Source organism: Chamaea fasciata, unplaced genomic scaffold (genome assembly GCF_029207755.1).
Source record: "Chamaea fasciata isolate MVZ Bird 193981 ecotype frontalis unplaced genomic scaffold, bChaFas1.0.hap1 SCAF_2, whole genome shotgun sequence".
Classification (NCBI taxonomy): domain Eukaryota; kingdom Metazoa; phylum Chordata; class Aves; order Passeriformes; family Sylviidae; genus Chamaea; species Chamaea fasciata.
Genome location: NW_027094087.1, coordinates 87,987,726 through 88,131,890, shown reverse-complemented (window position 1 = coordinate 88,131,890; position 144,165 = coordinate 87,987,726). Strand labels below are relative to the sequence as shown.

At 40.0% G+C, this 144,165-nt stretch overlaps 1 protein-coding gene and 1 long non-coding RNA gene across 3 annotated transcripts; both read right to left on the bottom strand.

Moving 5' to 3' along the window:
* Positions 1–35,256: 35,256 nt before the first annotated feature.
* On the bottom strand, positions 35,257–119,840 carry NCK2 (NCK adaptor protein 2). 2 transcript variants are annotated; one of them, XM_066176668.1, is made up of 5 exons: positions 119,481–119,840; positions 87,706–87,777; positions 66,223–66,464; positions 45,930–46,651; positions 35,257–36,631 (listed from the first exon to the last, which is right to left on the bottom strand). In XM_066176668.1, exons 3-5 carry the CDS (start codon positions 66,446–66,448, stop codon positions 36,437–36,439), a joined length of 1,143 nt encoding a protein of 380 aa, XP_066032765.1. In that variant the 5' UTR covers positions 66,449–66,464; positions 87,706–87,777; positions 119,481–119,840; the 3' UTR covers positions 35,257–36,436. The 2 variants fall into 2 exon arrangements, with proteins under 2 accessions (XP_066032765.1, XP_066032766.1); XM_066176669.1 differs by lacking the exon at positions 87,706–87,777.
* Positions 119,841–121,176: 1,336 nt separating this feature from the next.
* On the bottom strand, positions 121,177–127,839 carry LOC136286057 (uncharacterized). Its single transcript, XR_010719717.1, has 3 exons — positions 127,720–127,839; positions 124,609–124,866; positions 121,177–121,998 (listed from the first exon to the last, which is right to left on the bottom strand). It is a non-coding gene; the product is annotated as an uncharacterized lncRNA (long non-coding RNA).
* Between the last annotated feature and the right edge of the window lie 16,326 nt (positions 127,840–144,165).

Genomic DNA, 144,165 nt, shown 5'->3' with positions numbered 1-144,165 from the left:
ATCAGGTCGGACATGAAAGCACCTTCCCACCATTGCTGCCAGTCTACTTTTGGGAGGACATTTTAGCACAAAGATGGTGAAGCCCAGTGAGAGAAGCCAGGGGAAGGAAGTTGCAGTGCTGGTTTTCTCACATAGCTTGTGAGTTTAAAGCACCCAAACAGGAGACACACTTAAACCCACATCCATCTAGGTACACACATCATCTGTATATGGCCTTCCATGAGATAAAAGGTTTCATTTCCAGCTTGCAAGAGATGGCGGCAAACAACCTGGAGAACAACAGGGCCACTAAAGTGATTTTGAAGTTTGTTTGAAGGTGCTAGAATACAGAGGCAGAAAGAAAACCACAATGAACTCTGTAAGAGGAGCGGGACGCATATATTGTAACAAAAATATGTTATCACATAAACACAGTTTCTGAGGGACTTGTCCACCACAGCAGAGATCTTTGTCAGCGGCCCTGCATTACATATGAGCTGAGAGTGGCCTTGAGCCACAACATTGGATGGGACAAGCATGGCCACCTTCCCCTTCTGGCAAGACTGGCAAGACTTCTCAAGGAAAAACTTCCACAAGTGCAAGGGAGCAAGACGGGGAGACTCATTCTCTATTAACAAAGAAGAAAAAAATTGGTTCTTGTCCCACTAAGAAAACCTGAATAAAGGAGAGACAGAAGGAAGATATTTACCTATTAAAAATAAATGATTCAGACATGAATTTTTGAAACTGGCACAATATGGCTGGAAGAAATCTCCAGGAAAAAAAGAAAACTTAATCCTCTTGAGACTGAATTTCCATTTAATAGGAACTTGAGCAAGGGTGTGCTCACTGGGGACCTTTTAACACTTCTTGTTAAAGCAGATGCCTGGCTGCTCACCTGTGGTACCAACACATGGCTTTTCCCTTCATCAGTGGTTTGTGTTACTTTGGAAGTGTTGGGTTTGTAGATCTTCCAGGACTATAAAAAATCATCACTTGGTTCTCTCCCTATACACTGCTCTTTCAAAAGCATGCAAACCACATCCTAAATAATATTTAAATACATGTCACCTTAAGGACCCTGTGGTAAGGAGGCAGGTGTATGCCAGAGTGACATGCATGAAGTGCTTTGGGAGGAAAGAGGCAAGGAAAGGCAGCAGGCACTGTGTTGCTGGCACTGCTGGGACATGGAGAAAGGGCCAGGGGGTGCAACCCCCACACCTGCACTGCCCAGACCTACAGCCTCTACCAGCCCTGAGCCCAAGTTTCCTATCTGGGTGTCTTGGGTTTTGTAATCAGAAAAAATGTTTATTCCATTCCATCTGTTGAAACCCAGTGAGGGAGGTGTTTTTTCTTTATCTCTTGTAACTCCAGGAAGGAGGGGGTGACTGCCTTTCTGACAACACGCCAGCTGTTAAAACCAAGTGGGGCATTGTTTCTTATCTCTGTTCACCCTCCCATTACCTCCATGGGGATATCTTCTGTTAATGGGCCATTAAAGCTCACCAATGACATGACACATTACATCATCCCATTGTGAGATGCTCTACCCAGAGAGGAGGAGGCAAACCATTTCCATCTAGATAAAAAGGAGCCACGAGTGTCATGAGACATTCAGTGTTCCCACAGGACTCCTGAAGGAAGACTGCACCCATCTCTGGACCCTTTTTTCTATGGGACCACCTCTACTTCCAACAGGAACACATCTGCCACTGCAGGAGGGCTTACTTTTGGACTGTTTCCAACACCCTGACCAACAGGGTGTCAGGTTGTATTCTGATTCTATCAGCAGTCTTTTGTATTATTGCATTTATTTTATTTTACTTTTTTTTTTCTCTTCTTATTAAATTGTATTTCTGACTTGGAGTGTCTCACTGGTTTTATTTTCAAACCACTACACTGGGACACCTATTACATCACTTCAGACTCCAGTCCAAGCCCAAAACAAACATTTGTTTGTGGACAGACTGGGAGGGGGTGGGAGAGCAGAATCAGGCCAGGCTAGTAGTGGGTTTGAGACTGAAATTCCCGGTAGGACTACATACATGCTGAATGAGAACACAGGAAAACAGACGGGCCAGGCAGACCTCATCCCAGGATTCAGGTTCAGACATGGGAGAGCCCTGACCTTCTTTCTCGCCTGCCCATGGGAGACCAGATTGTGCAGAGGGTCCATTTTACTCCATCCTTGACTCACATCTTGCATGTGAATGGATGCAGCAGGATGCATCAAAGGAGCTGAGGAACAAAAATTTAATCTCTGTGAAGTTTTGGCTCAGACATCCCAGTGATGTTTTAGCAGCTCTAAAATGAGGTGAGGATGGAAGAAAGCAGGTGCCTGGGAGACAAGGGATGAGATCTGTTGAGGAGAGCTGCCACTCACTCCCTGTGAAGAATGGGTTAACATCATATGATAGGTCATGCATGTATTTTAATTATGTGTCATTTATTGCTTGAATCATGAAATATCAGGGTCTTGGTCAGGCAAAGACACTGAAGAACAACAGAGGGAAAAACATCTTTGAGAGAAGGCTGTAGGATTTGTCTGGGACTAGTAATAGAGAAGAGGTTATGGCTCCTCTGTGTCAATAATGCATGAAGGACAGGGGTGTGGGAGCTGATGCAGGTCTAGCAGGTGATGGAGAGACCAGATACTGTGCAGCAGCTGCTTCAGCCCCTGGAGGGGATGTACACATCCCATGCCATGCTCTTTGGCCTTCTGGCTGTCACACCTAGGGAAGCTCACGGAGCTGAGAGCAAGTTAATGATTTTTCAGAAGCGAAGCCTTGAGTGAAGGAGGGCAGTGTGAAGCTCACTGCCCACAGGAGGTGATTATGCCCCGATTCTTCTAAAAGCAAAGACAGATGAGATGTTTTAGCCCAGGTCAAGCTACCCTAATATGGTCTGTCAGGGATGGTAATTAAACACACACACAAAAGGAGGAGGAGGAAGGGGAGCGCATTCCTGTGGACTCAGATCTAGCCCTGTTTTCTGTTCTCCCTCCCTGTATGCAGGACTTGCAGCCATGCCACATCTCCTGCCACTGCCCCAAGCCCCACAGAAGCTTCATTCCCCCATGCAGGCCACGGTCAGCAGCCTTTGTTTCACAGAATTTTGCACAAGATTTACATCCTCTGGCTCTTTTCCCTGCCCCCATCCTGCTGCTGCTTTTTAAGGCAGTTTCCGAAAGGAAAGCCCCGAGGATGGCCAGCACATTCCCAGGAGCCCCAGGGAACTGATGTGACTGCAGGGCTGGCAAGCTGTCATGTCCTGGGAGTACAGGCACAACCCCACGGTATGCAAGGACACACAGGGAGTTGTGGGGCCTGGATATTCTTCCTTTGTTTAATAATTTTCTGTATCATATACAAAGCTGTATAGACAGCACAGCAGCTGTCACAAGGGTGGACATGTCCTGTCATGCAATGCTTAACTCTCTCCTGCTGCCCCAAAGCCTGATCTTGCTGTTATTTCCAGCAGTGGGACAACAGTGCCTTTTGTCTGGATTTGCTTTGAGCAGCTGGGCCTCCAAAACATGAATGCTTACATTTTCCCCCTTTCCTTCTCCTTCTCCTTCTCCCATTCTCAACAGGCTCAGCTGGAGTTCTTGCATAATAGATTGAGCCTCTGGAAGTCGAGCATTTGTGAGTTTCTTGTGTGACCACCTCGTTCCTCCCTCAGTACCAAAGCACCTTTTCTTTGTCATCACTGAGCTGCTGGCAGGACTGGGCTCTCTGACACGATGATTGCAGGTTATGAAGTAACATCTGCCTTGCATCACTGTTTTCTTCTACACATTGTGATCAGGTATCTGTCATCATCTCTCTTTGTCCCTGTGGCAGGTGACCGAGATATCTGTGTCCCCAGCACCACCAAGCCCTGCCAGGGTCTGTATCTGCCACTGAGAGTGCCTTCCATTTTCTTCTGCTTCTGTCAGCAAAAATAATGTTGCTTTTGTTGTTCCCTCCCTTCACTCAATTCTGCCTTCCTGCCAAGGTCTTTGCTGCACAGGATTCCCCCTGCTCCCCCAAATGTCAGCACAGATCCAGCTGCCAGCAATCCCCATCACTGCAGAACCTGTAACAGGCATTTTGCACTTATCTGGATTATTAGATAATCCAGTCAAGGACCTGAATGTACTGAGCTATGCAGAAAGATAATTTTCTCTTTGCTTTTTCTCTTCTGCAACAAGCCTTCCCTCACAGCAGTCACGTGCCAAACTCCTACCCATGCACCTAATTTTTGGTATGGATGCCTAGAAACAGAGAAGCTAGATTGGAAACCCTTCTTCACTGCTGCATCTGGTAAACATTATCAGCCAGGGGCCTGCAAGCTTTGATTCAGGTCAGCTGGCATCAAAGGAGACTGGGGAGTGTTTGTTTTCAATTCCAAGGTTGAACAAAATAATCTGTTCTAAAGCTCAGGCCTCTGCCTGCCCTTCATCAGGGGTCACTTTGTGCAGGGAGAGCAGGGGTGAGGAGAAATGGTGTGCTGGGCAAAAGTCTCTGCTTTGTTCTGCTGTGTTAGGGCTGGTGTCAGCAGACCTCTGAAAGAGGGAGGTAACCATGCTACCACTTGTTCAAATATTTCGAATAATAAAGGTGTTGGTTTAATAAATGTCCTGGAGGAGGAAGAGTTGTCCAGCAATAATAGTTCAGCATTTTCCCTTTTGAGCCTGGAAAAGCTGTAACCAATGGTTAGTGATCTGAGAGGGAGGGCAAAGGCAGGACGGGGATCAAGATTTAATTTTTGTAAGAGAGTTCTTTTGGCTTTGCTGTCAGACATGACAGTCACTACTGCAAGCTCTTCCCTGACTGATCCCTCCTTAAACACAGAGTGGCAATGTGCAAAGCTGGAAATATTCACATTCAAGCTCAGGCTCTGCTTTTCCCCAGTCTTTTACCCTCCTGATTAGGCAAATCCTGCATCTGCCAATACTAATAATCTTCAGCAATTTTGTATATTCTCTCCTTCTTGTCATTTCCCTACACTTCAATTTTTTGTTGTGCAAAAGGAATATTCACCCTGATTTCTGAAGATCAGCTGCATTCCCTCCCAGGCAGAGCTGAACAGGCAGAAATCCTACATTTCTGACTATGTTGAAGAGTAAGAAGAGTTTGGAAAGGACAGCAGACACAGGTTTGCTTCCTTAGTGTCCTTCTGTCTCACATATGGAGAGCAGGGCCAACAAATCTCCTGTTTCTTGTCCTCTCAGAGGTGCAAGTAACTAATCAGAAAAATGGTCAGAACCCAATGTTATTCGTGCAGCTGTTCAAGAGTAAATTGTTATTATTAGTAGTAGTAGTAGTTCTACTACTACTACTACTACCACCACCAATATTTTTATCGCAGTTGCCTGGTATTTGCTCTTTTTTCCTCTAGCCAGGTGACTACTGAAACAAAGGGAAGAAGTTTCAACAGGAAAGTGTGAGAGATGAGCCCAAGGAAACTGAGGGAAAGAGGAGGAAGCCAATTCCCATCTAACACATCCTGGACTAAGCCCAGCACTTTCTAAGGAGAGGGGGTCCTCTTCTTCCTCCTGATGTACTTTTTGAGAAAGACTTAGTAAACACATTTCATTCAATGCACCCCCCTCAGGCACTGCAAAAGACCCTGAGCTGGGGAACTGAGTGTGCAACAAGGCACTGCCCTGACACCAAACACAACCCCCACTCAGGGTAACCACAGGAAGTAATAGTCACTCCTGGAAGAATAAAAATCCACCTCCATGCAGTTACTCATTTTAGAGGCCCACAGATTTCCTTGGGCTTTCTAAATATCACCCTAAATGCTGTGACCAGAGAGGACCATAATTTAAAAGTTTGTTTTCAGTTTGTTGCATGAGTGGTGGTAATGCAAGTTTCACGCCTCCTGCTGGAAATGCACTTCCTGATTTCTATAATGAGAATGAACTTGTTTGTTGTGGATGAATAATCGAAGAAATTCACTCTCTTTTCAAATCTAAAAGAAATGTTCCTCAGCTTAATTTGGTCCCATGAGCAGGTTGTAATCTTCTGTAAGTTTTTGTGAGCACAATTAACCAAAATACATCAGAGCAAATATTGGCAAATTGTTATTTCTGCTGCTTCCTCTGTTTTGCATAACCACTGACTCAGGCTTGAAAATATTGTGGCAAGACAAGCTAAAGACCTCACCCCAGCCTGCCCATTCACACCACCTCAACACCCAGTATGGGAAAAAAAAAACCCCAAAAAACAAAACAAAACAAACAACAACAACAACAAAAACAAACAAACAAAAAACCCCAAAAAACCACCAGCTTTTTAAAGCTCTTTTTATTTTTTTTCTCCTAGTTGTTGCTCTGATCTGGTGTCACAGCCCCATGCCCAGGGGACAGGAGAGCTCTGTCTTTAGCACTGCAGAATTCACTGCTTCATCAGGTCACAGCCCTTGTTAATTCAGTTAAATCGCATGAAAAAGTGTTCTGGCTGAGCTGAAAGGGTCAGGAAGAAATCATATATCTTGCTTCAAAGCGTTATTTCTACTAAAATGCAACACATTTCAGGATACAATGATTTGATGAATAAGTCTTTCATCACTGACCTAGCGAGCTCATGAAATGGCCAGATATGTGCCAGGGCTGGAGATTTATGGGTTTACCGATGGCTTTACCTTTGTACCAGCTCCACCATTCATTCCTCCCCTAGGCACCTTCCCCATTGCTTCATCAAACCCTCCCTCAGGTCCTGCTCCTGTTGGCGTTACCCTGAACAACAACACAACAACAGCCCCGCGGGTGGTACTGGCAGCAGGGTTTCGGTGTGCTGTGCCAGGACACCTCTTCCACCCTTGGCTGACACAGCCTTCTACCTCCTCTGCCTGCAGATCCGTGTATCCTGCTGGTCTTTAGTGTCAAGGAGCTGCAAAGATGAGCATGCAGCAAAACAAAGCTTTTGTTTTTTAAAAATTATGTCACAGGGATTTGGTTTGTGTTTTTTAGTGATTTAATTTACCTTTGGGTAGAGAGTTGTGACTCAGTGCCAGTGTCATCATAATGCTGCAAACTTTTGTGCAGGTGGTAGCTCTATCAGCTTGGAGTTTTTCACATCCACACAGCCTTCTCTACTAAATGTGCAGGAATTGGATCCCATCATTCTAACTGAACCCATGCCAGAGGGATGTCCTGATTTAATTGCTACAGATGGAGTTACAGCATTACCAAAACCATGTAGGTAAGCCCTTGTGTATCACATAAACATGCATCAGGGCTCTTTCTGCTGAATGAGGATGCTCAGTGTAGTCTGTTCCTTTCCACCACACAATAACTCATGAGTTATGCTTGGGCAGTTACCATTCATCAGCACTCAACCTGGTATTTGCCTACAGAAATCTTTACTACAGCGATTTTCTTTCCTATCAGTGGCTCTTTCCATTTTCCTTCGAACTTTCAGAGACATCCTCCCTCTCTGGCCTCATACGCTCAAGCTCTCTGAAAAAGCAATTGCACATGCTGCACATGTACCTTGATTTTCACTGTGCCAGTCTAAATTCAATCCTACAGCTCTGAGTCGAGGTGCAGCCACAGCTTTAGGTGCAGTTGGGCTGATCTCAAGGAGCAGATTTTAGTCTTTTGCTAAAGATCTGAGAAGCTAGAGGAGATAACCCTCATCCAGAGCCATCTGAAACAGTAATTACCAGAGAGCACACCTCAGGGTGAGGATCTGTTAAGATTCACTGTTCCATTTTTCAGACACATGACGAATTCTTATTCCTGATGGAAAATATTTCTGGGGGGTGAATGCCCCATCCTTCCCTGCATTAAAGCACAATAGGGAAGATGCAGAGGTCCTTGAGAATATTGGAACACACAGCAGAAGTTACAGAAATAATCTCTCTGAATATGGGCAGCTTTTTTACTTTATTAATAAAGTGACTTTCCAACATGGGCACACAGATTTGAAGGGGGTGGCAGGAGAGGGAATGCCTGTAGGATTGAGATTGCAAGGATCCATGCCTTGCTCCAGCTGATGGGTGGGAGACACTACATGAAAATAAACACATGGTCTTTCTCTGGGTGCTGTTGGCAGGAACAGCAAGAGCCGGATGGAAAAGAACAGGGAGTTGGTTGGATCCTTCTGTTCTTCCAGCTGGATGCCAGGGGAGAGCCTTCAGCATGAGGACAAAGAGTGCATGGCCTGTACCAGAACAGGCAGGAAGATAGCTGGTGTCTGAAGCTCCTGTCCCCACCAGTTCATCACACAGTCCACACAGGTTAGTGGACAAATGTGCTCATCTCACAAGGATGTCATATGTTCTTCAATCCTTCCCATAATAAACCACACACAACAGTGCTACCCGGCAGAGGGGTTTGGGTTTGGTTTGTTTTCTTCTTTTTTCCATTAGAGAGGAAGAAATAGGGCTCACAAACACACTAGCAATACATGTCTGTTACTAATATTTAACTGTGCTGTGCCTGGCTGCAGCGTTAAGAGTCAAAAGGAGCACAGGGCTTAAACAGTAAAAACAAGTAGCTGGAGACTGTCAGCATTTCAACACTGGAATTATGTGATTATCTCTTGAAGAGCCCAGTTTAGGGATAGAAGTTGGGTTACAGTAACATTGTTTAGGAATGGGACAAAGCCTAAAGCCCCATTGGCATTGGACTGCCAAAGCAATGTATAGGCTGAAAAAAAATTACCCCCAGACAACCTTTTTTACCCTGGGCTCAAGGTAAGCTGAGAGTCTGGGGCAGGGTTAGGTTTGGGACAGAAACAGGGAGAAAGTTGGGACAGGAGCTCTGTTGGCATGGGGCTGCCACGGGGATTTCAAAGTGAGGAGGAGGAAAGAAAAATGGTTCTTCCCTACCCCTTTTTCCTTTAAATGATGACCCAGGGCTCATTCCACATTTAGTGTTAGGATTAAGGTTTGGGTTTCCTGAAAGATAGCTCCTTTGACATCTTTGTTGGGACCACAGCAAGTTATCCCTAATTATAGTTAACTCAAGGTCAGGTTTTTGCTTTAGGAGGGAGAGATACCCTGAAGCTTCAGTAGATGTTGCACTTCCCACAGACTGCCAGGAGAAGCAGCAGTCCCCTGGAAAGTCATTCCTTTAACAATTGCTTGATTTGGGCTTTCATTCCTCAGCAAAGGGTTATCCCAGGCACAGCCTTAGAGCTGAGTTCAGTGTTGGGAAAGGGAAAAAGCCTACAGCAACAGTTATCATGGCACTGGTGTGGGATTTCTGAAGGGTAGTGCAGGTCACAGAAATATTTCTCCTTTGATTGCTTTTTCATCTGGACCATTGTTCATTGTGCTTGACTGAGGATCAGCTGTCCTCAGGCTTTAAGGCTAAGGATGGAAGAGGGACAAAGCCTAGTGCACCAGATGGCAAAGGTTTGCAAAGTGTTTGGAAAAGGCTGGAATGAACAGTAAAAAATTTAAACCTGCTACAGTTTCCATCTCAGGCTCAGCTGTGTTCTTACCTGTGAAGCAGCCCACACCTGGGCTTAAGGTTACAGTTTGAGCACTTGGAGGTCCTACGGCTCCAGCTGGCATGGGGTTGTTAATGCACTGCCAAAGGCAAAGGAGAGGCTGCAAAGAGCTTTCTCCCCTCACAAGTTTGTTATCTTGGCCATGTCTTAGTCTCTTTGGCAAATGCTCAACTCACACAGAAGATTTAGGGCTAGGGTTAGTTCAGGGGAATGTCATAGCCTAGAACTGCATGTGACATGGAGCTGCCAAGAAGCTCCTCAGAGGGAAGGACTAGATTCATTAGGATTTTGTCTCTGAAAATTTCATCATTGGTGTGGCTTGGGATAATCCAGCCAAGGCCAATGTTTAGGGTAAGCAGAGGGAAAACCCTAGAACTCCAGTTGTGTTGTGGCTGACAAGAGAGAATGTAAAAATATTTCTCCCATGATAGCTTTTTGATTTCTGCTACAGCCTGTGGTCCCTGGAAAAGGGCTTAGTCTGTGCTTAGGGTTAAGGTTTGGGTTGGGAAAGGAACAAAGTTGAAAGCTCTCATTTGCCTAGGAACCCTGGGGGTGCCAAAGGAAAGAACAAGCTGCACAAAGACTTCTCTGGGAATCTCTTCATCTGGGCCCATGGCTTAGGGTCCTTGGTTAAGCCTCACTCAAGTCCATTTGTCAAAGGATGTTTGCAGATTTTTTCCTAAGTAAGTGGGAATTTGGTCATGCCCATTAGTTTTATTTTCTTCCTCAGGGTTAAAATCAAATCTTATTTTAGGTGTTACCTAGAAGTCCTTTGAAATAAAATTCCCAAATCTCACAAACTTGGCTGTACAAAATGACTGTTCAAAGTGCTCAAAAGGAGAAAAATATTATTGATATGAGGTGAACACCAGAAATAACTCCATGAGACTGACTCCGCTCAGTTGTGCAAGCCAGGGGATATGATCCACAGACAAATTCATAATTTTCTTGAAGTGGATAGAAGTCTATCAGAACTTGCTCAAAAGCAGATTCTGGTCATAACTTCATACTTGCAAGCCTGTTGACAATTCCACTTAAGTAGCACCAAGTAATTCCCAACTGGGATATGGCCAATTCAACACTGTATTGCCAAAACAATAGAGCTCTTCCGGGGCAGTCACATGTGAAAGAGATCAGGCAAATGGGCCACAGTACACATGCTTGGGCAGGTCAAGAAAATTTCTAGCCTTCAATTCTCTTTTTCTTAACAGAATCAGTGGGACAGTTCACCATTCCCAAAACCTGAACAATACCCACAAAATGTACTCTTCACCCCATGCGTGGAAAGAAGTAAAGTAACGGTATGCTCTTACAACCTGGGTCTGCTATGAAAGCGATGAGGAGGGGCAAGCTCACTCTGAGGCACTCCAGTGAGAAATCTAAAAAACACTTGAAACTGAACAAATTCTTCTTGGCAGAAACTAAGGGAAAATGGGGGAATAATAGAGTGAAATTGTGAGGAAAGGTATCAGTGGGGAAGAGAAGGCTGAGAAGTCCTGTTAATGGGGAAGGGTAGTTTTCAGTGCAGGTGTGAGATACAGGAGATCACTCAGAGCTCCTTCTCACATCTGCAGTAGAAAAGGCTCCAAGGGGCAAGACATGGCTTATGGTCAATGGGACAGGAGCGTGTGGCCTAGTGGGATAAGAAAGGACATCCATGTACTGGCACTTACCTGAGGCAGGATGAAGGCAGAAATAGACTTGACATCTCATAGGTTTGCTGGTATCAAAACCACCAACTGATGGCCATGCCTACAGAACATTAAAAAAATTGATCCATAGGAAATCCAGCAGAAAAATGTTCACCCTCCTCTAGTGTTTCCCAGATGGCAATCTCCAGGACATCACCACCACCTGTGCTGGCCACTGACAACTGGCACAATGTGGATCACTGGTGGTGCAAGAGCTGCAGGTGGCCTTGCATGACGAGCCAACCTGTGCCCAGACAAGTGTGTTCAGAGAGCAGCGAGACCCGGGCACAGCCTGCTGCATCACCCAGCAAAACTGCTCTCATGGACAAAGCCAGACTGCTGCAGGTAAATCACGACAGCTGCACCCATCTTTGAAGGTCAGAGAGTAAAATGTAGGGACTTGCACCTTCACTTGGTATTTCCTAGTTTGTCACCTTGACCTTGGTGCTCTGGGAAGATGTTTGTACTCAGCAGTAAAAAAGACTGGGGCTGGCAGGGGCAGGTGGCCACAGAAGTTGTCTCGTAGTTGTTTTTTCATCGAAAGTACAGTTCATCACACAGCGGGACGTTCCAGGAGGTCCCATCCTGTGCCTGCACCTGCACACAGTCAAACGGCTTGTTGGATCAGGGCCACAAGGAAAAGCTTTGCTGAGATGGGAGAAGGGCAAAAAATACAGGATTAACACAACGCACTTGGCTCTATTTCAAGAGCCTGTTTTGGTGCCACAAGGATCCCAGCCCTTCCCAAAAGTGCACAGGGCACAACTTGTTTCAGGCCGTGCTACAGCCTCAGCCAAGTTATGGGCCTTCAAGTGCCAGACCAGCCATCAGCTTTTAGAAGCACAGATGCAAAACTAACATGAACTGAAAGCAAAATGTTTATGCCCTCACACAGAAACATGACATTCAACTCCTGTTCAGAAGTAGCCCTGCAAAAATCAAGCAAAATTAATAGCTCATATCAAAGTTGGCCTCACTTCAGGAAAATTTCTGTTGCCTTGGTAAACACAGCTGAGTCTCCATTTTTCTCCTTCCTATTGGCAATGTACTTCACTTGCTAAATAAAGATATCTAAACAATCTCTCTTTGTACAATAATTTTTATGCTTTCCCCATCGGTATGTTTCAGGCACTTGCCCTTACTCTGTGCAGTACAGTGCAAAGCAGCACAGAGTATGCAGTAAAAAAAAGTTTGGGTTTTGGTCAAGATACTAACAGGAAAAAACCAAATTTTTCTGGATGTAAATGTAAAGTGACAGTCCCTGTTCGTTCATCTCTCTCTATGAGACAACATCCTGCTACTGTTTCCCTTACAAAAATCTCATTTTTTCTGCACAGAACTAATGGTACAAATTTACTCCAGTATACAATCTAGTATTCAGAATCCATCAAAAGTACTTACATGCAAAAAATATATTTTTCTGTTCTATATCCCAAGATCTTTATTGCTCAATACAGATTAGTTATTTCTGCAACATAAATACTTACCTTATGATTAAATTGCTTTCATTTTTGCCTTCCCTTGGAACTCCCTATAACTAATTTCCATTCATTCTCCATCCCCAGAGGGGCATTATCCTGGGCAGAAATATCTCCTCAAGGAGAACTGGAAATGGATAGCTTTCTCTATCCAGTCATTTCAGCCTTTATGGCAATGAGCAGAAATCCCTGTTCATCAGTCTAACACTGATTTTAACAGGTCTTTGGGTTGAGGACAATCCCAGAAGCAGTTTCTGAAAAATGCCCTTCCGGGGTGGTTATCTGGAGCTACTTGTCAGCTTCTCCAGCAGCCCAAGAGCAGATGGTACATAACGGGGCAGCAAACCTCTCCCTGCACTGCCAGCTGCAAAGAGCAGCATTGCTGCACCCAGCCTTGACTTTTTCCATCCCAAAAATCCTAAAAAACCAAGAGCATCATTACCTTTGAACGCAGATGGGCTAGGCCATACTCCTCATGCACTCCAGCTTCAGTATAACAATTTCCCGTGTGTCAATCCAACCCCAGCTTTTTCCTAATGATCATCCTGAGATGAGGAAGAACCCTGTGAAACAAATTGTTATGCTGCTGGTGTAGCCTGCTATTAAAATAAAATGGGGGATGATGATGAGAGGACACACACATTACTAGGTCAAGAAGGAAGAAAACTGTGTGCTTACCCGTGGTATCATCTGAACAGCAGCATGGCTGTAGCCAATACATGGCATTTTACGCATGCATGAGCCCTTCTCCTGTGCTGCAGGGAAAAAGCAACTCCCCTGAGACTAGGAAGAAGGATTTACTTGCCTCCCTGTGCCTTGGCTTACAAATGCATGGCATTAATTTGGTTTTAAATTACTCTGGATACAGTCCTCAGTTACTGCTTCATCCATTCAAATAAATAATTTGGTAAAAAAAAAAAAAAAAAGCTGTTGTCGTCTCTATGCAAAAGTGAGCGCTTCTCACTCCACCAGCTGGACAGGCAAACCTTTGTTCCATAACCCCTACAAGCTTTTCCAGTGGTCAGCACAGAGAGACAGACTGTGCCTGGCAGAGAGAGGATAAGTGTAGAGAGCATGCTGCCAGTGTGCCAGACCAGTGGCTAACCACGGCCTGGATGAAGGGCAGAGGGACTGTGTCAGTCTGCTGGAGCTGCCAGATTTCCTCAAAGGAGATGGTTTTCCCCACGTCCACTCCCCAGTCTAGACCAAGCTTTGGCCCCTTGTGAATGTGGCCTGTTGTCAGGCATTACCCAGATGCCGCAGGGCTTGTAATTCAGCTCCATGCCTTGGCCATGGTGAGAGAGGTGAAAGAGGAGAGTTGCCTGCAAAGGAAGCCTGATTTTCAAATAGCATTTTGTATTGCAGTGCTGCTCAATTAGAAGAGGTTAAAACACGTCCCATTAGGCTTCTGGAAAAGGAACCTCCCCTGTGTTTTAATAGCTGCTGGTGCAGGCAAGGGCTGTTTGCCCTGGTGCTGCTGTCCTTGTGTGAACACAGCCCAGCCCAGCTTCTGCCTGGGACCCGTGTCAGATGGGGGATCCAGGCCTGCAAAAGGGATTGGTGCAGACTTCATGGAAACTGTTTGTTCCACAGTTTGGGGCTGGGACAAATACCTTCTTGGGGCCCTCCACAGAGACAGCCATGGTCTGTCTCCAGCCCTGCGTACAGGAGACATGATGCATATGCCAGACACATGCCACTGTCCCCATGTTTCAAGAGAAGATCATAAGCATCAGGAGAGAGGAAGATGAAAGGTCTGCCTGATTTTTGCATCATATTCAGCTTCAAAAGAGCATCAGAAAGACCTTTTTTCTCCATAAGAAGGTAGAAAGAGCCTAGAAATAAGTACCAATGATTGGTTACATCTGCACTCATATTGCTGGAACTTAATTTGAATTACAAATGTAGAAAGGGCACCTTGTGCTTGTACAGTAGCAGCACCACCCACAGAATGATTCAAAAGCAAAAGGTCTGGTTTAGCCTCCAAGTTGAACTCATTGCTTAAATAACATTATTAGGATCCAAGTTCTCCCCCACCTGCTTTTTCTCTTTTTAATGTAATTAAAAAGAAAATGTAGCAAAAACCACCAGGCTCAAGATTAGACAACAGGACATTTTCTCAGCAAACATGTTACTGAAGCCCAGCAGACGAAGAAAGTACAAAACCTGCTATCAACAGGACTAAAGAGGAAGGGTTTTATAATCAGTAAGTAGTGACATGGATGGAAGAGCAGAAATACCACCAGTCAGTTTACTTCAGTCAGCTGAATGACTTCAGCATCACGAAAGTTCATGCTTGTGCTGAAAACAAAATTGCTGACTTTCTCTGGTGGCATGGAGGTTTCTTCAGATCAAATCGGAGGTGTTCAAGCACACCTAAACTGGCAGTTTAATTCTGTTACTGTACAGGACCTGCTTTATGGACAGACACCATCTACACCTGGAACTGCCAACCCAACCCCTTTAATTTACTCAGAACTGAAAACACAAGAATTCATAAAGAACAAAACAAAAATGGGTTTTAAGAATGCCACATGGCAATGCTTCCCATTACAAACAAGTATCCGCAAAATTATAATAAGAATGCCTCAATCACAATGCTGATTTTACACAAAAGTAGAACGACTAGAAAGGAAATACAACAACCTCTTTTCCGATCTTTTTCTGTCTCCTCTAGATGCATTAGACATGCAAACTACATATATTTGCTTTTTCGGATGAACACATGCCAGAACAATGAAGTGATCTCGTCTGTAGCAGGTTCTGGGTGCCTACCTAACATGTTTTACAAAAACTTCTGTGTCAGCCTTTCAGCTGAGCCAGAAGACAAAGCATGGCACCAAGCCCAGGTGCACTGACTTTGTCAGATGCTCTGTGACACGGAACCTTGATGTTCACTGTTCACCCCTGCTCTCAGTCAGAGCAGGGATGACACCAAGCACCAAGAACTGCCTGCTCAGGTGGAAAGCCCTGGAAGAGGTGGGTGGCTGCCGGCAGAGGCGGTTCCTCCAGTTCTTGCTGTGCCTCCAGTACAGAAACTGGGGGCATGTAGAGCAAGATGTGCTTTCATAGCACCGTGAGAAGGGGTTGTTTATCTACAGAACTGGCTAAAAGGTCAATGACTTCACAGCAGGATGAGACACAGAGAGATAGAAGCTGATTTCACAGCCTGTACAGGAGCTGGAGCCATGAAAGAGAGGGACAAAGATCCTGGTATTCCAAAAACATCTCAGACCCCAGAGTAAAGAAAGAAAACACAGCTAGCAAAAGGAAATTGATACAAGCCCATCAGCAATTTCTGCCATAATTTTAATTGTTTTGAGTGCTCACCAAGTAATAAAAAAGACCTGTTCTTAGAAACCTTTCCCAGGTGGTTGGTTACTACAACAAACAACCCTGCGTGTGTGAGGTCAGCCCCCAGCTGTGCGTGGAGCAGCCCCACTCACAGCTACAAGAAAGTCCCACACCTTCAGCAAATACCCTCTCAGAGAGGACGATGCTCTGCCTTGCCTCCCCTTCCTAAAGCCGTTCCAAGGCTCTCCAGAGTCATCACATACCAGCCTGTTAAGAGACACCAAACTGATTATACTTGTTCATAAAATGTGTTTACAGAACTACTTAATTCCTGTTATTAGCACTTGACAGGATGGACTGGTTTTCTCGACACGACTGCAGCTGCACTCAGCACTCAGGCAAACCCCCAAGAGCAATCCTGAGACATTCCTGCAGCTTAGCCACACGTGGGCAAGCTGGGGCTCACCTCCAGACTGAAACACATACAGTGCTCTTAGCTGTACATGTAGCATCCTTGGCACTTGCCAGCTCCCAAAACTGTTAGTGTTTATCTGCTCACCCATCACTTGCATCAGCTTTCTTACTGCTGACCGGTGGGATGATCCAGTTCTAAAAGGCTCCACTGCTGCGCTGTACATCTTAAATTATACATACAGTGCTTTGCCATAGGAGAAAAGCAATCAAAGTGATTTATTTCTGGGTGAACAGAAAGCATCCCCTTTGTCTCAAAACAGTAATTACTGTGGGCCACATTCCAATGCTAGCCTTAGCCATGGCAGGAGTTACTAGAACAGAGATTATTTGTGGAATAAGCTATTTCTCAGCAGGTATCAGGATGTTGGTTTTCAGCCCTAAAGCCTCTATGTTAAATACCACACCTTTAATTATTTCAATTTACCTTTAATCAAAGGATGTGAAACTAGAGTGCCTGCCTCCCTTTCTCTTTGCTGACAGCTGCTCCCACAGATACGCAGAAAATCAATTAACTACTGCAAATTGTAGAACAGAAATAGCTGTGCAGGTATCTGTGAAGATGCTAAAAATGTCAGGAGAAAAATGAGATAAATGCCAATGTTATTAAAAATAAATATCTACTTAATGCAACATTTACTTAAATGTTTGCCAGAAAACAATAAATAAGGAATTTAAATCCTGATGTAGCACAATAACATACTTAGGTGAAACTCCACCTCTGCACTGAATGGCAGACCAAGATGAAAATCTCATTCCAAACCCTGATATCATCTGTGCTAGCCCTCTGCACAAAAGTGGATTTTATCCAACCTACAGTGACTTTGTAAACAACCCACTTCCTTTTTACCAATACTGAGTTTAGTTTTCTAACGTTTCCTTCCACATCCACAATGGTGCCTTATCAAACCCCACAACCTGGCAGAGTGCTGGGATTAATACTGCCTTTCCCATCCAGCAGGACCTCTTGGTCGTTGCTCTGCTGGACCAAAGCCTCAGGCCCCTTCAAGACCTGCTGTTCTGAGTTTAAACAGAAGACCCTGTACCAGGCAAATAGTATACAAGTGTTCCTTATGTTCTCACAGTTTATCAGATAATGTGAGTGGCTCTTACAGTGAGCTGACTTAGTTATTCCCTCAGTTGCATCCAGTCTACAGGCACAGATACAAACAGTAGCAGCAGTCATTTCATGTTTTCTAGCAAGCTACTGATACAAGAGTTAAATAGTAACAAACCAGCAAATGACCCCTGAGGAACCCTACTAGATACACCAACAGCTCAGAGATGATTCCTTCTATCCATTTCCACCTGGAGATCCATCAGCATCAAAACCACTTAGTTGGACATGGGTAATTTTCTCTCTGGATCAAGATGTGAAGAAGGCCCAGTCGGGCGACTACTGCAACTTTTATCAGGCAAGCTTGCGATCTTGGTAAAGTAAAATACATCAGGCTGGTTTGACAAGATCCATTTTCCTTAGGCTCAGGTAGAGAGATGCTAATGAAGTGCTGTTCCCTTTATTTGTTAATAAAGGACTCTAATTTCAGCAGTTCCATTGTTTTGCTTTGGATCAGTGTCAAACTGATAGACCTATACTTAGCACCAGCACCCAATTTTCATAGCCTGTTAGCAGTACACTTTTTTCCACTCACTGACTAAAAATCAACATACAGAGATCAACAGAGCTCTTATCTCCAAGTCTTTAAAATTTAATGGATATGAACTTGTTGGATTTGAGAATTCTAAAATGTTCAGAGACACAGTAACCTTCTCTAGCTTCTGTCTCAATGGAAAAGACTTCAATTTCATCATCTGTGATAAAGCTACATCTTCTCTTTGTTAGGCCATGCAAAACTGTGTATTAATACTGTCTTGAGTACTAATCTTAATAGAAACAATCAAAATTGAGCCAATTTCTTGGCTGGACATTCAAAGATTCCACCTGCAGAGCTCCTGAAAGCTGGTTTCAGCTCTGCACAAGCTTATCTTCTCAGGTCAGTGAGAATAAGCTCTTTTCTAAAACATCTTTAAGCATTTCTGGCCAAGCTATAACGATTTATTTGATGCTTGTGTGATGGACTAGAAGAGAGTATAGAGGGCCCCATGCCAAAGATTTAAACCTCTTCTAAACCAGAATAAAATACAAGCTTTGTTTTACTTAATTTGGGTTAGGAGCAAGATATTGGATCACTTCCTAATTTGACTGGCATGATTTATTTCCCCTTAAAAGCTGTGCTGGAAGCAATCACTGTAACACCAGGGTAACACTCAACTTCATATACGTGCATGAACAGTGACAGAAAACAGCAAATGTCCTCACATGCACTGGCAGCTCCTAAACCTGCGGGGGTTGTACTGCCTGACAGGGAGAAAGCTGGGACCTTGACACTGTTCACACTAATAAGCACATGCTTGACTAAGATTTGAACAGTGGTTGTAATTGCCATCTGCATTATTTGCCTCTGCTGTGTAAAAACAGTGGCAGGTCCATATTTTTTGAATATGCAAGGAGGAAATTCAAGATGTCAAGACGTGCCTTGGCAGACTGGGGGGTCAGGGTATGCAGCTCACATTGTCCATTTTTTTTCACACACTACCTCCCCTCCTTTGGATCACTTCTGACAATGTAATGCTGCAGCCTGAGTTCTGAGCCAGCTCTAAAAACTTATCTTCCTCATGAAGGGCAGGAGATACCTGCAGACCATAGAAGACTGCATTTGCATAGCTTAGATATTATCAGCTAACACGGAAACATAATATTCTTCCTTGTATCCCAGTAATATCTAACCCATCCTAGTTTCCTGTTCTGCACATCAGAACATCTGTGGCAGCAAATACACCCCTCAACAAGTTGGAGGTACTGCAGAGAGCTCCTGCACTCCAATCATGGGAGTTCCCATGAAATGGCTCCCATTAGATACCCGTCAGCAATCCTTCCCTTTCCATTGCTTCAGCCTACTCCTGCTGCTTGATGCACAAGAACAACAATGCTCTATAGCCAGACAGACTGGAGTGAACAGCACAGTTCTTAAGAAGTTTGCATCGTCAGAGATACAGCTCTTCATGCCTCTCGGAGAAAAGACACTCCCTCTCCAATTACATTTAAAAAATCCATTGTAGGTTTTACTGGCACTGCTGCCAGTGACAGAAACCACATTGTCAGTATGAAAGATGAAACTGCAACATAGCTAAGAATGAATGCCCACTTTTGTGCAAAAATGCAATCCTAGAAAGCTACAAAAACATTCAGAAACAACAGCTCTTTTATTTGGCCCTGATACTGCCCTCGTGTACAATCCAGTCCACCAAAATAAGACAACCCCCTATCATTAAAGATGATCTCATCGAAAAGCAGCTCCTAGCAAGTTTTCTTGCATGGGAGGCTTTAACTGCCAACCCTGATGCAGCCTGACTGGGATCGGTGTTTGCTCAGCACATTCTGGTGGTTTCAGAGACAAAGCCAGCATTCCCAAGGCTCGAGATAATCAAGCAGATGAAGTCATGCACTCTGAATGCTCCAGAAAGAGAAAAGAATGGGGAGTGTGGAGGGTGGGTGTTGGAGGCACGAATGGGGGACCACATTTTACACTATAGCACGGAAAAGTAGACAGGAAAAATGTTCCCCATTTAATGATTCACTACATTAATGACAAGCTGGCACTACCAGTAAGAGAGTATTTGGAAGAATGAACCATTTACCACCAGGAGTCAGACTTACAGGCAGGACATCTAAAGGCAGGCATTATAATGCAGCATCTACGTGCTCTCCCCAAATGCAAACCTTTAGTGGCTGCAGACAGAGCCTAAAGCCAGTGAGGTCCTTTCAGGGACCTCAATTAAGCATCGCCTTGTTATCACCCTTGTCTCTTTTGAGGAAGGTACTTCTTAAACCAGTCAACAGCACGTAGAAGTAAAAGGTGAAGCACATGCCTACAACAAACCCTTTCATTCAGAGCCTGCTCAGGGAGTAGGCTAGGGCAGAGAGGAGCACAGAGCAATTCTCAGTAGTGATACTTCAAAGGCAGCCCGGTTGGGAAACAGGCTAAAATTAGATACTGATAACCACCACCATTTCAGAAAGCAACTGGTGTTTTAAGAGCCTTTGGGTTTTGAAGTTCAACTACAACTGCTTAAAGGAAATAAGATTTCCAGTCTTTTCTAGAAAACCCTGCACTAGCTGCTTAAAAACTGAAATCATTGTATTGACCTATCCCTGAACCCCTGTGACTTTTTATATTTATCTCTGCCTGCAAGCCCTCCAGGGATGGATCTGGCCTCACACTGCAGCATATTTCTGGGGCTTACACTGCAATTATTATAATGGACATCTTTCTCTTCAGATTCGGGGAGAGTGTGGTGAAAACCCTTTCCATTCTCATGTGTTTTCAATCATTTTGTCCTCCTTCTTACACACACGCATCTCTTTCCAATTCAAAAATATATCATTTCCCTGCAGATAGCACAGCTGAATGGGTACAGCTCATTACTTTCTAAGAAGCTTCTATTCTTCCAAATTCCCTATTTTTATTTGAACTCTAGCTTTATGCTTTCTTCTACCTGGGAAGGGATTATGGGCATGATCTCTGCTGCTGGATGGAAATGTAGCATGTATTCCAGTTATCTGCTGTAGATACAGCTACCTCTGGATAAACCGGCAATCTCCCAGGGAGGATTTTTGAAGGAAAGCCCATGCCAGCTGCCACGCCGAAATTTCTCTCCTTACAAGACAGGCAGCTTCAGTCAGGCTCAATACTCCTATTCCCACTGAAATGGTAGTATGAAACTTTAACAGAAAAAACAGTTTACACCTCAGCATTCCAGCCATGGATAAAACACAGCTAGCATCTCTGTTGTCAAACATCCTGCCATCTCTTGCCACATTGATTTCACTCCATGCTGAGTCTAGTGGCAAAATCCCAGCACTAATGAAGTTAATGGGAGTTTCACCAGTGGATTCAAGAGGGCTGAAATTTCACACTGACTCTTCAGTCATAAAATTCCCTCTGCTCACCTCTGAGCTTAACAACTGTGCCCGTTACACTCAGCATGGAGGATCTGGGGTTGATCCAATATCCTTTTAAGTTAATGGAAAGGCTCCCTCTAACTTTAATGAGGACTGAGATAGATGAGTTAGTGGATGAGAGCATTTTATTTGAGAAAGGGAAGATGATGATTCACAGCCACTTACATTGTCTTTTTAACCCCTCACGTACTATTTCTGTGCTTCTCTAATCCCGTGTTGATGTCACTTGTTGCCAATAATGGTTTTGCAACAGTTAGGGACATTATAAGCATTCACGTTTTTACTCTTCCCTCCTCCTACCACTTAATGTGAGCAAAAACAATTGAGAAAGTCTGACTATCAACAGAAGCACACAGGAGAGAAAAATACAGATGGAAAAATGCACTAGAAAAAAAATTGCTTGTAACCATGCTTGAGAATATGCCACAGCCTCAGTTATGCCTGCAGCTCACAGCTCTGTATTAAAGTAATGTCTTTTGCTGGGAGCACACATCAGTAACCGAAGAGCTGTGACAGCAGAGTTGTGCTTAAGAGAAAAGCATTACTTTTGTATCAGTGTCAATCAATAGACCTGATTTAATGCTCTTTCCCTTCTGTGTGAATGTCAGTGGAGGCTCATTCCCCAGCCTGATCTTTGTTGCTCACCCCCCACCCCACGCTTGCTGCATGAAAAACTCATACTTGTGTACCTTGGCTTTCTCTTGTTCCTCCCCATGATGTTTTTCTTCAAATACCATTTCACAGGACACCGTTTTTAAAAGGGCTTACTCTTAATACTGCCCATTTGTTAAAAATCCCAGTCCTGGAACTGTGAAGCAGTTTATTTTATTCTGGATGAAGCAAGATAGGAGAAAACAAGTTGCACTGATAATCCAGGCAAACTAGGTCTGATTCAAGTCTCAGAGACTGTTGGAGGACTGCGGATGTCAGTGATAGCAGCATGACACCAAAGCCCATGTGAACATCATACAAACCTCACTGTGGTTCCCCTCAACCAGTGGGATGAAACTGGGCTTTTAGCAGTTATATCACACCTTTATTTTCACTGCTCTCTTTAAACCTTACCCTCAGTATTATGGCATGCATGAAAACTGAGCAGAAAGTCGCAAGGCACATGCAGGGTGAAAATGACAGTCACAGTTACTTGAAGCACCAGCCAGTGCATTTTAATGCCGTGGCACTGAAGGGAAACACAGTTCAGCCCCAGAGTTCCCACCCCCAAGGCCTCACATCTCCATTTTTAAATTTTTTGGATCCCAAGATATTCTCAGACCAATGTATTCAAAATGGAAATGAATAATCACCAGCTTAACAACAGTCATTAATCCCCTGTAAGAACACTTCTGCATGAATCTATTAATTCTCATTTCCAAGTTTTCAGAATTAAAGTGTTTGATATAGTACATGCTACTTATTCCCTTTAATTAAACAACCTCCCACTGCTAAAGCGGGTGGAATCTTTCATCAGTCAAGAGCATGCACAGCCCTCATGAAGGAAGTTTCCAGGCTTGCCTGACACACAATAAAATATGGAGCATCAGCTGAAGTTTCTTGGCTCACCTTAAATCCCACTTGTGGCAGAAGCAGCAGGGGAATTAATTCCCCGCCTTCTTTACAACGTGTACCTTAAGAGAGAATTGCACAGTTCAGATTTATATTGAATATCCTCTGTACCCTTCTTCACTGCCTGAGGTGTGGCTCTGATCAACAGCAAAAAGAAATAATGAATAACATTGCTGAGCACCTGAATGATGGCAAATCAGTGACCTACAGGAAACTGTTTTGCAGCACCAAAGCAATTCCACATGAACAAACGTCCATTCATATGATGAATCCATGTGATTTGCCACTTGGCAACTCTGGCAATGAATTCGAGTAGCAGAGGGGTACACTGTCCCATACACAGTGCTGAAAAAGGAAGAAACTCGCTGTGTTTATACTTCTCAGTGCTGCAAAGCATGTGGAAGAACAGGAGTTCTAAAAAGCCAATGGCAGAAAATGCACGGTACCATTTAATTTTTCTGATTCCTTATTTAGTTCTCTCTATTTTGGGGGGCATCTATAAAGCATGTATACAGTGTACAGAAGTAATCTTATGATATTTGTGATTCATTACCATTCTCATAAATAAAAAATGGAAACATACTAGTCTGTCAAGAAAGTGGACCATCACACATTCAAGACAAGCTGAAATTTGTAGAGGCTTTTAAAATAGTGCTTCGTAAGTAAGGCCCAAGGTTGCGCTTTCAGCTTCATTTGTGATTGAGAAATCTCACATACTGAGCACAGAGATAGAAGAGGAGGGCACAACAGTGAAAGCATGGATATTGTAGGGGGTCATTTGACATAGGTGCCTCACCTCCAAGCAGGACTGCGACACACAAAGGAGCTTAGGACTAGAGAAAAGCAAAAAGGAGAGCTTGGCATGGAGCAAGCATACTCATCCAAAAGAGCACAGACATCTGAGGAAGTCATGTTTTTGAGCCCAGAACTGAAAAATTGTGATTCCTTTGAGACTTAAAAGGTTTTAGGACACTTTGAACAAGCTTCCTTTAAGTGTGTGCAGTGCAAGTCATTCCTGAAAATCCCAGAGGCCTAACACCATCCCCTTGATGGAATCAGATTACAAGGAAAACTTGGGTCATTCAAGAAACATCAACTAATAACTGTCATCTCTGGCAGTCCCAGCGGACTGCCGTGTAGGAGGCTGTGAATCACTGAAGACATGGGAAAATGGCAGCAAGAGAAAAGAAAAGAAAAGACCAGTTTGCAGCAGTAAACAGGTGCACAACCTCACTAAATGCTTCTGCAAGCAGTTGTCAGGATCTGATCCCTGCCTGGAAACTCGCTGCTCTTTTAAGTATCCAATCTCCAACACTAAACATCTTATAATGATTACTACAACATGAAGCTTGTGAAGCTAGCCAGTTCCAACCAGTAAAGAAAGGAACATCATTAAGCAGCAAGCTTAATGATTCTTCTTACAGAGAAGCTGAAAGAGAACTCAAGAGGAACAAACTGCCAAACTTCAGTTACAGTTGTGAAGTACTGCTATACCATCACATAGATAAAATCGAAATCCATGAGATGAAGGAATTGAAAACAATCATTCGTAATCTATTTTTTGGGCTCCTTCATACACTGAGAAAGTTTTTCACTGCGATGGTGCAACAAGTGACTACCTCAAAGGCAAGTTCCAAAGCTGGGAATATATGCGACACTGTCTCCTCTGTAATTCCAAAAGACTGGATGAAAATATGTTTCGACAAAAATACAGGCTGGGCATGAGCTGATAATATGCACATTGCAGCTCAGAAAGCTGACGGTTCTGGGCTGCATCTAAAGCAGTGTAGGCAGCAGGGCAAGGGAGGGGATTCTGCCCTCTACTCTGCTCCTGTGAGACTCTACCTGAAGTGCTGCATCCAGCTCTGAGGGCCCCAACATATGAAAGACATGGGCCTACTGGAGTTCAGAGGAGGGCTGCAAACACAATCAGAAGGCTGGAACAGCTCTCCTAGGAAAACAGGCTGAGAGAATCTGGGTTGTTCAGCCTGGAGAAAAGAAGGGTCTAGGGAGACACTGTAGCTCCTCCCAGTACCTAAAGGGAGCTGACAAGAGAGCTGCAGAGGGACTTCTCACAAGGGCATGTAGTGACAGGACATGGGGGAAATGGTTTTAAACTGAAAGATGGTAGATTTAGATTAGATATTAGGAAGAAATTATTTACTTGTGAGGGTGATGGAGCACTGCAACAGGCTGTCCAGAGAAGTTGCGGATGCCTCATCTCCACAAGTATCTAAGAGCAGGCTGGATGGGGTTTTGAGCAAACTGGTCTAAAGGAAGGCATCCCTGCCCATGGCAGGGGGGTTGGAACTAGATGATCTTTAAGGTGCCTTACAACCAAAACCATTCTGCGATTCTGTGAGACATCCAGAATTTATTTTAAATATTGGTTTATTATAGATGAAGAAAACTTGCAAAATCTCTATGGGATGGGAATGTAAGGTCCAAGTGCATAGGCACAGTAATATCATAGTGTTCTTTGAAGAGCTGGAACATTATTTGAAAGGTGAAATAAACTGAGAAAGCAAGTAACGTTCTTCTCCAAGTTGAGGTTTTTAACTCCCTAAGTATAATATTCTTTAAATTTTTACTATTAAGGTTTTATCCATTAAAAATATCTAACACTTAAAACACATTCCCCTAGGTAGGATCAAATAACATTAGACAAGGGAGCTCTGAAGACAGAGGGCTGAATTTTAATAACCAGAAAATCTGAGAAAAGCCACACTAATTCTACAGCAGAAAACTTAGGAAGTCAGATTCAAATAAAGAACAGTGCAATAGTTCATACTGAAGTAAGCATGAAATCCCCTTTCATATGACATTCTCTTTGCAGATTTGGCACAACCTTTATTTTTTATACTTTTTGCAAGATTGGTAAAGTAAATATGCCTTGTCTAAGATAGTTCAGAAAACACTGATATATAATTTAGTCAGCTGCTTTGGAATACAAGTTAGCATTTCTGATCCCCTATATCTTCTAAAATTAGGCCTCTTAAAATCCTAAGTGCAAGTGCCTTAATACCTTCTGATATCAAACAGAAGTCAGTAAGAAATGAATTGTATTAGAGTTTGATCCAAAGCCAAGTCTAGTCATTTTGATCTTTCCATTAAATTTCAGCCTGCCTTGGTATAAGCCCTTAAAGAACTTGTAAAGTAAATGTTGATGTTCTTTGTGGTTATTGCATAATGTTGCGAGGTTCTTTGCGAATAATTTCCTTTTTCTGCATCTCAGTTCATGGTCATTGTACATTAAAAACAAAAGCATTCTCAAACTAACAATCAGGGTGCCAGACAATGTACATGTGTGCTTCTCAGAATAGGCAGCATCTGAGGAGCAGAGATTTTTGTCTGTGCTCACATAATGACACAAATCTTGCTGAAACACATTAAGAAGCCTGTATATTCAAAACATGTGTGAGCATAAATTGTAATCATTTACCAGAAGACAGTACCAAGACTGGCCAGTTTCCGGAGTTCTAGGGCAAGAAATTGAGAAGGGGGGAAGCACTGTCAAACTTCTCTATTAGCTGGAAAGGATAGGGATTACAGGAAGGGTGAACAACATTCAGAGAAAGAAATGTCTTCATTAACTTTTCCTATTTTTTTCAGTACCTATCATCTTAGATGAGCATAAAAATCTACAGCTCTCTAGATCACAATTTATCATGACAATTTCAAGACTGTTCTTCCTAATGTCTGCTGACACAGCTCAAACCTTCTGGAAAAATCTCTTTCTTTTTCAGGCCAGTAAAAGATGGCTTTTATAACTGGAAAGCAAAGCAGCTGAAAGCCCAGGGGAGGATTAGTACAGAGCACTCTGTTAAGAGTTTGTAACTCACTTGCACCCATCCTGACTGGGAGGAGATGGGTCTCATTCAAAAGTACAAGGCCACACAAGGACTGGTGAGGAACCAGCAAAGAGACCAGGTCAGCCAGTATCACTAACAAGAAGGATATATTTTAGCTCAGACTCACTGCTTTTGCAACAATTACGTTCTCTTGCTTTAGAAACAGAAGCATCACAGCCAGTGTTTTTAAGGCCTTGCATCCCCTAATGTAAGTGTACTGGTAAGTATACAGTTACAACTGTATAAATAGGAGGGCCAGCACAGATATTAAGACCTCTTCATTGAAAAGAGATGATTCAGAATTGACACACATCATACTTTACCTCTCCTCATCATGTTTTACGTATCACCAGCTCCCAATCCAACTCATATCCATGCTGACATGAAATTACATAGTATTGACAGATAGCCTCATATTGCTCTTCCACCTGGGATGGAGCAGTCCTGTATTTTCTGTGGACTGATGGCAAGCAACACATTATTCTTATGGCAGTGGGCAGTGATATCCTGGCATGGATATGACTATATAAGTGCAGATGTTTTACATAGTCAGTGGGAAAGGCTGATGTAAAAGCAAGTTCAAGGTGGTTTGACTACAAGTATCAGACTTAAAACAACTTGCTCAAGTATCAGGGTTGCAAAACATATCATAGAGGCCAAAGGGGTATGTGTCCCCAGCCTATCAGTTTGGTGGGGAAGGAGGAAGAGCAGAGGAGTTTTAATGCAATTATGTACCCTACTAAAATTGTTGAAGTATTGGTTCTCCCTAAGGTACTGAGCTCACCAAGGATGAAGGCAACCATGTGTGGTCTAGGACGACATGGATTACACTCATTCTCAAGGGTAATCAAACCTTTCCCTGGTGACCAGTCTACAGAAAGGCTTCTGAAACAAATCAAATCTGAAGCAGTCTTTTAAATGGAGGAAAGTAAACATGCACAATCTATCTGGGACAAAGGGGATTTCATAGATGTCTTCATTTCCTGCTGCAGAGGCTGACTGCTTATTCAAGCCCACTGCTATTTATATCCTGCCTCTGTATCTTGAGAGAAAAAGCATGAACTTCTTTAGAATGAAACTGAAGTTCCTCTGGCCTGGGCCTGCTGAACCTGGTCCCTTAGCAAATGCCTTGTGCGATCATTTTGAACTCAGCTCCTGCTCACTGGTGCAAACAAATGCATCACTCTATTCGTGTGGGTGAGCACACTCCCTCCCAATGGTGCTGGCACCAGTCCTTTTATGCTGCTTCATTTCCATGGCTCCTTGGTGTATGCTCTTTGCTCTCCATCCTCACTGTACAGTGCACAACAATCACTTTGGCTCCTCTTTTCAGTTTGAGCTGTTCCTTCCTTTGGTAGGTGGGATGGGGCTTATTTTTTTCTTTTTAATTAAAGGGCTTTGTTTATGATATCAGGCTTTGAATGAAGATTTTATAGCACACACCATAATTATAACAGTCCCAATAAACAGCACAAACTGTTTACAGCATCTACAGCTATAACACAGTGTTATAGTTATACGCCAGTGTAACAACTCCACTCTATCAGCCTAAGTACGGATCAATGCAATTCAAGCAAATCACATCTCAAAAGCTGCTACTGCTGAATTGCAACTCTCTTGGAGGAATCCTTGCTATTCTCTCTGTTCAGTGCTGGAAAATACCAGCCAGTAGGTCAAGAAGAAATTTCAGCAAGCAAGAAAGGAGGGATGGGCCAACACTCCCAAATACCAACATAAGAATTTCACTGCCCCTGTTTTGATGAGCATGCTGGTAAATATGCAGAAATACTGGCCATGTATTTTCCCAATCCCCATTTCAGAATTGCAGATGCTTAGGCTGTTTGAGCACCTTCCACAGTGAGAACACATGCACTGAAGCTCCAAAGTCAAGCTGCTGATTCAAGTGGGCATTGTACCATCCAAAAACCACCTCTGTGAGTAAGAACAGGTTTGCTCAGGTCATATAGTTATTTGCTTGATGATCTGTTCCTTGATGTTCCCACAGCACAAATACAGCTCCATGCAGGGAAGTGAGCCTGCTCCTCTGCAATCTGGGGGTGTAAGGGAGAAGTGTGGAGCAAAGCAATCATTCCTCTTCATTAGGCAGGCTCTAAATATTAAAGATTGTAAATGAAGGGAGCGTAGAAGTACTTGAAGACAAGAAGGAGATGAAAAACTGAAGAAGCTCTAGGGCACAAGAGAAAACAGGTGAGAAAAGCAAAAAAGCAGAGTAGGAGACCAAGTACAAACGAGGCAGGAAGGGAGAGCCGATGAATAAAGCACAGAACAAGCAGGATACCTGGAAGCTCAACCAGCTTCACTGAAAATTATGCCTGACCACATGCAACTGCACTAGGAAAAACACAAGAAAAATTATTCATCTGAGTCATCATAAAAGTAAAATCATTGCAGTTAACAGTAAAATAATAAAAAATTCAAGCTAGGTGATTGTGTGGTGCCCTACCCTCAAAGACTCAGAACTGCAATATGCACAGCTTGATTTCAGATATACTGCTGAAGGTGGCTGTGCTGGTTTTTCAGAAATTCCAAGACTATTGCAGAATTAACATCCTGCTAATGCTGAGGAAAGCAATCTCCTCCTTCCATAAGTAACCAAAGTAGTTCCTGGCATTGCATTACATAATGAGCTCCTCCATTATTATAGTTTTAGAATGATTTGCAAGCTTTTACAGAGCATTTGATTTAAACCGGAAGAGTAACCTGTTCCGTCTTTTTTTTTGTTTCTTTTCTAAAGAATGGCCAGAGTTCATTCTATTAGGACAAAATGCTTCCCAGGACTAACATGAGGTAGGAAAGCACCTTTGGCTCTTATTTCCCCAACACAGGATAACACAATTCATCATGAAGAGTATTATTTCCCAGGAAGCCAACACTGGATGGAAAGGTCATTGTTCCAAATGATCGACAAAGTTCCAGGAGAGCAGCCAAGGACCAGAATACTTCCCAGGAACTAACAAGACTGTAAAGACAGATGCACATGTATTTCTAAGGGAAAACAAACAAACAAACAAACAAACAAACAAACAAACAACAACAACAAAAGAACAGGAGAGCAAAAAAAGGAGACAAATCTGATGTTAATTTAGGGAGACAAACCTCTAAGACCACTATTAAACAATATGGGATGCTGCCATGGAGGAGCCCATGACTGGTAATCTAATGATCATTAACATGACCAAGGACTGAGCTGAGAAGGGTAACTTTTCAAACATGCTCAGACTTCTACTTCTTACAGAAAAAGTAATACTAAAGAACATCATAAGGCCGACAACATAGGTATACTGGACCAGAACTGCCAGCTAAAATGAAGATATAATTTCTCTTAAACCATTCTGAACTTCATAGCAGAATGATTACACAGAGGCACGCCAGAGAAGTGGCACATCTGATCTCTGTTAGCACAAGAAACAACCCTGAGACCTAACACAAAACATCAAACATTGATAGTGTCAGCATTCACTGATGAACTGATGAACTAGTAAGGGCAAAGGACAAACACAACTATATTTAATGAGTTCTCTGTGGCACCCACCCATTCCTGGTGGCTTCTTCAACACCTGTTCTCTTCACATTGTACTCCAGTGCTTGGCCCAAGCTAGTTGCACTAGCCCTGACACTATGGAAATCTCTTCTAACATAATCAGAGTTGCCCTGTCTTTGGTGGAGACAGGTTGTGGCAGCATAAAGCCAGGCCAATCCCAGTGCAAAAACAAGGAACATCAAATAGCACCCCACTTTTGACTGGGATATAAATTCATTAGGAAAGCTGTCATAAACACCAGTACGCTTAATTTTCCTGGGGCCTCAACATTCACATTCTCTCCTGCAGTGCTAATTCCTGAGAATTTACTTACGTTTAAACACACTGTACACCAAAAAAGGGTTAAGTTTAACTTCTACAAATTAGCTGTGCATATTCAGACGAAAATAAACATCCTAATTCTCCAAAGAGAAACCATCAAGACACTTGGTTAATGATGCCAGAGCCTGTTCTCTCTAACTGTCTGCTGGTGCCCTTATCTGCAATTCTTTAAGGCTGTATTATCATCATCATCATCGTCTCTGGACTTAGTATTCCAAACATACCAGCTGCCCACAACTGAAGGGCTTCTTTGCATTACCAATTATAATTGCACTGAATGCACTACTGGTTCTGTGACATAAAAAGGGATTATTGAAAAAAAAAAAAAAGTCATCAAGCTTATTTCAACTTGAGAGAGTTGAATCCAGGTGAAAAACTAAGTCAGTAACCCACAGAACTCGCTAATTAATTACCATATAGATGTATGTATCCAATCTAATGGAGATCAAAATTAAAAAAAAAAAACAAAACCAAAAAACCAAGTAGCCCATTATTCACCACCAGTTTCAACTACAGGTGGAGAATAATTCCACTTAACACATTCCCCGTGGCCTGGCCCACAGTCAAGAAAAGTTTTTTGGGAAGAAGCTTAGAAGCGAAATCTGGCTTGAAAACTGGAGCAAGACACCTCTTTTTAATTCTTTCCTCAAAAATCAAAACAAAAAGTCCCACCACCAACAAAGAAGACCCAAAATTCAAGTTCTCTCCTTTTTAAGATGACTATTTTCTATAGTAAGACACTGAGATCAACAACTTTATCCATCCATTCCTTCAATAAAATGGACTAAATCAGCATTAATTTGTCAACCTTTGTATTACTTCACGCACACATGCCATAAGATGTCAAGCTAAACTGCAAACTAAATCCATTTAAGAAAATAGGAAAGAACATTTCTTACCTGTTGCTCTTTCCTCATAACTGTGGACTCCCACTGCTGAAGACAATCTGTCAAGTTAAGAGAGTCTTCTTTTTTCTTTCTTTTCTTCCTTTTTTTTTTTTTTTTAACCTCCCACTCTTAAGCCATTTAATATTATCACATGGGAAAGAAAATGCAAGGAAAAACTTGTCCAATGTGTCAATGGCTACATGCCACTTCTATTAGTCAGCTTCTGTATCAGCCTGGGTGGATAGTTCAAGTAACAACAGGAGAAACAGCCTATTTTCTAACAAGAAAAGACACACTAGGAATAAGCCAGAAAAAAATCCAAACATTTTAAAATACAAAAAGAGCACAGGGTTCCAGCAGCATGCAAAAGACCAGAAAATACTACAGTTTTAAGTATAATAGATTTAAGTTATTTTTCACATGAAGTCAATTTAGGTCAAAAAACATGATGTGTTGATTTCTCCAACAAATTGTAACTATTCCCAACAACATGAAAGCCCATCTAAAAAAGAGAAAAAACCAGCAAGCTATAGCTTTTGCAAGACACTGGCACAAGAACATACATTAGGCATTGTTATCACATACTAAAGCTGGTGCACATTTGGGTTGCAATTGCAGTATAGTTTCTAGAGGAGTATTGCACAATTGATTTACTAGTTAGTCAAAACAGTGAATGAATGGCAGCATTTACTTGCATTCTTCCATTCACATGGTACAGGCAATCTTTAATGCTCTTCAGGACTGTGCATGCTTTACTCTTGCTGGCTTGCACTTTTCCACTTCATAAAAAAGGCACTGAATTTTGAATGTGCTGAAAAGAAAGGAATAGGAAGGTTCACAGTTCCTAGAGCATTTTAAGGGATCAGTGTTACTTTAGCAATACAATTTTCACAGCTTATTATATGTTAACAAGTTTCCATTCAAAAATGAGTCATCCCATGCCACTGGAGTAAGAAAACAGAACCTGTCAGATTTAGATTGCAGAGACTGCCCAAATTTTATTTACCTCTAAAGCACTGAACTAAACTGTCTTAAGACCAAGAAGAAATGAAAACCCTCACAGTTATTTAGTAGCTTTTGCCAAGAAAATTGTAAGACTTAGTTCAAAGGACCTGTAATCCTTTTTCTAGTTTTTTATTTATAATTTAGGCAAAAATCTGACTCATTTTTATAGGCGAAATTGTATGGTGGCATTTTGAAAGTACTTCAACTTTGCGTTTTAACAGAAGTTACTGTTCTAAGTGTGAAAGATCTCTCTTTCCCCATAGTGAAACCATTAAACTAGACACCAAACTTTACAGTACAGAAAAGCTACAATAAAGGTTTGGAGGAACAGCTGTAAATTTTCAGTATTTAATATACATTTATGAGACATGAAGATCTGAATAGAGAACACTGAGCAGAACCATTCAGGTGTGGGACTTCAGAGTTTGTTCATACAGTCGATGACGTTAAATACCCAACTGCATCTCTTTATTGCCTCTACTCTCCTCAAAAGCAAAGAATAAGCAAATCCTTTGCTTTTATAACACAGTAGGTCCATGTGAGTTTACCTGGCATGTTCTCGGTGCACTTTTATATTAACCCTTTACTAATTTGTCCCCAACTAATATGTGATACCAAAAAGGGGTGATACTAAAACAGTCAAGAAAATGTCAAGTGGGAGCTTGCCATCAAGCTCCCAGAGCTAAAATTATAAACATGGATCTAAAATTTCTGTATGGAAAGTACAGCAACTGTTATAGATACACAAGTCATTCACATTCCTCCATAGACACCAGCAAGGCAAGAAAACATTAACAGCTGCGCAGGAACAGTACTTAAAAGTAAAACTTATTCACCTGTATGAATCAGATAGGATGGCAAAAGCCAGACTAAGCACCATAAAGAAAAATCACAACTTCTACTCCACCAGAAATTATTTTAGTCTTTAATGAATATTGGAAGCAAAGAAATTCAGGTCACCATGACTCTGCTTATATTTAAAAAAAAAAAAATCCCACCCCCGTCGCAAGATTTGACAAAGAGGCCGTAAGTAGTCAAAAAATAAAGGTGAGATTTTGTCAAATAATTGAATGAGGTGTACAAAATAGGAAAATAATAATAAAATCAATGTCTATTGCTCCTTTATGAAGCACTTAGTACTGAAGATTATTAACACTTAAGCCAAGTCCAATGAATGAGATCAAAAGGGCAGGAAAAGGTGGCAAAATTTGTATGAACATACCTCAATAATGATGGGAATAACTGAAGAGTTATTAATGAGCCTGTTGAACAGAAAGCATGCTGATAAAATACAGCATGGGAAAAACCAAGGTGAGACTTACTTGAAAAAAAAGAAATTACTTGAACTAGTCATTTACAGGTCATAACTAACTAACTGCTTCCAAAACAAAGTACTTTACGATTCACACCTCAAGACACAGAAGCTGTTTACAGAGGATGAGGCAACAAAAACAAGCAAAGAAAATTTGATAAATCCATTAAAATATAAAGCATTTGGTAAAACTTTCATTCTAATGTCTATTTGATTTAGTTCGAAGCTACTACGACTAGAAAGGAGTTAGGAACTAAGAGAGCTTGTAAAAATGGACTAGAAAAAAGTGAAAAAGATTGCAAGAGGCATATGAAGGCTCCTGAAACAGGAAACATAGGGAATATTTCAGGAAAAAAATGAACACGGCATGAAAGAGTAATCAGTTTACTGAAAAGGTAAACCACTCCCATATATAATTTTTGCAAACACTACCAAGAGACAGTAAGACTGAAAAGCAAATCACTCAAACCTGAAAATGCTCATACAACATATAGCTCACTTTCTTAATTTATTGCCATACCTGGTACATGCTTAGATTCACCTAAAGAAAAAACTAGGTATTAGAAGGCAAATCCCTACATTCTCTACAGAATTCACTCATTAGGTTTTAAGAAGCCCACTGTGGCGTCCTTCTGTAGGTAAGTTGTAAACAACTGGTACTTCTCACCAACTTCCTAAGGAAAACTTTTATCTTCTTAGAAGATATTTGTGGGTAGGTGCTCTTCAGGATAATGCATGATCATTTTGGATTGCTCTGAATCACTGCTTTCTTTCATTAAGCTTTACCAAGTGCAAGTGTCACTACCCAATTTTTAGTTAATGCACATACAGAAAAATACATTTTGTTAGTTCCAATACAAGCTGTAAATACAGAAAACCTTACAGAAATAAGATTTCAAGAGAGGTGGAAAAACAGTACGTGCATAGAGCTTCAGAAATGGTACTTGCCTCTTGGATCTGAGCAAGACTGCAGTTCATTTGCAAAGGTGCCAGTGCAGTCTCCTGGCAGTGGCATGATTTACCCCAAAGCAAGTCAGACAGTGCTCGCATCTGCTTAACCTGCTCTAGAGTTATACACAGAGGTAGTTGCACTACTACTGGTTGAAACACAGAATAGGTAAGAAATGTGTCTTAACAGGTCCATCTTGCAGTTTTCATTAAAGCTATGAATGGACTTAATTATCACAGAAACAAGAAACACAGAGCTCATTAGACATGCCTCATATCAAAACTGTCCTCTGCAGATGCAGATGATTTCTTTTTAGGCCACACAAATTCCAAGACAAACAAATTCATTATTCATTCTATCTCACCTTGCTAAAGTAACACCAGGACTACCACCCAAGGATAAATCCAGTACTCCATCATGACGTAATACCTTTTTTATTACAATATCCAAAAAACTGAGTATGCAAGATTTTGAGATCTCATGATCCCTTCTTCAATCTCAGGAATGTGCCATCTAAAGACTGTATATTTAAACCATAAAGGAGTTTAAATGTAAAGAAAAGAGAAAAATGCATTTTCTTCATAAACATTCTGTGTGTCTCTTCCTACCAACCACGCCATCCTCTGTAAAACCTGAAGATTTCTTTCCGTAAAGCAAATATATATATAGTGTTGGTAGCCCGCCCCACCCTGCCCCAAGATCAGTTTTTATTAATCTTCTGTATTAGTGTCAACAATCAGCTACAGATACATATTACTTTGAGAATTAAATACATAATCGTTTAATTCAAACAAGCAGAAGGGCAAGAGGAAAAAGCATTATGTGGATGGCACATTTGGTTGTAGATTACCAAAACATTCAGCCTTTACAATTCAATTATTCTTTCTCTAGTAATCAACTTTCAAATAAAATTTCTCTTTGTTGCAATTACAGACCAAAATACACTAGTTTTCTTTTACTACAATCTTACCATAGTAGTTTAAGAAGTACTATTACAAAATGCTTTTAATTAGTGTACTCTTTACAAAGAGTCAGAGAGGCAATGTAATAGCAGAGTACAGTGTAAAGAGTGCTTCTAGGAACTAGGAGGTTTTGTATTATCCTACTTGGTAAGCGATATAGCTACAGAACTCACAGCCACAACTGTTATGTCTACTCTCTCACTTAAGCAGCTGCAGCTTCAGTGCATTCAAACTGTGCCTGATGTCTCTGAACGGAGAGTTCTGCCTGCATGAGCAGTCTGAACAGATTAACACTGGTATGAATTGAAAACACCCCTCCTTGATCTGAGCTAACTATGTAAACGTACACAGGAGAGGGGCGTTTTGAACTCTGCCGGGAAGGTGAGTGCTTGCCATGGCCACCCAAGGGAAGCTCTCAACCTTAAGAGAGGTGGTCAGAGGTTAACAAAACTGGAACACAAAAAGAGGCAAACAAACAAAAAAAAAAAGGACAAACAGCAACAGACAGAGCAAACACTTTAGAAAGAGCCTATTCCTTAAGCCTGCTTCAGATATTGCTCTGTTCTATAAAAGTGAATTTAGGACCTAAGGCTTGTAAGTTATAAGAGGCCCAGGTGGCCAAGTCCATCTTCAACGTCACTGAAGTGCTTTCACAAGATATAGCTTTTCCCCGTGTTCACTGGTGAAGATGGGAGCCTTTTTGTAGTGTTCCACCAACTCATCCATAGTATTAAATCGCCGCTGCCCAATACAATAGACATTGTCCACGAGCTGCACCTTGAAATGTTTGTTCTTCCCCGATGCCTTTAGAGATACTGAGAAGTCACTGGGCTGTTGAGAAGAATTAAAAAAAAAAAAAATTACATAAAAGTGAACAAAATGATGGCATAATTTTGCAGTTTCAGGAACAAACTGTGCCATATAGTTGACAATAATTTACATTAGTCTTTGTTCCACAGCTTGGTGCTTTAGCTACATAAAAATCCCAATAGCCTATTATTCAATAAATAATTGCCATTGTTATTAACGTGCGCAGTTAAGTCAGTTAAGCGAAAGCTCCCCAGATGCACAGTCTGAAGTTGCCAATTACATGACTAAATTGCAAATATTATCTTAGTTACTCAATCTAGAAGCACAAGAACGTCAAGGAGAAGGGAAGAATTTTTATCATGCATGTCTTCCTCACTACAGTGCCCTGGAGAAAACAATTACTGCAATATTGCTTGGGCGAGATGAAGAAAATTCCCCATTTCTCTTTTTTTTTAAAGCAGTGACCACTAGAGGGCCATTCTTGCTTTGCACTGCAAAAGACAAAAACACACACCTTTTATCTTCACTACCACACGTATAAGGAATTATTTCTCCCATTGAGTACACTTTCTTTGTAAAACAAGATTTTTTTATATATACATAACAGATAATTTTCTACAGAAGAAAAACAGTACAAAGCTCACCATCACACCACCCACAAAAGACAGAATTTATGCACTAATTAAGTTACTCAGGACATGACAATTTCTAATGATAAATCTCTTCATTCTGGCAATCAGTTGCTTTAACAAGGAGAGCACTGTCATCCAAACAGCCAGAATGAGACCATTCCACTTTCTTCATCACATACCACCATAGGAGGGTAGAAAGGACACAGTGTCCCTTGCTTCCAGCTGAACTCTGTCTCCAGCCACCTACTGCTGCTGACTGGCCAGAGAGATGGTGTAGAAGCCTGGGCAGTAAGAATTTAATGTGCTGCTGTGCCTCGAATTCCGACAACCATTCAAGCAGGTGAGTTAGAAAATGATGTGGCTGAAAAGGGGGGATGTGCAGAGGAAGGGCAGCACCTTTCTGGGGTCAATTTTCCTGTTCTGGTCCATGGAGACCACACAACACAAAACAGTGCAGGCATAGGAATGGGGTCAAGGAGCAGGCAAGTCCAGTAGAGGGGGATCAAGACCACCAAAAGACCCTCAAAGCTCCCGCCATTTCCACAGAGGTCCAGAAGAGTACACAGGCGGATTCATTTACATGAAGAGCAAGAAACCCAATCCCACGAGGGGAAACTTACCTATAACCAGGTAGTCCCACAAAGCCTTGGTGATGCACCCCCCCCAGGCCCTGGATACCCTGTTGGCTGGATTGATCCTGGATCCAGGACTGCAGATCTCCTTTCCTCTGCAATCTGATCTCCCTTTCACCTTCTCTTTCTCCCCTCTTTTATTATTACTCTCACTGTTAGAGAGTAGGGGCAAAACATGAATCTCTACGCCAACTGTGTAGTTTGCTAATAAAACTTCATGAGCTTCCTTTGGTCCCTTGTGGTTTTTGCCATTCTTTGATGAATCTTGGGTGCTCCCTTCCATGTAGGAGTGGGATGTGACAGATGGGAGCATGGGTTTGCCCTGTGAGAGGTGTATGGAAGTAGGTGTCACCAGCCAGCAAGAAAATGAATAATAAAAAGCACACACTGGAGTTTGCAACAAGCACTTAATGGATTTAAGTAGTGCCCGGTGCTACACTCTGGAAGTACTGCTGCAGTGTCTGAGCCCACTGAAGGCATGGCTCCATGCACAAACCGCTGAAGGCACATGCCAGGCTTTCCACAGAACTTTACTGTATCCCACCACGCTGCTGCTTTGACTGGACCAGCACGGCAAACGTCTGCTTGCCCAGGCTAAATAAAACCCATCTGGTTCACAGCACTGCCTTAGGAACAATCCTGAGTACAACTGTGGCACAGCAGAGGACCAAGTGGAGGGGTCAGGAGCCCTCACATGTTACTGCTGACATCAGACTTCAGCTCACAAAACCACACCCGGAGTCTTTTACACTGCATTTACGAGGGGTCAAACACACCCTGAGTACATACCCAAAAAAGCTAGAGGACAGCGTTTTCTCAGACATGCTGTCTTTATTCCTGCAATAAAATGGGTCTCTGCCTACACACCCCTCACATCCTGCCTATCCCAAAATCTCACCTCTTGCATCTCCCCCTCACCTGTTTTAGCACTAATGCTTTTCTCTTGTTTTCCCTCTGACTCCATGTTGCCCTGCCTGCAGCAAACAAAGCTCCTACCATGCCTGTTGATCTGGCTGTCGTCCAACTCCTCAGACTCGAGGCTTGGCTTTGGGCAGCAGCTCTTCTCCTTCTGTACAGCTAAAGGCAGCAGCAAGCTCCCCACACCCTTGGCCTAACCCTCTTCTACCTCAAGCCACTACATTCCAGATCAACAGACATCACTTCTTAAAAAATTATTTTATGGAACACCAAGAGGATAATTACTTGTTCCATCTATAATACAAGGTCACTGGGCCCTGACCAGTTCAGTGCAGGCTCCAGCAGGAAGGCTTCCTCTGGCATTGAGCAGCCACTGGCTCAAAATACATGGAACACTCTCTGTGACTGCCAAGAGGGGACTGGGAAGGGTGGGAGAAAGTGATGGAAAGAAATGTGCATAAGAGTGTATCTTTGGGATTTCCAGTGCTCCACCCAAGATACATTTTGCACCCCGTCATCCATCCCTAACTCCAAGTATGAAAACTGATATTTTAAGCCAGCTATATCTGATATTAAGCCCCTGCCTCAGCAGCATCACAAAGGCGGCTGCACAGAACTCACAGCAAGACTGGCTTATTTTCAGCGCCTACCACACTGGGTTAAAGCTAACCTGGCTGTGCAAACACTTGTGGTTAAAGACCTGAATGCAATGTGAACAAACCCTCCAGCAGCCATAGCCATGCAGGCCTGGAACCTGCGTGGAATCTCCATAGTTCCAAGCAGCAGCCATTAAACAGTAACAAAGTACAGGCCCTGCACAAAGCTCTCCAGAAGGTTTGGGACCCTGGGGTCGTAGAGGAGAAATTTAGAGCATAGGCTCTGGGCAGTGTGTTGAGCACTGTGCCCTGAACACAGGCAGGTCTGTAGGGTCTCACTAAGGACAGACTGAGGCAGCAAGTACAGATTAGCCAGTTAGAATTCAAAAACCAGTATCAAATCTTGCTGACTATGTTCTGCTGCTTCAATGAGTAATGTCTACACCAAACAAAAAGCAGTAATCAAAAGGCCCTCAATTAAAACAGAAGAACTTACAAATGAGAAGTTCATAATCTGAACTAAACATCTGTTTGTTTGTTTTGGGAACAGGAAACAATGTTATGGTAAAAGTTTAAAAGTAAGTGAAATAATCACTTTGTTCTCAAAAAAATTTAGTATTTTCTGACAAAGCACAGTTGTTTTTAGCACGTCAAAATTATGAGCTTTCAAAGTTCCTTGAATCTGTTAAGAATCATTATTTCTTGGCCATAAAGGATGTGCTAATGACATGCAGAGAGATGCAGGACCTCTGACGTACTGCCCTATAACCCAGGCTTATAAACTGGCTAGACTTCTATCTTTGTGAGGTGAACCACACAACGCATTACATACTCTTTCTGCCAGTTTAATTATAACCTTAGTGAATGAACATATCTTTTGAATATTGTCTATTCTCCATAGCCTTGGAGCCTGCTAGTTAGATTGATACATAAGTAGAAGACGTTATCATATTTTCTGCAGAATATGTTACAAAGTTTGTTCTTTTCATTATCTGATTTAATTTAAAAGAATGTAAAAAGCGGAAAGGCTGATCTAACTCTTTTGAGAGTCATCATCCGGTGCAAAGAGATGGAAGAGCTCAAACAGCTGTTGCAAAAATCCTGAAACCCTTTATTGGTCTCAGAGTAGTAACTTCTATAGGACTCAAGAATGAACAGCAAAAGCAATTGGGCTTGTTTTTGTTTATATTTCAGTTCCTTCCTGCCCTAACAAATGCAAATTCATGAAAAATACTATTTAAAAAAAAATCTAAATAAACTATTGCTCTTAACACTACCATTTCAAAGTATGCTGGTTAGATGCAGTTTGAATTGGTTCCCTGCTGTCCTCCTTGGATTTGCTCCAAGTCTGTTTATTTACTGTTTAAGCTATTTCGTTCTAACTGCTGGCCAATTTTTCTCTCTTCTCTCTCTTAAATTATTTGCTACATTTGGATGTTTGCACAGTAACTTTTCCAGGAATAAAGGACTCACATACACCAAATAAAGGCACAACAGAAGTAAGCTTTAATCCCTTAAGTCTATAGAAAAGTTGGTGATTCTGCAACAGAGTTAGAAAGCATAGCTTTGTGGCAGGGAAACTGGGTATTTTTACAGCATCGTAATTGAAAAGACCTAAACCTGAAAAACCTAACTTGAAGTTAAATCAATTCCTAAACCAGAAAATTTAAATTACCTCTAATGCACCAGTTCAGGTGTAGTAGTACTTTGAATTGTTTTTTATTCCTTTATTTTAACACATCTTTATCTAGAGATGACCATGAGCTAGCTGGTGCCTACAGCATGTGGAAGACAAAAGGTAGGAAGCTGTTTCTTTATTTCTTTAGTGAGGAATTGAATGATCTTAAAAAAAGGAAAAAAATGGAAAACTACCATGAAAACAAGTGATAAAGAAATAAAAGGAAAAACAAGTGAAATGGGAAAAACAGAGTTGCCTCTTCACACTCTCAATTTGAGAATGAAATGATAATTTTATCATTTATAAATGGCAACATTGAGAAAAACAGCTCCCTCTGGAAGTCTTTTACTGATCCTGTAACTTATTTCAAATTTTCCTTTTCAATCCAATTCCATTTGCCGATGTCCTTTCTCCAAGAAAGTTATTCTCATGCACTCATTCTTCAGACTATTCCAGACTGTTTGAGCTCCCATCAGTGAACCTGTCCTGGAGCTCCCCAACTCTTTCCACTTCCATACCCAAGTTTTCCCTCACTTCTCTTACTCAGCCACCCAGCCAAAAAACTCAAAGTCATAGCTCAAAGATCTATGGTCAGGCTGGAAAGAGCCATCTTGGAGAGTTAATTCCTTTTTCTACTTGTTCTGTTTCATTTGGATATAACCAAATACCATTCTCCTCTCTATGTAATGTTCATGTTCCAAAATCAATATTACACAGGTCAGAAACACAAACTGGTTTCATTGATCTTCAACTGCAGCTCTAATAAGATTTCTGTTCTTCCATGTAAAATAAGCCACTAGGATACTTCCTTATGTCTGTTTTAAAAGAAAAACTTTCTCCTCATGTCTGCTGAACTTATCAATCACTGCATGTCATAGAACATGACCAATGTTCACTTTTTAAACAGTTGCCAGATTTCATTCCTTCTGTCCATTGCAGGATTAAAACCCCAGGAAAACATGAGACACTCTGAATGCTATGGAATTAACACCACAAAAACATACAAATTCTCAATCTCTGTCTCCTCCCTCTACTGTCATTGTTAGACAAAGAACAGAGAAGCTAAATATGATCTCACAAAAAACTGACAAACCCAGTCACACCTACAAGCTTCAGTATCATTTTAATACACCTAAAATCATCAGTATCATCTTAAAACTATGCAACTCTCTTTAGGATGGGTTACTGTAATTTGAATGCTGTGACACTACTAGCAGGAGGTAGCCATTACTTCCTAATGAGTAACTGCTCCTGAAATCATCAAAAAATTTGCATAGCTCACTCATAGTCTGAGAAAAATAACACCTTCTCTGCTTCATGAGAAGACCTCACAGGACTACAAGGCATTGGTGTTTGCCTGATCGCCAGTTTCGCACCCACCTGCAGAGGACTGCAAGGGGCCCATAAGTTCTGACAGAAGCTCCCTTTGAAGTTTAAGGGTGTCTGCAGTGAAGGCTCTGCTCAGAAGCTGCAGGTGAGACACTCCTGCTTCCTGTTAGCTACAGTACTAGTGAGCACACTTGTTTTCTGGTGTGAATCTGAACAAAACAACCCTCTCCCACCCAAATTTGGTTCTGTACTCAGTGAAATCAGAGATCTTCAAAGCACGATGATCACCCACCCAACCAAGACGACCAGTATCAGCTAAGACCTGTTTATCCTGGGTTAGGAACCACACAAAGAGACCAAAAATGTGACTGTTGAAGAGCCTGCAAAGCAAAAAGTGGCTCTACAGAGACTGCATAGGTTAAATCTGCCATTTTTTTTTTTTTAACCAAGGTTTTGTAACTTAAATGAGACAAACCACAGGTTTCATTAACCTAGTAGCCTGCAATGGAAAGAACAACTAGTTAGCAGTATTTCTACCTAGGCATGTGTCCAGTTCTTTTAGATCTCCAAAACTAAGGTGACATTACTTAGGTATAACACACTTGGCAAAAATGTTATCAGTAGGTAACTGTGCCTGTTACATAAACTATAGGCTTAAATGGTTCAAACAAGTTTATGGTTCTAATAATAGTATTTCGTAATTAATGAAGATAATCAGGCTCCTAGCTAACTTACAGAGTTCATCTCAGGTTATTCTCCTCTATGGTAGCAGCCTGTAGACCTAAGTGTTACTGAAGAGAATATTTTTGGCTAAAGGAATCTAGCTGTGAGACAAACATCTGGTAAGTTAAACCTAGAGAAATATTGTAAAATCTTGCAGCTACTAACACTTGAAATGCAAAAACATGACAGTCTCATCAAGCGAATACAGAATAATACAAACCTTCACTTATCCAAGGAGAGCTTTTCGTAGCTCAGTAACAAGAGCAAAATTGAAACTATGGAAAACTTTTCTGCAGACCAATTTCTGTAACTATGGTGATGGAAGGCTACAGAAAACTCTAAAACAGGTCAAAAATCAGGCACAGGATTAGCAGCATGACTCACAGTTTGATCTATGGGCCTTTCTAGAAAGGAATAACCTCTGCATCCGCAGCTTTAATAGGTGAGTTAACAACACAGTGTAATGGGAAGTGCTGGTCTGGTGGTCAGATGAGCAAATCAGAGAGCTGACAGCTTGGCTCTGCTCAGTCTGTTCTCTCTAATCAAGACCATCTGCTCAGATTGTGAAGACACTCCTGGTGACTTTTAGCCACAGCCTGAACAACCTCTGTAGTCACATGTGTGAAATACAGCAACTGTCAGAAATTTATGAGTTATTGCTAAACTCTTTCTTTATTCCATACATAATAAGTTTGAAATAGATTTTTACGATCCATTTCTCAATGCTATCAAGTATACCCATTCACTTATTTTATCACTTGTGGCACTCCAGGGAAAAAAACCTAGCAATTCCCAGTGTTTTATAATTCACATATATAAACACACTATATGATGGAATGATACATAAAGATTAGGGCAGACGAAAGTCTGAGATGCAGTAAATTATTTCTTTAGACCTAATAAAAACTAAAACTCTCATGCAGTACTAATACAAGAGAGGCGTTTACATGAATACCTACAGTTTTCTCATTGCTAAAAATAGTCTCAAAGATAGGGTTTGCAAGACCAAAGAGTACAAAAAGAAGGAAGAAAGGTAAGTTCCTCAATTCAGTGCTTTTCTTTTTCCTGCAGGTGTGCAAAAAACTTGCTGTGATATGAACTGAAAAAATTTTCTGTTATCCCACTAAGCATAAGATGCTAGAAATAGTTTGAAGACTACATTCTGAATGAATGTACTCCAAAGCAATGATTTCTCCAGCAGCAATGCAGGCAAAAAGTTTGAAACTGCTTTGAATACAAGGATTTGGTGTTATAATGTCACATTAAATTAAAAGGTTAATGTGCTCTTTCAAGGTAGTTTGTTTACTCCAAAGATAGAGGCAGACTCTTAAGAGCAAAAAAACTAAGCCATAGCACAGTGGTCACTGTGACACGTCATGCATAATAGGTAAGCATTTTTGTATTTTAAGTAATGTATTAATTTTCAAACTCTCCTTGTGGCTCTTTCCCAAGAGATGAAAGGAAATTGATAGCTACAGTCTCAGGATAAATCACAATGCAGCCTCTAGAGCTGAAAGTGATCTTCTACCTGCTGGACGGACACACCAAGAATCCACCATATCCAGAATGCCCCTATCAGACAGGATGTTGACAGAAAAGGAATGTTGGGGGGAAAAAAGGAACTACTGTAATTTAATGATTACAGTGGCTTTCTACATTTGAAAAGACTGTGTCCCACATCAGTCTTTTCTTCTCTTGACTAAACAAACTTGATTCCTTGCAGACTCTGTAAATCAGTCATGATTTCTAAATTTGTACTTTTCTTCCTATCTTCCTCTAGTTTACCTTTTTTTAATCCTCTTTTTTTTCCTGTTCCTCCTGTGCTTTATTTGCATTTGCCTTTGTTTAGTGATTACAATTAAGCAGAAATAGGAATTCAATGACACACAGCTTCAAAGAAAGGGTAGTTTAATAGCTATCATGTTTTCTGTAGAGCAAATTCATCAAGGTGCCTGAAATTTAACCAGACAATACTGTCTTCAGATAAAAATATCTGGAACTGTTACGAAATTGCACTTTGTCAATTTTGTCAATGTTATGTATGATGTAAGATTGAAATCTGTCACCTTTTCAAAATCACAGTCAAAGGATAATAACATTTTAGTGCTTTAACTGTGAATTCTCTGGTCTCAGCATACATGAAAGTCCTTTCAGCTGATTTTTAAATCTGAACTTTCAGAATTACATGAACCATAATCAAAATTATTCAGATCCCTCTGATGTCATCAAGGCTCAATTTACAAGGCATATGAGCTGCTGACTTGACCCTCTCTGTTGTATTTCACAATCTTAACTAGATACAATAATAACTTTACCTTATTACAATCTAAATGATCTAAGTAACTCAAAAATACATTAAAATGGGATTTTAATTATTAAAGAAACTATGTAATTATTCAATTAAAAGCAGAACAGAACCAACCAATGCGAAGATTCTATTTGAAAATAGCTTTCAGATCAAATCAATGATCAAATCTTCAATCAACTAGAATTATTTTATCTTGTAGTGCTTTAAATTTGAGGACTGCATGAGAAACATATGAAAAGCCAAATGGAAACCTGAAATATTTACTTGATTGTCTGCTAACTTAAAAAATCCCTGGATAATAGAGACCACAGCTGTTAAATTTCAGTGTAAATGTCACTGCATTTCACTGACAGACCAATTCTCACAAGCAGGGAGGGTATTGGTTGGTAATGCTGAAGCCCTGCTAGCTTCTTTAAGGGTGAAAAGATAAGGACTCTGTTAAGTGCCGTGCTTGCTAACCCATGAATGGGGGGTTACAAACCTGCAGGCCGAGCACCACTTACCGAAGATTCACTATCTCTAACAAGGAAATCTCCTTCCACTCCCCTTTCGTTCAGGGCACACTCTGCTTGGTGCCGGGTAACGTTTCCGTAATACCACTCTCTTCCAGCAAATCGTCCGGTAGAAGATGGTCCCGTGTAGCTTATCTGAGGTGGATGGGAAGTGTTCATGGAAGGACCATCACTAATGATTACTACATAGTTTTTAGGAACAAGACCAATTTGACCTCTGGAATTTTTACATTTCCACCATTCTGGGTCATTTTCTGGCTTTTCAATGACTTCCATCGTTTCCCCTTTTTCAAAATTGAGCTCTTCTTCTGTGACCGAGCTGAATGGGTACAGTGTCTGAACGATGTGGAGTACTTTGGTGCCCTGGCCATTACTCATGGAAGCGCCTTTCCTTAAGCTGAGAAAGCTGGGTGAATCTGCAGTTGCCTCCTCAACCTCCTCTACCACATAGTTCGAAGGGAACCAGCCGATCTGTCCGTTGTAGCTGCCTCTCCACCAGCCATCGCTGCACTTCTCCATGACAATCACTCGGGACCCTTTAACGAGGGACAGCTCATCCTCCCTCTCGGCAAGGTAGGCAAACTTCACGTAGGCGGGAATGTTAAGATCGTAAATCCGGTCAGCACTGCTGCCGTTGGAAGGGTATTCTGCGTCTGTGCTGGGAGTGGGGGAGGCGTCTCTCGCGCTCGTCTTTCTCTTGGTTTTTCCCAAGCCTGTTAAAGACAGAAATGTAAAGTGGTCACTTGGAATGCTTGTCCCCAGACTGGAAAAGCTGGATGTGGTGACATGCTGTACCCTCCTTCACTTCAACAACACTGCTAAATGGAGATCTCTACTGTAACACTACATAGTCAGGAAATAGCAACACCTTTAAGAGATTCTCGTTAATGTCCAGCTGATGCACCATTAGGCAAAGAGCAATTTGTGTTATAATGATTTCTATTCTCTTCTCAGAAGTAGCAGAGTCTAAACACACTTAAACACAGTAATTTCTTCACTAGGAGAACAGCTAATCACTGAAATGTTTCTTGAGCTTGCTGTTATGTATCTTTAAATTCCAGCCAAATGACCATGCCTTTTAATTTTTGAGACGACTTCAATTTGGCTCAAACAAAAAGTGAAAGACAACCTACAAAAATTAACAAGCACAGAAATAAAACCTAAAGTTTCTCTGCAGATTGTATTGCTCTCTTTGCTTTGGCACAATTGCAATTCCTTCCAACTGCAATCCCCCTTCTGAAACCCACACTTCCTTCACCTACATTTCATTATGTACTTTAACAGCAGAAACCTGATGATGAGGAAGACCATTTGCATATGTTTCCCTATAATCTGTAAATTCTGATGCCCTGTCATGGCTTTAATTATAGTGTTAAATACAACGTACAGAAGAAACAACAATAACATTGAACACATGACTTTTTTTTTTATTACAGAAACCATACTAATGTGTCTGTTTAAATATAGGAAAACTGCACAACACACTTGGTGTAGTTTTCAAACTTTTGTAGCAATCCCTGCTTAAGCTTATATATAAACAAAATAATAAAGTGAACAAGTAGCACTCTCTGGTGAAATTCACTTATAAAACTTCTGAAAAACAAAAGATTACATCTCAGTACAGCACAACCAAGCAGCACCCAAAATGTCATGCAAGGGACAGAAAGCAAAACTGTCACAGCAATAGGAGCATTAGTACTTTTCTCCGTACTCCTAGAGCCTGGGTGGCAGATGAGAGATTTAGTTGAGACACAAGAGCACACATGCTGATTATGCAATACTTAATGGAAGGAATATAAATAAAGGTACTTTGTTTTTGCTTCCTCAAATAATCTGAAATAAGGAAATGTATGCTATTTCATTTTTAACAATTCAAGCCTATTCAGTCCAGCCACTGCTAAAGTATGTTTTAATATATTTAGATATATATGTACTTGCATATACAATGGGCATCTTCAGCAAAGCTGTTTGTTCACCACAAAACTTCATGCTTATTGCAGAGTTATCTGTACAGCACAGACTAACAGTGCACACACAGCCATGCAGGGATTACTGTCTAGAAGGGTTAAACACATTAATTAATACATGGTCTATGGTCTCAGAAGACTGCAGAAAATTCTGATGATCCTAAAGTGTTTCCTGACCTTCCCCAGCAGGGCCTTGTTTCCTGCTGGAGCCTGCTACATCCTAATGTCATTCTAAGTACATCACTTCAGCCAGGAGCCAGTGGCTGCACTTTCAGGCAAAATGAGGGAGGCAGCTTATTGTACTAGGGGAGACAATCACAGGAAAAGAGTGTACAAGCGAGTACTAATCAGAAGCTGGGCAGGCTCTGATCTCTGCCAAGACTGGAAATTTTCAGCAGTTTAGAGATCATTTTTAACGAAAAAGACAAGGATGTTTCAGAACTAACGAGCATTAAATTACAGTGATATAAACAAACACAACTTAAGGGTTGTTCTGTTAAGAAAGGGGGGAAATTACTTGTTATAAATTCATGGAAAACAAGCAACTGTATTTCAATAGATTCACTCTACATAAAGCCCTCCAGTGAGACTGAACCTTTCAGATTAAAAACTTAGGCTTTTATGGGCTCACTAATGAAGATACACAGTTCACTTCTTGGAATTACAGCAAAAGAACTAATGAAAAAAGCAGTAGATGGTGAAGTAGCTGGCCTAACCAGTTGAAACTCAGAGCACAGAGATAACTGAGAATTCAGGATATAGTGTGACAAGGAAATGCTATAACCTTAAGTATCTAGAGAAAAAACTGTTGACAAACAGGTAAATACCCAAAATTTCTCAAAAAACTCCTCTGAAATCTGATAAAGGTATCTAAATATTTAGGAAAAAGTTATCATTCAAGCACTTTCTTTCATTTGGAGTTTCAAAAATTCCGTCTTTTTCAACAGACTTTCCAACGGTGCATCTGACATTTCAAATGTTGCTTCCTATCATGCCCATTAAACACAAATCATTATAAATCTGGGGGGAAAAAACTCCAAAAGAAACATAGTAAAGTTTCTAAATTCTATCAATAAAGACTACTGGAGTTCTTCAGTTTAAGCTTAACATTTCATGAACGAACTTTTTAAGGCTGACAGCATGGTAATGATTAACCTTTTGCAATAGCAGCAATGTACACCAAAGGCTTTCCAGTTGGTTTGACCCAAGGAACAAACTATGCAAAGACCTATCTGCAGTCAGGCACAGCAAAGGGCATGCACATTATCTAAGAATCATTTTTTATGTGAGGCTGCAACATTCATAACTGTGTCCACGACTGAAGAGGAAACAAGTTGTTCATTGAGCAGAATGAAGGAAATCTGTTCCTGTTTTCCTCTTTATACCTCCTGCTGAGCTATTCCTCCTCTTCCTCCTGTATCTCCTGCAGGATTCACAGTAAGACCCCCTACTGTATGACTGCTATCACAGCCCCAGGTCCTTCTCATACCTCTCTTTCCCCGTTGCCATCTCCAAAATGCCTCCAAAGCATACTCCATCTCCCATTGGTGCTGCCCTCCTCCCCGCCTTTGTTGGGCTGGCCAGCCAAGTACAGTTCCTGGTTACCCCACTGCCTTTCAGCCCTACCTGGACTGAGCAAAGAGCTGGAGTTGCTCTGCCTTCTTCTCCAACGAGAGAAACAGCAATGACTCTCCCAGGCACAGACTTGGAAAAAACTAGTTTATCTCTGCCAGTCTGTCAAGATCCCCTAAAATTGGCTGAGTTATCAAGGATGGACAGATGGACGGACTATGACAGCTGACTGTGACAGCATGACTAGTGTAAGCTTCATTTCCTTAGGAAAGTCTAAAAATACAGTTTAGTGGGATGGCTCATCACAGCTAAGCCAGAATAAAGTTAGGACAATTATAAACTTTGTATATGCATCTGTAACAAAAAACACAACTCCTTTAAAAAAAGTACAGTCTACATGAGTCGACTCTAGAAGAGTAAACACCACCATTCTACGAACAGAGATGTTCACTTAACACTCTTTGTAAGGGGATCCCTATTATGTCCAAATGGAATGAAGCCCATAGAAAGGATTTAATGGAAAACAAAACATTCAAGCACTTAGGGAGTCACATGTACAGAAGTTGAACATACTTGCAATTCCCATCATAGTTTTAGCATGTTTTATTTTCTTTGTTCTAATGAAAACCTATCTACTAATCTATCTACCTATCTACTACAACTGTACTTTTCTTATTCTGACTCATTGGTTACAGTTCATCTGTAACAAAAAGAGTTGTCATAAGGAGTAATCTAAAGCAAGAGTTTAGCTTTAAATTGAGAAGAAAAGTGTGGAAGGAAAAGAAGCATTGCAAAGCAGCAGAGAGCCTGTTTTGTTACTGCAATTTGTAGGAAGTAACACTATTCACAGTCTACAAGTAACCCAGTTACTTCATTTTTACTCATATGAATACATTGCTGAGTGATGTAAGCTGGTATAATTCTTAGGCTATATTACTGAGACAAAAAAAAAAAGAAAAAGAACCAACTGGTTAGGAACATTTCCCAGGAGAAGGATCCACTATAAATCCTCCTTCTCTCAGCAGTGAAAGAAATCCTCTGGCCCCATGGTTAGTCCTAGGGAAACTCAGAAACGTGCTTGTCGCATCACTACGTGCTGCCCTTCCTTTCCTAGCTCAGCTGTGGCTCTAAGGAATAGCTTGTTTTTTAAGCAGCAGGCTGAAGACCAGTTTCCTATGAATTTGCTTCCTGTCACTTAAGTTTCCATTGTGCAAGCACCCCTTCATTACCAGCTTGTCCCTGAGACAGCCTTTCCATTGTATCTCTAAGGTCCTTGAGCTTCCACCTCCAACTCCCTCTCCCCATCGCATTTCCAGCCTTCCCACCTCATCCTCCTTAGACTTCCCTAGGAAATGTCTTGCGCTCCCCTAAGCCCCAAAGCTCAAAGTGGTGGAATTTCCCTCTGGGTGTTCTCCTCTGGCCCGATGCTGGGACAATGCCAGTTCCCCTACCCCTACATGTGTCTCTCGCCCTGCTGGCCACACTCCTCGGCTGAAGCTTGGCTGCTGTCAGCACAGAGGCCCCAGCTGCGCAGCCTTCTCCTGCTAAAAACAAAAGGACTCCTCTCTCTTCTGCCTTCAGTGATGGCGTTGAAACAAGGCTGCAGAGCTACAACCTCTATGAAAATTGGTTCATAGGACAAACAAGTTTAGCTATATTTAAAACATTACCTTAAAACATACCTTATCAAACACATACATAACACTTGCAGAGAAAGGGATTTTTTGCCACTAGTATAAGCTTGTATTCAATTTGCTAATTATGGTTTAATATTCCACAATACCTTTACTAGAAAAAGACTATTTACAAAACAGACAACTTTGTAATTTTACGATGTTTTATTCGACAAGTCATTCCATCTTCCTGCAAGCTGGTAGCCTTGTCTGAAACTGATGAATGACCACATTTTGTATTTTAACTGCATTTGATCATCCCCAGAGATGAAAAAATATCTCCACAGACTTATCCTACTCACAGTTAGGTTCTGCTTAAGAATAACATGAACCAAACATTAAAGGTATTTGCAGTCAAATTCTCTAGCATCCCCTTCCCAAGACTATTCCCTAAATTTTTAAAATCTTGTACGTAGCTCAACTTTAGACTAAATACACTTGCATTTCTTTTTTGAACCAATTTTAAGTTGATTTGATAGCTGACTTTTTTCAAAGTTGATTTACTATTATTGTCTCTTGATTTGATATTACTGTCTTTTCTATTTTCCCCTCTTCCATATACAAAAAACATTATTCAGACCAAATTACAATTTCTGAGACACTGTTGGCAAGACCAAATACTACTAAATACAATAGATACAACTCCTTAAGAATCCTCCAATAGCTTCGTATTCAAATATCAATAACAATTAAGGAAGGACACTCTCCTCCAAAAGTGACCTTTAAACTACAGAATACACTGCAAAACCAACAAAAGTGTCTCAATACAACTGCGTTTTGAAAACTACTTCCTCTTTAAGGGACTAGAGTTCCATTAAATGTTGTTCTTCAAATATCCTGTATCAATGCTGGAGAAGCCAATTTTAAGCCTAAATATGCAGCTGGAAATATAAAAACGGATGCTGCTGAGTAAAGCTGTTAGTTCTCCCCATGGCAATTAGAAAGCCAACTATTTGTACATTTTCATCTCCTGCCATATTAACATATCTTAATAGATTTTTTTATCATAAGTCAGAACTAATTTTTCTATAATGTATTCAAACCTTTATGTTTGAAATTAGTCTTTGATCAGTTATTGTATATTACTACAAAGCTGTAAATTGGCAAAAAAGTAACTTGAGCAAGATAAGAGGTACCAAAGAGATATCTTGAATTAATATTGCATCAAATACCAACAGGTACTCTCTTTCATAGTCTATTTACAAATATAACAAGCTTTTTTCTCAATTAAAAAATGAAAACATGCTGTATCACCTAACCAAAACACAGAAAGTTATACTAGAGCTAAAAAGGACACATGTACACCCACAACTCTCACACAGGCTGTCAAAGCATGGGTTTTAAACTTAACATGAATATTTGAAAATTTACTTATGGGAAGAAAAAGAATTTAAAAAAAGATCCTTCATGGGAAATGTGAATTACCCAGTAACTAAATTTTTTAAAAATATTACTGACCATTACTCTCTGAATTAAAAAAACCCAAACAAAAACAAAAAAACCAAAACAAACAAAAATCCCAAAACAAACAAAGCAAACAAAAAAAACAACAAAAAACAAACAAACAAACCCCCAAAAAACCACCCAACAACAAAAAACTCCCCAAACAACAAAGCAATTATTTGTGAAATTTTTCATACTAATTTTAATGCATTTTAATTTAGGCACCCTTCCTCTAGAGTAAAATGCTTTTAACAGTACCACTTGCTTTATGGTTATAAAAAACCCCCAAAGAACCCCATAAAATCACAGAAGTCACACAAAGAACATAAATACAGTACAATTTTAATGGAAATACTTTCATTTTAACCATTTTTTTATAGCAATGGGTTTTATTCCTTAAAAATAACCCCATTACAATTCAAACTGAAACAAAGCACTCCCGAGTGCTGAAAAATTTAACCTTATTATATTTTAAAACATCGACTTCCATTTAAGAGCTGAAAGATTCAAGATAAACAAGTTTGAGGCTGATAAATTTGAGGAAGTCAAACAAATTAACTAGGAGAACTTCCAATACAAATACCGAGAGGAAAAAAAATTAAAATAATTGCTGCTAATTTCAGTTACATAAAAAGTTAAGAAATAAATTTCAGCTGAAATTGAGATATGTTTCAGTTTCCGTAAACATTCAATCAAATTTTACACAACAGCTCTCCTTGTTTTAAAAATCTTCAAAGACAAGGCAACCAGAAATTTTCATTCAGTTTACCAATCCAGTATTTTCTGTTAGATGCAACAGAAACAAGCAAATCTCTAAAAGTTCATTTTTGTTTAGAAGTAGTATTTCTTCAACATTTTAGCCAATTTTCCCTTAAGATACCTAAAATTATTTTCCTTGAGTATTCTAACAAAATTGCAATTTCATCTGACTTTGTGCAGATGCAGCTAAAAACAATGATCTTTTCTTGTTTAACAAATAAGTTATTCATCTCTAAATATTACGACAATGAATTATATTGTATATTAATGAATACATTTAATACGAGTGCAAAGTGTACAGTGTCTGTTTTTAAATAAACTAAAAATTGTACTAAGAGGCAAGCAATTAACTTCTCAGGAAAATTCTTCAGAAAAAAACCTCACCATAATGCAATGTAAATTAAGTAATTCATCCACTCAGTACAGAGCTAAACACAACTTCTTGTCAGCTGGAATATTCAAATCAGACATTCATGTAGTTCTGTGTCATTTATTATTACTTTCATAATTTCAAATTAACTTGTCTTTGCTTCTTTATTACTAAGGAATTCAGCATACCAAAGTTTCTTCTGTTACACAGAAAGAAAAACCAAACATTTCTGCACATTTTCAGACTGCAACCTCCCACTTCTTCTCCCTCTCCACCTACATGTACAGTTTCCAAGAAAACGTTCAAAGGCTAAGATCCATATGGGATAGTTAGTGTTTTAGAAGCAACATATCCATCAATGGCACTCTTTAAAGGACACTGCTATAAATTCCAGAAATCTTCAACTGCATTTGTGATACAGAAACGAAGCTTTACAGCTCAATTAATGACTTTTTGTATCTCCTCTAAGAAGCTGAATATCAAAAAAAAGCCACACTAGAACAAATCAGAAAATGGAAACTCTTCTCTAAATGTCAAAGTGAAACTCTGACATTTCAACAGCCAGGCTACTTTATCACTGCTTTTCAAATACAGGAAAAAGCAGTGTCAAAGTTTTCCATGCATCAAACTATTTGGTCTGGAGGCTTCTGTAAAGAAATCAACTCAACAACTACATTAAAAACAACTACGGCATTAATTTCTGTAATTTACACTCTGCTACACATGCCTATTTGTGATTAGGAAAGGTACACTCAAATTCCAGTATCAGAGTTTTCTCTACCCAGAACATTTTAGAGCAAAAGGTTAAAATTATAAATATGTAATATAGGGACACATGTGGCCAGAGAGGAACGCATGATCTGGAGGATTCCATAAACTGCCTCATGTATGTTCTTACCCTGGTGGCAAAATTAAGTAGACTCACTAGGCAAATTTAAATGGTCTTGGGATTTTAAATCCTCTATATAACAGGAAAATAGAAGGCATATAAAATGAATGGGGTTTCTCAAGACCTACCATTCCAATTTCTCTCTACATATTTAAACTGAAACATGCTTGCTTTAAATATGCAGTCACTGCTTTCAAACACAAATAAAAATATTTCCCCCTGATTTTTAACCTTATAAATTACGTTATCTTGATGCTGAAAGATGTCCTGATATCCAGAAATACCTTAAATCTAAGGCAGCCCTATAATTCTAAGAACATATCTATAAAGTGTGGGGAGAGGGCACAGTAGCCATGTAGGACTTCCCATTGCTTTCTGTTCCCTTGATGTAGAGAAGAAAAGCTACACTGTTTTGCCTCCTTCACAAACACTAACAGAGGATATTGACAAAGAAATCACTAATATGAATGAGATGCTCCAAACTGTCTACCTCAATGCATACTCCTGTCCCTCAGGAAGTATATTACAGCTTATCTTCCTGCTCCCCTTCCAGCACTTGGTGAAAAGATGATTTATATTTAGCTACCTCACATTTATATGAAGTAAAAGTGGTGCACAGGACAGCTTAGGATACAAATTTGACTTCCCAACACTAACCCACTCAATTAAAAAGAAACTGGGGGAAAAAAAAAAACTCGCAAGTACAAAGTAGACTATACTGAATGCAAGATGACAACCCTCCAATTTAAAGACCTTTCCAAATAACCAAGATAGAATTATTCTATTTTAAACACATGTAACTATAGTTCTAACTTAGTCATTTCACTTCTTGTATGCTCAAATTACTCTCAGTTCTATATCTGAAAAGCAAAGATGTAATAGATGCTACAGATGGAGACTGAAGTTTGGATCAACAAGCCCAAACCTGAACAGAGAAACTACAAAGCACCAATTATACAGCCCCTTAACTCAAAGAAATGCTTAAGAAGACAATGATCCAAATACTGATAAAGGGAAGTATCTCAGCATCAAAAAGTTCAAGACAGTCCCTCCTGAAAGTACGACAATCCTTTGACCTTACTGTGTTTTACTCCAGTTGACCCATACCAAACACGGCATAAAGCCTTAGTAATTCTACCATATGGCCAGAATGCCAGTGTTACACTACACTAGTGTTTTCCAACATTAAATAAGTGTTACAAGAAAACACAAGATATTTATTACATTTTCTCCTTAGAAACCTCAAAAATCGTTAGAAGCCTGTCATTGATACTGCGGTTTTTTTGCAGTTTGCAAACTCCAAAAGGGGAAAGCAAACTAAGCATCATCTTTCCTGCACCTAACTTCCTCTCTGAATTTAAATGCACGCAGTTTCATTAATCAGGGTCTCTCAGGTTATTTGCAATTACATACACAGAATCAGGCCCCTCTGTCTCTGAAGGGGAAGTAACAGGATGAAATGGCTCACTTAACAAAACAGTCCATCTCCTCTGAGGTTTAGTCCTCACAGCCAAAACACAAAACCCCAGGACTCACACTCAAACCAGAACAATTTCTTCTGTAGGTTTAAACGCAGTAACTATAGAGTAATAGTAAAGTAATACATTATCTCCTGTTCTGGAGAACAATTTCCTGAATGAAAAACTTAAAAAATATCTAGGTTGGTTAGTAAACCGGTAGAGCCCATATACAAGAAGAATGACACTTCCATCACATCAAAATACATTTTTCCTTTCTTTTTTCTTTCATTTTCTATTTCCTTTTATTTAAAAAAACTCAAAGACTGCAAACAGGAGTGATGGCAATGATTGCATACAATTTAGACAGTCTAAAGCCTAATCAACTTCCAGTGCAAAATACAGCTACAAATAGTCATCTATTAGAAAGAGCACCCTTAAAAGTCTATCCGTCCAAGCTGACCAGCCATTAAGAAAGGTGTCCATCCAAAAGAACTTGCTGAGACCACAAAAATATATGTCAGTAAATAATCACATTCACCACTGAAGCAACTCTCAAAAAAAGCCATCTGTGCTGGAACTTTTCCCCTTAAAACAACGGAGGGGGGCATTCTCTCCAGCACCGCAGCTTTGTGCTTTATGTCTACATACACTCCACGCATGTCAATTCCTGTTTTAGGGAAAGACTCCACAAAACAAAACACTTCTGAGACTCTGAAAATGGAAGGAAACCTTTCCTTACATATTCTAAGACAAAGCCCAGTTTCGTTTGGCGTGAATGCTAATTTACAAATTCTGTTTGTATGGTAGGAGAATATGTCACAGAATAGCCACCTATTGTTCAGGTCTTTGAAAAACCTGAGAAACAGAAAGCAATGGAACCCAAGTGGAAACGAGTAGATAAAAAGAAACAAATTAATACTTAAAAATACCCTGGAATATTAAACCTCAAGACAGCCCAAAGCCACAAAAAAAAAAAAAAAAAATCCATCCAGTAATACCAAAAGAATTACTTAAGGTTGCACATTGAAGGAAATATCCACATCTGAAGGAAAAGAACTCCCCAATGATTCTAAGGTGGGAGAAAGAACAGCCACTGCCACCTATGTACTGAAAAATCTGTGTCCTTTGAGTCACTGTCATTCCTTGGAAAATGATGTCCCCCAGAGTACATACAGAGGCTACTGATTTTTGCCAGCTACCTTAGTTGGGTCTTTAGAACAGTGACCCAGCCCCACACACCAACAAGGTCCACAATACCTCTAATACCTCAGCTACTGTCATCTGTTTCTTCTCTCTGCTACCAGCTTCATGTGCTAGGCCAAAGGGGATGACAGCATGCAGAGCACACAAATACATGTACCCCAATAAATGTGTGCTTATGGAAAAAGCCCAAACCAGGCAGATGGGTGCACTGCAGTGACCCACACTACAGCCCCAGTTCTGCTGCCTCAGTCAACTTCAGCTCTCCCAGGAACCTGAGGGAAAGGAAGAAAGAAGGGAACACTATGCAAGGAATCCAGTGCAAGACAGTACCAGGAAAAAAAACATAATCTATTTTCACTGGTTCAGAAGAAGAGACATAATTAGCAGAATGATTAAAGTATTTTTTCTATGTAAAAAATGAAACATCAAAAGAGTTGAGGGTTCAGACACAAACTTTTAATGCTAAGAAAGAAAAAGATTGCCTCCACAGCTGGAACAGGGTGCGTAGGAAGAGCTACCGGCAGTGGAGTCACTCTTTCAACAGTGAGCTGTGAAACTACCTTGGGAGCTAATTTTTGGGCTTGCTCTAAGGCCAGACATTACAGGTTGAAATATAACTGGCTCAGAGAGGGGCAAAACCAAGGATACTCCAAGATGACAACTGAGGGAAATAATACCAAAGACATCAATACACACAGCCACACTGAGTTAACGTGATCCTTTTATCTTTTCACACATAATTATGAATAAAATAAAGGCTCATTCTTTGATCTGTAAATGTCAATGTACCTCCAAGCACACACAGACATTCTGCATGGGAAAGGGGGAAAAAGTATACCTATTAGATAAAATCTCTAATACAATGAACAAATTTATTTATTCAGTATAGATTAAAAATAGGAGGATTTCTTTATTCCTTCAGCCTTGCAATATTTTACTGCAACCATCACAGTAGGAAAATCTGCTGAAAGGTAGCACACATCATGGTTTCCATTACATATTTGTTTTAAATTCTTGAAGCAGCGCATTCTTTAAATGACCTACCCCAATAAAGCCAAAATTTCAACAGAATACTATACAACTGTAAACTGAAAAAAAGCAAACTTCTGGAACCATTTCAAACTAGCACTGCAACAAGCTTCAGGTTCTGCATTCGCCACTGCTTTTGACTTTCCACTTTGGAGCAGGTAAAGGGCCTCGTACATACATACATCCAGCAGAGAAGCTCTTATTAAGCAATGAAGGAAGCATTGTTCTGTACCATGAGTTCTCCGGAATATTCACCGAAATACTTTGCTTTCAGCTCTTTAAAAGGAATGAAGTCTGTGTTTCATTTTCATTGGGGATTTTTGTTGCGGTTTTGTTTGTTTGTTTGTTTTGCATCAGTCTGCTCTGCAACTTCAGACTTTTTCCTTCTCAACCAGATGTTTCTTTAGAAATTACAACACGGTATTTTTTAGAAAGTCTGATTTTAGTTCCACCAAGCAGAGACTTGGATTCCTTTAATGCTACTTTCAGTGGACATAGTTGATATGCATATTAGAATTATTTAAATGTTTGCAAGTGTACAACAGGTCCAAAACCATAAAGTCCGGAGTTTGTTTCACATTCTAGATAAATATTTTAACATTTTATAATAACAGTAATTCAAAATTAGTACTTTTTTTGCAATTATGTATCTAATTGATAGTGAGAAGGCAGACCCTACCCTGACATCAGTATGTTCTTATGTAATTTTTCATATGCAAAACTACTGCCATTATGTCTCCATATTTTCAAAGATCATCAATAAAGTAAAAATGGTTACTTTAACTAAATCTAGGTTTTAATGATGATTGTGAGGCAGATATATTTCCAGAAAGTACCAAAGGATTTCAATAACATATTATACTAATCATCTGCCTCCACTCCAGTGGCATCAGCACTGCCAACACCTAACTCATGTGCTCTAGATGGGAATGGAAGAAATCTCTTCCCTGTGTTTGAAATCATTGTGAACGTCACCCATTCCTCCTTTCTCAGCAATCTGTGTAACCACAATCATCTATTATTACTGTGAACATGGATGAAATGCAATTGTTCCAGCTTATTTTTCCCCCGAAACTAAAGACACCACACCGAAAAGAAGTTCCTATTGCTGCTCTCACTACCACAAAACCATGTTCTCCTCAATTTCATCACTGGTGAAGAGTCACCACCGTTGCCACACTGTCACACAAACAAACGTGCTTACTTTGACCAATGCAACTACAAAGCAGGATGAAGCACAGCAGAGAAAGTGCTTCTGTTGACCAAATTCAACCATGAAATGAGCTATTCTAGGATTCCAGGAAACTGAGCAAGACTTTGTGCTGTATATAAACGCTTCCTCTAGTTCCTCTCCCTAAATTTGAACTTAAATTTCTTCATTCAGTCCTCCAAAAAGCACAAAAGACATGCCACTACTGTCATGCACACATTTTCTGACAAGCTAGAAAGCTTCAAAGCAACAATAAGTGACACAGAAAAAATACTTCATTTGTGCTGAATTTCCATGAGGGGATTGATTTTATCACTAATTTCAGCTAGAGATGTTTGGCCAAAAAAACCTCCATATAATTCCTTCTTAGGAATTTTTATATGTGATAAATAATTTGACAAGCAGCTATATACTTCAGGAAGTTAGGTATTTTTAAAATCAACTTTATTAAATGCTGGTTTTTGAATGGAAAGACTAGCATTTCTTACAGGTTTGTAACAAGCAAGGCCAGAAACATTGGGAAATTGAAGTTCTAAAGAGATTAAAAGAACTTCTGTTTGTCTTGTAAGATAGACCTGTTTTTATTAACATGGGCTATAAGGCTTAAGAGGCTGTGCTATACAACAATATACTTATTATACAGCGATACCCTAATTATTTTTATTTCCACCATTCTTCCCTTCTGTAGCAAATTTTATACCCTTATGGTATCCAGAGAAGACTAGAATTAGAAATAACTAATTAAGAACTAACAGAAATATTTTCAAACTGGTACTTGGTTCTATTACTGATTTAATGTGTTTTCTGTGATCGTGCAGATGAGGCTCAGACAGGTCACTGATAAACAAGCAAATTCATCAAGCAAAGAGTACTGAAGACTCAATATAGTGCTCTGACTGTGCCAAAAATACTGTGCATACTTCTTATGATTACCCTTTTAAAAATTAGTGTGGAAGAACTGGAAAATAGTCAGCTAAAACCCACAATGTCAGAGTCATATAAGTAACTTTCACCAGTAAAAGACGTTAGTAATCAAATTTCAAAACTTAAGATTTAGAAGCAATCTGATAAATGTCAAAATACCACCTTACAGAATTAAATCTGCCACCATATCATACCAAAATTGGATCACTAAGATATTTTTAAAATTAAAAAGTCCTCAAAACAAAACCAAAACAAAACAAACAAACAAAAAAGCCAATAACACACCCCCCAGAACTTAAAGGTTGATGACTTATGGAGAAAGATTTCATAACCATGTCATACAGAACTATGATGGCAATTGTTTAAATCTGAATTGAAATATTTGTATGTAAAAAGGAAGTACACCAAGCCGCTTAACCAACAGTAAAGAGGGACAGTTTTCCATTACTAAAAAATATTGCATTAAAGAATGATCAATTCCTCATTTCTGCTTCTTACTAGGCAGTGACTGCAAAGAAAAAAAGGGTTAACTTCCCAGTCAATTTCCAAACGAGCAATGAGAAAGTGGCACTAAGTAGCTCTCAAATGGAGAAGTTGTATGTTACATTAAGTTATTAATTTGAAAAAAACCCAGCATTTTCATAAAAAAACTGGGGAGAGGAGAGAGAGATAAAACTGTTGATTCCTGGAAGCATCAGCATATATCGCATTCAGGGACTGCTCTGACCCAGGTAGACATACACCACAGGGCTTGACAAACACAGGAAATACTGGATGCTCATAACACTTCTGAAATTACCTGCTTTGGAATACTGATGCAAGCAAGAACTGGCTTCTCTACATTACATCTCCCTTGGCAATTCTTACTTTATGAATCTGGCATACTGAGTGAATTAAAACTAAAAAGTTACTGAAAAGTTTTGCAGACTTACAGAAGCTTAACAAAGGAGCCATTTAAAAAGTCTCTCATGCAACCCAAACATGTCTGAGAAATGTTATCAAGGTTACTGTTACTTGCCATACCACCAAAACTCATCCATTTCTATTGCTCCTACAGATTTGTAAACTCCTGTCCTGTATTCTTGGTGTCCAATCTCCTTTTCAATACATATTTTGTTAAACCTTTTTCTTTTGCGGGGCATTTGTTCAAAAACCGACACCAAGAGTAAAAATGTCCTCAAGGTTTCTTATCTAGTTGTTCACCAAGGAGAACAAGACCAGAAACCTCTAAGAAAAGCCTATATGCAGTGCTGGTTGTGAAGCAAAAGCAGCAACATTCAGAAAATCATGAATTCCCATGAAAATGGCACCCTGCTGCTGGATCACACGCTTCAGTCACTCATGGCACGCTGCTGCCTGGGGAGTTGTGCTGCTGCCAGGAAAATGACTTGCAAAGGGATGGAAAAAATGTAGAAGTTTTATTTTGAGTACACAAACAACTGACTTCTCAGTTATTTTGGCTTCCTTCAGATAAGGTTTCTGTTTGGCATGACAAAGATGAGCCAGCAGGCATAGATCATCTTTGCTGCAGAAGGGGAAACCCGCGGAGTTGCACTCAGAGGCATCTCTGGGGGTGGTGCTGGCAAACACCCACTCCAACCAAATGGATATGGGAATTCCTTTCCACCCCCCCAGCACATGGGAAGAATTATATTACAGAAAATTACAGTTTAAAAGATGCATGCTGGAGGTATCTTGCTTACTAAGACACGCAAAATGTATAGAAAATACCCTCCCTGCAAAAGAAAGGAAACTATTTTAAACTTTGTTATAATGAATGAAGATGAAATTTTAATCACAGGCATGGAAGCTGGCTTTTGCCTTAAGAATAGTAGTAATTACCAGATTTCATTCAATATGAGCAAACAGAAGACAGCAATTTGAAACAGCCAAATTACCATTAACTTTTTACTTGCAGTATCACTCAGCTAAGACAAAAAAGGGAATGAGAAGATGAATCATTTAAAATACTCAATAGGTGGCCTATACACTATATTTCCATAATTAAAACTAGGCTATTGTAGCTGAGTATTCATTAGACCTCACTCAAGAAAGAGATTTAAGAAGGCACAAGTAGTATATATCCAACAGAAAAATGACAAAACCAGACATCCATCAGTTGAAGAATTGCAAGACTCATAAGTTTCTCCAAGTAATTTAAGGTGAGTTAAAAGTTATGGAAAATTCCCTGATATAAGGACTAAAAGACGATACAGTAGAATAGAGCAAGCCCTTAAAAAGGCAAAGGCAAAGTGAATGGTGTAGAAAAGGGTACTGTTTTGTAAAATGGCATAGGATGATTCTAAAGTATCTCTTCAGAAATTACTGGGGGTCATTTGACATTTTGGGTGAGCTGTTTTACAGTCAACAAGGAACTGATTTAACGAACATATGCTAAACAAGCGTTAATGAGCATTTTAATAAGCACCCAACACATTTAGGAGAGCTGTCTCTGAACACATTTTATTTGATTTTTTTTTCAAAAAATGCCAAAATAAAATGGAAATTCAAGAAGCCTTAAGACATTGCTAAAATTGGGCTGATATTTTAAAACATCAAGCTGCCTATTCTAGGTACCCATATGTCCATTAACCTTCCACCAACTGTGGGCCAAAAAAACAGTAAAGATGATAGGACTCTATTAATAAAATATTCAAGGGTTGAGATATAATTAATGACAGTCAACAGTTCCGGGAAAATTAGTTTTTAGCATCAAACAGGCATGACTTAATTCTGTGATGAGAGTATAAGTTTTCCTGATAAAAGCAACTTCAAAAAGATAGTAAACTTTTCTGGCGTATTTGGTTTACGTGTACAAGACACCAACATAACTGGTGGCATAAAATTTCATTGGAACACAGACTGCCAGAGATGAACAACTATTCAGATGATGCATCTTCAACAGCAAATGAGGGGAACTATTAATTAAATAGTTACAGCTCCTATGGGGTCTGCCACAATTTGAACTATGGCTGGCACTTTTCATATTTATTGAATATAAAAACATAAATCAAGCACCGGTAATTACCGTGGATAAGCACAAGAGTGGCAGATAGTACAGGTAATCACACAGACAACACATGACATATGCATGATAATGATGCTTTCAGATGAATTGTTTTTTTAACACAAGGAAATGTAATCTATTAAGAAAGAGGCAGGAAAAAGTGCATCTCCACGGGAACAACCATTTGCTTGAGCAACACAAGTATGAAAGGGAGGTGCAGGTATATCACTGGAAGCACACATGAGTCTGCTGTTTTCATCCTAAAATTTCACAAGATTCATGATTAATTACTGACAGACTATTAAGTGACACTCTGTTGGGTTTTTTTTAAGTTCAGTACCTGGTATTTTGGCAGTAGCTTCAAGATAAAAGTTGGAAACAGATTTGGTTTAAGGACTAATACTCATGACCACCATTCCCAACTGTGCTGGGTTAGGAGGTATTTTAATGAGAATTTTCTTGTCTTCCTTGAAGAGGCAGGCATGACAATACACTAGACATATTTGAATAAAGCGAACTTAAGAACTTGCTCCACTGGGCAAAGCAAAACTTTCAAAAGCTGTTTCACTAGATGAAGCATCAGTCTTGCAATTTGCAAGCCTTTGTTTAAAAAGGAGGATGGCCTCTCAAAACAATAGATCCTCTAAGGAAGGACACATGGTCTGCTTGTTCTGAATGGGAAATTACTGTACAGCAAGACAAGAAAGGCTTAAAGACTATAGTTTAGTTGAGAACTCTGATTCAGGAAAGGTAAAAAAGTTGTACAGATACGTGGTGCACAGCACATACATGTTTCATTAAGGTAAGAAGTCCACAGCACCTAAACTAATAGAAAAGAATACTCTTCAGCACCAGCTCTTTTGGGTGGCTGTTAAGAATATTCTGAATCCATTTGTGAGTTACGTATGCCTCAGGCAGTTTCTCACTGTCACAGGATGTATGAGCTTAAAAGAGCTTGAGAGGTGCTTTACATTCTGGCTGCTCACCAGGTAAACGTGGTCACAGCACACAAAAATCCAGACTCCATCATAAGGCACTTCCCACCTCAGCTGAACACACAGAGAAAACCATTAAAAAGGGAACAGGGAACAGGTAACTTGTCGTAAGAGTGCTTCAGAACTTAAAAACCCATGCAGGTGTATGCAAAGGGCTGAGGCTTGGAAGATGTGACACCTAGGGATGGTTCAGCCATGAAACCACCAAGCTTTTTTCTCACACCTTTTCATCATTTACCACCAGAGTGAAGGGAAGCACCCTGCACCATGCAGTTTAGTTAAGACTGAAAATGGGCTAGGACACGGGCTAGGACACACCTCCATTCCCTTCACTTAAAATAGATTTCTGCTGGACATAAATAAAAATGTGCTTACATCATGCAAATATTGCCCACATTTTACATGAACACTTGAAATATTATTACAACAATTACAATCCTTTCCTAAGGTACCTTTCAGACAAAATACATACATTAAATTTATATTATAAACATAAATCTATATAAAAGAAGCTTAATGTTACAACTGAGACTTTGTTTTTAACCACACAAATCTTTGAAAAGGGATAATCACATTTCCTGGCACTGTAATCAGTATATTCCAAGAGTATCTGTAGAAAGGACTGTGGTACTAAACACTACCATGGTAAATTTTATGATAAACTTGTTTGCCTGTCACCCATCCTCTAGTCCCCAGTTACCACGCACTTTGTGGCAACTCAGCAGAGGAAGACATGGTAATGAGGGAGTGACTAAGAAACAAAACCTGTTAGAAACAACTTTGGCACAGTATAATCCCACATAAGCCATTGCCATGTTATTTTTAAGTGAACCTTTTAACTTTCTACTAAGTCCAATCCCAAATCCAAATTCTTCTACTGAAGAGTCATTTTGTACAGCAGTCTGCAACAGAACAAATTGTAGGACTATGTAGGATTTCATAAAACACAGGCAAAAATCCAAAACAGAAGCAAAAGAAAATCCCTCAAAACACTTTCAATGCGCCTGTTTCTTTTTTATTCATAACATCCTAAAATACCACTAGTACGTTTTCCTGGCATAAAACAACAACTTATCACTATGGGTATAACCTTTTATAGCTGTATGCAAAGCCCTTTTTAATCAGTCTTTAAAAGTCAAAGAGGAAAAAACAACGTATCACTTGACTTTCAAACAGATTTCTTTAAAATACACACAAAATTTTTCAAAGCTAGATTATTTTATATGTATGAGATACTGATGTGAAGACTTTATGTGCAGGTATAAAATAGAATATGTATTTCAGGACTTGAAAGTCAACAGAACATCTCACCACAGAAACTTAACCCCTGGTTTTGTACATCGCCACACTGCAAAATCCCATTCATAAAGTGATTTAGCTTTGGCTGTGATACCTATGCTGAACAATCCAGTTTACATTCATCATCTTTCAAGTGAGAGGAGTTGGCATGAAAGGAAAGGATTCAGCAGTTGATATGTGTATGAAACTTACAGTTCTTCAGGCACTGAAAATAGACAACCTCTAACAAACTGGAACAAGAGTAACATCTTTTTTTCTGGATGTGATGCAAGAAAACACATTACAGATTTTTACACATGATTCTCCACCCACATCCACTTGCTCTGTCTCTCCCTCCCTCAATCATCTACCCATCATGTCACCTCAAACTAAGCATAAGGACAATCCAAACATGCATGCTTTAAAATATTTATATCCACAGTACATTCCCAACCTGAAACTCATCAAGTCTACTAAATTTATTCCAAAATACAAAAGGACTTACCCAATGTGTCTTTTAGATTTTTAACCAGAGAACCTTTCTTCAAGCTGTTTTTTCGCTCCACATAATTTGATGGCACATATCCTGTTTTGTTGGCTGCGTTTCTTACCCTCCACCATGTCTTAGAATCATCTAATAGCCAAAGACGCTCATTTTTCTTGATGTCAAGTTCTTGGTCCTGCTGTGCAGTGTAATCCCACTTCGCAATAACAATAACTTCTTCTGTCATCTTTCATGGAGTCCTTCTGCAACAAAATATTAAAACATTATCCTCAGTAAATTATGTCATGTAATTCTTACTCATTTTTTCCATTAAATTCTTGTAAAATAAGCAAGAAAAAGGCAAGAGCAAAATGAGAATGCCATATAGGGGAAACCCTCTTTTAAAAACAAGGGAAGTCATAATGACTTTTTTTGGTTTTAGAGCCACTAAAATATGGCAACATCTTGATAATAAATTCTAGTCATAATGTATTACATTCTCTTCCTCAGAATGTATATAAAATGTTATATGGATACATATTAACAGAAGCTTATTTATAAAATGTTTAATTTTTGCATATAGCATTATAAAAGTATGCTTTTATATGCCCACATGTGGCATTCCAAATTCTGATCTGAAAAAAAACCCCAGCAGGATTCCAAAAATGTATTTTCCTTCTGCAGTAGTTCTGCATCCTCATACTAATATCACATACCTAAGTTTTCTGCATTTAAACAAAACTGTCCATCTTTATTTAGTAGAAAATTAAGAAATAATTCAGTAAGTAATGCAACCCAGCAAGGAAATCTGCCATCAGTAAGAGGGTACTGTCTTTAGCAAGCCTTTGTTCACAATTTGTGCAGGCAGCACAAAACTGCCTTTAAGTCTTCCCTCCCCCTTTGTTCCCAGGAAGATCCCAGCTCAGCACAGTCCAGTATCAGGCATTACTCAGCAGGGTGGAAAAGAGCACCCACTGGATTTCATTTCTTCCCTACCTGAAACATACCCAGAGTTCCATTAAGACTGGATCTGAGTTGTCAGCTACCTGTAAGAACAACCTTATTCAAAGCTATTTGTCAGCTGCACAAAGACAGCTGCATGCCTCCACATTTTCCTACGCATCCCAGCAATTACCAGGAACAATGTGAGGCAGCACAATAGCGTGCAAGGAAAAGTCCAATGCTAGTACCAATGACATTCAAATATGTTATAATGCCAACCAAGACATGTTGATTTTACCTTCTAAATTCTGAGAAGTCACCTAAAATGTTCTAATTGCTGCCATGGGGGTTGGGGAAGAGGGAAGTGGAGGAGGACAGAGAGAGGAGGAGGTGAGAACATATTTGAAAATCAATGTAGCAGATTTTAGGTTTTTTAAAATAAAGGTGTAGATTTAATTTAAACTACAGATTAGTAGAAAAAGGTGCAAAAGTACTTCAAACTATTGATGGCCAAAGATTTCTGTAATATTTGACTCTGTTGCCTAGGTCTTGGAAGTCCACAACCTGATCTTCTCTGATACCTAGTAGTTTACGTAACAGAAAGGTAATTAAAAACCAAACTTCATTTAGAAATTCGGTTCAGCATTTAAATTTTATCACCTATATCCCAAAAAGTGCTCCTTCTGCAGTCTGTAAGTACACACACAAACACATATACACACCTCCCCCTTTAGCTACAGTACAAACTGTGAAAACTGCATGCCAGACAACCCAGCTTATCTACTCTAGAAAATATAAGTGCTTTCCTTATTTCACCTATAATCATAAAATATAATAGCGGACCCTATTATAAATTAATAGCCTCCTCTTATCATGAATCTTGTTTCCAGGAGAACAACATATAGGCCTAAGCTACGGTTGCTAAACCATTTGACGGCGAAGCTCTGGCAAGCACCAGCAAAATCAACCCTCACGGCCAAGGCCTTGAAAATCTGAAGCTGAGTTGAACAGCTTTAAGTTTTCATTTTCCAATCAAAAACCACAAAGAACATACAATAATTTAAACATTATTCAAATATGCATTTGCATGGCTGAGGTCCCCAAGACGAATTTAAAAAGGAGCTATGATGCTTTGAATAACTGAGAAGCACAATCCTTACAGCTCAAAAAGGCTGTGACTTATGCAGTGGAACTGACAGTTTTACAAGAAGTAAGTCAGTAACTATTCAACCATTTTTCCCCCTTAAAATAATAATCCCATCTGACAATGACAGAGAAGAGCCTGAACTTTGGACCTCAGTCTCCAATAAACTGCCCCGCTTTTTGACTGACATAAAACGGACAGAGAGCCTACAGGTCGATAAGCTGATGTAGCCACAGGGGACTGCAATCAAACAAGTTCTGGCGGCTGGTGTTGTCAATATAATCTATCTCTCCAATTTAGGTTGGGTTATTTTATCTCAGCAATTGTAAAATGGTCAATTCTTACTATTCCTGGGGACACGGAGAACATGAAGGAACAGGACATCATGAACGCAGTTGGTTGATGTTCCCACTACATAGGCTCCCCTTCTAACAAATGTTATTTTCTCAATACAGGCAAGTTAAAATGGTCAGTATTACAGCATATTAATAATAACCCCCCCCCCCATTAGGAATAATACTTGAGTAGTGACTGGTGGAAAACTGTTAAACTCTTACTATACCACTGAAGAAAAAAAGAATTTGAATTGACCCCTATTGTAATAGTCATCAAGTCTTACCCCACAGTGGGGGAAAGCACACAGCAACGACAGAAACACAGGAAGAAACTATTTACCAGGGCTGACAATCTCAACTGTAGTCCTCTGAAACTCACCAGGACAGGGTGCTCAAACCTACTCAATTTCTTAAATTCTCAGTAGTGTAGACATGTCTGAATAATGATGGCATTTCCCAAGCAGACCCCTTGCACGATGCAATTTTAGCAGAAGAATTCCGGTATAGGGAAGCCAAGTTTCCTGAGCACCATGTTCAGATAACCCCTTTCAGTAAAGTAGTCCAGGTTTTACTAAATGTTTAGTGGCACAAGCTTTCCTTCCCAAGTGGAGACAGGATTTAGAGTCAAAATGCATAATGTAATTGCAGCTAAACATTTATCCATTTAAAGCTGTATACACACGTGTACAATTTAGTTGTGTTGGGTTATTTTGTTAGTTTCAGGTTTGTTCTTTTCGTGGGAGTGAATTTTATTTGGTGTTTTGGGGTTGTTTGCTTTTTTTGTTGTTGTTTTGATTTGTTTTTAATGTGGGGAAATATATTAAAGGTCTTAAAATTATTTCCTTATGATTATATCATTAGACTGTCTCCATCAAGGACAATATGGCTGCTCCTGTGACATTTGCAAAGCTAAGATTTCTTAGTACGTAAATAAGGACACATTTGTTTCCCAGAAGGGGGACTGTAGAAGTAATAGTTTTGAAATCCTTCTGCAACACAGCCATGTGCCAAATAACACACTATAAGCAGACAACATAACGAGATTTGGGGGAAAACAAAAACACGGTAACAGCCTCCCAAATCATCTGAGAGTACCGTAAAAACTTGACACGGACTGAAAGCATGAAATTTCTTTAGTGTACTGCTCACATACTGCAAAATAAAAGATACCACAGCTCCCAAAGATTTTAATGGCAACGTAAGATTCCTTCACATCTAGAAAATGAAAATCCATTACTGCTAAAAGTGTACAACTTTCTGGAAAGTTTCTTCTCAAAATGCTCAGAAGTCCTAGTGCTGAAATACTGAGTTGTCTTCTCTACCTGACAGAACAACATTCCACACTTTAAAAAGCACCAGTGAAAAGCTCTGAAATACTTCTGCAAGGAATTATTACAGTCTTTCCTCCATACAATCCATGAAATGCAACAGTCTTTTTTCCACGCAATACTGTTTCACATGACTCTGGCTTTTGCCTTACCATATCAAGGGTCATTTACTTTACTCCTACGGCAATTCAACTTCTAACCTTAAAAACCAAAAACAACCCAAAATGAAGACATCATATGAACTGAGAGCAAACAGAACAGCACAACCCAGACCTTCTAAAGGTAATTGTTGTAATACCAATACACAACTCCAACTCCTTTTAATACATCAATTCCTTCACTGCTAACAGTCTTAAAAAACTATTTTACCAATTTATTTACTAATTTATTTTATTGTATTTTTGCTGAAATATTAAAACTCATATAGCTTAGATTGAGCTTGTGTATTTACAGCTGCGTCATTACCTCCCCTCAGATTAGGTTTTGTTAGGAAAGGATGTCCTGTCTTCAACGGAAGCTGCCCTACTGCAGAAGCACACATGAAAATTTTTCTACACAAAATTGTCCTTGGGAGAGAGGGCAAAAACTGAAAAAATGCCCAGCCAAGAAGGCAATGAGCAAAAACTCAGCCAAAGTCAAGACAGTTACGGCTGTACTGAAAGTCTGCTCAGACAGGTGAGGAACACTAACTAACCATATGGCAGAATAAATGCAGGCAATGGTGGAATATCTAGTACTGTAGCTTCTGTATGACTTTATGAGAAGAAAGTCCAGAAAGGAAAAGGTTGTGTTCAATAAACTATCAACAATCCAACAACTTAGCAATGACAAAAAAAAAAAAGAAACAAAGAAACACCTATGCCATTTTGAAGCCATGCTTAAAACTGAACCATGCAAGTAATACTTGAGATGATGGAAATTTAAACATAGAGGAACTTAAGAGAAGTTGCTTTAACAAGCTTGTAAACCTACTACTGATTCTTCATGTGAAAGATTTATTCATATGGTGTCTTTTTAAATACCAAAATACAAAGATTTGTTATGCAGACCCCATTCTCTTTTTACCAGGCTGGGATTCCAATCCTCATTCTCTCCCCTTTCCCATATACGACTAATATATTTCTCCCACAACAACAAATAGGAAAGGACTCTTATCAGCATGCCACCTGAACTGGAATCATCTCCTACAAACTGACACAAGTTAACACTATGACTGCTTTAATGCCCTGGTCCAGTGGTAGAAAAGAAGCATTTTCTTCTTGCCCTGAAGAGGAAGGCTCACAGTTACGTCACAGGTTTAGTTAGGACAGTGCAAACAGAAGGTAAAAATGCAGTGAAAAAGGAAGCAGTTGCTCTCCTTGTTCACAATTTGTTTAGCAAAAAGAAACATGACTAAAAAATGACTGACAGTAATGCTTGAAATTTAATCCCTCACCAAGGGAACAAGCAAAAGTTCTAATAATAGGCAGTGCTGATTGATATAATAGACTGTTCTGGAATTAGATGTCTTCCTAAGATACACTGAAAAAAAGGGACAGAATTGATACAGAGGCTTTTACATGACACTGATGTACACAACACAGCTAACTGCTATAAAATATTAAGTAAAATATAATTACTATATGGTATTTAGTTAATTACATTGGAAGAATGGAAAACTAACTAATGGTATATCATGGTTTACTCTAAGATTTGAAGGCTGAACAACCTCTCCTCCTGTTCCCAAACTCTGAAAAATCAAGATGTGTTTTGAACAATGCAGCATTTGCTGCTGACAGGCTGGCTATCTGGTTAATGCCCAACTGATTAATCTTTCATAAGCTATGGCAAACAGGCAATATTTGGTTCTCTAAGGTAATACAGTTGCAGAAAATAAATTTTTTAAAGTCTGGGTTCATACAGACTGGTTTCATAGTACCTGGATGTGCTTACTGTATTCTGCAATTAATAACTTCTATTAGATCACTTCATCTGAAGCTTTCTTGTTTATGATGATGCAATCTCTGGTTAGTCTGCCTACAGTTTCAGGAAATTTGAAGTATTGTTTTCACCTACAGGTTTTTTCTTTGTTTCAGGTGTGGGTGTGTGGTTAGTTTTCTTACATCAGCCTACATGAATAGTTTTGACATACAGAAACATTTTAAAAAAACCCATCTTTACATCTGAAATTGTTCTGTTCAGTTCTCAAGGACCAGTAAAACACTACCACAAAGACAGAACTCAGAAGGCTATAAAAAGAACCAGTAATGTGAATTCAAACACTTGTGAGAAATAATACACCTTTTGGATCTACTTTTAGCATTTCCAGTAGAACGTGTTTGAAGAAATAGGAAAATATCTCCTCCATTCAAAGGCCAAAGTTAACCTAAACCAAGGAAGACATATTCTTAATGACTGTTACAAGGAAATCTCAAAATGCAGAGGTACAAAAAGAATAAACAAACTGACCCAAATTATAACCAGCTGTTATAATTATAACCTTTGTTATAACCAGTAAAACCCTTTCCATGCTTTGTTACTTGGGCTATTTACTGGTGCTTGGACAAATAGAGACGGATCACATAAAGGCCACTTTGTCTAACTGCTTTTGCAGTTTAACACTTTAATACTTCATATAATGTGTGTCAACCCACCCCAAGAGACACATTTCTTCAGAAAGAGGTCACTGCATCAAAAACTACCATAAGACTACTCTCTCTCTCTTTTAAAGGAAGTTAACTAAATCGCTGTAGTGAACAAGCATTCATCACCCAGCTATGTGGTTCTAGGGTGCCAAACCAATACCAGAGCAAAAAAGCCCCCCACACCCAGGCAACCTAAAATAGTTGACTGTTTTAGCACAAACTTCACAATTAATTTGGAGTATTTCACTATTAGGACTCATTAGGATGCATTGATTACAGAACTAAAAGCGATAGCTGAGTAAGTGCAAGTAATTATTATCTAATTTACTTTGATGTGCAAACTGAAGACACAGTCACAATCAATAGATGCTGCTGTCTGTATTTTAAGGGGTCAGTCTTCCAAAACTGAAAGCAAAGATGAGTGGAAGGCTGTGAAAAATAAATGTGAACAAAGATATAAATAAATCAATCCACTGCAAAGGAGGAATGTTTTATCACAATTTGCAACCTACTCTCACAATTTAGCATTTACAAAAGAACTGGTTAAAAAAATAACCTGTTAAAAGAGGAGGTAAAAAGCTTGAGAGGTTTTCTGTGTCCCCTCTCCCTGGTCCTTTCTGTGAAAAGGAAAACCTGATAGCAATAAGCTCAAGTCCAGAAATGCAAACTGAAAGTACTGAATAAAGTAAAATTCAGCTCATCAAGAACTATAAAAATGGTATTAAAACTGCATTGCAGTAATTTAAATATTAGCAAAAGAATAAGTACAGAATTAGATAGAATATTAAGTTGACTGCACATGATGCAGGAAAAAAAGTTTAACTCTTATTTCTACTTATGGGATTATTTTACAGAGACAACCATTTTCTTCTTTGTCATTAATTAGCATATAAAAGTAATAAGAAAACTTAAAACATTTTTAATATTCAAATACACCCCAAGGTATCAGAAACATCCACAAAGCTATTACAGTTTTAGCTGTTCACTAATTTTTTTTTCAACTTCTTTTGAGATCCTGGTTTAGGCCTACCCATCCAAGTTGGACAGATTTAACAATCAGCTGAGGGACAGCCCCAGCCACAATGTAGGAGTGACTCAAGGGCAGGTTCAGTAGCTGCCATGAGCTTTCCTGGCAGCACCAGGACATTTGCTCTAAAGTGCAAAAAGCACTTGGTTTGCTTTCAAGTCACTTAGGGGGAAAAAAAATGTAAAAACAAGCAGAAAGGCATAATTACAGATGAAAGGGTGAGGGCAATCCAGGCCGGTGCAACACTTAATGGCACCAGGACAGCCCTGCCACAGTCCCCTTCTACAGGCACAAGAAAGGATGGGGCTTTTAGATGACACTTCTTGTTAACATAACCAGGTGGTATATCTCCAAAAATAGTGAAGGATCACTCATAACTAATCATTAATCTAGAGTTGTACTAACTAACTTGACATTGCTACCTATACACCTCAGACCCTGTCCCTTGGTGTGGCCTGCCACTGTTTATGGGCAGAGTGGTGTGAGGGCTGAGGTTTGTTTCTGCAGCCAAAGACCTTTGAGAACTGTTCGGAAAGGTTGGCCTCTCCTGACCCCACAACATATCTGATACCCTAACCTCTAATGCAGCTGCAGCTATGTGCTGGCACCTTGTATCTCACGTTGCAGAACAACTGCAAACAGGAAACCTCAAGACCAGTTTAGTGGTAACGAATTTCCGCATAGCTCCAACAGAACACAAAACTTAAGCACATTTTTTTTTTGTCTTGTAAGTGGCTTAGAAGTCTTTTTAAAAGACAAAGAAAAAAAAAAAAAGAGGAATATATGTTAGAAACACCCAGTAATACATCTGTCCTGCTAAAGAGTCGGAACAGCACTTTACCATTCAACAAAAACGAAATCTTTGCGTGTTTATCTAAAATAATGTTTTTAAAAAAATTTCTCATCCAAAGCTTTCATCATGTCTATCACATGAATGAGTCTGCTCAAATGAAACAAGCAAGCAGGGACTGCTTCAAATGGCCTCTTCAATGTAAACTCAACATTTAAGGAAAAGAAAGTTTTAAACAAAAAGGCTGTATCTCCTCAGCAAGAGCCATTTATGTTTTGCTTGCAGTCCAGATTCTTACTGATGTCAATATCTGATGGCTGTAGGTTTTTCCAGCTCTCCAGCCTCCACTTCAGCAGGAAGGTGCAGCACAGGTGTCTGTTGTACAAGACCAGTAGGAATGCCCTCAAAAGAAGAGGCTGCCAAGCACAGTGAATGCAGTGAGGTTAATTTTCCAGCACACATTTTTTCTTCCTTTCTTGAAAGCCAAACTTTCAAACACAGAATCACTAGGTTGCAAGAGACCTTCAAGATCATCGAGTCCCAACACATGCCCTAACACCTCAAACTAAGCCAGGACACAGAGTGCCACATCCAGTCTTTTTTTAAACACATCCAGGTATGGTGACTCCACCACCTCCCTGAGCAGACCATTCCAGTACTTTATCAGTCTTACAGTAAAAAACTTTTTCCTAATATCCAACCTATACTTCCCGTGGTGCAGCTTAAAACTCCGTATTCTTGTTCTGTCAGTTGCTGCCTGGAGAAAGAGACCAACCCCCACCTGACTACAACCACCTTTCAGGAAGTTGCAGAGAGTGATAAGGTCACCCCTGAGTATCCTTTTCTCCAGGCCAAACAAACCCAGGTCCCTCAGTCATTCCTCACAGGAATTGTATTCCAAGCTCCTCACCAGCCTTGTTGCCATCCTCTGAACAAGTTCAAGTCACCTCACAGTCAGAGCTGCCCATTATTCAGACTAATACAGCTTCATAATTTGAGGCATACAATGTCAAAAGTTGCAAGACAAAACACAAGACTTTTGAAAACATCAAATAGGAATAAAATTGCTAATTGTTATGTGAGAAAGTGGCTTCACCAAATGCAAGCCCTACCTGACTAACTTAGCAGCCTTCTATGGTGGAGTGACTACAACTGCGGATAAGGGAAAGGCTACCGATTTCTGTTTGGACTCCAGTAAGACCTTTGACACAGTCCCCCACAACACCCTTCACTCGACACTGAAGAGATATGGATTTGATGTATAGATTACTCAGTGGATGACAAACTGGCTGGATAGCCACATCCAGAGCATATCCAGACACTGATCAATGGCTCAGTGTCTGGATGGAGATCAGTGGCAAGTGGAGTCCATACTGGGACCAGCACTGTTCAATGTCTTCACTGGTGACACAGACAGGGTGCATCCTCAGCAGGTCTACTTATAACACCAAACTACGGCTGACAAAACTGAAGGATGGGATGCCATCCAGAGGGACATGACAAGAACTGGGCCCATGGGCACCTGAAGAGGTTCAAAAGGGCCAAGTACACGGTACTGTGCCTGGGTCAGGGCAATTCCACGTAAGTACAGGCTCGGGGATGCAAGGATTGCGAGCAACCCTACAGAGAAAGACTGTGGAGCACTGGTAGATGAAAGCCTGGACATGACCCAGCAATGTCCACTTGCAGCCCAGAAAGTCAACTGCATCTTGGGCTGCATCAAAAGCAGCATGGACACAGGTCAAAGGTGATTCTGCCCCTTTTCTCTGCTCTGGTGAGACCCCACCCACAATACTGCATCTGGATCTGGGGCCCTCAACACAGAAAGACATGGACATGTTCAAGCAGGTCCAAAGGAGGGCCACCAAGATTATCAGTGGGCTGGAGCACCTCTTCTATGAAGACAGGCTCAGAGAGTTGGGGTTGTTCAGCCTGGAGAAGAGACAACTTTATAGCATAAAAGAAGGCCTATAAGAAAGACAGGGACAGACTTTTCAGCATGGTCTATTGGGATAGGACAAGGGGTAATGGTTTCAAACTAAAAGACGGTAGATTAAGACTAGATATAAGGAAGATTTTTTTTTGATTTTTTTTTTACAATGAGAGTGGTAAAACACTGGAACAGGTTGCCCAGAGATGTGGAAGATGTTCCACCCCTGAAAATATTCAAGGTCAGATTAGATAGGGCTCTGAGCAACCTCATCTTCTTGAAGACAGCCCTCCTCACTGGAGGAGGAGTTGGACTAGATGACCTTTTGAAGTCCCTTCCAACCCTAAATATTCTATGATTCTATGAAAACTAGTGGATATTTTAGGCTGCTAACTCCCTGGTGGCACAAAGAGAAAGCCATCCAGGCTGCTGCAACATCGGAATAATACAAATCTGAGTTCTGGCCTGCTAATCATGCAATACCACTCTAATTTTATGTGCTATTCACTCCTGTTTCATGCTGTGACTTTCACACAAGCTAACCCTTCCAATTCAGTATTTTTTAAGATTTTCATTAGAAATACTGCTATACCACAAAATTTCCTCATCTGGTGCAGTTCAAGATACAAATGCTTAATCAATGCAGCAGACTTTAAAACACATAATACTAAGTACAATCTTTTCTATTTACGTGATAAGTGCCCTGCTGTTTCAGGAAGCTGAGTTTTTAAAACTCTTTTGATGCTTTACTTGAAAAGGATATTTCTATAGCCTTTTTTGGAACAGTATGCATGTTATAAAGAAGACAGTGTTTGTTTTCAGCATCTGACAGATGATTTAAATTTAAAGTTCTATTTCAAAGGACAAAAAGCTGGTATTCTACAGGAACAAGCTGGTATTAGAGCAGCTCATGTTACAGTTACACAGTACTACCTACAAGCCTTATAACTTACTTATGCTTAGAAGATAGCTAGCAACAGTAATAGAAATTACAGAGAAAACACTTCATCACATCTTTAAGCTTAGTATAGTCACCAACAAATAAGGCAAAGGGCTTGTAAGAAAAATCTAGCTCAAATCTTTCCATAAATAAGGGAGGACAACCTTAAGGGATTAAGAAAACCAAACGTGTTTCAATTTGTTTGGGGCATGTGTAGTTTTTAGGAAACGTGTATCTGTGTGTCACTCAGAAGACAGGACAAAGATTAACAGACAGGACTGGCAACCTTCTAGAGACCAAGCAAAAACAACCCAAAAAACAACTCTAAGAGAGGATTTTTACTGTTTGATCTCAAACAGTAGTTTTGGAAGAAGGTATTTCCCCATATCATGAAGACTATACATCTTTTCATTCCCTTTTATCATATACTTACCAGAAAACACAAGATATGTGAACTGTCATCTTTGCTGATTTTATTTTATTGAAAGATGAGAAAAAAATGTCTGAATATAAAGCAACTCCAATGACAGGCAGTTGGCTAATATCCCACTTCCTAGCAAGACCTTCCTCCAGCCTTTACCCTCCCTGTGCTTGTGCCATCTGCCCTCAGCCTCTCTTTCCTGCACCTGCTGCTGCAATCCCCAGCAGCAGGCAGGGCTCAGGCAAGTACAGGCACCAGCTGCAAAGTTTTTTTTCTGCCTCCATCAGCAGCCTAATGCAGATGCAGCAACTGTGAATGACCCAACCTGTGGTGACTATTTTCACTGTTAGTGCAAAAAGTCTTCTTGCTTTATTTGAAGGCAATCAACAACAATGGTACATTCTAGACTGCAGCGGGAAAACCCAGACTGTGCAGAGAGAACATCTTCATACCTTTTAACTGCAAACACGAGACAAACAGGAAGGTGGTAGATTTTTTGGCCCATCTTTCTTGGCTGCAGAGTAAACACAACAGAATCTCAAACTGCCTCCCATTTAGACACAGCAAGAGGGCCAGAAAACAGCATTGGCCCACCTTTTCCTGAATTCTTATAAAAGCAGTTCCAGAAAAATGATGCAGTTAATAAACTCTGCAGCCCTAAAGAAAACTTTTGGAAAAGAGACCTCATCTCACCTCTAAAACAGCAGCAATGATTAATGACTACATCTCTGTGGTGGTTTATGGCTGTTACAGTGTTTCTGCAAAGTCAGAGACACAGATAAGCTTAATGTTTGTTGCTGTTGCTCTGCATGGCTCTCACTCCACTCCAGGCAGACAGCATTTAAGTTTACCTCTCTGTTGAGAAACACAGGAAACCAAAAATAAACAAGATAAAAGAGAAGAGAAGAGAAACTCAAGGAAGAATAAAACACACCTTAAGTGTCTACATAAGACAAAATTACAAATGATTTCACACCTAACAATGTCTCCACAGTTCTTTACAAAAACAGAGTAGGACGGAGCCAAGCACATAAGGTCAGAAAATAAAACCAGATGCTCTGCTGAGAGGACATTTAGGTAAACTTAGCTCTATGACAGACTGGTGATACATGCTCTATGAAAGAACAAATTAAGTGTACCCCTGTTCACAGACTTTCATCCCTACTATCAATAAACCTTCCTTCTCAACATTAAACCAGTCAGCCACTCAGGACATGGTGAACACCGTAAGATTTTATAAAGGAGACATCCTTGAATTTCTTTCAAGATTCCAAATAATAAAGTGTTTGAAAGATTTGCTTCACTGCTGCTTCTTTACCCATAGCTCAAACATTCAATGGTCTGCAGGAGTTACACTTCTCTGGAAGTATTAGTACATTTATGTATTGTATAAACAAAGAACAGTCCTCAGACATAAGAAGTTTAACCTTGATCTCGCACAGAAGGACAAAGCTCAGAATCACTGAGGATTGCTACGTTTTACTGCTAATCCCTTGAAACACCGCTACCTACTTTTCAGGGGATTTCACTTTAAACTGTCTATAAAATGCTGAAAATAAAACTGAACCGCTGACCTTCTGTTCCCCAAAGGAAAAATCATATATTCACTTTTTAACTAGAAAGAGGAAGAGATGTTTGTTCAGTTCAAAAACCCACTTATTTCCAAAGTTTTAAGGGGGGGAAAAAAAAGAATATATTGTCCATTCCTAGACAAAATTCACTCTACAGTCTTAAGCAATTTATCATTTGCTTTTCTAAAAATCGCCTCATCAATCTACCCCATAACAGTAGGAAAATGAGAAAACAATTTTAATTGTTATAATAATTTTAAACTTTCTAGTTCACAGAGTACTAAATAATTTAAAGGTCCTGTTCAGACTCTGCTCCCATAAACTGTCCAGCTTACTGTTATTTTGAATGCTGAATAAATTCTTAGATTTCTGGATTTTTTTTACAAAGTCACCTGGATCAAAATTTTGATCCAATATGAAAGGATGCATGCAGCAGTGGAGGGGGGGCGGAGGGGAAGATACTTCTCAATTTTGATCTCAAGGCAAAGCTCCAAAGCAGAATTGGGGTTAATGAACACCTATTTCTAATATCTAGGAGAGTTTCTCAGGCAAAAAGCTGCTTTCTAGAAGCAGGGTCTTTGAAAAGTACAGGTAAAAATAATCACTGGACGTAAGATACCATTCTTGATTCTGTGCTTAGGCATGTAACCAAAGAGGCAGCTTGAAAGATGCTGTATTAGATTTCATTAAGAGACAGCTAATAGTATTACATTTATTCCTGTATAAATCTGTACATCTTCCTGAAAAAGACTGGAACACGAGATAGTAACTCAGAGAGCTATGCTTTTAATTTCCTGATAGGACATGTACCAAGCAAAAGCACAATTTAAATAAAGAAACACTCTTGGATCTTTTATGAGATGCGAGTGAATTCTGCAGCTTCACAAGTCTCTCATCAGTCACACTGACTGCTGTGCTAACCAAGAAAGTATAAGACAAGAAATGGCAACCCCAGTCTCTCCCTGTAAAATTATTTGTTCTTCCATCTAATAGCACTTCAGAGTCAATACAGGAATCCTCTCTTATTGCTCCCAAAACACTAACACAGAGCAGACGCTATCCCTCAAAGTTACCCAAACAAAACAGGTTTCAAAATTACTTGTCCTATAACTTTAGTTAAATTTAAAACCAAGACCACATTTTTGGTCTGGATTGGTGGTAACATTCATTTATTTCAATCAAATTATTTCCTACGTATCTTCCTCCAGTTTAAATGAGGACCTCTTCCAAATAATTGTACTTGTGAGTGCTCTGCTACACAATTACAGCAGTTAGCTATTGTTAATTCCCCAGTGGATGGAGAGGGTCACAAAGCCAAGAGAGAAATACCTTTCACAGAACAGGAAAGAGGATGAAAGGGGATTTTCTAAAACCCTTCTTTTAAAACCCCAAGAGTATTTCAGAGAACACATGCTTCTGTAAATATGTTAGGAAGATGCTCCTTATTCTGAGCTCTTATGTTGCAGTTCAGGTGCCAGCTGCTCTAAGACAGCTTACAAAGACATCTCAAAAGTTGTTGCACTGCTATTATCCCAACACAATTTTCCACTGCACCAGATCTGCTGCTCAAAAGGAAAAGCTTCTGAAAGTAAATTTTCACTGTAGGAATATCGGACTTTTTCCATAGAAACAGTTACCCAAAACCAAAAACAAGCAATTAGAAAAGTCTATATTTTTAGGAGCGAAATAGACAACATTCAAGACAGACCAACATTGCCTCCTGATGCCAAACTCTCACCCTCAGTGCTTGAACAAAATGGAGTACTTCCAAATGCCTTTAAATCTCTTCCTATTATTTTCTCCTCTGTCAAATTTCTCCAAAGCCTGCTTTTCCTGAATAAAACCTCCCTGCAATAACTTGGTTCAAAATTAAACATTTGGTTTTGGCTGTTACATTACATTCTCTTTCATCCAGAAATGTTAGGTACTCTTGCACTGATGAGACATTCTACCCTCACATGTTTGCAGACATATTTTCTTCCTTACTCCCACTAGATAACAACAAAATGCATCAACAAAAATGAAAGAGAAATAATAGCAGCCAAATAATTTCCAAACATGGAGACAGCTTGCGAGCATTAACATCTGTACAAGACCAAAGATTAAATAAAGGAAAAAAAACAGGTTCAAAACCACAGGTCTGAAATGTGGAACTTTAACCACAGAGTTCTTGTTCCTTCCAGATTAATACAAATTAAAAACTTTATATTGCTACTGATTTTCAATAAAAATGACTATGCCACTGCTCTCACACCAGTTCAGCTGGAAGTCATACAAAATACTAAGGTGCTACACTAAGCTGTCAAGTACTAACTGCTACTTGTAGTCAATATCCAAGATCAACACACCACAACCCTGTTAAAAGTAATGTTACAACAGAAGCAGACAATTTCTTCATCACCTAACTCAGACCTTACTCTAATAAGACAACAGTGTCACCACATCTGGACCAAGCCTCAACGAAAGGCTTTCTGAAGAAAACTGATAAAACAAATACTGGGAGCTGTAGAGCAGTGTAATAAAGGAGCAGAAAGTTAAAACCCCATGACTAAACAGAAATAGGAGCCAGTATGTAAAAAATCACAAATCACCTCAAGGTAACAGAATAAAATAGAATATAAAGAAAATAGAGAAAAAAAGAGAAGGAAGTAGGAAGATGTACTCACCCCCTCCTTCTCTGAACCCTGGGGAGAACTTACAAAAGAGACATCCCCTTTCCTTTCCTGTACCACAGAAGCCCTGACTGTTTCAAGTGACTAATACCAAGCATTTTTACTTTATTTGTTCTTTAGCTTCTTGCAAATTAAACTCTGAGGAACAGGTCTTGATCTGAATTGCTATTTGATGCCTTGTTCCTGCTCCTCTAGTGTGTAATAAACACATCTAGGTTCAAAAAACTCCACCCCGAAACCAAGCTATAGTCTGTAAAGCTAAGCAGCACCACGTCATTTCATCAAATATTGCCCTCAGTTTTGGCTTCTCTTATTTTGAAGAATTTTGCAGGATTAATTAGGGTACTGACTCAGGATGTGGAAATACCAAAATGCCCAGCCACCACCTACAGGCCAGAATCTTTAGCTGATCAGTGACCTCCTTTGTGCTGTCATTTTTCTCCCCTTCTCCTAAACCACAGGCAGGAAGCAGGTCACAACGATCAGCAGGCTTCTGATCTCTCCTGCCACCTTTTTTCCTGAATAATACAAAGCAGCAGCTGCTCTTCACACAATGGACATAAGCCTAGCACACAAATGGGACACCCCAATGTTGACCACATAATGACGTGTGAGCAGTCACATGGAAGAAGACTTACAGCTCACAGCTCAAGACTTCTGAAGTTTCAGTAATTTACTGCAGTCAGAAAGTATGTTACAGCAGCCAAGCATCCAAAGAGTGCCTGAAGTGCAAGTCAGCAGCTGAGAAAGCTAGATTCCATCATCCCTTTCAAATTCTATGGAGCACAATTGTTAAAGCCTTGCTTATGAAGTAGTTTCAAAACCAATTTTATAAACATACATACACGCACAAGTTTGTAGTTCTAGTAAAAAACATTCAAGTAAACTTAGGGATGTCAACAGCCTTTCATTTTGCGATAAATATCACCATGCATCCAGATCTTCACCATCATAAACCAGCCCTCTCTCCAGCAATAAGGGAACAGACCTTTCCAGATCCCATGCAAATCCAGAGCTGGTAGAAAATACCATTCAGTAATCTTCCGGGAGAACTAAGCAAGGAAAACTAATACCCTGACCGTTTAATCTTGGAAAACAAATACAGAGATCAAATATAAAGAGAAGTCTAACCCTCATTCAACAGCATTTTTGAGGCTGGTATGTGATAACCTGAGAACTAATGGTATGAGACAACTGAGCTTATCAAGGAATGTGCTAAGAGCTATGGATTTTGGTGCAAGATAGAGAATTCAAAATCAGCCTCTTGGGAAAATTTGGATTTCCCAATGACCTGCTGCTTCAGGGAAATAATCTCTCTGACATCACCTGCTGTAGCTGCTTGCATAAGGCAGATTTCTAGCTCACATACAGGAACATGTCTGCTAAGATGATGGTATTGCACATTAAAAAAAATCAGGCTATTGGTAAATTTTAAGCATTAGTAGGAAGAGGTGGGACAAGCAGACACAAGGAAAAGGTGTGCAACAAAAATTTAAGGACCCAAACCAGTAAGGAAAGAAACAGTCTGAGCGGCAACATCAGTGCCTGGAACGATTACACATACAGCTGCTGAATCAAAAATCAGGAGAAGGATCATTTAAAAGAAAGGTAGGGGAATAAAAGAGAGGATGGGGCAGGTAGAAAATAGGCTACACCAAGGCTTTGTTGCGGAGAAAAACTAAGAGCAGCTGACACAAACAACAGCCTCCAAAATAAGTAGGGATGCAAGCTGCAGTCAATCCCTGAAACAAAAGGATGTGAAGAGACAGTACATAGGAAAGCAGGGCTGAAATCCACAAGATGACAAGGAACCTGTGATGTCTTGAAATAAGGCTCTCAAACTTAAAATCAGGGAAAGAAGAATAAACTGTAAAAGGTTCGCATCTGTATGCACAGTATTCTATGCTTTGTGTGGCTACTGGCTTAAAAAATAAACAAGGCAAGCCCATTTTCTCAGTCCTCTCTGCTTAGTAGAATTGGAGCCTTGTAACTACAGTGCAAACAGTAATTGTAATCCAAGATTAATTAACCAAGTTATTAGAAACAGAATTCTACAAGAAATACACCACACTAACTTTTAAACATTCTTCTCTTCTGTGAAATCCACAGATTTCAACATCTAGATAACACACTAAACCATTCGGCTCAGAAAAAATGACATGCTGGATGACAAGACAGACAGTGGCCACACTGGCTATCATACACCAAAACTACTTCCATCATGAAAAAAATGTGGCCACTGTTATATTTTTACTGAAATTAATTTTCCTACATTCATGACAGCTGTAGGAATCTATAAGGATTGCAGTTGAAGCACACTGCAAAGGATATTTGTGGGCTGTAACAGGTACTGCTGATACCTACAAACACGAGTTGCACATGAAACTATCAAAACTGGAAAAAATTGACAACTGATTCATATTTCATATTCAACTTTCATATCAGTAGTAAATTAAAACATGCCTATAGTTCAAGCAAGAACTACAATTACTACAAAGAGAAACAGAAAAAATGCAGTAAAAAATAGTAATAAAAAAGCAAATAATGTAATCAGGGAAGACCAATTTATTCAAAGTGTGTACCTGTGGTAATGGAAGTGTAAGAAAGGGCTGAAAGGGTTCTTCCCCACTGTCCTCAATTATAGGTCAGAAACTATTATGCCACTAGCATAACATAACAGGCAGTATTCTATAAATTTGTTTCTTATACTAAATGTCTGTAAATATACTTAAGTAACACTGAAGTTGCATTCAAAGTCTCACAATCATTTTGGGCACCTGAGATAATTGGCATAGTTACATAAATATTTTTTTTAAGGAAAGGAATCCAGACATCCATTCAGCACATACCTTCCATTCTCTTCATAACTGTCAGAATCAAAGTTTCCCACAACTAACTAATATGAAACACTGAGAATAGGGATCATTTTCCTTGGGTTAAAAAATATCCAAAATCAACAACTAAAAAAATGCTGAATCACAGAAAAATTCCAAGAAATATTCTGATACAGCATCACAAACAGTTCCATCAAGCTGAAATGTCTATGGTGCTTTTAGCTCTTGAACAGAGGAGGAGGATCAGTCTGTCAGAAGATGTGTGCAGGTTCCCAATCTCAAAATGTGAAGAGCTCATCTCTTTCATGGTTGCTCTGAGAATCTTTACAGACCGGGATTTCTGTTCTATGCTGTGGTACTGTAGCCTTTGACAAATCTGCTGAGTACGAAGACATTGAGAACTTTGCTCATACCGGTTTGCTTCTGATCTCATCAAACAACCTCCCTCCTATGTACAGAGGTAACCCTAAAGAACCAAGTATTCCATACAAGTGTATCAAGTCTCAAAAAAATCACAGAACATTTCTCAGAAGATTTCAATCTAAAATACAAAATGCCCAATGCACATATCAATATTGCAACCACTTTTCACAATACTTTATTGTGAAAATACAATATGAGATCTTATTTTTTATTTAATTACTACAAGCAAATGAGGAACAAGTTCAAAAGTACAGAATATCACTACACAGAATATGATGTTAAAGAAGAGGGAGAGGAATGCAAACAACTAAAAAAAGCCAGCTTGCCCAGCTATGTAGCAGAAGACTTGGCAGACCTTGATAACCACAACAAAATCCTGCAAGGATACACGATTGCCTGCAATTTGGTGAAATTTTAGGACTTTGTGCAATTTCTGAAAATTTACTTTGTTGCCTATTTCATTTCCTTTTCAAAGTGCAAAAGGTTTACTATGTTCTGGTTCAACAAAGCATTACAAATGTAGGCTTTACTGAACCTACACCAATATATTCATTTCCTTTTGGGAACAGCATTAGAATGCTCCAGGTTTTGCAGATTCACGTATTTACCAAGCTGAATACAGTCCATCAGAAACAAGCACACAAAGGATGGAAAAAGGAGTAAAATATTAATGCAGTTAGATTTAATTTTGTTACTGAAATTGAGCATGGTCTAATTGTACACAGCAAATATCCTGGGTACTTATTCTTCAATAAGAAAGGTAAAAAAAAAAAAAAAGATACAGAAAGAGACACACTCCTTACATCCCCCACCAACTGACATGTCCAAGGCAGTTCTTTTTAACCTTCTTTCAATGAGCTATTATCTATTTACTGCCTCTTGGAGAAACACATAAAAAGTAAAGAACTCCACTTTGGGCATATTTAGTTACCCTCCACATTTACTGGATTAAAGAGTAAAAAAAAAAAAAATATTCAATACGCCATATATCACAGCAACTAGCTCACGAGATAAAGACGACTAAGTACATAACCAAGATTCCAGACACCTATTTCCTTTAAGTGAGCAATGGACCTTTTTAAAAATTATTTTCACCGAACATTTAACTAAAATTATTATAAAAAGGACAAGAAAGAGATTTCAAAGATTAAAACTCTAATGTGTTTTATATTACACATTTGAAATAAATACGTAATTTAGTCCACAGTCAATAAAATACTAGTCTTTAAACACCTAAGTGTTCAAGGTTTACACTGATCCATTAGAAAGACCAGGGTTATAAATTTTTTTCAGTACATTTAAAGACATATGTCAGAGAATATGAAAATATAGTGCAAAAGCCCACTATCTCAGTATTACTTCAGTATTTCCTTTTCAGTTTAAAAGAAAATCAATAATTTGCAAAAACATATCAGACATTACAGCTAAGACTGGATTGCATTTTTAATTGACTGGATTGCATTTTTAATTCTAACTGGTTCACCAACACTTTATTGAATAAATAAATCTATTTCAACATCTCATAACACTTAATTGAACAAGTATTTAACAGAATTCACAGCAAATATCAAGGCACACAACAACTTAATATATTGCTTCCCACTTGAACGCTCCAAAATGACAGTAATTGGACTTCATAACTTCCTCCTGAAGAAGGTTACATTACTCTTATTTTATTAACAGAGAATTTGAGTAAGAAGTAACAAATCCACCTGGTAAAGTACTGAATAAAGCCAAGATTCCATGCTGCAGCTACTACAATGGTGAACGTGTATTCCATGTTCTGCCATTTTGCTTTTATTTTTTGGTACAGTTGTAATGAGGTGTCATTTATTAAAGGCTTCTGTTAACAAATTCCTATTAAGCCACAGAGATCAACTACAGCTACTAGAAACTGACAACAGGGTACACAAATTGGAAGAAATTAGCCATACTCTACCCCAAAAAGACTTCTACAGGAACATCAGCTTCATTAGATTATTTCAGGTCTTAAGAGTCAGCCTAGGAAGATGCTCTCTATACACTGAATGCAATTCTCTTCTGCTCTCACAAAAACCTTTCCAACCAATACTTCCAATACTCGACACTCTCAAAGCTATTGCTTAGATTTTAGAATTAACCAAAGAATAATACAAACATGGTTTATGGATGATTGATTCTCCTCCATACTTCCCACAGCACCATGTTGTGCTTTCAGGCAGTACCTTCAGGGGAAAACATCCCAAGTCAAAGCAGTAGATAGCAGGAGATAGAAGGCATAAAACAGTGGAAGTAATGTCTAGTTCTTAATTAATACTCTGAGCCTATCTTTTTTTTTTTTTTTGAAAGTAAGAGCTAGAACTGATTTGCCCCAGATCACTGACAGAAAAGGCACGCTATTTAATCATTCATCCAGCAGTTAAAAAAAAAAATTCAAAGAATCACAACTACACTGCTATTACACAGAAGCCAAAACCAAGCAATACATCCAGTTTACTTGTCATCTTAAGTTATGAAAATAACCACTGAAGTTGAACCACTCACCTTTGACACACTGTTAAAAGGATCCAAGCAGTGAAAGGCAGGACTCTCCAACAAAGTTATACACACTGACACCTGAAACAACAAACATATACTTTACTTCTAGCACTAAACTCAGAACACTTCCAAATAGGTCATTTAGCTTTCAGGCTGTCAAAATCTCCTATGAGATGCTGAAGAGCAGGCAAAATGGCTTGAACTTGAACCCACCTGTTTAGCATAAACAGACCCCATCTTTATATTTAACTTCTCTAAGTGAATACAAGGTGATTTTAACCCCAAACCATGTACAAGTTAAGCCTTCACAATACAGAGAAAAATCAGTCAAGAAATTGAATCAAAAATTCAGCCCAGTTTTTGACAGATTGTATTTTACAAAGCACCATTATTTACTGTTTCCTTCACTCTTGTATAGTCAGTTTAACCTGACTGTACTTTCTAAGAAAAAGAAAATGCCTCTACACGTGGAAAAGACATGCAGCAACAAAAGCATAGCCAGGAGTTTTGTAGGGCAGTGAAGTATTTCCATCCAGAAGGCACTCACACACATATAGATGTGTAATTCAGCTGGATTACTACCACATGTGGCTTGGAGCCTTCTGGCACAAGAGATGGTGACCCAACGAGGGAGCTTGAACAGCAGTATTGAAGTTTGTCAAAGGGTCAGAAAACCACATTCAGGGAAATTCTAGCTGGATGTCAAGAAGGCACAAGGGTGGCTAAGCACAGCCACATACCCTCTGGGAAGGGATGGGCCTTCTTCCTGGGAGAGCCTCAAATACTACTGAACATGGTCCCTGACAGAACGTGGATGGCTCGTCCAGAGGTCCCTCCTGGCCTCCATTGTTCTGTTAAGTATTTCTGGCCACAAAAGTAACTGTTCAGAAGAGATGTCAGAGTATTTAAAGACTTGTTTCTGTTTTTTAGTGACCCTTCTACCTCCACAGGATGCCTAACAAATTCAGGCACTGAAAACCCATTAAGATCCAATTCAAAAAGAAGAAAAAAAATTCTCAGCAACTTGTGCTGCAGCTTCTACCTCATAAGGACAAGGTGTTAAAACTCTGATACAACCCCAAGCCACTCATGCACAAATGTTTCTGTTCAAAGTCTTTTCTGAACAGATTCCAAGCAGTTGTGACTCCACAAAAGCAACCTAAGAAGAAATTAACTTCAAAGGAGCAAGTCACCCAGTGATCCCATGCACAATAAAAAAAGTGAGGGGAGAAAAATTATTGACAAAGGTATTATAAATACCGTACACAAATGTTTCAAAGTGAGATTAACTCTACCATTCATTAATAGGTGGAGTAACAGAACTACTAAGTCACAGTTTGACAAACATTTAAACCTAAACATATTGTTAGGGAGTAAAGAACACAAGAGCTCCTGACCCTCAGTTCCCGGAAGCTCACCCTTTGCTCCCCAGCAGCTGCAAGGCGAGACAAACTGTTGCCAGCCCTCCTAAAAAACACACAAGATTAAAAAAAAAAAAATTAATAATGGAGGATGGCAAATTATGAGGAAATGTTATTCCAACTGAAGTGCCTCCTGAACCAGTTCACCACCTCAATGAAGATTTGCCTGTGACAGCAGAAAGCAGATGGGACTGGAAGGTGACCAATTGCTTCTCCTCTGCCAGGTGGTGGCTGGAATAGTGCTGCCCCACCTGGGTTTTCAGTGTTCTGCAGACTCAGACTACAGGCAACAACACTTTTCTATATCAATTTTTCTAACCAGTTATAGACCTTAACTGTGTTCTCACTGAAAACTGCTCTATTGAAACTGTGGGACGATACCAAGTAAATGGGAAAGATACTTTAATAAATGAAGCAACATTAAAACCCTGAGGCAGAACAGATCTATTTTCCCGCTGGCTGAATGTTTTATAGTACATGTTTTTCTCCTGTCAATAATATAAGGACACTTTTAATATTAAGAGATAAAAATGAGAAAATAAAAATCTCCTCTTTTTTTGGTACAAGATCTTCTGAAGAGTACTATCTTTCCTTGACCTACCTCACAAATCATCTACTGCTCATTATCAACTATTACTGAAGTGCTGCACCAAGTCTCTGATTTTGTTAGGGTATTTTTGGTTTGTACCTTCAAGAAAAACACAATACCTCCCTCAATTATTGCTTCCACCTTCACAAATGCACACTTGCAAAGAGAACATGTGTTTGAAAGTGAGCTGAAAAATAGCACTGTTCCTCATCAATACCTGAAAAACTAGCCCTGCATTTATTAGTTAGATAGAGAAGAAGTACAGTTGGGAAAAGAAAGTCCAAATTTCATCTGAAGGCATAAGAAAAGAATGAGTCATGTGTTTATCTCAACATAACAATGCTAATTTCCTTCTGTACAGCAAGAATCGTTTTATTTTGGCAGCTCAACACACATAGAAAGCAGTTTGGAATGTTAATGGTGATAGTGCAAATAGTCAAAGGAAGAAGATGCACAAAAAACCATCACTCCGAACAACACTTAGACTGAAACAAAACTCTGTCAATCTAACAGACACAAGCAGAAGCTGCAAACTGGTCTCTGTCCTTGGGTTCAGTCCTTCCACATTGTGACCCCATTTTCTATTTTTCTCATGATAAAAATCTTCACTTGACTTTGCAAGAGCCAGAGGAAGTTTTCTGCTAGAGTCACACTAACAGTCACTTCCCCAGAGGAACAGCCAATTTCCATCACACACCCCCACAGTCCAAAACTTTGCCCAAAACACTGTGATTTGCCAAGTGACACAAACACAGCATGGAAACCCAGACCTCGAACATTTCACTTATATTTAAAATGCTCCTCGAAATGTTCCTTTAAAATGTGTTCCTTGAAACGATCTTCAGTTACAGAAGTTCAGGACCTTTCTTTTCAAGGGTCAAAAAATTGTAACAGCAGTTATGGTTTGGGACTACCTGCCCCCAGGCAGAGTTTGCACCATACATGGGAGTTTTCTGGTTCTCCTGTCATATCCTACCAGCCAGGACTAGAAAGAAATATTTGATAGCACCGACATTCTGGGGAATGAATTGTTAAGTTTTGAGAGTACAAAATTATTTCCATCCACCTTCAAAAGCCTTGCAACACACAGGACTTAGTGTTCATCCAAAAGACAAACTGGTGCAACATTGGAAAACTTGGGAAATCAAGTCAACAATTTTTTTGGAAGTCAGCAAAGCAAATGGAGCAACAGAGGTGGGCAGTCTTCTCCTATGGTATCCCCAGTGCCTATCACTTCTGCACCATTTGGCACAATGTCCATTTGCCATACCTCACTCAATGCATTTACTACTGGAGTAATATCAGTCCTGCCACATCTAAAATGCCACAGCTCCTTACCACTCATGAGTCCCTTCATAGCCTACATTTCCCTGAGGCCCAGAGCAGAGGAACAGAAGACTATGACAAGGAATAGGAATGGCAGAGTAAAGGAACTGGATGAACATGGGATTATAAACACACAAAGCAAAAATAAAAATTTGTGCAGTCTTCAATAGTAACTTTAGTCACTCATTTGCTTTCTAAATCAAGGTCTTCCAAACACAAGGACTATAAAAGTTCCACAGTAAAAAGCCCCTGTCAACAGTCAGAAATAAAAATGTGAACTTGATCCTTGCAAACGAGCACCAGAAGGTAAATATCAGTAACATCTAATGTAAGAACCTTATTATAAAGGTTACTACTTCACAGAATAAATTAGTGGTCTTGATTACATTACAAGTAACAGCTACAGTTATTAACCACCTCTTCTTTCACTAATAGCTCTAATGTGCCCCTCTTTCTTTCCATGGCTAAAATCCAGATGCAACCTTACAGCAGTGATTTCGATGACAATTCTCTCAGGCTCTCTTCCCAATACCCAACCACCTCCTATTTAAATTCTGACATGAAATAGCTAAAATAATCTCTTTGATACTTAATATGCTAATACACAAGAATGATCTGACCATAAACCTGTACTGCACAGAGTGGGAATTTTAACTCCAATTTATATATTACTGGTGACCTTCTGGAGAACAAATGAAAAGCATCACATTAATACAAATTCTCCTGTGGAGAAGATCAAGTTGGCAATCTGCCAGTTCATTACACCATCTAGCTTCACTCCAACATTAAATATTGCCTTCCCTTGTAATTGACTGAAATACACTGGAGCAATTGCAGGTAACCACTTTGGGCTATTAAAGTATTCCATTAAGACTTCTCCATTAGGGAGACATTTCAAAAGAAGTTACATTAAAATAGGCTATGTTCAAAATATTTTAACTATGCAGACAATTGGGCAAGCATAATCCAGTTCCATGGAGCAGCAGACAAATCAGTCTAAGCACTCAGCCTAAGCCCAATGCCTGAATTTGTTTAAAGGGAAAAGAAACCAAACAAGTTTTTTAATACTCTAGTATATGCTTTGTATTTTAAACCTCCTAGTAATATGTATCGTCTCAAAACTCACTCAATATTACCTTCTTCTACAGCTAAGAAAATGGTTATATTAAAGTAGTAATACACTTTCAGATTCAGTATGAAACACAAGGAGAAAAGATAAAAGAAAAGTGGATTTACATCATATTCAAGATTTCAAAAAGGCAGCAAATTACAACGCTGCATTACAATGTGTATAACATTTTAAAAATAAACAAAAGAGTTAAAATCCTTCCATACTATATAGTCAATACAACTAAGCTTTTCTTCTCTTAAGATCGTGATTCTTTAACAGCGAGGAAGCAAATGATATGAGGCTCGACAAGAACAGGTTCACTGCCTTGCATGCATAAAAGACTGTGAGATACTTAAAACACTGGGAAAGATTTGAACCTGTATGCCAGCTATAAAAATGGGACCAACCCTTGAAGCAAAGAGAAATTTCTGTGTTTAAATGGGCTTTTTTAAGCAGTCCAGGTTTGGAGTCAGCACCAGAGGCTGTACAAGTTACTCCAAGAAATTCATGTCTCTACTGAACAGCAGACAGGCAGGAGGAGGTTGTGCATCTTCTCTGTGTTCCTGTCTGGATGCAAGAGCTGTTGTGCACCTCTGGCCATGCTGTCTGTATCAAAGAGGAAGCAGTTAGACATGTATCATTGGTCCTTCGAACAACTCTTTTTTTTTTTTTTTTTAAATAAACATATACTTGGGGGAGAATAGGAAGAGAAATGCAGCTGGGGAAAACATGCATGGCTTAGACTTTAATCACATACAAAGAATCTTTGCTGACCTGTATTTTCATTTAACTCCTGCAGTCAAGTGTGTATTCTCTGTACTGGAGTACACATGCCATGTTTTCAAAAAACAAGAATATTTTTTACATATATTTGCACAACCACCTGATCTACTCATGACACACAAGTAGTTGGTTGTTCAAGTAATATCAGTGTTTAAAATAAATACTGTCTTTCAAAACCTAACTGCCATTGTAAGCTTCCTATTTTTGTATGTATATCCTCCAATCACTTGTATGACTAGCATCTTTTTAAACTGCAAAGAAAGGAGGAGAGTTACATCTGTTAGTAGATGCATCTGCTGAGATTTGTACAATATATATTGTACAAATTTACATTATTTTAAGAGAAATTGCATGCTTTTTACATTCTATAGGTCTCCCCCAAAAGTCTGAGCTATTAAAAAACCCAAATACTGATAACAAATTAGTACCTAAACTGACTGTAATATGCAATTTTAAAATTCCTGGATTAAGCAGGACTTTCTGTCTTGATACTTGCTGATATTGATCTAATTCATATTTAATTATGCTGAGCTGCAAACTTCTGTGGCAGCCCCTGCATGAGGAAACAACAAAAAAAACTCAACATAAACCACAGCGGAAAAATTATGAATGGGTGGCCAGAAAGCTTCCCCGACAGGAAGGCTATGAAGACATGTAATATTGCAGTCTCAAAACCAAATAACTCCCATGACCAAAACCCCACACATCTGCTGTTCAGACCAAAAATCAAGCATCAGAGTAAGTGCAAGCTGTGACCACTCTGCAAGCTGAAGGAAGCACACAACCAAGGTGCTGTGCCACCATCATAGCTCCATTTTTTTTTAGCATTCCTATTCAAGAACTATCAGTGAAAAGCGAAGTATTCAAACTCCATTTTATATCAATCCCCTATTTTTCCTTCTTTATCTGCAATAAGAGAACAGAGCTCGCAACCTTTCTTACTTTCTTTCTTTAAGGATTTACAAGCTGTCTCTGTAAGGATATGGATAAATATCCCTAAAGCCCACATAGGAGAAGCAACAAAGGTCTTGATTCATGCTTAGGACAACTCTAACCACTTCAAGAACCCTTACAAATGTATGTGGAAAGACTTGCACTGCCCATTGTAACTGTCAATAGATAAGCAGAAACTGAACTATACATACCAAGGCTGCTCTTAAACTTTGTCTCACAATAATGTCTCTAGGGAAAGGAGAGGATTAGACTTCAGCCCCAGGTAATACTCCACTAAGAGAGTTTCCTGGGCCATGATTTGAGCATAAGAATTATTCTGGTTTCCTTAACAGGATGCATTATTATTCAAATTACAGATACCATTTTTAGAAACATCTTTATCTATAGTTAGTAAGAATTTCATAAACTAGTGCTTTGTACATACAGTTTAATAATTGGTTCCATTTGAGCTTCAGCCTTTTTCTTATCAATAATTTAATGCTTTGTTTGTAAAAACTGTACAACAACAGTCCTTTCCATTAAATACAAAATCAGCTCAGAATCTTTGAGGATGACCTCAGTGGTTAGCAATCTACCAGCGCCAAGCAGCTCCTTCACAAATCTGTTTTTCCTATTGCATTTTTATGTAAAATATTTTAAAGGCAAATACATACACAACTCACTGAATTATACCACTTTCCCAAACCTCTCTACTAGAGTCAGAGCTTTAAAGTCAATACTTGTAGATTTCAGGACTGTGAGAGATGACTACAAATAGCATGTTAATATACTTTTTATAGTAATCTAGTAATCTGCACATGTAGATTACTGAAAATTAACACCTCCACTGGAAAAAGATTCACAGATGCCTTTTGGAGAACTGAAAACAACATATTCCAATGAATTAGCTAACACAGAAGAATGTAACACTAACTAAGTATCAGAGAAACACTAGGCAGAGACAACTGGTTACCACTCATGGCTAAAATGAAATTTTTTGCTTATTTGAAATAAGCAAATAAACCTCACAGTTACACAATTTGAGATGATTTGCTTTGGGGTGAGATACAACAAAAAATGGACTGTACCAGGGGCTACAGAGTCAAGTAAGGCAGACTTAGCCTTCAGGCAATTCTAGCAAAAAAGTTAAAGGCTGATTGAAATCCTTATTAGAGTTTCTATTCTGGTAAATTATTCATTCTCTCTTAGTCTGAAGAAAATTTTTCCTATGTGTACATTCAACATGGCACTGTCTGAATTTAAAATAATATTGCCACTACTGCCTCGTGCTAAAATATATGGCAATGGTGATTTTAAGAGGGATAGATCAAGGTCAGTGTTTGTCTTTGAAGCCACCAGGCAGATACAGAGAACTAGAGGAAATGCACAGAGCAGATTGTGACTGAGGTCCTCAAGAAAACCACAGTCAGAAACTTCTTGATAATTCAAACTGCAAGGTGCCAAGTGGATAATTTACGCTGAACAAGGCCTGGTTTGGGCACTCCCCAGCAAAAGCTGCCATCACCAACAGCTGCAGCTGTCATTCCCCACACCTGAGCCTGTTTGCTGAGAGTGTCTGGGTTTTACCCTTCCTCCAGATACTCAGCCACAAGGAATATGGATGCTTTAGACATTACTGTCCAAGTAGAGTATCTGACACCAAAGATTTTGCAAGCTCTGCACTATTCTGTTGAGGTAAACTGTATCTGAAGCAGTGTCAGCATGAACAAGCCACTTGACTTGGACAGGACAGCAGAAAGAAGTCCAGGCATCATGGCCTTCAGGTGAAGAAATCTATAATGACTTCACCTGAGGGAGCAAGTTGAAACCTCTCTAAACCACCACTACCAAGAAGAGCAGAGATCTACTGTTTACTGAAACTCAGTATTTCATTCACAATGCCAAAAAGCACGGGGCTGAAGAATCTGAATAAACAGACACTAAACTAGAATGCAACAGTAAAACTGAGATGGGGGAGACCACTTATCACAAAATCCCTAACTGACACCAGAACAGGCTCAAATAATATTTGGTGTTAGTACTCAGTAATGCTCTGATGAAAATTATCTTCTTTTGGAGGAGTAAGACATTTTTGTCACAGTCTATTTGTACATCAAAGGCTGTGAATAACTGATATTTCAGATTTAAAGTTTTTCTGAGTCTCCTCTGATGATGTAACTGATGAAAAACAAGGTTCAAGTTGCAATAACCTGCATAAAGTTCAAGTACCAAACTACCAAGCTAGAGGTTCACATCTAAGAGCCAAAGGGAACTGGAAGACAAACACATGGAATTTGGAAGTGGTTTTGTCACTTAAACAGCTCAATAAGTGGTACGGTGACCGTCCTTTTTAAACATGGCAGAACAGCAGTCCCCAGAATCTCCACCTTCACTGTGCAGAAAGATCCTTAGATCCATGTCTTTCAGAAATAATAGCTGAGTTGCTAGGATCTCCACTTCCCAAAAAGAAAGTTCCCCAAAAAACCTGTTTTTCTTCCAAGTTAACCATGCGAAAAGCAGCTGAAGCAGTTTTTGCCTGAAGCAGACAAACTTTGCTTTAGGTTGGCAACAAGAGAAACGTTAACGCAGCTTTGGTTCCACCACAGCACACAGCAACTCTAGCCACAGGCTGTGCTGTTACTGGTGTTTGGAAGATAACTAGGTATTCCAGAATCTCATCATACCCAAATAAAATTTGGCAACAGTCTACCTTCTGAGGTTTTTAGCACTGATTTTTTTCCCTTTCATGTCTTGTAAACATTTGATGGTGTCTTATTCTACTCATTTTAATCACAGCAATTCAGTGGCAGACTACAAATGAAAATGCAATAGAAACATTGCAGGCCCTGTAACAATAGTCAAAACAAAGATTTCCTATGGCAGCTGTCAAATTAATGACATCTCCAAAGCTATCTAAATACAGTATCTGGGCAGAAATCCAATGATGTCAATTCTGTCTGAATACCCCAAAAGAGAGTCCTACTGGGGTTAGAAGTGGAAATAATTTTAAGCGCCGATTAGCTACATAAGCAGCTCCACTCTTGAAACCAGAACAAGGGAACAAAAACTTAAAGGCATGACATTTATCTGGATGCAAGGGAGAGGGGAAAAGGAACTGTTAGACATCTGGCAAAAGGTCAAAGCCAATTACCTTGTCCAAATTTGCCCCCCAAGATTATAGCTTCCAGGTCCACTTCTTTGAAAAAAGACATATTGACTCAAGTAATTACAAAGATTTCTGCTTATCTCTTCATCCTCAATTACCATTTTGGTTTTTTTCCAAAACTTCTTTTTCCCAACAAAACATTAATAGCAGTAGTATAACATGCCAACTTCCCAGAAGCACAAAATAAATTTACCTGAAGTCTACATAAAAGAAAATAATACTCTCCCTCATTTTGACAAATGGTATTCATTGACAAATGGTATTTTAATTTAAGAGTATGATTCCTTGCTGCTTTACTTAAGCCATTTTAACTGCTGATTTCCCTTTTTCTTTGGAAGTGTATGTGTTACTGTTTAATTATGTGGCAAATTCAGTTTACTAACCCTGCAACAGGATTCTGTTTATTTGCGGTTTTAGAAGAGATAAGGATCAAGGAGAAAGGGAAGTAGTATTTTAATTCAACAAAGAAATAATATAAGGAATTTTTTTTCTTTCTTTGCAGGCATATTAAAATGTAAGTTTATCTGTTTTTTAAATGAAGCTATTCAAGAGACTGCTATGAAACTAAAGAAAAAAATTGCACATGCCAAATATCTGGAGCAATATATGTTGGTTAGTAAATACATTCTACCTAGAAAGCCTTATCTCTATTATGAATAGAGGAATAAACTTTTAAATATAAGTAAATGATAATCAAAAATAGCAGACTTGTTTAGACAAAGTTTCTAATCCTGATCTGTCCAGAATATTTTCAGTGGTAAAGATATAACTCACTATATATATATTGCAAGTGCCTCTGGTATCAAGACAGCATAAAATTCAGCAGAGAGTAAAGCATTCATTATTAATGTGGCTATATTTAGGACTGCATATTCCAAGCCTATGCTTCTTACACCATAACTCACACAATTAGAGGTGGGTATTTTTTGTTTCTGTTTTTTTCCTAAATACAGTCATTAGCAATACTCAGAAAAGTCTCAAAACATCGTACATTCTAGAGTAGAGAGCTAATTCAAAAAGAAATTCAAAGAAACAACTAATACACAAATGCAGGGTAGCACTGCAGAACTCAAGATAGCCTTAACTCAAAAGCAGTGCCAATGAAGAGCAGCTATCATTTTCTGACAGCACTTACTCTCAAAATCCTTTTTCAGAGATATTCACAGACATCGCTTTGCAAGGCTGCAATTTTGGGTATTACCAGTTTGCACCAAATTCAAATCAGTAACCTAGTTATTTTCTGCTGTAAAAGCATAACAGAGAATATCAGAGACAAGGATTTTAACTAAACTTCTAAACTAATAACTTTATTTTATTTACATACAATATACAGTTAATATACTGAAAATATACAGTTAATATATATATGAAAATATACACTTAATTGAAAATATCTCCCAAGTGAATCATGCAGTCATTAAGCCTGTCAGAAGCACTCTGACAAAGCCTAGAACGAAATTCTTCAGCTACAATTTTCCTCAACTTTACTTTTTTTTTTTAAAGGATATATTCAATCAATCTATTTGTTTCCAGTTTTGTATGAGATTTAATTTTTGCATTTGCTCTCTACAACAGACTGAGCACAGTACCATGAATCCTCCTTCATGTCACACAGGCACTGCAAATCCAATCAAATCCAATTACGACTCCATTAGGTCTCATTTAAATCCCATACGGTATGACAATAAACTGAATGAAATGAGAATCAGCACATTTTTCAACCATCTTTATAGTATGACATAGATAGCAATCACAGCTTAATAAAATTTCATTTACAAGAAAGCAAATTCAGAGCTACCTTTTTCTGCCAGGCATTTCAGAAAGACTTGGGAAATGCCTCTTCTTCCCACCATCCCTTGAGGAAGACAGTTGCTATTTCATAGTTCTCAAACAACTGTTCCTTCTGCTTGTGGCACAGAAGTTTGACCTGGTCCCAATGCTCAAAACATATGTAAACCATAACAACAACCACCAGGTGAATTCAACATTTACTCCAATGATGTCCAAGTTCTCATTTTCTTGTTTCTTAGGGGTTGTTTTATTTTGTCTGTTGTTTTTTAAAGATTTCCTGGGTAAAGAACCTTTTCACACAGGGTTACCTCATGTTGGAGAACAGAGAGGACATCAAAACAAAACCTCACCAATCCGAAAGATACTGAAAACATGATGAAATTTTAAAATATAAGCTCTTACTCTATCTGGATTTTAAAAATTATCATTGCTAAATATTTCAAAGTAAATTCAGACAATTTTCAGAAGTTCTGAATACTTCACCACTTCAGTGCAGTTTATTCATGGATATATAATAATCATGTGTCACTCTCTTCATACAGTATATCCCAAGCTCATCCAACTACCCAAACCCGAACATTTACAGATGTCCAGGTCTGTCCTTTCTTTTGGGAACAAAAAACCGAAAGAAAACAAATTAAAAATCCCTCATTTGTAGTAGGCAGTCACAACAGTCCAAGCTCTCTCTGAAGGGTACACAAGAGCCTTGTTGAATAGCTCTTTCTCAATAGCTAACCTGACTAAATCATCTTCCTCATGCAGGCTAGAAATCAAAATGTCACGATGCCATTTAAACACATGATCTGTTGCTAAAAAACAAAAGCTAAGAAAACATATGCTGTCCACTTTCAAGCACACATGCCAAATGCTTTGTTTCTACTACAGAAAGGCTCAAAGTTTCAACAACAGACTTTTAAATATTTCAGACATTTCATTAAACAATTCTAGCTATAGTTTTATTAAATTTGATCCTTTATATGCCTACTGATAACCTGAGAAACAGATAAATTCCAGACTAAGAGAGAGGATGCTGATGTAGGGAGGGAGGATAATTAAGTAATTTCAAGGTTTATACTCCAATTCCACAATTAAAATGGGAAGATCTGGGCCACAGCTTTCTCTGTGCAGGGGAGATTAAAAGACAATAACATGAGGCTGGGGGTTGTTTGTTTTTTTTTCCTTTCTGTGACAAAAGGAAACAAAGGCGGAGGCCTTTTTCCATGAGTATTACTCAATCCCATGGGCTTTTCTGGTGTATTTCCATGGGGTTTTCTGCACACACTTTAAAATGGCTTTATTGACCTGCAGAAACAGAAGCTTTGCTAAGAGAAATATGAAGACACTGGCTTCATGATTTGAACATTGTCTAAAAATGAAGCTAAGAGTATCATCTCTGAGTTTTTTTCAGCAAATAAAAATCTGAAAGCATTAAACTGCACTTGTATACTTAAATAATTTTGAAAATTGTGGTTAACTTTAAAGGAGGCAGAACAATTTCCTTTCTGCAGGATTTCAACTATATTGGTTTTCTTTGTAATTTACCATTTCTTTCAGTAAACTATGATGGTAAATACGGATCCTATAACAAGAGCAGATCCATTAGGGAAGTTTCACGTCTCAAACTGCAAAAGAACACAAGCAACCCACATGCTTCAGAACACAAAGTCTATGACATGAACCCTAAGAGCAACAGTCTCAAAAACTCACTGCTAATTGCTAAAAGCATACACACAAGTTTTCTCAAAAAAAATAGTTATAGCAACCCTTCATTTAATATCAATGCAATATAACAAATGCCACAAATGCTTTCTTCCTGACAAATACAAAGTAGCAGTTTCCAGTAAGAATTAAGTATTTTGAAAACTAGAACCTACCTACAGACTGTGAACATATCACGTGCTCAAATTATAGCTACTGAATTTTTAGAAGCACTAGGTACCTTAAGAAAGCAGTACAACAAGCTTCACGTTCTTAGCTCATTTGACATATGGTGGCAAACAAAAAAAAAAATTTAAAAAAAAAAAAATCAGCCCAGGAACAGACATGCCATGTGAACAGGATTCAAAATTTTGGTGATGTTCCAGGAATCAGAAATAAACCTAGCACGACAAAACAATATCAAGGATAAAAAGCATGATGCATCATCTAGTACTGGTTCTGACACCATAAATGGGGTACACCATTCATTCATTCATTCCTTTGCAAAAAAAAAAATTATTCTCACCTTGCATTTTACCAGCTTGTAGTAACTTTACATGTGCCAACTTCCTTCAATCAGAATTATTATGTTTCCTGCTGATGATAGGCATTAATGAGCTCAGGAAGAGTCAATCAATATTCAACACTTCAAAAAATACCCAAAGCAAAGCAATTCAGGGCAGTTGTGGTTTTTTTTTTTTTGGGGTTTTTTTTGTGTGTGGTTTTTTTTTTTTTTTTTTTTTGAGACATATTACTATCTTACTTTGTGAAATACAAAGGAAACAGAAGACAGAAAAAAGAGCAACCCTACAGAGGCCATAACCACCAAAATTTCTAGCATGGGTTTCTACGCCTATGTCACAAAACTTTGAAGTAGACACTGCCACGCTTATAAACTGTAAGGACAAATGTTACACACTTTGCTTAGCTTGTGTTTCAGAAGCCAGTTTTAGCTTTTCTCCTAAAAAAGCCAGCTGGCTTCACCACAGAAACATGACTCCTCTTCTCTGCAGAATACAACCTGATGGGAGCTTCAAAATGAGAATTTGGGTCTGAGAACTAAACTTCAAACTGTCACAGGGCAAAAATGCCTCCTGTTTGAATAAAGCCTGAAGGAAGAATCACCTCAAAGGAAGGTGGTACTACTTTTTCTTTGTCCAGTCTTTTCATGTCCCCACAGGCAAAAAAGCCCTTCTCTTTCCTATCACTGCTCTCCCTGGAGCAGAGAGACAGGAGGATTGCATGAACCTGCTACTTGAACACAACTTACACTGGTGAGCAGAAGAGTAGATAATCCCAACTTAAGCACAAGCTTTGGAAAGTTATTGGCACATGTTAATCAGTCAAATTAAAGAATAAGCTATTAGACTAATAAACACACATCCACAAACTTTGAATGGCATCTTGTGTATCTATACAAAAGCTTTACCAAAAAATGGTATGAGATCATGGGGTCCTCAAAAATCAGAATCACAGGATTTCTGTGATTCTCAGCAAGGCAGGATTCCCCATCCCCATCTCGAATGACTGACTCAGGCTAATTACCACCAAATGTTATGAAACAATTCTTCACTAAAAAAACAACCCAAAACAAGCCAACCACACACATCCATGATTTCAAAGAAAACTTGCAGAACCAGAAGTATGTGTAAATTGATGGCCTAAGGGCAGCAAGAGTTCTGCTTCAGGTCTACAGAGCTTCTACAAACAGCACCAACATGTAAAAGAGACTACAAATCCACCAGGGCTACATTTTGATTGCTAACACAGGCTATCATATCTTCCTTTGTGCCATTACCTGCAATATCTACCAAGCAATAAAGCTCGGATGGGCATGCAATCACAGTTTTATTTCAGAATTGCTCTTTGCTGGTGTTTTCAAAACAAGAACATGGATAGCAGATGTAGTTTTTTAGTAAGTGGCTGGTAAAGATAACTCACATGAGAATGTCAACTAGTGAAAAAGCAGACGAAGAAACAAGACAAGAGCAGCCAAAATGTCAGAGGAACACTGAAAGATGCAGAAAGGTTTTCACAGACAGGGAAGGAAAAATATACACAGAAGACCTATGCAGAGCTTAGTTTTAACTTCAACTGATGACAATCAACCACCAATCATTACAGTACTCAGAACAATTTGATAGAAAGTAAGGGTTGGCTGGTAATAGCCTCAGAACAAACACTGTTTTTGATACACTGAAATTCAGAGATAATACATTTAAGAACATTTATACACAATAAAGGAAACACACATCACCTGCAATGACTATTACACCAAAAGAGCTCAGGTTTTAGCTAGGGTTTTGTATTTGACAGCTTAAACTTTAATCCTGAAGGATAAAATAAAATGCTAACAAATTCAAGGCAGTCTTTCAGAAAGGGAAGAACTGAGGAGATGTTTGTTTCTAATTCTGATCCAAGTCAGAGACACATGATGAAAAGTTCGGCATACAGGGTTTCTTCAAATGGCTGACTGACTACATGTTCCATCTTGTGATTTTTTCCACGAGTTTCTTACCTAGGTTCCTTTAAAGATATGAATATACACAAAATTTCTAGAAATGTTGGAAGAGGAGTTTTGAAGAAAATGTAGGAAGAAAGAGGACTAACTAACAAATTCACAGTGTTCTAATACCCATCTTAAACTATTCCAAAACAAATTTCTATATGGATGGCAATTTGAGAAGTGTATTGCCATTCTGACACAAAACCTAATGCTTCAAAATTGTTTGTGCATAAAGCAGGTAAAGTTAAAAACTCTAAAATGTCCTCTATTTTAATCTTACCAAAACACACAGAAATTGCATTTCAGAAATTCCAAATTCTTGATTTCAAATAAAAACTTTTCATTGAATATATACTTGGTGCTATGTATGGTTTCACAGAATTGCAAAAGCAAAGAACAATGACTTATTACTATTGTGTGGATCTCTGTACTCCGGAAGTCTTTAAGGGGAATACAGATATGAACTAAGACTTTGTATTAAAAAAGTTTGCTTAAATTAGTAAAAAAAAAATAATCCATTGTATCAGAAAGAAGAATTTGAAAACACATCACACACCAAGGGGGGGGGGGCGGGGGGGGAATCAAAAAACATCTAGAAGGAAAGAAGGCATATAGTTTTCTCCTTGAAAACTCCATGAATTTTTCAGTAGTTCCCCACTGTCACCAAGAGGACATACACTCAGCATTAGAAACCCCCCACTTTGTGTCTGTCCAGGCTCCTGACTGCGACCTCCTACCGGGGAAAGCTGTCCCTAAGGCCAGAGGAGGATTGCACACACAGAGATTCCAAGGGCAGCTCCTGGCCACAGCTTCCTGCTTCTCATTTTATCAGGACATCCAACTTTGGCAAACTGATTTATTAAATAACACAGACCCGACAAATCAGTATTTTCTAGGAATAAGGAAAACATTTTTCCACTGTGTGTGTGAAAACATCAGAAATGATGGTAATCATAAACACCTGTAAAAGTGCTGCTTTACACCGCTGCAGGATCACTCCTTTGCGGTCATCTTTTTGAAACAACTGGAACACAAAAGGTCAGAAACAGCAATTAACTGGCACACAGGAAGTTAAATTGAATCATAGAGATGACCAAACATAGTGGAAACTCAGAATCTTATGAAAAGCCTTAGGGTTTCACACAAATCAAAGAGCATGAGGCTGTGCGTTCAAAGTGTTCATGAACATTACTGTACCGAGGTACATTTTTTAAAAGAAAAAATTGGGGGAAAGGATTTAGTAGCATAATGTGATTTCCCCTGTGAACACTCTCTTATTGCTAGAGGAAGAAAGGATTAATTTTACCAAATTCTACCAGCTAAGCAACTATTGTGGCAAAATATTAATCACTCAAATTAGCTATCTCACAAGTAGGTTGCTTCCCTTTTCCCACATAAAAAACCCCTTCAAAATTGTCTTTGATTCTGAAGAAAATTCACAGAATTGTATGAGCAGATCACACAACTGATCTTAAGGAACTACCTTAATAGCTTGCCCTCTGCAAGGAGGAGATGCTTTTTATAACCAAAACTTGATACAACTTCTCCAAACATCTTTTCTGCATTTAAAAAGTTTTTATATAATCTCCAGAATGAAAAAAAAAAAAACAAACCCTGGTACAAATATCTTCAGTAATGCTTTTACTAAACAACAAAAGCTTAAGAAATCTACTCAAAGTATAATCAATACAGAACCTTTTAAAGAAGCAGAGCATATACAGAAATAACAGTTCAACGATATTTAAGAATTAAGTTCAGGCATTAAAGTCTGAAAGAGAGGTTTAGGCACCAAAAGGGCTGGAAATGAAGAATTGAAAATGGTAACAGTTGCCAATAGCAAAAAGATGCTCAGTATTTCTTACAATCTCCCAGAATAGCACAGCAGCACATAAACTGACAGCCCTGCTGAAATTAGTGCATATTTTGAAACATAAATTACATCTACACCTTGCTGCATTAGGATGGTGGCTCAGAAATAAGCACACAATCCCTCCAGCAGAATTTACTTCAAAGCCTTCCCGTTCCTCTGCCTACAGTGTTCGGCAATAGATAAAATTGAAAATGTGGTTTTCATTCATTTCTTCCAGGCACTCTAAAATTCACACATGCACCTCAGAGTGGCTTGAAATCTGGTATGCCATATGGCATTACACTTGTCATTTCCAGAAATATGTTGAATATGAGTTCCAGAGATATAAAGCCCTAATAAAGAGAAAAAAAAAAAAAAGAAAAAAAAAAAAAAAACACAACTCCTGAAGCCAACAAATTCTGCTCAAACGCCACCACCTTTATACTAAGCAAAACTGGAAAGCTTAGGCTTTGATCAGGCTTCAAAGAACCTCTTCATTTGCCCCAGAAAATAAATCTGATGCCTTAGCTTGCGGAGGCTTATTTCCCTACTGTTTTGCAACTCTGAAAAGTTATTTACACTTGCTTTAAGTGAGACTGAAGTAGAAATGACACATCAACATCAACAGTAGATTTATACAAACACATTGCATTTGGAGCACAAAGTAAATGAGTTACAAGCTGCAGAACAGAGAAGAATCAGGATCAAGGGTTTTATGGCTATTCCAGTGTGAAACAACTGAAGAAGAAATAATTACTTCTCATTCCTACATAAAATGTTTAATGGTGCACATGATGAAGTAACATTCAAAAAAAAACCCCAAAAACTCCCCAAACAAAACCCCAAAGAATTAGCAAACAGACTTTTTTTTTTTTTAAACCTGACAAAGAAATAAGGTTCTCCTGCTGGCTGAAATAATCACACAGTCTCCAAGCTCAGCAAATTAGAGTGAGATTTCCAAAAAACTTTGGCAGAGCTGAACTAAACATCTTGCTGTTGCCAAAATGAGCGAATCCTGTAGGTAGAAATCAACTAATTCAATTCATCCTTCTACTATCATCTCTACATTCCAGGGATGTCTAATTTCCACTATTTGCAATCTGTGATTAAATGATCTTTCTTTTCTGAGAAAGAAAGCTCAGACTAGCAAGCTGAAATCAAATAGCATTCCATGACCACAACAACTTTCCTCCTTGCTTTTTTCTTTCAAGGATGAAATCGCAGATGCAGAGAAACAGAATCATTCACCTTTTTGCAGGCACACACAGCTCCTCTCTTTAAACCTCATATTCCATCTTGAAACTAAGTTATCCTAACACACATCTTTTTACCCCAAGGATGAAAATTAACAGGGAGTAGTAACTCCGTTGACAAGACTGCTTTAGGGGTGATACTATGTTTTTAAACACACACAGAAATCAAGAAAATTATCTTACTACAGAGGGGTGGACCCTAAACTCTGTAACAAACTTTGCATGTGGGTATTCCATGTAAACACCTGTTTTGGAGACTGTGTAAGTGGGCTATTTATCAGAGTATGCAGAGGTGACTTGGAAAAAAAATAGCAAGGAAATACAGGCGATTCTATTATCAGAGTGCAATCCAGGTCTATTGCAACATCTCTATGAATAAAGAAGAAAATCAAGAGCATTTCGACCATATCTGGGAGAGTGAATTTGCAAGCACCTAAAACAACTCATGGCAGCATCAGCTGGGATATGTAACACAGCACACACACTTCCACTACACTAATCCATCAAGTTCATCCCAGATGAGGATCCATTCAGATGTTCCAGCTGATGAGGGTTTCAGCCATGCAGAGACAAGACTACCACATACCTGCCACTCACATCTCCTAACAATGGGTGTATCTGCTCATTGCTGCTAGAGGCAGAGGGCTTTGAGAAAGCCAGGGCTTTTTCCCCAGGCGAAACTAGCACAGAGCTGCGAGCCGCTGGTGTTACCATCTAGGGAAGCTATTCCTGGAAAAGCAAGAAAAATGCGTGGGCTGAGCTGAAAAGACAATGTAGAAACTAAAAGCAAGCAGAAGAGTCCTGTGTAATACAAGAGGTGAAGAAAATCCCCATGTCTGCTAAGATTTAGGCTGAAGAGCAGATCTCTCCACAACACACTCCACAGCCAGTAACTGGGTTTTTCAGGTACGCTGAGCTTGTGGGTGGGATGAAAAGTGGCTTCCACATGCTACAGCAAGATTTTACTGTGCCCAGCAGACAAATAAGGTATGCTAAATTTCCTGAATATTTTAATAATAACTGCAAAGCATAGTAAAACCAAACAAAATCCTAGAAAATCTGCACTTTATAGAACTTTCCATATATTTTGCAGATGGCATTGAAACCATCTGCTGATGCTGCCAGTATAATTCAAGAACCACCAAAACCTGTGTTTGACAGGGACAGACCTACTGTAAAGAAAGGAAAATCTGAATGATTTCAGCATGATACATAGAGATGTTCCTGGATAATACAGACTACATTTCTTCTTTGATCATTCTTCCAATAAAAGCAGTGTGAAATTCAACATTTATGACACTTTTAATTGTAGCTGTAGAAAGCAAAAAAGCTGTCACCTATTGAAGCCTCATGCACACCACCACCCTCCCACAGCTATTACTACACTGACAGAAGAACTAGAGAAACTGTTCTCACACTGGCGCTCCTAAAATGCCAAAGAGCCAAAATAAATTCTCAACTGTGCATACACTTCTCTTAATCACCATTTTCTTCTTCCCAAATGTGCTTTTCTTTACAAAGTCCCAAATCTAAACCTCAGAAAAGTTAACTAAACACATTCGTAAGTGGCTTGAGTATCATAACTCAGTTGATTAAACATTTGGAAGAGTTCACCTGGTGGCTTTGAAGTGCAGCAGAGGACCAGTTCAGGGCCCTGCAAGTGGCAATACAGCTCTTGAGGATCTATCAGTAAAGTGGTAACAATCCTTTAGGTAAAGCAAAGCCAAAAGATTCAAGATGGGAAACAAAGTTATAAACAGTAAGAACACAGAAGTTTACTTCCTGTATGCAAGGTTAGCAAACTATTACAACATCAAGGTACATGCCAGTCTTTTCCTTTCTTATTTACAGATTTAGCCTTTAAGGTGCCCAATGCACTTCTTCAAGCTCTTGCTACCTATTTTAATTCTATACTTAAAGATCTTCCTGCATTTTGAGACAATTATTATTTTGCTTTGATGCCTTTTTCCTTGGATGTTTTCCAGATGAAGTTCTAAATTGAAGTTCAGCAGAAAAACGATCAGAGCACTACATTTCAATAACAGAAGCATTGAAAGTGTGGCCTTCAGTGTATTAAAGTCACTGCTGGAAGCTACATATGAAAATATATTACCCACCTCAGAAAACCCTCCATTGTTATAATTTGGTCATTTCACACACCAGTGATCAATCTCAGCCGAGCACATTCTGTAAGTCCATACATAATGATAAAAAATTAGACATACTGGAGAAAAATTTAAGTCTTTCCTTTGTGAACAAGTATATTCACCTACTGATTTTATATAAAAATCACATTTCTACTGCTTCTTGGTATGAAGCTGAACAAGGTGAAGATATACAAATTGTTGGTTACAAGGGTCAATGACTCAGCAAACTGCATTATGTCCCCTTTGCAGCAAAAGCTGATAAGCACAAAACAATTAATTTAAAAAACAATCTTGGAAGTATGCCTACATGAAACTTTTTAAAATGTACATATACATTTAAGGCTACTAACTGTGAATCACACTTCCTTTGTCTAACTCTTCCTGAACTCAAGATTTCTATTTTTCAACTCTCTTTCCTTTACCCCCTCTTAAAATTGGTAAGTTTCAGATCAGTGTTGCATATAAAGTCCTCAGAATCAGCAACTGTCACTAAGTATATTACAGTACATCTACAACCTGAAAACCCCAGGCTACATTTTTACTTCAGAACAACACAGACTTTGTGGAACAGCAATGTTCTAAAGAAATATTACAAAAAAAGTGAATATCCAGCTACTGGAAAAAAGAAAAATCTGAAATAATATCTCTTCCACCATTGCCCTAACACCCTATGACACTGGGATCCAGTGCTGAACCTCATCACACAATTTTCTCTATAGAAGCTCTTCCACACTATAAAGAGTGGACAAGCAGAAGGAGGAGGATGCATAGTGAAGGAAAGTACAGTGTTATTTTTATACAATTCCTCTTAGCCCAAAGCCAGTTCATACTGGTAAATCCTACCCCAATTTGGGCCACATTAATTCAGATTTAATTAATCATTCCCAAATACCAAGTTGCAAGCATACACATATGAAGGCACAAAATAAGAACATGCTATTCAACAGAATAACCTGTAAAGCACCCTACACTTCCTCCTACCCTGAGCAGACATAAGCAAACAGACAGCTTCATTTCTGTGACTGTGTGCAACTATATATTTAGTTAGAATAGAGAGCCAACAAAACACTCACAAAAATATCTTCATCCAAATCCTATTCACAGCTGTTAATTTAATGGAAAGACTCTTCCAGCATGAAGAATACATGAGTAATAGGCTCCCCGGGAACTTTAACAGCAGATCGTTAGACAAAGGGCTTCATAACACAGCAGCTGGACGCCATTCAGCTACCTGACAGCCCCTGTGCTGCTTGGAAAGAGTGCATTAACCACAGGATGTGGGTTTCTGAGGCACTGACCAGTGCTACCCCGTGCTGCAAAGGGAACAGAAGGGAGATGGGGTAAGGAGGCAGATTGGGATGCTTTGATAGAGGTATTAGAGCAAAGGGCTGCGTGATGCAAGACAACACAGGGTGATCAGTCGCACACATCAGCTGCAGGAAAACAGATTTCTCCGCAAAACAGTTACACACGGTCATTTCTGCCTGCCATAAATTTACAGTACTTCAAATCAATGCCACTGAAAAAACTAGAAAAATAATGCAAAACATTTGCTACATTTCTCAATGTAAAAATGTTTCTTCTTATTTAAGGAAAGATATGTACTGACTAACCCATGTGGTAGCCCACCCCAATACCCCAACACAATTCCAGAACACATTCATAAAAGAAGGAAGTTAAAAACAATTACACAGAAATCTTGTAAGCAAGGGTTCAAGCGTATCCTCATTTCAGAAATCTCATCAACTCTGCTTCTGCACATCATGTAACTGCAATGTTTCAGTCAAATCTTACTCATTCCCAAATGTGTGTAATCATGCTAGACAGAATATGTTTTTTTCTAGTTTTATCTAATATTTTACTTTCTTTGCTTAAATATTTCTGCCATATGAATTAATTATGGACAACCCAAAAACAAGCCTACTCACAATCAAGGCTATTCCCAATCCTAATTATCAACAAAATACTGTGCAATAGAAAAGGAGGAGAGAAGAGATTACAAAGCAAAGACACAGGTGATCACCATCAGTTTAAATGGCACAATAATCAAGGTATGGACCAACTAAATCAAAGTTTTTCTTGAATTAAGAGTTTACAGATTCATAAAATAAAATGGTACTTCCCTAAGAAAATCTTAAGGTACATGTACACAGCTGCCAAAACTATGAATTATATTGATACCAGGTGCAAGTATTAATATTGAGGTTTGGAGTTTCGATTGTTGTTAGGTTTTGTGGAGGACTTCTTAATATGGAGTAGGTGCCACAATTTTAGAACAACAGTACCAACAATTTAACAATCCACTGAAATACAGCCGCTTAACATCAGGCATGACATCCTGCAAACTAGGCACATCCCTCACATTCAAAAAAGCCTGTGGGAGGAAAATGGCACAGGAGAAAGAGACAAGGGCTGCTACCAGCCAGGTGGGCAACAGGCAGGCAGAGCTGATCAGGGAGTGGCATTGGAAAAATGACCTCCTCTCTAGCACAACTCCACCTTGACTCACCTGCATTCATGACTCACTGACATCAGATTCAGGATTGCTACTTTTAAAGAATGAAGCATTTAAAATTTTACTACCTGCTTAGCAAGCACAGTATAATCTACTAAATACCAAGCTGCTTCAAATGCTATGCACACTCAGTAATGGTATGTATGCCATCGCTGCAGAAGAGTACGTCAATAGCCATTAATTCAGATTGCAGTTATGTATGGTATCTTTTTGTAACCACAAGTATATCACTTATATTAACTCAAAGGAATCCAAATGACCAGCTACTTAACCACTAAAATTATCTATCCAGAAAGAAGGAAAAAAACATCAAAGAACAGAACAGACAAATCACAAGGGCAAGCTGAAAAGACTTTTATAACAGAACATTGAAATCAGGTCTAGCTGCACCATTAAACAACCTAATACAGGTAAATTATTGGGGGGGGGGGGGAAGCAAGGAAGTAAAGCATTTTAAAAGTTATGAATTTCCATGATCTGCATTAATATATTTTTTTTCAAACTTTGGTTCCTCCAAAACAGGAATTACAACCCTCAATGCATTTAAGACCCTTTCTTGCATCACATTTTAGTTTTCCCTTTTTTTTCCCGTTTTCATTAATTTGGTTGTCTGTTTTAAATTCTAGGTTTCCATGTTTTTAAATAAAACACCAAACTAACTAATTCCTTGTTTCCCCCCGAGGGACTAACTTCCTTTTTCATCACCTTAAGCAGGCATTATATCAAGCACTGCCTGATCCATACCTGTTCTACAACAGCTCAGTATTACTGTTCAATTAACAATCCTTAACTATGAGAAGCCACACTGACTTTATGGGACTGCTGGAAAAGTAATGATGTAAACAACGTATATGTGTAAAGTCTGCCTCTAAAAATAAGCTGGCTGTGTGACACTACAGCAGAAGTTCCATAATTCAATGTACATGTTGTGACACGTAAAGAATGTGTAACTAAAAAAGAATTGACCTGCAATGTAACAGTGGTCCTCGTCTTGGGGAAGATGTACATATGGTCAGCTTCGTGTTTTGTAAATAAGCAACAATCACTCCAACAGGAGCACTAGTGGTACAGGGCACATGCACAGGGCCACAGCAATGGAGGGAGAAGTTGGGATACAAAACAAATAATGAAACTTTGACAAAGCTTTGACACCGTGTCTTCCAGAGAGGTGAAAGAAATACCTGAAAAAAAATAAAAATCCAGAATCTCCCGTCAGCAAAACCAGAAAAGATCCTAAAGGAATACAACCAAGAGTATTATAAGACAGGGCTAACCGAGGAAGACACACATTGTCACAGTAACAACATTACCCAGACTCTAACAGTTTTCTGCCATAGGAAGTATATAACATTTCAGTTCATTATGATTCCCCATGCATCCCCTACAAGCCTCAAAGCTCATAAAAATGATGTGTCATATTTTGATACCTGTGCTAAACACAAGCTTCGTGATTACCAGTGTTTAAACCCAATACAATCCACACAGTCTTTACTGAGATATCTGATTAAATTTCTAATATTCATGAACTAGAATTTTAATATTGAATGCTCAAAATGATTTAGGCCTTTTGTTGTAACAGAACATAAGTCATTTAGTGTCAAGTGGAAGGCAGAGCCTTTATTATAGCATTAATTATTTGGGATATTAGCATTAATTTCGTTCTCTATTTGAATTAAATGGAATTCAAAACAGTGTGAATTTATGAATAGTCCACAATATAATTATTTCTATATTATCCCTGCAGCACTAGCAGAAAGACTGCCTACAGACCTGAAATGTAAAGAAAGGAGATTGATCATCAATTTTTCTTTTCATCTTTTTTCCAAAAGACAGGAAAAGTAAAGCTCAGGATGTTTATACTATAAATGGCTTCACTCTTTTTGGATGTAAAAATACCCATCTTTACACCTATAAATGCCACCTACATTTTTTGCATTCAACATGCAATGATTAAAGGAAAGCACAATTAAACAAGATATACCACAACCAACTTCTTTTATGACTGGAACAAAAACATTCTCAATTAAAACCACAAAGCTGAAAAAATAGTAGGGACTCATACAAAATTTCAATACTCACTGGGAAAAATGCTATGTCTTAACTTACATTTCCAAAGTAGCTAAATACACAGAATTCCAAGTTCTGGCAGGAAGGACTAATTAAAGATATAAACATGGTACCTTCTTCCCAGCACCTAAATGGTACCAGTTACATTTCACTTATGTTGCAGGAATAGCTAGACAGTATTGTTAACAAAAGTAATTCATAACTATAAATAAATAAAGCCACCATCATGCATGAAAAACTGCGGTTTGCAGGTCATTTGAGTCAGTTACCAGAATACTAGATACTGACAGACCATAATCCATCTTAACATTCCAATACAAAACACACAAAACCCAGCACCTACAGGGGTTTACCCAACTTACAGGACTTCTTCAGTCCAGTTAAACCAGAAACACCTGGCCAACTGAGACTGCAACCCTTTATACAAACAACAGCCAGTCCTATAAATAAACAAAATTAGCCATCTGTGCCACCGACTGCCCCTGTTTGCAGCTCATCTACACAGGTGTCAGCTCCTGGCCCTGCGCTCTACAGCTGAACTACCATGGAGTGTTTGTACCACCACTGACTGACAGCACTAATACAAAATGAAAAAAAATCAGTGAACAGAGTGCACATTTCCAACCCAACAAATACTCAAAACCTATCCTTCCGATTTTGCTGAAATTATTACTAAATATACTGAAGGCATTTAAAACACATACATCTTTAAAGCGTCTGGATGAAGTCCAAATACTGTTTTTTCTCTTCTATTATTTTGCAAACAAATTTTCAATCTAAAATTACCACCTAAACTTTCAGCCAATATTAAATCTAACTAAAATGAAAACTCAAAGGATACTTGTAAGAACCAACTAAAAAACCCCTGAATTCAAACCCAAGAAAAAGCCTAAGGTAAGTTTTACTAAGCCAGGTGGCAGTGTGCATTTGCAGCAGCCCAAGTCTCCTGTGGTGGAATCCAGAATGCTTGACATGCCATCATTCAAGACCTGTCAAATCTGATAACACTCTGTGTGTGTCTGGAAGGACACCATCCATTCGGGGAAATGAATGTGTCATTTGTTGTCATGACAGCTATCAAAATTCAGCCCGAGAGCATATCATAGAGCCACGTATCTCTCCTTCTGCATTAAAAGGTTGAAAAATACTTTCCTTGTCGTCATCCAAAACATCATTAGGATGTCAACTAAGAAGTCAGCTCCCCTGAAACAGCAGTGGCCCAGGATGGCACTGGGAGCCAAGTCCAACACAACGCATGTGGGAGAAAATAAGTGCGATGGATACACTGCTACTCTAAGAACAGGAAGGAAAAACCTTGCAGCCACGGTACGCTGAGGGTGTTCTCACTGCATTAAAACCAAGAGGTCAGTGTGATCAATGCTTAAGACTCTTCTTTGGTATCAGTTCTAGGTTTTGCTGAACAGGAGGCTTCGTTTGTTGCTGTTCCTTGAAATGCTTATTAGTCCAGAACGCTCTAAATAATTTAGAGTAATACACCAGTTTAACTCCATATACAGAGTAAGTTTTAACAGGATACAGTGTTCCTCTTGTCTTCCAAACCTATGAAAGCACTGAAAGAATGAAGTGTTTTATTTTACTATATAGTTAACTAATACTTAATTGGTATAAAAAAGCATTATTCCAGCCAACTTAAATTTGACAAGGATGAGTTAGAAAATCCTACTATGTTTCATCTATAGTTTATATGCTTAATGAGTATCATCATTCCTTTCTAAACTTTCTCACCCTTGCAAGGATCTAATCTTATTTTGAAGGAAAGGTTGTAAGACCGTGTTTAATGACTTTTTGAAAATAATAAAAACAACAAAAAAATACAGTTAAATCCCAAGTGAAATTGACAATTTTTTTTTCCAAGAGCTTGCTTCTATTTTCTTAAAAATAAAACACATACTTTTTAAATGATGCACTGCTAGCAGAACCAATAATCCACCCCAGCATGAGCAAAAAGCACCTTCCTTTGTTAACCCTCTTCCTGTATTCCTGCAGGGTCTGATGGCTCCTCTGTATTTGCACAGAGCTGACCCAGTGTAAGCCGTAGGGAAAGACAGGCAAGAGACAGCACTCAGCTAAAAGCAGCTTCTCACACTGTAAGAGGACGTGACCCAGACTCACAGGACGGCATCAGGAAGAGCATACAGAACCTCTAGCTTCTCCATAAACTTCGGTACCTGCTTTCACACTCGTGCCACTTCTCTTTATTAAGGCCCTCATAAATACTCTGATCATTTCTGGAATACAAAAACTTCAAACATCTCAGAAGCCTAAATTCTGCCTTTCTATTAAATAGGTAATAAACTGAAGACCTGCTCATTTATTTTTGGTTATTGATACCCCACTTATCCAAACAGCACAACTGCTGAAACACAACAGGCTACCTAACTATATTTCTTTTTCTGATTAAACATCTTATTTGAAGCAAAGTTTGTATTTAATTTAATTAATTTAAAAAAAATATTTTAAAAAGGAGGTTGCCTAAGACAGTTGCTACCTCATTCTGTAAATATACTACAGCCATGGTTTCTTTCTAATAAAATTTCTGCTATATTCTATCTGTGGTATATCTCACTACCTGTTTTCACGTCTGTTTCTATGGTTGTGTGTACTCTGCATAGAGTAACTGATACGAGTAGAGGAAAACTTGGTAAGGTAAAAACACACCCATATAGCATTTTATTCTGCACCTGTATTTTGTCACAATTGTAAGAGAGATTTTGTCACGATTTTAAGTGTAGAAACACTTTTGAGAATTCAGAGATCTGCCGAGTCCCATGTTCATCACTCTGTCTGTTCCACCAAATAATCAACCGTAGTTACATGTCACCATATTAATACTGGCTAACGAGATCAGAACCAAAACCAGCATAGCAAACCTACAGTGCAAAAAAGCCTTTAAGTCACAAATTTTTTTTCTACAACTGTGAACAAATACAGGCTATACCAGCATACCTGAGCTTCCACTCTAACAAATGCTTTTCATAGCATGAGTATTTCTAAAACTTCACTGACACCAGAGTTTTGTGTATAGCTGCAGTAATTTAAAATGCAATGGGTTGCTATTCTCTAATCAAGATTTATTCCTCCACACCTGAATTTTTAAAATTTGCAGTACTCTATGAAAGCTTAAAAATGTACACTGTCAGGCCACCTCATTGCACACAGTTATTATTTATGCTGGGTTTAAAATATGAACTCCCTTCATTAATGGCAAGAAACAAATTGATTTGTTGTCTCACATATACTTAATTGAATATAAAAATACGTATTTCATGTTATGCACTTTCAACTTACTCATGTCATCAGCATTTATGAAACAATTAAGAATTCTCACGATGGGGAAAAAGGATTACTTCAAGGAAAAAAAAAAAAAAACAACAAAAATTTAGCATTTGGAAGAATTACTTTACCCACTACTGAACAGAACAACAGTTTAATTGGGCAGAACACTATTGACTACATTATTATGAGAAAACTAATGGGCCTAATTAATTTGCAGGAAAAATTTAAATTGGAACTACCTAAAACAGAAATAACTTTTGGATTCCTGGGCCAACACACATAAATCTGCGAAGCAAAACAAACAGAAAAGTTGTTTCTCAAAAAGTGCACCAGGAATTCACGTAGTAAAGACTGGACAATCGTGCACAGGTGAAATGATTAGTGCAGGCCTCACTTCCTCCCCTCGGCACAGCAAAACAAAGCTATTTCCCACATTACAAACACCATCCCAACTCTAAACATCGTTCACTTCAGGAACTAGCGAGAATTCCTGACTTTCACTCCCTGGAAACTATTGTTCTACAACATTTCTGCGGACCCAGTAAATACAAGGCCAAAGCATACTATCTTTAAGTTTATGATTTCATGAGAAGCAGAAAGCTCTCCTTGCAGAGTGCCCCAACTCTCCGCCTCTTCGGCACGCCAATGACCTACTTTGGGGGAGCAGGGTGTCCAGCGACGAGCACCCAGCACCTTCACCCTGGGCTGACCAAACTAACCAAAACACAGCAGCGTCTGGTTTCAGTTTTCAGCTATCTAAAAACTCCCTCAAACACCTCTATCAAATCCACATCAGCAATTCTCCTTCCTCAAAACACAGTGGGAGTGGGGCTTGGGAATACCCACGGCTTAGAAACCATCAGTCCCTCCATACAAACAAAAAATATTTCTCTAGAATGTTTGCTTTACATTCAAAGATGCCTTGGTTTTGATTTCAAACCTGCGGCAAGTAAATTGATACAACACCTGCCTCCACGAGTCTGGAAGCAGCTTTTATGCTCAAGGAGCATGAAAAATGCAGATACTCTGGGTAGTTTTGCTGCTGCTCAAGACCACGACCAGCAAAAAGAGCTATCTGGGTATCACTTTTCCAGTCGCTACTGTTATAGTTTCTACTGAGAAAGCCATGAGCGCTGCAAAGGATTAACATACCAACAGCAACACAAGGGACAAAAAAACTAAGGCTGGAAAAGCAGCAGACACCCCTGACCTTGTGCCTCTTCTTTAGCTAACAGCAGATGGAAGGTGACACGGAAGAGAGCAAATACCGTTCCTTAAGCTTTCAGACAGCTAGCCAGGAAAACAGAAGAGAGGAAAGGGAGGTAAGTTCCCTTTCTGTACAGCAACAAGGCAAAGACTGAAGTTCTGAATTTATCATATGTTCAGTCGCCAGGATGTAATAAAAAGGATCATCCAGACTATCAAGGGCTAACTCTGCTGTTAGTTTTGGGAAAATATAGCAAAAATTTTGTGTATAATTTTTTTTTCCACAAAAGCAGTCGGAAATGTAATGCGGTAGAAGTAAGAACCAAGTGCAACAACTAATGTTGCAATAGACAGAACAACAGCAATAAGAGCTAACATTATAATGAATCTGTATCTGTTTCATGGCCTATATAAAAATATTTGCTAATTACAGACTTGATCTTCATGGTACAGGTGCCTTCTATTGCTACATTTATTCACTGTTCCCAAAAGTGACATCTTCTGACAAAGTCACAAGAGGAAAGTCAGTTACAAAGACAAAACGATCTGCTTAACTTCTTAAACGCACTTGAGTGAGACAGAGGCTTTCAATTTCCAGAGTTGTGAAATCAGTATTTCAGAGAAGCAACAACATTACATCAGAAATCATAATCCTAAAAATGAAAACACAGTACCATTAACATCATCTGTGGTGCTGACTGCTTCAGATTCCTAAAAAGCAATGGCAAAACAAGTACTTTCAAACAGAAATTCTTCATAATCTCCTACCCAGTGAGTCCTTTCAAATTCCTCCATATTAAGTTACCAGTCCAAACTCCCAATGATATAAACCACGCGTGGTTAGGCCATGAAAATTTGTTTTTACAAAGGCCACTACCACATTTCATGAAAGAGAAGTCTAATTCTCCCACGCTGAGCTGCTAGGACAGCAGCAGTATGTTCCTCAGAAACAAAAATCCTTCATGGGAAGAAACACTGTTCAAGCTGAAGAATGCTTTAAATTCTTGCCGACTTTCAGTCACCATTCAACTTTTAAAATAATAAAAGGTTTCTCTTTGTTTGACAAAAAATTGACAGTTCCGAGTGAAATACTACACAGAATTCACGGAATAACCCTGATGCACGCAGAGGGCCACGTTCACTGTTAAAAAACAGTGGAAGACATTAACATATAGGAACTAGAGCCGAGAGCCCTCAACGATCAGCCAGCTGCAGGTCAGAGCTGAATTACAAACCTGAATCCCGATCTGACAACCTGATCTGAGATAGGCCAAAGTGCCTACCCCGCCAGCAAAGGGCAGCTGTTAGCTTGGGCACATTTTTCATTTGAAACAGAGCAAGAAGACTTATAAACTTCAGTAATCTTCTTCCCAAAACACGCAGCGATGCGCTTCACTGAACACTCAGTACATGAGATGTAATTTTACCTTTATGTCCTTTACCTGCACTGGCATCGACCGAGGCCACAGTGCACGGCGCTCCTTGAGAAAACCCCCAGCCGCAGCCCTACTAAAGTCGAAAGTCGGTGACGGAAAGCAAAACGAATTGAGCGGGCCGAGGGCCATGTCCCCGCCGCAGCCCGGTGTGCCCGGCCACCCGCCGGTCCCCGTGCGGGGCGGCGGCGCTCCCGCTCCCGCTCGGGAAACTTTCGGGTTGCGCCGCGCTCCGGCCGGGAGGCGCTGCCCGCCTTCCCCCGGCGCTGCCCCGCAGCCGCCGGATACGCCGCCTCCATTCACCGGAGCCCCGCGAGGGGTGTGGGGGGTGGCGTCCCGGCCCGGCGCTGCCCCCCAGCCGGGCGGCACAAAGCAGCGGCTGTCACACGCGCACACACACAGAAGCAGCAACTCGGGAGGATGAGGAGGAGCCGCCCCCGAGCCCCCCCCGCAACTGGACGTGGCACACAAACACCTCCTCCCGCTCCGGGCCCCCCGTGCCACCCCCGGCAGGTAGCGGCCCCTTCCTGCGCGGGGCGGTCGCGGAGCCTCGGCCGCCCAGGTGACACCCGCCTTTCCCCGGCTCCCGGCGCCCCTTACCCGCGTCGTCCCCCGCGGCCGCCACAAGTTTGCGGCGGGCCCAAGCCCCCGCCCCGGCCCCATCCCAGTCCCGCCCGCGGCCGCGCTCACCTCCGGCCGGCCGGCGGGGAGCGGAGCGGGGCGGGCGGCGGCGGCGGGGAGGCTCCCAGCCCAGGCGGGCTCCGCTTCTTTGTCTCCTCGGCGGCGGCAGCAGCGCCCGCTCGCTCCCCCTCCGCTTCCCTCTGCCCTTCCCCAGGCGGATGCGGGCCGCGTCCTCCGAGAGGGGCCGGCTGGCTCCCCCCTCTTCCCCTTCCTTCTCCTCCTGCGCTCTTCGCCGGACGCGTCCAAGGCCCCGGCCCTCCGCGGCGGCAACGGCGGCGGCAGCTCCGCTCTCTGCCTTCCCTCTGCCTGCTGCGCCCGGCGGCGGCGGCGGCGGCGGCCCCTCCTCCGCGAACCGCCCCCCCCCGGCACAGGCACAGCCCCCGCCCCCGCCCTGCCCTTCCTGCCGCTGCCGCTGCCGGGATCGCGCGGGAGGAGCTCCCCGGGCTCCCCCTTGCCCGCCGGGAGGGCCGCTGCTCCCCCGCCCCAGCTCAGGAAGGACGGGCAGGGACAGCCTGGGCGACTCCCTCCCCTCTGCGGGGGGACCTCTCCGGGACCGCGGGGCGGGGCAAAGGGGGCCCGGCCCGGCTGGTGCGCCCTGACACCTCCTCCCCCTTCCAGACCCGGCGCTCCCGGACAAGCTGCCCCGCTGGGAGCGGAAGCGGTTGGGAACAGCAGTGGCGAACGTTGAACGACCCGGGGATGGGGGGACGTGCGCGCTTCGGTGCCGGGCCGGGGAAAGCGCCCCGGAGGGGGGAGGGGCGCGCCGCGGTTCGCCCCGAGGCTGCCACGGACCGGGGGCTTCACGGGCCCGGGGCTCGGGGCCGCTGCCGCCGGGGAATTTCCAGCCGTGGTATTGGGGCGCTTCCGCCGACGCCCATTAGCCGCGGGGTGGCTGCGGCCCCAGCTCTTCCCGGCCCTTCTCTTCCCTGCCGGTTCCGGGGCGAAGTTTCAGCCTCGGCGCCCCGTGTATCAGCCGGGTCGGGCGGTGTTGTGACCTCGGCTGAGGCTGATGGGCGCGGCAGCCAGCCCTGGCCACAGAATCAGAGAATATCCTGTGTTGGAAGGGACCCACAAGGTTCATCGAGTCCAACTCTTTGCCAGCTGTGGACACTCCACCACCATGTGCTGAAAGCGTTGTCCAAGTGCTTCTTGAACTCTGTCAGGTTTGGTGACTACTTCCCTGGGGTGCCTGTTCCAGTGCCCAACCACCCTCTGGGTGAAGAATCTTCTAATGCCCAACCTAAATCTCCCCTGACACACTTCAAGCCGGGCCCTGGGGTAAGCCAGTTCTGAAGCAGAGCCCCGTGGCTGAGTGTATGTCCAGTCCGTGCCGGCCGCTGTGCCCCTCCACTCACGGGAAAGACCTCCATGCGTGGTGGCAGAGGACAGAAGCCCCCCGTGGTGGCCCCGGTCTCTAGTGGGAATAGCCAACTTGCCAGCCCTGGTGCTTTCCCCTTGGCACACTCCCCCCGGTAATGTCCCTGATCTGTGGGGAACGATCATGCCTCGGGGTGGGAAGGGGGGGAAGCCACTCTAAAATATTGTAAACCCTTTACGACATGGCAGCTTTGAGGGAGAGGAGGCTGGAGTGTTAGCCCTACTGGTTCTCCTCAGGAGACATTTCCTGGCTTGGGTAGCAAGGCTTAGGCAACACCACTCTTTCTGAATCCAAATTAAAGTCAGCAGCCCTGCTGTCTTGTTTTCTGTGACCAAACTTAATCTAGCAGTGAGATCTTGCGACAAAGATTTTAGAACCTTGAAATAGGGTGACTTAAAAATGTATGCCCAGCAGTCTTTCCATGCTCCTGCTTAAAATGATTTAGAAATCCTCAAATAACTCCCTCTTCCCGTTGTTAACTTTTACAAATTCTCACAACATTTAATTGATGGTTTGGGAAGCCCCAAGTGCCTTTCACGTGCCTGTGAGATAAACCTGAAAGGAAAATGCGGCCACTTCTTTCTTCCAAGAAAGACTGTGCATGCACCTCAGGGAGGAACAGAAATCCCCTTTCCTGGCTTTTCGTGCATGCATTTGACTTCAGTTCAGAGTGGTGTTAATCTTCCTTTTGAAACAATAATCTGACCATGCTTTTTTAGAGCTGGAAAATATTTGGGGTCCCTGCTGGCTCCGCCTCACAGCATGGTCAGGCCTCACTCCAGCCTGCAGAGGCTTAGGCTGAATTTAAATTGGATCGGTCATCCAAGGACTTTCAGATAAAAGTCTCTGTTGTTTCTGGAACAAAATGAACTGTGGAAGTGATAAAAGAGAGGTGAATTATCCCTTCTCTCCTTTGCATTTATAGTACACAGTTAGGTTTCGGTCTCAGTTTTGTCCCTTCTTACCACACCCTTGCTAATGCCATCCTACAATAAATCCTCCGCTTTGTTCTTTTCCCTATCGTGCTGTTGAATTGAGGATGTCCAAGGAAAGGTGGCATGAAACCTTCAAAATTTCCAGGTTGAGTTAGACTCCAGAAGGAACCATAAGCTGCTGAATAAGCAGTAGCTCTCAAAGCTTTCCAGGTATCTGAAAAAAAAAATGATAAAACACACCTAACTTTAGTAGATTAATGCTAATAGGATTTACAGAATAAGAATGTTTTAGGGAGGGATTTGGATGAATGCATTGTCTTGAGGCAAAGGACTAATTTAAGGACTCTGAAGCATACTGTTGTTAAATATACTTAATTACATTAAGAAGCGATCCATTAAAGCTTTTTTTTTTTTCCAAAGTGTGGCTTATGATGAATAGAAGACACTGTAGAAAGTGTTTGCAAGGGTTTGTGTGTTGAAGGATGTTTTAACTGCCTATTTGCTGAATGGATCCTTAGGTTTTCCCACAAAAACAAACAAGATGTTGCCCTGAGTAGTATTTCAAAATATTGAGCCTACTGAAACATTAATGTATGCCTTTTAAAATGTCATAATTAGCTGTTATCTCTGAAATAACTGTTATTAAGAAGAGCTGGCTGCTTGTGATTTGAGTGAGAATTACGTTCTAAATATGAGAAGATGATAAATTTGGGGGAATATGCACAGAAGTGAAAGCAGTACATGATGTGGCAGGCACACTGTTTTGTATAAAGAAAGTAAATATGTAAAGCATGCACTTTTGCATATGCATAAGAGTGGTGTTGTCCTTAGAAAATATATACACCGGAGGGAAGAGCATAAATATTTTTCCCAGCCTAAGGCCATAACTATATACTAAAAAGTAAAAAAATGGGTAAGTAATAGAAATATGTATCTATGTCTTTGGCAAAGAAACAGCATGCCTCATGCTGCTGCTTCAAACAGGGTTACATGCAAACCCCAGACCCAGAGGTTGTGTGATAGATCTACTTTCAATTACATAATGTCAGTCAATTCATCTTGATGTTCGTGTCTTGCACAAGATGCTAAAAAAACAATAGCATGTCTTTTGGCTTATAGTTCTTTATTTTTTCTTTGCCTTTCTTTTTTCATGACTATCCATTTTCTGTCCCCTATGTGCTGCTGCTTGTGCTTTACCACTGGCCTGGCAGAGCGGTGGCTTCCATAGGATGGGCATGTGAACAGAGGGATCCCAGCCATGCAGATCCAAACCACACTATGGTATTTACACGCATTGTGGCAGGAGACAACCACCTCCCAGATGTGGCTCCTTCTGCCTTCTGTGCAAATACCTGATCTTTTCTCCAGATACATCAGGTTTTCTCACCAGCTGCTCTGTCTAGAATATGAGCTAATACTCATAGGGAGATATTTTAGCAGGGATGTGAGACAGAGGGACTGGTAAATTGAAGATCTGGAAAACAACATTGTCCACTTCAGAGGTGGACAGCAAAGGTGTTTGATCACTCTGTTAGTCCATTGGGGAGAAAATACACCGAATCCAAGTTAATATAGGTTGGACTCCAAGATCTGAGAAATCTTTCCAAAACCTAATTTATTCTATGATTCTGTGAATAATTTCTTTCAAAAGCTGCTACTCCTGATTTTCAAAACTGCCTTTTAAAGGTATCAATAGTCTAATAAACTCCATTTATACATGTGGGGTTGTTAATATTGTGTCACTAACAAATGGAAACATAAAAAACCCCTGGGCACCCCTGGTGATTTTTAATTCTCCCTAACCTGGAAAAGAATGCTCATTTTAATAACATAAACAACAGAATAACAGAAGATAATGGAAAACTTCTGTCACTGTCTTTTTTCTCAAGAGAAAAATCTTGAAGGGTTTACATCACTACACATTTAGTTTCTGCTTAAAACATATGGTCCTTTCCCATGTAGATGAAGGGGAATTACATGACCACTGCCAGGGGAGAAAAGATCCCAAATACTCACTTAGTTACTGCTGAGTCACTTAAGTATATTTGCGCTATGATTCTAATTCAGCCTGACGGTAAGGCAGCTGCTTTTCTCACTTACTGCATGGCTGCTGCATCCTCAATGACATTTATGAAAAACGTTGAAGGGAAGAACGTGTCCTTAGAGCTCACAATACATCCAAATTCTTCTATTCAATGGACCAAAGCTCCCCAAAGGTGCTGTAAAACTGCAAGCTAAATCTATCAGCAGATCACATTTAACTATGACAAATTCTGTCGTTATCTTTTGTAGACAGTTGCTGAGATTCAAAGTATTTATGTAAGGAAAACAAACCGGTGTTTTGGGCTTTGGAAATGTCAGGGCCCTTGATTCTCCTGTTTATTTAAAAGTGGAAGTGTGCTGAGGGACATCTTTTGAACTCTATTCAAAGGTTAAAACTGAGCTTTCATACAGTTTTGAAATCCAAAATGCTTCTGTTAAATGTTTTGACTCTGCTGTGTAATCTCCGTTTTGCACTTAAATACCAAGTTCTGCCCATAATTGACTGTTCCGCACAATGCAGAGACACGGGCACTGCATCTTCCAGCCATGAGGGGCAGCCATTTTAAGGGAGGAACACAACCTCCTGATAGGTGCCACAGCTGTGCAACAGTTTAGAGCCATTGGTGCAGATATAGCATTCCACTGCTGTGGAAGGTTATGTCAGCAAAATAGGATTGCCCACACTGGACTTTGCTCAGGACTGCAGGCTGATACTCCCCTCTCATACAGAAAAAATGTGTAGGGAGAGGCAACAGAAAAGAAACAGAGGAGATTGTCTTACCTGGAGATTCAATAGGCTGCATGACCAATTTCTGAGTTGTATAAGGCCAGGGACCGGTGCTTTCTTTGCTTGGGAGGAACATTTTCCAAGTATACGTAGTTGTTTACTGATGCAGGGAAGCTCATCCCATGGGCCCTCAAACTCCATGGGCCAAGTTCCTTGGCAACTTCCTTGAGGTCCCACAGCCACAGCCTTGCAGCATTTGTGTGCCTGGACAGGATTCTCTGGCCCATCCCAGCTTTGTACAGCAGCCATGATCTGAAAAAGTGGCATAGTGATGTGCTGCAGATCCATAGATACATTACTGGACCATGTCACCCCAAGAGCCTGGGCAAATGGAGCAGAGGGATGGTAGCCCTGAGTTGGGCCAAGTGGTTGAAAAAGCAGCTGCAGGTTGTGAGTGAAGGCAGCAATCTTAAGACATCATGCTGACTTCTGTTTAAGTTCTTACTTGGCTCTCTACTGTGTGTCTACAGCCTTAATTATCAACTTAATATCAAAGAGCTGACTTCACCCTTTAGAGGTCTGACCGGTGTCAGTTTCACAAACTGGCAATGCTGTAGTTAACTGCAGAGAAGGAAACAAATGCTCCTCATTAGCCTTCCCAATTATTTTCTAATAACTGGTGACTAATCATAGGCCCTGCCTTTGAAAACTGTTTTGCCAAGAATTTTAATTGTCATACAAAATATATTGTATCTCTCAGAGCACTGACCCCAGGAAGCGTAAGATTGTGCGAAAAGTGCAGCCTTCAAAACAATGTTTTCATCCTTCATGACTGCCAGGGAAAGTCTGGAAGCATGCTCTCTGTGAACTTAGAAAACTGTAGATAAAAGAATAATCAATGTGTTTTAAGTCAGGATTTTACATTAGTTCCAAGACTGGTGTCATGATTGCATTTCTGAGTGTTTGAGGTTGACGATTCTGAATTAGGTCAGACATTGTAAGTCATTTTCTGCTATTATATGCTGGCATGAATTTTACCTTCATGCAACATTTCCTGTTTGAATGGGTAATGCAGACTCTTACTGATCAGTGCACAAGGTTTTAGTCTACAGTCTAGACAGTTGTACAATCCATGCAGACCAAACATCATCTGCAATGGTCATAGTCTAATCTTTTTTTTTCTGGTTCAGAAAATACAGAAGTGTAATCTGTGTTTTACTTTTCCATCCTGAATTAAAAGACAAGACCATAAGTAGTATGATCACTAGATGATTTTCCCTGTATCTACATGATCTACAATAGTGAGAGGCAAAGAACAATGGACACACAACAACAAACCAAGACTTCACCTGCCTCTGATGAAAAATTTAAATTTGAGATATTTTGTGTGGCCAGTTTTTAAAGTTCTTTCTTAATGTTACAGAGCTTATGATCTCTGCACTTAACAAATGAAGTAGTCCTCATTTTCTAATAGGAAATAGGTTAAAAATACCTAAGCAGTTGTGACTTTAAAATCAGAATTTGCGTATACAAGATGATGGACCACTGTTTCCAGTAGAACTGGTACATAATTATTGTAAAGTTTGGTGTACTCTGGTATTTTGCTGTCACTCAGCAGATAACCTCAGTCATCACTGTGGAATTAATTGAATAGTACATCAGTACAATCAATTGCTGCTCAATCTAATTAAAATCTGAATTAGCTGGGAGAAAAATAGTGTGAAGTACTAATATGGTTGAAAGTGAAATTTTCCTGACTCCATCAGTCATCATTGAAATTGCTGAATGATTATACATAACAGAAAAACTGAATAACAGACAACATTATAAAAATCAGTGGTCTAATACAAATATTACATTTAAAAATCTGGAAATATTGAATGCTTAAATCAGAGATGGAGAAAAATTTTAACTATACAAAATTGTAACTGTGGTTTGTTAACTGAAATAAATTAAAATTTATTTTGAATATTGATTTTATCACAATTATTTTAAGGGAAAAGCTTTTTAGTTATGAAAAAGGAGCTTTGAAAAAATAATCAGGTTTAAAAATACATTTAGTGGTGTCTTGGTTTTGGATGGGGCTTTTTAAAGCAATCCTGTTCTAAGCTGCTACTGCAAAGACAGCAACATAGGAATAACAACTGGCTGAGCATATGTAAACTCAGATCTGTACCACTACCATTCTTTTACCTGATCTCTATTACACACAAGAATTGTCTAGAGACAGGAAAAATAATTCTGAAGTCGGTGTTCCTAGTCTTTGTTTTCCAACTGTCACTGTCACCCAAGTGCTGTATAGCTTTGGCTTAGTCAGGAAAGCTTTGATAGTATTCCTGGGTTTTATACCATTATAGTAATAGTTCACTGGAATGATGGAGGGATATTTTGCAGATGTAAAGCATGAAGGGCATCCTATACAAGTGGTTTATTTTAGCATTACGGCTTGCAGCAACAAAGTCAATCCTGATTTAGCTGACAAATTCAGTACCCAGCTGAAATTTATCAGGTGATATTTTTTCTTCAACAGATTTTGGGAGTATTGGTTGTGTTTGTAGTTTTGATACTCATTAGGCAAACACCTTTGTCATGCTAACCTAAGTCACTACGTGTTTGTCTGTAGTCTGTGAACATACATGGACATATGCATCAGAGCACTCTGGATAAACACCTGAGTCAGTGCCATCTGCCAAATACAGGACCAATTTCTACTCAGCAAGAAATAGTCTATTTCAGACCAAAGGTCGGCATGCTTCCTCAAATCCCAATTTAAAATATTGCAGCTCTTTCAATGCCAATCCTCTCCTGAGTGGAGGTTGCTTGCCTTATCTGTGAATGCATACCAGGCAGGAGGCACAGCACTGTTCAGCTGCCATACAAAAAAGTAGCAGTCCAATCAATGAGTTATTTGACCCAGTACTAACAATCATGTCTGTTCTAGGTTTGAAATCACCTACACTTTGACTTTCTGTAGAACTCAATGCTGCCGTAACACGCTCTCATGGGATTTAATACTCGATTGGTGAGGTCCCTAGCTGACAGGACAAACTTAATCACAGCTCATTTACTTTGTATTGACACTGGTAGGTCATGATAGACCTTTTGCAGATCACTCAGGAAAAGACCATTTCCTCTGCCCTCACCCCAAAGAACAGTTTAATTTACCTTAGGAGTTTCCCAGCAGACCACAGGGAACCCTGCAGAGGGTCAGAGCTTGAGGTCAGTTGCCTTTGCAGCCCCCCTTAAGGGCCCCTGCCAGCAGAGCTGTAGCTGGCATGCCTCCCCTTGCCAGCTGCTTCAGAGCTCCTGTGAAAGTGTTGGGAGGGAGAAAAGCTCCTCACCGTGGGAGGGTGGGCGGGAAAAATGATAACGGGGAGTGGTTGCATTCTCCTCATTCTTGTCCCAAACCTCCTAGTCATTGGGCCCTCTCCACCGAAATACCCCCAGGAAGGGAATTCCTGGGAAATATCCAATCCAGAGGGAATGAAATGTACCTTTATGTTGACATGCTGTTGTTGACGTTGATCTGAAGGTGTTACGAATGCTGTTTTGTGCTGGTCCCCACTCTACTGTTTGTCTGTTCAACACATCGCCTCACAGTGTCGTGTACTTTAATTGTATCTTCCCCTAACAGGTGCCTAACACTGCACTGCCTTGTGCTTTGGTGTCAGTAACTTTGAAATTGTTTACGGAAAAGCTTGTGGCTCCCACTGATTTCATCTGCTCTTGCAATTTCACTATGAGTCATCCAATATGGTGTGTACTTTGTTTTGCTTACAGAGAAAACTGCCTGAATTGCATCTTTAGTTAAATTGTCTCAGGTCCCTTCAAGCAAAAAAGCACTAGCAAATAAAAAGTTTCTTACTCTCAGAGCTGTGGAGACGCACTTGAAAATATTTTTACTTCTAAACTCTTTTTTACTAGGAGATAAATAAAAGCAAGCCCACCATTGCATTTTTAATAGTGCTTATTTTGGGTCACAAGTTATGTGTACCAGAAGCTGGTAGTTCTGGGCATTTTGTATCTCTGAAACTTTCACACATCTCCATGGGGATGCCCAAAAATCGCATTACCCACCCTTGGGAAAGTAGCAATGTTTTAACCCCTCACAGGTGTTATAATCTTGGTGAACATTCATAAAGCGCTTTGAGAACCACAAAGGTAAAGCATTGAAAGCATAGGCTGCTTTGCCAGGGAATTGCCTTAAGAGGATGAGGATTCAAGAGACTTGCTGGAGTCTAGAGCTTGATACTCAGGGAAGTGCTTGATTCCCTGAGATGTGAGGATGGGGAGGGAGTGGTGTGATGAGAGAGCCTACAATACCTGAGGCACTATGAGATGAAGAAGAAGGGACTCAATGTCTGAGGCACATGGTGGGATTCTTGTGGTGTCCTGCAGAGGGCCAAGAGTCGGACTCGGTGATCTGATGGGTCCCTTCCAACTTATTCTGTAATTTTATGATTCTGTGATTCTATGAATAGTAGTCCTGTGTTTTTTTAAGTGCTTCTAAACAGCATAGATCTGCTTTACACTGCATTCAGTGTTTTTCTTAATGAGGCTTGCACTACACTACTTTGCCTGTCAATCTTTGTAATGGGGATGCCATGGTCACTACAGCAGTGCAGCATCTACCCATTTATATTTCAGCCTTAGATGGGACTTGATCTTTTAAGGGCAGTTGGGAAGAAGTAGCACTCCACAGTGGGGCCTGGAAGGACTGCTGAGGTACTCTGCTGAGATAGATACAACTGCCCAGTCCCCTTCTAGCCCAGAGCTTCACTTGCTGCCTCTAGAAATCAATCTCACACTCTTCTTCCAAAGCTGACCCTATTGAGAGCACCAATTGCTGTGAAAATCCTTAAGTGACGCTTGCAAGAGAGTGTTTTTACTATGATTTGTTGAAGCCAGGAGGTCACTGAGTGTGCACAGCCCTCTGAGCAGGGATGCTGTTAACAAGCAACATCAGTGTTGATTTTAAGAATAACACATTCAGGTGCAATGGCCAGGCTAAGGGAATGTAATGTTATTTTTCCCACAATTTGACTAAAAGTGTCATAATTATGTCCATTACTTTATTAGAGTTCTTACCTTTGCAGTTGTAAACAAGAAAGGCTTGCCAATTTTCCACTCAATGGAAACATCCTGTATGCTTTGATAGCAATACACCAGAGGCATCATATAATGGAAATGTTGTCATGGAGTGCCAGCTCAAAAACAGAGGAAAATGGCTGAAGAACTAACTCTCAAAGACATTTTTCTTTCCTCCATTTCCTTTTTTTGTTTTCATTTCTCCTTTAAATTTCTTCTTTCTCACTTTTTCTTTCATTTTAATAATACGCATATAAAAATGGATTTTAATCTCAAAGAGGCCTGTATGTCTTTTTTGCTATAAAGTAAAATTAAGACATATAGCAAATCTGCTTTTCAGTTGTCATTTCTCAGGTACCTTCTGCATATGTCTTCAATCAGTGTAACATTCTACATAAGCAGAATAAAGCAGCTTGAGGAACATCTCTACCAGTTATTTTCTCTCAGTTAAATGAATGCTGTACTGGTTTTATGTATCTCTAGGTCAAATTGTGGTCTACTTATGGGTCCTCATCTGGCAGTTCCTTGCCTTCTAAAGGGCAGGGTGGGCAGAGGGGTCTTGGTAAGCTTGATCTCTGCTGCCGGCATACATCAGCTGAGCTAGTGCCAAGGATGAAGCAACCTGTCGCATTTAGAACTGTGTTTTGGTCACAATTCTTTGCCTACAGCACTGCAGGAGTGTGTGGGTTTTACCAGTGTCACCTAAGAACTCCTTAAATCAGATTAATTATTTGCTGACCAACAAGAATTGATTATCTGAGACAAAGGTTAACATTACCCTAGATATTTGTGGTGTCTCTAAGGCTCATTCCTAGATTAAATCATAAAAGTTTGTTCTCCAAGAGGAAATGTATTCAAAGCTATGAGAGCATGTATCTAATACAAACATGTCCCCAGGAGCCACAATTTGAGCTGTATGTGACTGTTTGTACAGGTGCCTATTCTTATATTACTTAATCTGTTTCTAATTAATTTTACTGGTCTTCTTTCTCAGATCTTTACTAATATTTTCATCATCAGAAATGGTCACTGTGAGCAAGCAGGGCCCAAACCCAGAACTCAGCAGTGTGTTCCTTGTAGAGCACATGTGGAGCCTGTGGATGCAGGTGCCAAAATGCTCAGCTAAGGACAAAGAAGGGAGGCAACATGTGCCTCTCCTCCTTTCCCAGTCCTGCATCCTGCTTATACCAGCTCTGGCCCTGACTGGACCCTCCCTTTGACTCACTAGTGTGGCATAAAGCTGTGTAGGATTTGCTGTTTCTTGATTGTTGAACTGAGGTGACTCAAGTACAAAGCCAACATGTGAGTGCTGGTGTCACTGTGAGATACAGAGAGAAATGCTGTGGTGGAAGGGGTGTGAGAGATGGGTGCAAACTCTGTTCTTGGGGTCACAAAGTAGTTATTTGACTCCCTGGGATTTGTAGTGTGAAATCCTTGGGGCAAAGGGATCAGAACATGAACATTCTCAGACAGCACCTTCTTCTTTGGTGCAATGTGGCACCAAAAAACATGGTGCATGAGCATCTCTTAGAAATCCCACCCCTGTCCCTCTGGCCAGTTTGAAGGGATCCTGAACTTTCTTTGCTGGCTAGGAGATAGAGATCTCTGGATTTTACTGACTCCCTCTTTTCCATGTAATATTACACAGTGGCACTACACACCTTTTCTCCTGCCCCTTGAATTTGCCTTTACCTTCAGAAACAAAGGTGGAGAATATTCATAGCCAAAGTTGCTCCATAACCACTGCTGCCTCCTGTGGTGAATCCATCCAATAATTGTGTGCCAAGTCTACTGTGACAGGCCCTTAAGGCAAATAAGTGGTACATTTTTGGGTTGCAATCACACCCAGACATGACAAGACTATCAGGGATGGTCCCAGACACGTGCAGGTGCAGAGCTGGCAGCATTTAGAGACTTACAAAATCAAACAGGAAGGTATGGATTTGCAATGTTGAGTACAGGAATCTTAATAATACATAAGCCCTTTTTTAGTCATGTAAACCTTTCATTGGGTCGAGCCCTAAGCAGCTCATTAAGTTGCAGTCATACAATCAGGAAGCTGAAGCAATGTCATGTAGAGCCTCTGCCCACATATTGTCTCTCTTGAACAACTACAGGAGTGCAGTGAGCCATCTTTAGTCGCCTAAAAACAACTCCTGCATGCTGTTCCAGGGCTACTCAAAAAAGTATATGTTCATGATTTATAAGTGATTGAAGAATTTGCCTTCTGATTCTCCCTAATTTCTTGAACGTTCATTTACTGTTAGAACAGGTGTCTAATTTCCTCAGATTAAATTGATAGAAGGAAAAATCTACTACAAGTGCTTTAGTTTACAGACTTTTATGTATTAGGAACAAATCCTTTATGTACATTAAGTGGAAGTGGATTTGATGAAGAAATGAAAGTCTCCAAGTCTTAGGAAATAGCATTTTGTTATTAAAAATTGCAAATAACAAACAGCTGCAGAGGAAGACAGAATCTGTATTGGGAAATTAGTGGAAGACTGCAGTCAGGGAAGAGAGAGGCTGGGTGTGGGATTAGTAAATTAATTCCTCTAACTCCTCTCCCTCAGATAAATCAGTGGAACGTGGTTGACCCTCATTCTGGTTGGGAGAGACAGCAGTCAGTAATCCAATCCCCTCCAGCCAGTTTCTTTTCCTCCCAGTTACACCCCTGGCCCCAGAGCGCAGAAGCCCTGGCTCACCCTGCCCTGCAGTTGCTGCCAACCCAGGCAGAGCCAGACTGGGTTGGCACTCACCTCCTCTTTCAGCTCCCAGATTGAACTGCATCTTCTAAATTTACATGTTTGCTGTAATTCCTACATGCTCTTCCCAACCTTCATTCTTTCAAGGAAGTGGATATATTCTGATCCAAATGATTTGGTATGTTTAATAGCACTTCCATTCATTTTCTGCTTGCTAAATGAACAGTGCAATCAACGTGTCCAATACAGGAAAGTGTTCAAGGGGGATGTTCACACTAGAATGACATAAAAGAAAGAGTATTGCAAGAAGCAATTTACATGGGCATATTTTAGGTTATTTTGTGTCCTGTTACAAATGATGAAGTGATGCTATTTAGACTAATTGAGTATGATCACTGATTTTTTCATTTTCATCAACTCTGAGGCAATAATATATACGTTCTATAAAATAAAACCTTGAACCGCAGACACATCTCATGCATCCCAGGCAGGAAAAGAGAGAAGGCATTTCTACATTGAGTACCTATACTGGACTCCTGCAATCTCTTATTCATACACAAGAAAATTTTGCCTCAGGTTTAAGTGCTCACTAATTCATACTTTAGGCTGATGAAGCAGGTCTAAAATGTTAAACCTATCAATTAGAATAAACATGGTCATGTTGAAAATCTAAGTCAGAACATCACCTGGACTAGAGCTGGTGTTGTACCATTGCAATGCTGTAGAGGTAAGAATACAAGCATGGGTCGTGTTCTCTGGATAACTTTAAATTACAGCCTTGCTCAAAGCATTAGTCTTTTCTTCATGATTTGCTGTAAAATATCATCTATATCCATAGCCACATGGGAGGAATAACAATACAATCACTAGTGCAGCACAAATTAATTTCTGAACAACTATCTCATAACAAAGTCCTCTTGGAGAGGGAAAAATAGATCAATAGGCAAAGTCCGCTGCATTTGCACAAGGCCAGAATGCTTGGGCTGCACATGCAGCTGGAGAGTTGTAATACAAATCCTTTCTGCACGTGACTGGAGCGTGCTCAGGGCTGCTTTGCCAGTCTCTTAAGTGTAGTCTTTCCCAGAGAAGGAGCAAGAAATAGGCTGCTGGACTCGTTGCAGCCAGAGTGCAAACAGGTTTCTTTAGGCTCCGAGCCCAGCTGTCCGTGGGCGAGCAGGCGTCCTGGCACCAGGAGTGCAGGAGACAGGCTGCCAGAGCACACGGCCTGGAGGTGGAGGCCAAGCCACTGGGGAGCTGCGAGGGCCCAGGCATATTGACTTTCCCTTGGAAGAAACATTTTATCAAAGCTGGTTCTGGTGAAATGTAGGTGTCCCTTTGTTCAGCAGAACAGCCGCACAGGCAGGCAGTGGAACTAAAAAGGTGTCCTCGAGGAACAGCACTCACCCCAGCCAAGCTGAAGGGGCAGTGAGTGGCTTCAGCATCTCTTCTGTACCATGGGGAAGGCCAGGGTGACTGCAAGGACAGCCCTGGTTGACCTTGACTGCAGTCTGTCCTCTGGCTCAGTCCGGGTGGTGCGCTAATGCAAGTCACAGTGTGGTCAACCCTGCCTTGCCTACAGCTAAATTACACAGTGCTTGTAAGGGATGTGGTACTAAGTCCCTGTGAAATCTGCCTTTCCCCAGCACACTGTGCTTTCTGTGCTGAGGTCCCTGGCCTTGCTCACATCTCCAATTCCCATCTCTACAAGAGAGTGGAGCATTTGGGGAAAACTCTTCTGTGTGTGTGTGTAGGAATGGGCAATCAGGGCTCTAGCACATCCACTGCAGCTCCGCTCCCACACACAGCCTGACACTCACAGTACAGATGGAGTTTGAAAACACACAGGTAAAACGACCAAAATAAACCATCCTCTCTAGTACTGATATATTTCTTCAGTTTAGTCTAGACCACTCAGCGAAACCACAATATTTTGAGAAAGAGAGCAAATGTAAGTACTCATGTCCTTATAGCCAGTAAAACAAAATAAGTGCAACAGACAGCCAGTTATAATGGACAAACAGTGCTTTGGGGAAGACTTCCCAAGCCAACCATTAAATTCAACACATTTTTCCCCACTCATTCAGGACTCCGAAAGAAGGAGTTAAGCTCTGGGGATGACAGAGGGACTGAGGAAATGAGATATAAAAGCTACTGAAATTTAATCTCCTCGCAGAGTAATTCTTCCATAAGCTGCATAAACTTTTCTTACCTGAATAAACACTCTGGGGAGCACAAGTTTTTACATTTCCAGTGTGACTCTGGTGGTAACCTTTGTCTATATTGTGACTTCCCCAGAATCTCAGAAAATAGGTGGTACATTTTCAAATTATGTACAGACTTGAGCTGGACAACACTTGGGAACCATGAAATCCTTCCAAATGTTTGCAGATACCGGAGTCTTAAAAAAACCCAGACAAAACCCTCAAACTCCAAGTTCCATCCTCCCCATTCCCCCTCCAATTCTGGCTGCAAATATTTCAAATATATAAAGAAAAATACCTCTGGACTTTTTGGTGACTTGACTATAAACATCTCTCCCTCTTTCCTTATCACTGCCTAATGGGTTCTGCCTGAGCAGGCCACATATAAACAGTAAAGAAAATAATGAGGTAATGAGAAAAGTGTTTAGGGCACCTAGGCGGTGAAGCATCAACCTAAAAATCAGCTATAGTGGCGTTAGGTAGTACTTTCAACACATACAGTTCTATTCATTGCTGAAATATCCCATGAGGCAAGTATACTTTATATACAGCTACATTTAGGACAAAGAAATTACAGCATACAGCTGTTAGGAGACTTGCCTTTGATCAAAAAGGAATTCATTATCGGAGATGAAATTCAATACAAAGCTCCTGATTCCACTGCTCCCACCCACTGTCTCAACAAGAAAATACAAATACTTTTATATTCATAAAATAAGAATTGAAATTATTTTGCTTCAAGTGCTTTTGATGTCTCAAAAGTATTGAAAAAAATAAACCCAGCCCTCAGTTTCTTACTTTACCTGTGATTTAAATGAATGAAAATAGCCATCCTTTAATTGTTAACCTTACGTATTTGTTATGCAGCAGCATAGAGACTAATAGTGTCAGCTCTTGACAGGTTGAGATGGGTAAATTCTTACCTTCTTGCTCTGTCAGAGCTGGCCTTTGGAGAGTTGCTTTTCAACTTCACTTTCCTCTGTTAAATGAACAACTCAAATCAGATGGATTGCCTTGAAAGAAATTAATTTATTTTTTCTCTGTGAGACTCATATATTTACTTTCCATTCTTGAAAGGAAAAAAAAAAACACCAAAAAACCCCTGAATAAAAGCAAAAATCAAAATAACAGAACACAAGCTGTGATTTATTCAGTCCAGCATCAGAGAATCAGTTCTCCAGTCAGAAGTGAAGATAAAGAATTTAGAAACAAATTTGTCCCTTTCATTCAAAGACAAAACCATGAATCAGTACTTGTTTACATACAATCTTGTCTTGCTATACTTTGTGTAGAGGAAGTGCTTTCACCCACACATTGCTCCACCTGACCTGTTCTTGTTCAGGTTTCATGTAGAAATGCCCTTGACAACAGGAATAAGCGGAACTAAACATAGTTTTGTGGTATTTAAATTATTTCATTAGGAGTGTCAATTTTAAAAAAGATACTTTAAAGTTAACCTGCTGGAAAGAAAGAGGATAAAATCCATCACCCTTACAGATTTGTTTGGGTTTTTTTTTCACTCTTTAGAGCAGCCTTCAGCCCTGCATATGTGGCGTTTATTACTTGTAACAGAATTTTGCTATCCTCTCACTTTTGTTGTTAAAAATAAAGGCTTCCATCATGAATTAAGTCCACCATCAACTGAATCACAGGCCTCAGCTTATGATTATTGCTACCACCAACACTGAAAAAATTCTCTGCTGTACTGGAACAAATCCCACAGCCTTTTAAGTTGATGGTATGAATAATCTGTGAAGTCCCCTATTTTAAATTTGTACTAACATCGCTTCCAAGTTTTGAGAGCCTTGAGAATTTGACAGAGAGCTTTCAATTTATTGCAGCCTAAACATGTTCGCAAGACAGGAATAAGAAGAGTCCTTGTATAAACAGCACAGATGGCTCCAGGTGCTCTACCTGCTGCATTCACAAACCTTGCAGCAACTGTTGGTGCATACAGGGGCTAATATCCCTTCCACACTGTTTTCCCTCCTCTCCTTCCCTCACTTATCACCTCTGCTGGGTGACTAAAGACAATAGTTTCAAGAAAGTATTGTTATTGAAAATACAGGAAATATGGTGGAATTAAAGGTCCAAGTACATTTTTGGTGCACTGACCTAAAAATTCCAACCAAGTCAAACAGATTCATTTATAGTATGAAGAGATTTATTTTGTTAATGCTGGCTGTGAGCATACTTCTCTAGTCCTGCTGAGTGTCTCCTGAGTCACCCCTGAACAGCTGCCCCAAGAAAATGCCATCACCTTTATAGCTGGAAGTGAATTTTACGATTAGAACAGAAATATTTAGCAGCATCTTCAGGTATAAAAACAGTTGTACTCAGAGAGGGAGAGAGATGCTTTTTGATACTATTTTAAAGGAAGTGCATTTCTTTGTTGCATGTATTGAAGAATGTACCAGAAAAGGCTCTATCTCCCTAAATTCCTCCTATGTTGTACAATAAGGGACAAAACCAGTCAGAAAATAGTTTTAGGGAAATCTTTGAATAATGTTAATATTTAAATTATTCAGTTCTCTGGAATAATTTCTGAAGTCGTTTTCATATCTTAGCAAAAACAGTAACAACCACTTTTGCCTATAGATGAGAACTGTGACATTTAAATCAAGACATGACTCTGGCAGTTTCCAGCTTCACCTACTTTGGAGGGCATGGACTGTGATTAGAGGAATTTTAATAAATAAACATATTTAAAACATCCTATATAATTTGTAGATTATTCAGCATATCTAGCAAAATAAGGTCTTTGGAAAAAATGAATTAAAACCACAGATGAAAACACAGCTCTTCTGCAAGATTTTCATCTCTGCAGGATCTGGGGTAAAAAAAAGTTTTTATCAACTACTCTGAGACACAGATGTAAAGGAAAGGAGGAGAAGCGTGTTTTAAAATAGACATTTCCTCAGAGAGACACGGTTCTTTGGATCACAGTATTCTGGCATCAATGCCTGGGGAGAGGGGTCAGCAAACCTCCAGAGCTCTATTGGATGGCATCTGTAAAACAGATAGAGTGTAATGCACCCACATTTGGGGCAGGGAGCTGAGCAACAGACACATGTATGGTAAAAGCTCCTTTTGCAGGTTGAGTGACAAATGGCCACACGCAAAACCTGCAGCACTCTCAGGGCAGAGGAGGGTACAGCTTCATTTCTTCCTCCACACCTCCATCCTGGAACATAAATTTCAAAAAATAAAGACTGTGTCCTCAAAAGTGGTCTAACACAAGAACTGCATTTTTAAAAACTGTATCTACAAGAGAATCTTATTAGAATTTCATTCCCCAAAGTAAAAGAGTAACTATATTACAAAAATAAAGACAGAAAGATGAATTGGAATAAAACACTAGGGTGGAAACGTTGAGCTGTTGCCATGACTAACGGGAACTAATTTATTTACTTATACATCCTTTGTAATCTCATTTTCTCCCATGTGACAGCCAATGACTCATTGTTTGTTTACTGATGAAGAAAACATACTTTCTGAAATCTGCACCAGAAGGGATCTTCTCTGGACAGTCTGCTTTTGTCCCACACCCAGAAATGGGCTGAGCCTTCTCTGCAGTGCCCATTCAGTAGGTCCCTCCAGACCTACGGGCACAAACTCTCAGTATTTCAGGGCAGGGGAAGGGGGAGGAGAGATACACACATAGGTGCTGTCCATAGGGACTGCTGTAATAAGGTAGCTTGGGCTTTCATTACTTTTCCCACAGGTTTTCCCAGTCTTGGTGGTCCAGGAACATTCTGGACAGAGAAATGTAATGTTGGCAATGCTGCTGGAAAAGTGGTAAAGGTGATAGTTTGTAGGCAGTTCTGGTATGCTCTGTCTTCTGTATTTCTGGGCTTGACATGTGTCAGTTAAGGCAACACTACCAGGAAATACACATGGGGAGTTGTTTGAGTTTTCTTTTCTTTCCTTTCCCCTCACTTGCATCGCCATCCTGATGAGCAGAAACTGAAATGAAAATATATTTCTGGGGTGCTTTTTCAAGTCAGCAGACAAAATAAAAAGATCTCAATTGAGGAGAAGAAGAGAAAATCATAATTTTTGACAGATCAGTCAGCTGCAAGAATAACCGTGGTAATCTGCCAGCCTCTTGGGAATGAGGTCTGCTCACTTGTAGGTGTGTGACAGAGGCTGCTACTTTATTGTTATTGACTTTCTTTTTCCCCTTCCATTGCTTTCCTTCAAAGAGACTTGAAGAGTCTCAGAGTGGTTGTTAGCTGGTGGTGTTCACCAAACACCACATGCAAGAACGTGGCCCTGAATAGCAGGATTTTCCCCAAACCACAGCCCTCTCTACCATTTGAAGTGACAATCAGCCACCATCATTTGATGTGTTGGGTTTGTGTCATTCTAGGGTTCTAGTTATTAAACAGTAACAAAACTGCTAACAGATAAACATATGAGATCATCAACTCTCCCATTAATTAAAAGGGAGTGTTTCAATACGAGTAATAATTAACTTAAGTGAGTATGGGATACGAGCCTTGTGGTAGGACTGAGTACAGCAGGGAAGCCTTTGGTGCCAGGAGGTAATGTTAGTCACCTGGGAAATCCTGGGAGCACCCTTGAACAGCAAGACTAAGCAGCTGGAATACAAACAAGGTCCTTTGGTCTAAGCCTGTGTCTGTTTCCAAATCCATTCCCAAATTCTGCTCATGACTTAGCCATAGATTTGCCTTTGACAGACCACTTAATGGGATAGTAACTTAGATTCTGTAATTACAACATGAAACATAAAAGAGAAGGTCCTAGATTCAGAAAAGAAAATGGTTTTGTGGGGTAACTTCAGGAGGGTAAGGCTCTTCACTCTTCTTGCTGGAGCTGTGCCCTCATCAAGGAGGATGTGAAGCCATTGAGAAGAGACCAAGTCCAGCCATGCAGGGATGCGTATGATACCATGGAGCAGACAGGAAGCCCCACATCACTAGGCTCCAGGCATTGCATGGAGACCTGTGAGCTGAACTGAAGTAATGCTGTGGAGAGAGAACAAACTCCCTTCAAATTCCTGAACCTGTCAGTGAGCCTTCCCCACTGTGGCTGAGTGGCAGCATTGGGCATCCCCTCTCACAGTCACCCATTAGTTCACCTTTTTGAGTGTTTTCCTCACTGTTAACATCTGCTATACTGCAGCAATGAAATAGATTACTGGAAATATTTTTTTGTAACCTGGATCCTGGCAGTAGCCTTTTTGCTACTTCTGTGTCACATAACTGAATCACAAAAGCATGGAGCTCTGCCCAGCACTGTTCTGAAATAAGGATGCCCATAACGCCTGAAAACCTGATAATTGTAAGATTTTATGCATATTCATCTTTGAATCTTTGGTTAGACGTAAATTTCGATGGACATATCATTTATCTATCTCTAACCTAAAATACTCCAGGGTAATTGTTCAGCTTGTAAAATATTTAGATGCACACACCCACACATGGCCCAATTTTTCAAACTAGGTTTGTATAGCTGTATGCCTAATTTGTTTGTGCAACTTCTGTGATTGAATGTTCAGCTGGCAAATGGACAGGCTAATGCTTAGATCTATACATACCAGGCCTGCTCTTTCCTCATTTTTAGGTGTAAACAAGATAAATGTTAAATACCATCTCTTGTCAAACCCCAAGCAGACAGCAGTCTGTGCTTCTTTCTAAGAGGAAAGTGGGCCCAGAAACAAGTTCCAGTGATCCTACCACTAAATGCATTAAGCATAAAATAAGTAGTTCTATAAATACACATACTAAAGATGAAAGTGGGAACTATTCATAGTGGATGGTCACATTCTTAACCCTAGTCTGTGTCACTTGCCAGATAACTACGGAAACTCCAAAGTTTCATTTACAAGTACTGCATTATAGTCCAAAACCATTTGAAGATAAACTTGTGCTTACTGTCAAGGGAAACTTTTGAAGTTTATTTACTTCCTAATGCCAAAAAAAAAAAATAATTAGGACATTCCTTAAGCACTGGTCAAATTAAACATCATAAGGGTTTTGCCCAGTATTGTATGTAACTCTTATGGACTAGCTCAGGGAAGTTCTAAACTTGCATTAAAAGGGCAGATAAAAATAACCGTGTTGTTGACATGGTGCATATATAGCCTATATAAAATAATATGGTGTTTATGCATCAGTCTGCATTGTGATTCATGTTTAACTCTGGCATGAACACTACATCACTCTAATACAGTTATTAACTATGAGAGATCCTGTGCCTTACAATGCACTCTTGTTCCCCTTCGTGCTTAAGAATCACAGTTTCCCAAATTGCTCTCTGTAATTTCATAGACATCATCCTTATGGAATTTCTGCTCTAATGTTCACCTTAATCTCTGCAAATTGAATCTCTTCCAGTTGCATGAGATATATATACATATATGTTGTAGGGATCCCCTCCCTTCCCTTGGCATTTTACTTGCCCTCTTCAGCAGCTGGAGTTGCAGAGATGTGATGCCATATTTCATCAGGGTACAAAACTGTCAGCAGGAAGTATTCTCAATACCCCTCTGAAAAACCACCCCCCATTTCTCCAGCTCATCACCCAATCCAACTGTGTTGTTGTGGGCACACTTTCTGCAACTCTCTCCCAGAAGAATCTGGGATTCATTTCACCACCACTCAAATGAGTGCTTGACTCATTTCCTGGGTCTGGCCCATCGCTGTGACTCAGGGTGTCACACTTGGCTCCGGGTGTCCCATCCTCACCAGGGACCCATGCAGAACCCCATGGGTATGGGTTCCTCTCCCCATAGAATGTTGAGTGTCAAGACAAGCTAGACCTGGGGCAGAGATCCAGCTCTGTAGGAGATCCAGCTCTGCAGGGAGGGGACTCAAGGCCTCTGCTCACTTGGCAACATGGTTACTTACACACTATGGATGAAAATTAGGCATGATGCAGTTCTTTTTGGATTTTTCCATATATAATGAGATCACCTAGCATCTTCAGGTGAAATCACTCCCAAATCCCAGAGAGAAGAAAAAGACCTGCTTTCCTTTCACATGTGCCACGAGGAACCTGGCTTTGTTGCTCTAAATGCGAAGAAAAATCACTCTCTCAGGAGCAACAAGCACTTCAGAAAGGGAATCCCTTTTATTTTTGAGGTCTGCTTTGGGTCAAGAGGGATTTTACCTCCATGCATCTCTCTCTTCATTAGCTGGGGGCGGGGGGTGGGGGAAGCTTGCTCCATCATAAACCTCTCTAAAGGACAGGTCTGAAGTGATACCAGGATAGTGAAGGTCACCGCATATCACACAGCTGCTGGGCCAATGTTTTCTGCTGCATCTTTCACTCAAGGGCCTGAGGTCCCCATACCTTAGATCAGCTGACATAATCTTTAGGAATGATGTTTAGATGTCAACAGCTATACTGAACTACTTTTCACTAGGGGAATGTAGTAGGAGATCTAACATCTAGCTAAGTTGTGGTGTTGGGCATTTGGAGCCTTAAGCTGGACATATCTCCTGCTCCCAGCTCCTGATTTGGCTGTGAACCAGAGGCGCCTGGTTCATTTTGAGATGCCCAAGGCCTGCCCTCTCCTGCCTTGCCTCCAGTCCTATGCTCCAGAGAGACATGAGTTTCCTGTAGTTCCTGTCATACAACTGTTAGTCCCCAGTGCGTATCTGCTGTCCCCTGGGGCCATCAGGCCATGCCTATGTGTTAGCAACTGAACAAAGCCCTAAATTGCTACCAATTATAATGGGACGTTCAACGCCTCCATCCTTTATAGTTATCTCCCTGCTTACGGGTGTCTTAAATCAGCAAGCTTAGTCTTTCTTTATATTGTTTCCCCATCTTAATGTATTTTTCCATTTTTCTGAGACATGAGAAATGATATGCAATTCATTATTAATCCCTTCAATATTATGGATTAATTTAGTTGGGGCAGCTAATTTACCAAATGTTGTCTCACATGCTTTTTTATCAACAGCTAAAGTTTTGTCGATGTTTCCTAATTGCCAGCACTCCATCTTCATTTTAGTTTACATAAAACAATGTTTAAATATAGTTCTGCGTCATTCCCATTTCACAGCAATTTATTTCAGTTCTCTCTTTAAAATGGGGTCTGCTTCCTCTTAAGCATTGAAGTTGTCTTATCTGATGCCCCTTTGGCTGCCCTTCACTTCTTCAGTTTTCTTGCTAGTTTTATCTCTTCCCAGGGACTTAAGCAGAGCCTGACAAGCAGGATTTCCAAAGGCACACTGCCTACTTCTTCCTCTATTCTGTTTTCTATTTCAGGGATGGGGAGTATTGGGAAATGTAGACAGACATGCTGCAATTGTGTGGGGTTTTTTTTCGAGTTCCTCAACTTTCTCAGAAACTCATGTTGGTTGTCTTGTTGATGTATCTCATTGCACCATAATGACTAGTTTTCTTCACACCTTCCAAATGTTCTTCTATGTCTCTTACCTCCTGTACTAAACATCTAATCCAAAACTTCTGGTTATTAGTGAGAGTCTCCTCTACAATGCCTTTTTGGGTTTGCTTACTTGAACTTGAATCGCTGTGAATACCAGCATCAAACTTTCCTATTCTTCTCGCACACCTAATACATCCCCTTGCTGAACAGAAATAAGTCTGGGCTAGTATCATCCTTGATAGAATTCCAGCTGCACTAAACCCTCAAAAAACCAGAAAATTGCAGATCAATTTTCCTGTCTACAAGTGTGTGGTACTGTTAAATTTTTTTTTTTTTTAAAGAAACATGGGAGTTCAAGAAAACATGGAAAGAAAGTAGGATATTTTTGATTCAGTTCTTTTAGCATGTGGGGCAGGCATCCTTTTATACTTTTCACTGCATCAGAGAGAGAGAAGAGGAAAGGCAGAGGGGGAGAAAGAGAGAAAAAAGGAAGGGAGGGAGGGAGGGAGGGAGGGAGGGAGGGAGGGAGGGAGGGAGGGAGGGAGGGAGGGAGGAAGGAAGGAAGGAAGGAAGGAAGGAAGGAAGGAAGGAAGGAAGGAAGGAAGGAAGGAAGGAAGGAAGGAAGGAAGGAAGGAAGGAAGGAAGGAAGGAAGGAAGACAACAGTGAGGCACTTTATCTGTTTGTCTGAAACATGATGCAGCTGTGTCTGCAGCTTAGAAATGCCTTGATATTTGCAGTAGCTGTAACTGCCATACCCTAGATATGAGGGTGGGGTGCTCCCTGGTCCCTGTATTCCCGAAATGTGAGGCTGTCACTCCTGGGATTTCTCAGATTGTCTTGTTGGGCTCTCATCCCTGGTACCCATTCTTCATTTTCCCTAAATAATAAAATGTAATAACCTAACTCCCCATATCCTGCTCCCCTTTTCCCTCATCTGTTTGCACCAAACTACATTAGTGCTCTCTATCCCACCTCTGTCTCCTGTGGCGCAGCCTGGATCGCACAGACCACCTACAACAACAGCCATAGAGCTCTCTGCTGTGCTGGCGCCCTTTGGCACCACCGGGGGCTGCAAGGAGAGGCTGGGGTGCTGTAATGGGGAAGGTGCCCTGCAGGTGGGTCACCTCCTCCAGCAGCCATCAAGAAAGCACCAGCACAGCTAAGAGCTGTGCTTCAGGTGGTATAATACAAGTGACTCCCAGGCTGGAAAAGAAGAAAATTAGGAAGCAGGGAGCTATCAAAACTCTAAAA

Bases quoted from the DNA above. Each gene is read 5' to 3' on its own strand.
- NCK2 (XM_066176668.1), bottom strand. From the start codon at position 66,448: ATGACAGAAGAAGTTATTGTTATTGCGAAGTGGGATTACACTGCACAG. The intron at 46,652-66,222 runs GTAAGTCCTTTT...TGTCTTTAACAG, and splicing joins AAATCTAAAAGACACATTGG to GCTTGGGAAAAACCAAGAGA. The intron at 36,632-45,929 runs GTAAGTGGTGCT...TCTTCTCAACAG, and splicing joins TTAGAGATAGTGAATCTTCG to CCCAGTGACTTCTCAGTATC.